Source organism: Mesoplodon mirus (genome assembly GCF_964341445.2).
Source record: "Mesoplodon mirus genome assembly, chromosome: 6".
Lineage (NCBI taxonomy): Eukaryota > Metazoa > Chordata > Mammalia > Artiodactyla > Ziphiidae > Mesoplodon > Mesoplodon mirus.
This window is the reverse complement of record NC_138982.1, coordinates 136671914-136811435: the sequence shown is the minus strand read 5'-3', so window position 1 is coordinate 136811435 and position 139522 is coordinate 136671914. Positions and strand designations below refer to the sequence as shown.

Sequence of the window (139522 nt, the reverse complement as noted above, 5' to 3'; positions counted from 1 at the left end):
TATTAAATGAAAAAAGTAAAAGGGAAAAAATAGTAAAATACACTCATTTATTAATAGATAACACATGTTCCTCACTCTGGGCGAGACCTGCAAGTGAGGAGAGGACTTCTAGGATTCCCCAAGAGATTCCTCTTTTCCTAGTCTATTTCTAAACCCCTGAATTTCCCAGTGGTAGTGTACTTTGACCATTATCTCTGGATTCCAACACCTAGGGCAACCATCTAGTTATGGATATCACGGTAACATGATGCTTTCCTTTGAGTACTATCAAACTATCACAGGAAGAGCTCTTCAGAGGAAAGGGTATGAGAGGCTGATCTGTCCTATCAACCAGCTTTGTTTGCCTGGGACACTTTATAAGCTCCTACAGGGAAATGGTCTTCGAGGATAAATAAATGAATGTATGCACAATTCTTTTGTAGTAGTATTTGCAACCTAAAATGGACCTGAACCCCCTATCTTGCATCTGAAGGGAAGTCCAGTGTGCTCACCAACATCTTGATAAATTCCCAGGGGTAACAGTCAGGCTATGGTTATGGTGGCCTCCAGTCCAAGGCAGAGTCTCATTCATCTAAGCTGGTCATGGTGGTCCCATCCCCCCATTAAAGTTGAATTCTGGAACTCAGGCACCAAAGATTAGTTCAGCGGTGGACCCATTAGACCCATTTTGCCGGGGGAGGGGGGGTGTCTCTGGGGAAATTCCTTTGCTCTTAGAGAAAAGCCACAGGAGGAAACGCCCTTCTGGTCCTCCGAATGCTGTTGTGCCTGGAGGTGAGACCTAGAACATGGCATCCATCTCACAGAAGGGCATAACCAAGAGAACCATGGGACATGGAGGTCTGACTTGCAGTTAGGTGAGCCAGTAAATAAGCCACTTGTCTAAGCCAGTCTGAGTTGGGCTTTCTGTTATTTACGGCCAACAGCATCCTGACAGGGCACTCTGCTTCCTATTCCTGTCCCCCCTGAAGTCTTGAAATCATCCATGTGTCACCATTGGTGGCTCTTCTTTTCCACTGACCCGTGCGGGGCAGGCACAGAACACACATCCCACATCTGCCACCCTGGACAAGTGTGCACCCAGGGGGTGAAGGTTTGGGTGTGCCCGGCCACCCAGGTTTATGCTGGGACCATCAGCAAAAAGCCTAAAAGAAAGTCATCCTTTTCCTAGGATGTCCTTCAGCTACACATGCCCCCACCTTCCCCCATGCTGTCCGGTCCCCACCCCTTGTCTATGCCTTGTGCATAGAGGTCACCTCTGGGGTAGGAGATACACAGGAGGGTGCCCTGGAGCTTCTAAGTTACTGGTAGCTTGGGTGGTAGCTACATGGATATTTGTTTGATTACTCATGAATCCAGACATAGATATTTTATGCTCTCTCATGTCTAAGATGCATCTCACAACAAAACAAATTCAAGAGGCAGCTGGGAGATGAGATGGGGAAGAAACAACCACAGCAGAGAACGGTTCAGAGCTGGGGGAGCCACACTCAGCGCCTCCCCCTCGGAAGGAAATCCAAAGCCCTCAACCTCAGGCCTCCTGTTGTCCATCCACCTGCCTTTCCAGGCCTTCAGCTTCCATTGCTGGAGTTTTTCCTGAAACTTCTCACTCACCATGGCCTTCAGCCTCCCCTGACTCCCCGCTGCCACAGCAGATCCCCGCCCAGAATGGGCCTGAGGGCTCTGGGCTCTCCGGACTACGGTTGGGGTGTCATTGCACCATTTGTGTTCCTCGTGCAGCCAGCCACGTCCATTTCCTGCAGCACAGGTGATGGGCTCTACTCCAGGGCTCCCTCCCAGCTGGGGACCAACCAGGGGGTCGGTAAGTTTGAGGACACCTCTGGGTTGCCCAGGAAACTGCACTCACAGGCAAGGCGAGTAGGCAGCCGCAGCTGAGGGAAGACGGAGGTAAGGGGTGAGGGCAGGGAAAGACCCAAGGCCAGTGGCTCTAGTGACTGCCTCTGACTCCCAGGACTTGCAACAGAGACAGAAAAATCGCTGATTCTGTGACTTTAATACCAAGTTCAGCTCTGTGGGTCTTTGGGTTCAATCCCAGTTCAGGCCAAGGCTTGGAGGCCCTTGGACTTTGTGAGGAATCAGGACCTAATGCAGGGCAAGTAGGGATTCGAGTCATGCATCCAGGGAAATATCGCCATGTGGGTGATACTGTGGCTGAGCAGGCAGGTGGCTGATGGCTTTGGGGTCACATCAACGAGCTCTGCCCATCATGGGCAGGGACCACGCCCTGCTGCAAGTCCCAGATGCTCTCCAACCCTCGGGGTGCCTTTTTATCTCAAATCATCATCTCAGCAATGGACTTTTGTAGCAGCATCCTGGGACACTCCAGGCTACCATTCAAGGCACCACTTTTCTTCCATCCAGGTACTTGGGGTGCTGACTAGGAATCAGCAGGTTGCTTGGTGAACATGGACCAGAGCACAGACAGGCATTTATCACGGGTCGTGAGGGGCATCTGATGACATGGCATTGGCTGCACCGCCCTGGGTGCCGAGATGCTTGCACCTTCCAATTCCTGACCACCTCTCTTTTTTCCCCTAGACTCCATGCTGGTCACAGTCTCTTTCTATGGCTGTTTTAAATATTACACAGTTTTCTCTTAAATTCTGAAGCCCCAAGGTTTACACAGGTCTCAAGAGGGAAGTGATCCTGTCCCCGTAGAGGACCTACAGACAGCCCCCTCATCTGTTACGTGGTGAGTTTACAATGTAGACCCCCAAGAGTGCATTGTCACCCCCAGCATCCAGGCTACCTATGGTAACCGCTTTACACAGACTTAAATAGTGAGTGCTTTCAGTGGGAAGGAATCAGACAAAGGAAGGATTGGCAGGACAGAGCAATGTATTGGATGTGACAGTCAAGGATTTGGGATTAACAGATACACACTACTGTATATAAAATAGATAAACAACAAAGACCTACTGTATAGCACAGGGAACTATATTTAGTATCTTGTAATAACTGATCATGGAAAAGAATATATATGTATGTATATATAACTGACTCACTTTGCTGCACACCTGAAACATTGTAAATCAATTATACTTCAATAAAAAAAATTTTTAAGTGATGGAGAATTTGAGTCCTTGTGATGGTTAATCTTATGTGTGGGTAGACTCGCCATGGGCTGCCCAGATTAAATGTTATTTCTGGGTGTGTCTGTGAGGGGCTTTCCAGATGCTTAGCATTTGAATTGGTGGACTCGTAATGAAAATGGCTCTCCCCAGTGTGGGCAGATGTCTCCCAATCCACAGAGGGCCTGAACAGAACAGAAGGTGGAGGAAGGAGGAATCATGCCTGGTTGCTTTAGCTGGAAATCTTGTGTGATTCCACTTATATGAGGTATCTAGAATAGTCAAATTCACAGAGACAGGAAGGACAATAGCGGTTATCAGGGGCTGGGGGAAGAGGGAGAGAGAGATTTATTGTTGAATGGTTACAGAGTTTACGTTGGGGATGAGGGAAAAGACTTAGGTGTAGACCATGGTGATGATTGTGCAAGCACTTACTGCCAGTGGACTGTATACTTACCCATGGTTAAAATGATAAATATTAGGTATAGGTGACTGCTGTTAAAAAAACACAGAAATTTATTTTCTCAAAATTCTGGAGCTAGAAATCCAAAATGAAGGTATTGGGAGAAAAAAGAAGGAAAGAAAAGTAGGTCAGATATTTTATTCTTTCTAAATGAAGTTTATACAATCTACTGTGATAAACCCAACATCTTAAATCCCATTGGAATAAGGTGGGGTATAAGTACATGCATATGTACTTCCCCTAAGATCTCTGATAGAGTAAGATGTACCGTTGCTCGTGGACAGGTGTGTGGTTGTAAGGACCGATGTGCTTCTTGTCCTACAAAGCTGACTCATTGGAGAACCTGGAGGAAACAGTTAGTTAAGACTGCCCGGGCCCATTCCATCATTCCTCAGGTCCCTTGGAAAACAGCTTGAGACAGGTATTAAAATATCTGGTCATCGTATTATTCTGATGACCGGAATGCCTAAGACTGGTGACTTCCAGATTTTAGTGTGATTCAAATCATCTTAGATTCTTATAAATGCATATCCCCAGAAATTCCAACTCAGTAAGTCTGGTTAAGCCCAGGAGTCAGAGTGTTTAGCATGTGTGTCCAGTAAGTCAGGCATATGTGGTCACTGGATCCAATTCAATAAGTCCTGTCTTAGGTACTCATTTTCTGATGGGAAGAAATTGTGCTTTGTCAAAAGCTGTTACTTCATTTTTTTCAAACTTGCATCACAACACAAGTTTCATCATCCTTAATGCTATGATCACCATAGTCCTGGAAATCTCATGGTGGCCCCAGTAACTCAATAGAGTGTTGTAGGAGGTTACCTTCACCAATCACTGATGCACCATAACCGGGGTCACCTCCCTTCTCACACTCAGGGTCATTTGAGTTCTGTTGCAGCTGCAACTGAGGTTTCTGGCCTAGGGCCATCAGAGGGTGACAAAACTCCTGAGCTTCCCCCATCAGGGGAACAGTCAAGTACACCTGCCCTCAGGTGTTGTGACCTATTACATGAGCTCCCAGTTGGTGCTGGTGGTTTGAATGTTCTGCTTCAGAATCCATTCTCTATGTCCTTGAACCTGCAGGTAGAGCACCGTGAATTCTTCCAATGTCTGGGTAGGGGTTGGTGTTCTTCAGCCCACAACTGCAGGCCTCTGGGAATTTCCAAGCTGTGTGTCTCTGAAAGAAGGCTGCCAGGCCCCATATTCCAGCAAGATCATACCACTCCCACCCACCAGCTCCTGGGGAAACTCAGAAACACAAAAAGACTTTGCATCAGTATTCCAACTGAAAGCCAGAGCAAATGTCACCAGGCCTCTCACCAAAACCCAAGGCCTCTGCCTGGCCCAGAGGGACGCTTCATTCCAAGCCCTGGCGCCTGTGACACTGCAAGCCCTCACATTCCATCCCTACTAAGTCAGCTTGCTAACCTGAAAGGCCCTGTGGTCACTTATCCTCTGAAGGTTTCTCATCCTCATGCTGTTGTCTTCCCTTCACTGACTTATCCTACTGTGTCTTCAGGGACCACAGCACTGTGTAAACATGCTCCCCTACACTGTCCTGCCTCTTCTTCACTGGGGTCATACCTGGGTTCAGACACCAGGGGAGGCCCTTACAACCTCTAAGCCTTGTATAGCTGTTCATCTTTCCAGGTCTCACCTGTGCAAGGGGTGTGAGTGTTCCCATCTCTTTCAGCATCCCCTTGCAGCTGTAGGAACCAGTCTAGTTATTTTAAGCAGAAATAGATTTAATATCAGATTTATGTGCTTACAAAACCTTCAGAAGGGCCGGAGAAGCAGGCGGCAGATGAGGCTCCTGGGAATGACTCAGAGAACTAACCCGCCAGGGGAGCTGCCTCTTCTACATCCAGCAGGAAGCTCCGGAATCAGGAGGCTGCACAGCCCGGGGACCTCTGCCTGCAGTGACAGAACACCTGAAGTGGTCCCTCCACACCTATTAGATCTGCACGGGCAAATAAAGAGATAAATAAATAGGTGCCCCCGACTGTGCCTCTCTGTGCATTTAATCCCATTCCAAATTCAACTCTCTCCTGGCTGCAGCTCATCTGCAGCTCCTGAATCATGTCTGGAGCCTTGTTTGCAAGGCAGGCTGGCAAATTCAGTTTTAGCCTCTCCAGCCTCCACAGAAAAGGAAAACCCAGTGGAAGCAGGTTGGAATAGATGAATGAGATCTATCCCAACAGCCACACCACCTCATAGAGGTGTTAGGAGGAATCTAGCCAGCACCTTCTGACATCCTCCTCATTTCATTCACTCATTCATTCATTCAGTAAGTACGTCAGTCAGTATTTATTGCCATTTATTGTACCAGGAGCTCAGTGATGAATGAGGCACAGTGCCAGCCCTCAAAAAGCTTACAGTCTATGCTCTGGACTGAACTGTGTCCCACCCCAAAATTCATATATTGAAGCCCTTACCCACAAGATAACTGCGTTTGAAGAAAGGTCTTTTTTTTTTTTTTTTTTTTTTTTTTTTGCGGTATGTGGGCCTCTCACTGTTGCGGCCCCTCCCATTGAGGAGCACAGGCTCCGGACGCGCAGGCTCAGCGGCCATGGCTCACCGGCCCAGCTGCTCCATGGCATGTGGGATCTTCCCGGACGGGGGCATGAACCCACGTCCCCTGCATCGGCAGGTGGACTCTCAACCACTGCGCCACCTGGGAAGACCTGAAGATAGGTTTTTTAGGAGATAAAGTAAAAGAAGGTCATAAGAGTAGAGTCCTAATCTTCTAGAGTCAGATAGGGTGACCCAGCCTTCTCTTTTTTCCCCAGGCTGAGGGGGATAACCATTCTGGTTATCAATGATGTATCAGGAAAGCTATATAACAGACTGCAGACAAGCAGACTTCCAACAGCTGGCCCTTTATTGGGGCAGAAACAGCCAAGCAGAGATCCCCCTTAACTAAAAGGAGCCCAAAGTCACAGACAGACCAAACCAAATGCATCTCTGGCACAAAGGGAAAGGATGTCGTCCCTGGCGTATTATTCTATAAAACAACTCAGGCAGGGTGTTGGGGTGACTGCCCCCCAAAAAAAGCATGTTGAAGTCCTAACTCTCAGCCCCTGTGAATGTGACCCTATTTGGAAACAGGGTCTTTGCAGATGTAATCAAGTTAATGTGAGGGAGTATTAGGGGCCCCTAATGCAATGACTGGTGTTTTCGTAGGAGAGGGAGATTTAGAGACAGAGACACACAGAAGAGAAGACCATGTAAAGATGGAGACGGGGGCTTCCCTGGTGGCGCAGTGGTTGAGAGTCCACCTGCTGATGCAGGGGACACAGGTTCGTGCCCCGGTCCGGGAGGATCCCACGTGCCACGGAGCAGCTGGGCCCCTGAGCCATGGCCACTGAGCCTGCACGTCCGGAGCCTGTGCTCCGCAATGGGAGAGGCCACAACAGTGAGAGGCCCGTGTACCGCAAAAAAAAAAAAAAAAAAAAAAAAAAAAGATGGAGAAGGAGATTGGAATGATGCAGCCACAAGCCAAGGAATGCCTGGAGTCACCAGAAGCTGGAAGAGGCCAGGAAGAATGTTCCCCTAGAACTTTCAGAAGGAGCATGGCCCTGCTGACACCTTGATTTCTGGCCTCCAGAACTGTGAGAAAGTACATCTGTGACTTTGTAAGCCTACCAGTGTGTGGTATCTTATTTCAGCAGCCCTCAGAAACTGATACACGGGATAATCTGGGAAAGAGCAACAGAGGCTGAAACACTGCCTGGAGTCCCTTCATCATAGGAAGTTTCCTCCGTTAAAGCCGAGCCGCCTAGAATGGGCCACCCATTCACCAGCTAAAATGTTTCACCAGGGGCTGCTGACTCTGCTGTCACCGCAGCCTGAAGCAAAGTCAGGGCGTGGCTAAGGCGCAGCCTCCCTGCTTCTTACCCCGCGGGTCTCTCCTGAACCTGGTAATTGGCGTCCCGCTGCACTTTCTCTCAGCCAGGAGCCCACCAAAGTCTCCATTCCTGCTCCCCTTTGAAAGTCAAAGGGAAACATCTCTTGGTACCCAGGAAGGAGTGCTAGAAGGCTGCCTATTTCCAGATGACATGAGAAGTCTCTCGGTATAACATACCCCCACGCGCCCCCAGGACTGCCTGGCGCAGAATAGGTGCTCACTAGAGACCCACTGAATGAAGAGTAGCCGTGCCTTTTGGCTGTGCCTTCTGCGTCCTGTGGGAATCAACATCAATAGGAACATATGGGCAGCATTACACGGCAGAGATGTTTTTAAGCAGACGGATTCCGCAGTGCCTTTGCAATCACTCTTATCTGTGCAGGAGCCTTCTGGGTTCTCCAGATCTGATCCTTCTGCCAGTGTCGGTCTGTTTGATGGAAAATGCTAGAGACCTGACCTCGTGGGCATCCCAGCCCTCCTTCTCCTTCTCCTGCTCTTTTGCCCTTCTCTCATTGCTTCTCTCTCTCAGCTTTTATAAAGGGATGTGGGCCCTTTCCCTGTGTTAGTGATAACAGCACGGAGTCTGACCAGTGCAAAGCCGTCATCCAAGTTTTTGAAAGTCTGTCTTCTAGCACTAGGTGGCAGTGTTTCCACGGCTTGCCGCCCCTCCCTTACCCTGCAACTTGCTTGCTAGGAGCGGCCCCCATAGACAGAGGAATATGTTCTCTCACTGTTTAAGGAGGGAGAAACCCCCTCACCCTTAGCTACTCTAAAACCGAATCACTCCTTTGACATATGTTCTCCAATATTATCCCAGAGAGGTACAATTTGCAACTTGTGTTCCGTCAAGTTTACTTGGCTCTCTTGCTTTCAGTCAGGTGTTTTGTGGCCATAGTATTAGGCATGTTTTTAATTAATATTTTTTCAGACGAGTTTTAGCTTTACAGAAGAGTTGAGCCGAAAGTATAGACAGTTCCCTTTTATCACTTTATCACCCCAACCCCTCCAACAGCACAGGTTCCCCTCTTGCTAACATCTTGTGCTGGTGAGGTACATTTGTTACTATTGATAAGTCACTATTGATGCATTATTATTCACTAAAGTTCATAATACTTTAATCATATGGCATGACGGTTCAGCACAAGAGTGGACAGGACTTGGTGATTGGTAGTCCGGAGTGGGGGACGGGTCAGGGTGTGTGTGTGTGTGTGTGTGTGTGTGCGTGTGTAAGGCAGAGGGAGCAGTCTGCGGGATTCCTGGTTTCTTCCCTGCTGACCGGGCAGACTGCAGGGTACAAATTAAAAGACAGCAGAGTAGGCTAAGCAGGTTCGTTGAGGAAGGTGAGGACTTCTATTTTCGCCTTTTGAATTTGAAGTGTTCTTTGGATACTAGCCTGTGTTCCTGACCCCAGTGATGAGCTGGGACGGTGAAGGCGGCAGAACTCAGTAAAGCCCAGTAAGCCCCATGGTCAAAAGTCACAATCCTGGGTCCAAGAGAGAGAGTCCGGGTGGAGGGAGCTGTCCTTGGTGAGTCTTGTCCATTTCTGTTTATTTGCCTTACTGGTTCAAGGCACTCACTGGGATGTGTGAAAAATATTAGGACTTCCGTTTTATTGGTTTCTATCAAGAAAGAAAGAGAGGAAGGAAGGAAGAAAAGAAGGAAGGAAGGAAGGAAAAAGGAAGGAAGAAAGAAAGGAAATTATGGTCTGTCGATCTGCTATGTGGGTTGACCCAGGTGCTCACTCTCACTGCAGGAGCCTGACTGGCAGGTGTCACGGGGGTGCACCAGGCACCCCGATGGGACATCTGGGACTCCAGATGGCATGGGTTGATGCCACTCCTCACACCTTCCTTGTTCCAGAATTTTGCTGTTATTGAAGATCCCAAATTCCCATTAGGAGAATTTGCAGACTATCTCATCTAGTTTTTAACTAAACAAATCCTCATGAAAATGGACAAAGATGCCCACTACACAATGGCATAAAGATATTTCTAAGGAAATAAGCAGAGGTGGACCAGAAGGGGGTGGGCTGGCACTTCTCCACTCCAGGTATGAGCAACCAGCAGCCGATTTAGGAAGTCTCAGCCTTGGCGGGAGTTTTAAATAAATAAATCAACAAACTTAACCTGCACCTTCAAGGTCAAGGCAACAACTAACAATGAGTGAGAAAGTAACCACTGTCAGGGACGTGTGCTAGGGAGAGGACATTTTGAAGACAGAAGTTTGGAAAGGTTTCTATCATTAAGTGATTTTATTGCCAACAAATGATGTGTGAATCCATAAAAGCTCTCATGGCTCACATTTTAAAACTTGGGAACACCATTTTCTAACCCATTAAAAAGCTTCCAAGGGATTCTCTGGGGTTTAAACCCCATTTGTGAAACATATAAAAACAAATAACTTCCAATTAATTTGCAGGAACCATGCTCTGACATCAAGGAGAATGGAAATGTACTAACTGCACCTCGACAATAGTAATAACTTATAATAAACCTTTGCATATTTGGCAGACAGGACTGAAAAATGAGTATTCTGATTTAATAAGCAGAGCACACAATACCCACTATGATTTTTCCAAAAGGGTGAAACAAGTTCAATCACGTCACTCTCACTAAGACATTGTTAAAAGTAATTGAGAGAAACAGAAGATTTTTGAGAAAACAGAATGTTTTTGATTGTTGATAAAGACCTCGCCTTCATTGATCTTCCAAGCTAGAGGAGATGAAGATAAAAACACAGTTGAGTGGGGAAATTGGGATTGACATATAAACACTACTATGTATAAAACAGATAACTAAAGAGAACCTGCTGTATAGCACAAGGAACTCTACATATTGCTCTGGTGTGACCTAAATGGAAAGGAAATCCAAAAAAAGAGGGGATATATGTATACACATGGCTGATTCACTTCACTGTACAGTAGAAGCTAGCACAACATTGTAAGACAACTATACCCCAATAAAAAAATTTTAAACTAAAAAAATTTTTAAACACACAATAAACATTTAAATTTGTGTTTATTTCTCTTTCCTTACACTTTTAAATTTTCTATTTCTGTGTATGTTTTATAATATGCATCACATGTATTCTGAATAGAGCTGGGGAGACGGATAACTCACAAATAAATGTTTTAATTGTATATAATATACACAGCTTACTACTGTGTTATTACATACATTATCTGCATGTATTTCTATATGCACATATGATGGATGAACACATATTCATATACCATATTAAATTCATATATATTAGACACTATTGATAATTATTTTGTAGTATGTGTTATATTATACATATATATAAATATTGTCTTTGTTTATACCTATTAATATATATGTATATATTATATTATAATTATATACATGCATTTACATATTGTAATTTACATATGTTACACTACATTTGTGTGTATATGTAATCCTACATTTTCCTAGTCCACTCACCATTCACTCTCCCGCATTCTTGGAGGACTTCTTCACATTTTCTTAAAACGCCTTAAACTCTCAATGCCCTGCCCCTCATCCTCACCCTCAGCTGACAGCATTGCTTTTCTATTTCACTGAGGAGATCGAAGCAGCCACAGGCCACTGTCACTATCCCCGCCTCGCTATCCCATCACCCAGCCACCAACACCTGTGCTGAACTTGCTACCTTCTTTCCATGACAGTGAATGGATGCCAGTCTTCTATCTGGGGCCCACCTCTCTACTCATGTACCAGGTGCCCTCCCCTCCTAACTGCAAAGAGATGGCTCCAAAATTTCCCCTACCCCACCCAGTCATCAGGCTTTCCCTCTCTACTGGGTCATCCTCATCAGCGTACAAACCTGGGGTTTCTTCTCCCGTCTGAAAACACCAAAAATAAAATAAAATAAAATAAACCTACAAAACTCTTCCCTTCCTCTCACTTCTCCCAGCTACTGTCCCATTTCTCTGTGCCCCTCTACAGCACAACTTCTTCAGTCACTTAAAGTCATCATCTCCAATTCTTCTTATCCCAGTGGCGCATTTACCTCCCACTATTTCTCCAAAATTTCTCTTGCCGAGGTCAGTAATGACTCCCAAACTGTGAAATCCAAAACTTACTTTCCAGGGGTCCTCAAAGCCAGCCTTTCAGCAGCATTGGACACAGAGGACCTTCCTCTCCTCCGTGAAGCCCTCTCTGGCTTGGATTCTAGGACACCCCACTTGCGAGTGGTTCCCAGCCTCTCTGACCCACCTGCCCAGGCACCTGGTGACTGAGCTTACACTCCTCACCTCACTCCAAGGGACTCCCTCTCGACAGCCTCATGCCTTTAAATCCCACCTAGAGCTGCATCCCCCAATGCGTGATCCCAGCCTTCTCCCCTGAACTCCAGATTCACTATCCAATGGCCTCCCTGACAACTCCCCTTTCAGGTCTAAGTGGTCTCTCAAGGCTAAGGTGCCCCTCTGTGAGCTCTTGATAAATGCTCTCTCCCCACGTGCCCCTCTCCAAGGTTAGAGGCAGCTTCTTCCTGACAGCTGCACAGATCACAAGCCTTGTAGTTAACCTTGACCCCCATCTTTCTCTTAGTGTGGCATATATAATAACGGTCCCCCCAGAAGATGCCCACATGCAAAAACCTGGAACCTGTGACTATGCTACCTTTCAGGCAACAGGACTTTGTTGATGTGATTAAGGTAAGAATCTGGAGAATTGGGAGAGGATCTAGACCATCCAGGTGGACACCACAGTGTAATCCCAAGGGTCCTTATAAGAGAGAGATGAAAGGGTCAAGGTCAGAGCAGGAGATGTGACGGTGGATTCAGAGGTTGGAGTGACACACAGGAGCACAGCTCTGCTGACCCATTTTAGATTTCTGACCTCCGGAACAATAAAATAATTTGGGGGTGTTGTTTTAACCACTAAATTTGTGGTGTTTTGTTGCAGCATCAATAGGAAAAGAATACACTAAAGAAATCCTGTTGGCTGACCTTCAAACTATAGAGAAACTCTTACCACTTTCTCACCCCTTCAGGTCTTCCATCCTGATCCGAATCCCCATCACTTCTCACCTGGATTATTGCAGTAGCCTCCTGACTGGTCCCCAGCTTCCACCCTTGTCCCCACGCAGAGCACTGGGCACATAGCTCCTGAGCAAGCCCTCCTGATAGGCATAAAAAGTCAGAGCATGTTAGTTGTTTTCTGTTCAAACCTTCCGTTGGCTCCCCGTCTCAATGGGGGTGAAAGCTAAAGTGTTCACTGCGCCCTACAAAGCCCTTTAAGATCAGATCCTACCACCTCTCTGACCTCAACATTACTCATGCCGTGATCACTCACCCCAGCCATGCTGGCCTTCAAAGGATCCCTTCAACAGGCTAAGCAGCTGCTGCCTCAGGGCCTTTGCACTTGCTCCTCTGCCTGGAATGCTCTTTCCTAGAAGTGGGCATGTTACCCTCTCCCTTCCTCAGGTCTTCCCTGGCTGACCTAGCTGACATCCCTCTCCCACCTCACACACAATTCTCAATCACTCTTCCCTGCTTTATTTTTTGGTCCTCAGTACTTATCAATGTACATCGACATGCCATATTTATTTATAACCAATAACTACACATTGTCTTTATTTATCTTCTTTATTGCCCCCCACCTGTCCACCCCCAGCAATCACCCAAGTACATTTCATGAGGGCAGGCGTTTCTGTCTGTTTTGTGTACCACCATATCCTTAGTATTCCAATGAGAAGAGGTGTCCCCAGAGTCAGAGCCAGGGTGGGTTTGGGCTTGACTGCGGCTGGCTTGGTGTTGTCACTTTAGCCCTGCTCCTGGTGAGTTCTCCATCACCAAGTCGCATTATGCAAAACACCAGGCATGGGTAGGTGTCACAGGCAAATAACATGCGGCTCCTACACTATAGGGTAAAATCAAAGAAGGAACCCATCGCAGTGGTTAAAACCATCCCTGAGGGAGGGCACTGGGAGAGGCACCAATGACATCCTACACTGACCCCTAAAAAGAATAATGATGACATCAGCTAGATCTCAGGACAGGCTCGCCCAGCACACACAGGTGGCTTCCAAGGACAGACTGTCAATAGACTGGGTGTGAAGTAGGACAAATCATTAATGTCACATCCATCTCACAGTCTAAAGAAGAACTCATAACAATCACAATAACTAACTGGTCCCTAGACCCAGCCCCTGCCCTGGTTTCATTCCCTAGAAGCTGGCCAGAGGGGAAGACCGATTTACCTGTTATTCCTATGTTAAAAGACTTTAACATAGAGGAGAAGAGGGTCCAAGTGGAAGACCACAAGTAGAATTCCAATCCTTCCATTCTGAGCCCCTCCTCTGTGCCAGGAAGCGTCTGGACAAGGTTTCTAACCCCGGCAACACTTCTGAAAGGAAGCTATATTTCCATCACCTATCTATACGAGAGCATTTGGAGACTCCGACAGGTCAAGTGTTCCCCTAGGCCACAGAGATAATAAATAAAGGACAGAACTGGAATTTAGACCAGATCTACCTGCTTCTGGAGCTATACAGGAGATTGTGCGATACTATTACAGGAGCCATCATTTTATGTCAAAACAAAGGGAGACATTTTGAACCATAAGCACTCACTGAAAATGCACCGGCTACGAACTTTCAGAAATGGACACCCATTTGCATATGCACCCATCCCCATCTCCAGTGGCCTCAAGATGCTCCAAATGACAGCCTGGCTTCTGGACAGCCATTGAGGTCTGGTTTCTAGGACCTTCCCAAGGCCTGGCTGCATTCCTGCCTTTGGCTACCATGAGATGCCCGGCATCTTTAATTTAAACCAGCTCCAGGGGTTTTGGTTACTTGCAACCAGAAGAATCCTAGCTCAAGTAAAAGCCACACAAGTGTCAGCAATTTTGAAAGAGAACTTAGAGTAACGTAAAAGTCAGTGAATTTTCTTTCTAAACTTGGAAAGGCAAAGTAACCAAATTCCAATATTTCCCCTCAAACCTAATTTATAATTCTGGCTTTCTGATTTAAAAAGCACCAGAAGACCATTAAAAATAGCAGGGATTTTTAGGGGATTGAGAGGTACAAACTCTTCTGTATAAAATAAACTACAAGGATATATTGTACAAACCAAGGTATATAACCAATAATTTAAAAAATTACAGGGATTTTTAAGAGGGGATTTTAAGAATGAACCTTGAGTAGGGAAAAACATTCCTTTCTCTAAAACAAATGAAAACAGCAACAACATAGGACATATTTTCATTTATTTGACAGGAGGTAATAAAATGGAAATTTTCAGTTGGGTTATTTAAAGGGTTTACTGGTTTGAGCAGTCTTTGGAAAAGTTTATTCTTTGTAAAAGCAAACACTCAAAGGCAGCTATTTGCCTTCTATCTTAAGTTTTTAAATGTCTATAATTTCCCGGAATGTGCAGAAATGCCTTTGGTTCATTTAATAAGCATTCAGCGGGTGCCTCCTGCACACAGCCCCCTTCTATTTCCAGAACAAAATAGGAAGAGATTGAAAGTGTCCTACAGCGAAACTTTCCCACCTGGCAAATGAATAGACTGGTTTATCTTTGCATAGGCATGTTTGCATAACTGGGCTGCGTTAGATGCAAGAGACAGGTGCTGAAGATGGAAATAACCAAATGTGGCTTTCTCAGCACCTCTTTGCCTTCTGCATTCTGTAATTGTGATGGCTAACACAAAGGAAGTGTGAGGGGAGGAACGTGGATGGGAGGTGATAGTAGGATACACTAATTGAAATGTGCATCCCTTCCCCCATTTCAAAAAAAAAAAAAGAATCCCTGAGAGCAGCTCTTTACCCACGTTGGGTTCCCTTCTTTTCTGGGTATCTAAAGATGTGGATCAAATCTGTTCCTTCAAGCCAATGAGGAGGAAAGGCTCGCTGGTTAGAGGCCAAAGCAGGAAACAAGGTCAAATCTTAGATTCCACTGCCACTGTTAGAAGAAGAGGGACAGCTAAGAATTCCCAAAGGATGCTTCAGGAATTTTGTATCAGTGTTATGGTGAAATAACTCTTAAAAGATTACCCTCTCAAGTTTAATTGATTTCATCCTTAAAAATGTCTGCACTTGGGAATTCCCTGGCGCACCAGTGGTTAAGACTCCGAGCTCCCATTGCAGGGGGCGCAGGTTTGATCCCTGGCTGGGCAACTAAGATCCCTGCACGCAAAGAGGTGTGGCCAGAAAGAAAAAAACTAAAAGAAAAAATAGAAATGTCTACACTCATACTTAAGTAGCATGTTTTGCTTCGTTTCTGCCTGTGCTGTTAACAGCTCATATGTTCTGTTTTTTCCTCCTTGGGAGAGACCACTGATTGTTAATGTTGTTAGAGTCAGTGGGTGAAGGCATAAGACACAGCGTCTGCTTTTCTTAAAGACAGAAGTTACTATAAAATTTTATTTTCTAGATGGAAAGGAGAATCTGACATTTTATTACTAAAGATGTCTTCTACGGTAGGGCAAGAACCTTGGGCACCCAGATGTGGAAGGCATGATGCTAATCCTATTTATTGAGAGTGTCATTGGAAAAATGTTGCCTGTCTTATCAGTAAACAAGGAATGTTGCAGCCATCAAGCCATCACATTACAGCCTCCCCAAAGGTGAGCCCTGAGGGAATGCATAATAGAAATAGGATGCCCACCATCAAGCCATCAGGCTGCAGCCACACCCAACAGTGCCCCCTGAGGAGACTCAGGATGAGAAAGCACAGTATACGGGCCCCAGATAGCTAAGGTGCATATCAAAGGAATGAATGTACTGAGCCCAGATTCTTGCATCTTCCCATATAGAGAAAAGTGATCAATTCTTTTTTATTTTTATTTTTTTTTTTTGCGGTATGCGGGCCTCTCACTGTTGTGGCCTCTCCCGTTGCAGAGCACAGCCTCTGGATGTGCAGGCTCAGCGGCCATGGCTCACGGGCCCAGCCGCTCCATGGCATGTGGCATTCTCCCGGACCGGGGCACGAACCCGCGCTCCCTGCATCAGCAGGCGGACTCTCAACTACTGCGCCAGCAGGGAAGCCCGTGATCAATTCTTTAACTTGACATGTCTGTTTTCTTGATTTAAGAGTAATCTTTTGATGTTCCAACTACCTGGTCTTTTTTGCAAAGACTCCTTTATGTCCTGGATCCTCCCTTACCTCTTTGGAACTGTCCCTCAGAGCAAATCCTTGGCTTAAGTCCTCAGTATGTCCACCGAATAACACACAATTCTCAACTTTTAGGTTGTGCATTCTTTTTTCAGTAGACAAGAGCTTCCATCATTTCACTCTGATATTTTGAGAGCTCTCTCTGTCTCAAACAGCTCACCCAGCACTGGCCCTGTGTGTGTAAGAGTGGGCTCTGCCTGGCTGGCTCTTCCTGGCATCATCACTTTGAACTGCCTACACCTCTTACTTTCTGCTCTCAGTCCCCTTACCTCTGCCCTTCCCCTTCTTTGTCTCTGCTTTATTTTCCCTCTCCTCCATTATTTTGCTTTGGTTCCTTCCCCTATTCTGTTTCCTATAGTCCCAAAGGGCAGAGGCAGTGCTGGGATGAGAGAAAGAAAGCTGGTGTCCTGCTTCGCCATTTGCTGTGTGTTTGCTTAGCGGGGAGGTCACTCCATTTCTTGGAGCCTCAGTTCTAAGACTCTGGAGTCATATTAACTGTTTGTGAGAACGAGGTGAGCTAGTTTAGGTGTACCCCCATTAACTATTTTAGAGCCACCCACATAAAATTGATGTTATTACTGCAGACATACAAACAACTACACAATATTACCCTCTTTACTTTGCTGCCTGCGGAGGGAGAGGAGAGATAGAAAAGTGGGATGCCTCCGAAGTCACTGAAGGAATGTATGAACATTTTGTGTCTTAGTGATGACTCACAGCATTCCAAAGTCAATTACAGGTAACTTTGTCTTCTTCATCACTTGCCTGAAGTGGAACTTGCTCTTTCGTCTCTCAGCTCAGTTTCTTTCCTTTGTACTTTTTGTCCACCAGGCCCAGTCCGCTTGTGTCAGTGGTCTAGGGAAAGCCGGGATTGAAAGAGCCTGCTGTCCTGAGGGTGATGACAACACAGACCAACCCGGCCATGGTGTGGCTGGGTGTTACTTTTCAAAAGTGGTGCCTCATCCCCTTTGTTAGCTTTTTCAGAATGTCTGGCTGAGCTTTCAGAGAGTTTTATATTCTGTGATGTCACCCCCTCTGCCACACTTCACCTAACTCCTGATGGCCTTTATTACATTCTCTTTTCCGTAAATACCAGCTTTATTGAGATACAGTTCACATACCATAAAATTCTGCCTTTAAAGTGCAATTCAGTGACGGGTAGTATATTCATGGAGTTGTACACACATCACCACAATCCAAGTTAAGGAATTTAGTGCTTTTCTAAGTATGGGAAGATGCAAGAGTCTGGGCTCACTGAAATCTTTCCTTTGACATGCACCTCATCCTATCTGGGGCCAGTATCCTCTGTTTTCACATCCTGAGTTTCCTCAGGACTCACCGTAGGGAGTGGCTGCAGTCTGATGGCTGTCAGATGGCAGGTATTCTTTCCTTGCTGAGTTTCCTCAGGGTTTACTGGCTCACGTTGGAGAGCTGCAAGCGTTGATGACTGTGCCATCCTTTGTTTACCGATATGTCAGGAAACATTCCATTTCTCATTCCCCCTTCTTTATTCCCCCAGTCCCTGGCAACCACTACCTACTTCCTGTCTCTATGAATTTGCCTACTCTGGACATTTCATATTCATGGAAACATACAATAGGTGGCCTTTTGTGACTGGCTTCTTTCACTTACCATCATTTTCAGTGTTCGTTCATGTTGTAGCATGTATCAGTACTTCATTCCTTTTTATGGTTGAATAATATTCCATTGTATGGATCTATATCTGGTTTACCCATTCATCAGTTGATGAACTTTTGGGTTATTTCTACTTTTTTGGCTACTGTGAATAATGGGGCTATGAACCTTCCTACATAGACTTTTTTTTTTTTTTTTTTTTTCTGGTACGCGGGCCTCTCACTGTTGTGGCCTCTCACGTTGTGGAGCACAGGCTCTGGACGCGCAGGCTCAGTGGCTATGGCTCACAGGCCTAGCCACTCCATGGCATGTGGGATCTCCCCGGACTGGGGCACGAACCCGTGTCCCCTGCATCGTCAGGCGGACTCTCAACCACTGCACCAACAGGGAAGCCCCTACATAGACTTCTGTGTGGACATATGCTTTCATTTCTCTTGGGTAGATACCCAGGAGAGGAATTGCTGGGTCATGCGACAACTCTCTATGTTTAACTTTCTGAGGAATGGCCAAACTGTTTTTCTGAAGTGGCTGCACAGTTTTACATTCTCACCAGCAATATGTGATGGTTCCAATTTCTCAAGATCCTTGTAGCACATTCTCTTTCATGAGTTATCTCTGCATGCATACCACTACTCGCCTTGGATTTAAACTCCTGAAGTGCATGAACTGCTCTGAGATTGTCAGAATAGCACACGGCAGGTTCTGAGTAAATCTCAGCTGTTAGTTGGGTAAACTTTTTATTATAATCACTACAGTTCCTAACTAGAGGCCTACTTTAGGAGAAAATACAGGTCTAATTTCACGTCTTCCAAAGACACCTACACATAAACAGTACTGCCGTTTATTGGGCCCTTACTGTATTCTTACCATATATGACCTAATTTTTCAGATGAGGAAACTGAGATTCAGCTTACTTGCCCAAGTAATTAACAGCAAAGCTGAAATTTAGACTCAGATTTTCACTGAACCACATTGCCCTTCACAGTGAAGGAATTCTATTTTGCAGGAAAGGTGGGAGGGGGAGAGGGAGAGAGAGAGACACTTATTTGAGGACCTCCGTTTTCTATCTATAAACTCCCCAAAGGAAAGGACCAAGGTTTTACTTCTTCCATTAGCTCGTATTGTACACCGTACATAGCAGTAACTCAAAAAAAGTATTTCTGATTATTTAAAATTTGAACAATGATATAATGACTAATAAGCTAAAATCTCAAAGTAAGGTATTGTCGCAGAGGGGTGGGATGAATTGGGAGATTGGGATTGACATATATACACTACTATATATAAAATAGATAACTAATGAGAACCTACTGTATAGCACAGGGAACTTTACTCAATACTCCGTAATGACCTACATGGGAAAAGAATCTAGAAAAGAGTGGATGTACGTATACATATAACTGATTCACTTTGCTGTACAGCAGAAACGAACACAACATTGTAAAGCAACTATACTCCAATAAAAATTAATTTTAAAAAATAAAAAAGTAAGCTATTGTTAACCACGGTCTCGTTCAATTCCCTATTGCGGCTATATCTGACAATATACGGTAAGAATCTAACCATTTGTCAAAGGCCATAGCCAGGACTATATCTCGTTTAAATCCCCCAGAGTTGGCCTATGTGCCTCAAAAACGTCACTCATGGGAACCACAGAAGCGCTGATTCTCCAGCTATTAACCCTGCGCCCAAGACACTGCCTGGCGCCTTCAGCTGGCATCGGATGTCAGAAAAGCGGAACTGGCTAAAGAGACCTTTGCCCCTAACCAACATGGCCGCTCTGAGGCTTCAGGCAGAGGGCGGCAGAATAAGGATCACGTGAGAAGAATCCCGCTCTTCTATTCGCTTTCTCTTCCGGACGGCGGGGGAAAATGACCCACGTGGGCCGGCCTTAAAGGGCCCACGTCTAAATCCGCCGGAGCTCCGCCCCCGTTGCCGGGCGGGCCGGACGCGGAGCGGAACGGCGGCGGGCGGGGCCGGCACTCCGAGGCCGCGTCTCCGGGAGCCGTGGTGACCGCAGCCCGCTGCGACGCAAGCCCGAGGAGGTTAACCGCCCAGTCGGCTGACGGGAGAGCGCGAGGATCCCGCGGGAGCCCGGCACAGCCGGTGGGGGCGCACGGCCGCGGGGATGGAGGACGGCTTGGCCGGTCCCCGGCTCGGGGCGGCGGCCGAGGCGCGAGCGCAGCCCGGGGTGACGCTGCGGCCCTTCGCGCCGTTCTCGGGGGCTGCCGAGGCAGACGAGGGCGGCGGCGACTGGAGCTTCATCGACTGCGAGATGGAGGAGGTGGACCTGCAGGACCTGCCCAGCGCCACCATCGCCTGCCACCTGGACCCGCGCGTGTTCGTGGACGGCCTGTGCCGGGTGAGGGCCGGGCGGGGCGGCCGTCGGGCGGAGGGCGGACACTTGTTGCCGGGAGGAGGCAGCGCTGAGGTCCGGCCGGCCCGGGGCAGCCTCTCCAGCCGGGCCGCCGGCGGGGCGGGAGGCCACCCCCGGGGACGCGGCGACGTCCCCGGCCGCCCTGCCGCGGTCCCCTCTGTCCCGGTTGGGGTGGGGGCGCGCTCCCCGAGGTCCCAGGTCCCGAGCACCTGCCGGGCCGCGCGCTGCGCGCCCAGGGGCTAGCCTTTCACCTGGGCTAGTAACCCCCTCCTAGCGACGCTCCTGTCCCCGGGTGTTAACTCGGGTGGGGAGGGGGGCGACGTAGTAGGAGACAGTCGGAGGATGAATTAGCTCCCAGAGCGGCCGGGGAGCTCGTATCGTCACCTTGGGGCTTGGACCGTGCCGGGCACTTACTCCTTTGAGGAGGGGGTCGCCTCATTCATGGGGAGGAGGAGACAGACGTTGAGCGGCGACGTGACCCACTGTTACAAACAGGACGGCGTCTCGCATTCTCAATCTGCACGCCTGGAAGGAAAGCCAATGTTTGGGTGAGGATCCGCGGTTGCTCATTATCCTGCGCTTGGCCAGTTTTGGTGGAATGGTGTTGGGGGGAAGGGGCCCATTTTCTAGGCCTTTAGGATATTTAGTCTGGAATCTTGCTCCCTGAAGGGGTGACAGGAGACACTCAGTACAGGGAGAGTTGGATTTTTTTTTTTTCCTCCACATCCCCAGGGTTTAGACACGTTGGAGGGTGAGGGGGCAGGTATGAGGAACCAAGGGTGATGGGGAGGAGGAATTTATTTGGAATCTGCAATTAGCGTGCAGAATAAAATTTGGACAACGTAGGCGTTGCAGAATAAAGCCTGTCTTTGAGAGAGATGCCCCATTAGGAGAGCAGCTGTCAAAGAAAGTGCTGCTTTCGGTGCTTGGGTCTGAGTCTGCATACTGTCAATGAACTGTAGTCAGGGCGGCTGCCAAGAGGAACACCACTGTGCAACAGAGAATGGTGTGCTTAAGACCCATTTACTTATAATGTATAGGCTCGTCTACTCTCAGGATTTACAGTGGCTGTGTGCTTAGACAAGGCTCCATGTGCGCTTTCTAAAGGAGCTGTTGGCACAAATACAGGGTCTCACTCATTTTACTTTCCAACCTTTTCTCTTCTTGAGGCTAAGTTCTAACAGCATATCAGGTCTCTTTCTTAAGGGTCCTAGGCTCTCATGCCAAAGGAACAAGATCAGATCATGTACGATGCTGCTTGTTTGCCTAGCAATTCATAGTTTTACGGTCTTCCCAGTGTTGGGGACCATCCTGAAATTGCTTTGTCTGAAATGTTGCCCGCTTTGGTAGCTCTTCATTTTAACAAATATGTGTGGAGATTCTGCCGTGAGCCGGGCACTGTGCTAGGCTCTGAGGGCACAGCAGTAAATAAAATAGCATTCCTGCTTTCAGGGCTGGCATTTTTGTTGGGGGAAACAGACAGTAAACAAATACATATCAAATTTGTCGAGAGGTGTTGGTGCTATAGGAAAAAGTTGGCCTTGGAAGATGGGGGGGAGGGGGGATTGCTGTTTTACATAAAATGATCAGGAACAGGCTTACAAGGTGCTGTTTTGAGCAGAGACAATGGGCTAGCATTCATTCATTCATTCACTCATTCATTTATTCTTTTGCTGTTTATCGAATGCTTACTATGTTCCAGGTACTGTTTTAGGCCCAGTGGATAGAGTGGTGAATACAGTGAGCTTCCTGCTTATGTACTAGCAGTTGAGGAAGAGATAGACAGTCAAAAAAAGTAAGTGAACAAGGTGATTTCAGACGGTGGTCAGTGCAATGCAGAACATACCCAGGATGATGTGATCGGGAGTGACCAAGGAGAGGAGAGAGACTGGGTAGTGCCTAACAGGGGCCCTATGATATCAGTCAGGGCCTAACAGGGACCCTATGGTAACCAAGAACTGGTTAATTGGGGCAGGACTGAGGGAGTCAGAGGGAGTGTTGGGAGGAAGTCGTATTGCTGGAACCCTAGGAGAGGAGCCTCTTGGCAGGAGCTACAGACGTGGAGGGATGGAATTGAGATGCTGAAGCCGCGAGTTGCAGGTAAGAAATACCCCAGCTTGCCCCAGCTTTCTGATCTCGTTGGCAGAGCCCAGCTGGCAGCCAGGAGGCCAGGGAGTCCAACCATTGCAATCCGTAGGTGGGTCAGCCTTCCAGGGCCCAGAGAAGGGTGGAGAGAGCAGAGAATGGCTCTGGGATCAGTGCAGGTAAAGAGGACGTGCGGAGAGGGTCAGCATGCGGCCGCTTTAGACTGAGTGGCCCCAGAGGCCACTCTGCACAGCTTGGACTTGGCTGGCAGGAAGAAGCTCCTCGTGTAGATTTTGTGTGACCGGCGTCCAGGCAGAGGGAATAGCGAATACAGAAGTTCCAGTGCAGGGGTGGAGTGTGTGCAGAGGGCCCAGTGAGGGCAGTGGTGGTGGCCGAGGTTGACGCAGCCGGGGGACGGTTCCACGGGAGCCTGGAGGCCCTGGGAGGGATTCGGATCCTGTTCTAATTGCAAAGCTAGGTGGAGAACGTCTTCTGGGGAAGGAGGTTGGGTGGGCAGGAGAGGAAGCAAAGAGGCCCCTTAGGAGGCTCTTGACTTTGGTTGTCAGGGGAGCTGTGAAGGTGTCTGGACTAGGGTGGAGATGTGGGAGACAGGGCCTGTCCTCTCCATTCGGGGGTCAGGAGCCTCAGAATGCGGGCAGGGGGAGCTCTGTGCCTTGGTTGCCCATCTGCAGGGTCCTGCAGAGGCTGTTGGTAAGCCTTGCAATAGAAAGATAAATTTCTCATTTAGCCAAAACCATTCCTCCAGGTGGGAAGATGTGGCTTCTGAGATTTCAGTCTGATGGCCTTATTATTTTGAAGGCCATTCTTATTAAAGGAGTGTCACCTTTGGGTGGTGTAATGAAAACATGATCCTACTTCAGGTCAGTGGTATCTGACCCTTGCGTCAGCGGACCACTGACCGCATTGCCAACAAAAGTCCCTGTGCTGGTTGTGTGGCCATATCCTCTCTTTAACCAGTCTGTGGGAGGGCCATCTGGGTGAGTGACGGTGTCTTAACCTGTTAGGGCTACTGTAACAAAGTGCCACAGATTGGGTGGCTTATAAACAATAGAAATTTCTTTCTCACAGTTCTGGTGGCCAGCATGGCTGGGTGAGGGCTGTCTTCTGGGTTGCAGACTTCTCGCTGTGTCCTCCCATGGTGGAAGGGATGAGAGGGCTCTGTGGGGTCTCTTTTATAAGTGCACTAATCCCATCATGAGGGCTTCATCCTCATGATCCCTAATCACCTCCCAACAGCTAATACCATCACCTTTGGGGGTGAGGACATCAATATATGAATTTGGGGGAAACACAAGCATCCAGATGGTGGCAGATGGTGTGAAGGAAAAAGGCTATGTCAGTGTTCTTTATGTGTGTTCATATCAATCTCTAACCTTAATTTTAAAGTAAAGAAAGAAATTGACCTGAACTGCCAATTCACTTGGGAATTTATATTGGAAGCCCGTTTTCTAACTATAACAGTTGGATTTGATATGTAAAATTTGTTTTTGTTAGCTGGATCATCAAATTATTATAAGTAATTTATAATTAATATGTTCATTAAATGTTTATCCCAAAAATAACTGAAACTGTATCGTCATTCATTTCAAGCAATATTATTAGAGTGATTCACACCATTACAAATGAATGAAAACTTTTATTAAAATAAGATTATGTTTTGTTGTACAGATATTTGCTTAGCATATTCCATTACTGTACTTTTTGTGAACCTTTTTTTCTTTTTACTGAGAAAGCAAAGCAGTGCTCTGAACCGGTAATTACATGTGCTTTGGATTGTTGGCAGTGGTTCGTTGGTTCCCTGGAATAAAGGTTCCTTCAGTTGTCACCAAGCTAACCAGAAATTTAGAGTTCTCAAATAATATTGTTAGTTTCCAGGCAGTAGATATAATTTCACAGAGTAATGGAAACGAATGCCATTTTTCTGTTGTCTGAGACATCAATGTATATATGATTGACAGCTCTGCCTGTGACTAGCTCTGCTAATGACTCACCTTTCTTAAAACAAATGTCCACATAAGATTTATGATACTGGCGTGACTTTCTTTTCAGAACATGAAATATTCTGATAAGGCATGAAAGGTGGTTGAGGGGTGTCCTTAAATTCTTTGTATCAGTGAAGACCCCTGAGAAACTCTCATGCCCAGGCCTCTGCAGACCAATTCCAGTCTCAGGGGCTGGGAACCACCTGGAAAGCTGCCCAAGGTGAGTCTGATTGGGAGCCAAGGTTGCAGACCATTGTCTAGCCAGAAGGGGTCTAGCCTGACCAGAGTCATTGTTGTATCATGAAAAGATGATTGAATAATTGATCATTGGTTCCGCTTTCAGCCAGATCTGTGCCTTGATTTCCTCTAGTCCAAAATGGGAGTCAGGCCTCTAGTCAGGAGCCTCCCTTCTCCTAAGCGCCGTTTGACCTTGTGGCTGGAAAGCGGAATGACTGGCCGCCAGCCTGAGAGCCCAGCCTTTGGGCCGGTGACACATGAGATAAGAACACCTACCTGAATGTGGGGTTGCCTCGGGGCTTTTGTACACATCCTCTTGTGCTGCTGCTTGCTCTCCACCAGACGTGAGATCCCGGACTCGTCCTCCCAAAGCTTGTATTTCCGTAGACAAGATATCACTCAGTAGTAATTTGATGATTGAAATGTTTGAAGCTCCAAGGTGGCACAGCTGAGATGCATAGTTTCCGCCTGTATGGTTGTATATGCTTGGCCGTGGATATGCTTGTTCCCATCACAGTGTGTTGTAAAATGTGACATTCCAGCAGGATAGTAACAGTTGGGGGTTCTATTACAGTGTAACATCCCCGCCTTCCTAGGCCATTTTCACTTTTCATCCTAGTGTCACAGGCATGTGGTTTCTGAGACGTAAATTAAGCATAAAATGTCCCCTGAAACCTCCTCAAGTGTGGAGAGATGTTAAACCCAATATGGTATGGTTGCATTTATTTGGGAAAGTTCAGAATGTTGTAAGTTTAAAAAAACAAAAACCTGCATATTATATATGTGCAAAGTTTACTTTAGAAGTTATCCACTATTTCCCTAATTTTAGAATTTCTGACTCTTAAATAAATCTACCTATCTATCTACATATGTATATATATTTTTTTAACGTCCATGAGGTTCTTTTGATCTCTCCTCTCCACTTCCCTCCCTAACAAGGGTTTGGTCCCCTTTTCAGCACCATCCATTGCTCAAAGCATTTCTTCTTCAGTAGCAATAGCTTTCGACGTTATTGCCAGCAACTCCCAAGACAATTACATAAGGGAGCCAAAAAAAGAAAAAGAAAAAAAACAGGCTCTGTGATAGAATAGCTAAAGCAGAGGCTGTTTGATTCCAGTGTTTATATTTCAGGCTCTATTCTTTCCTTTCTAAAAATGTCATCAGATGGCACAGTCTCCTCTTCTGCATACATGCCGCTGAGGGGCCTATTTACCCTGTTCTGTGAATGCATCACTCCTGTGACAGTGATGGCAGTTGTGCACACATCAGTGTGTGTGTTGGGGGCAGGGGCTCCTCCGTGTGCATTTTCTGCGCACAGTTGTTAGGACCCATTTCAAGGGCTGAGGGGGAGTGCCGGTCATTTGAAATACAATTCAGCTGTGACAGAATTTGTTCCTCTGTAAATATGAATCACTCTCCAAACATGGGGACGCTGACAGCTACTGAGACAGTAAGTGACTCTGCTCTGTTCTCTGAGCAGTGATGGGCTATACCATGGCCGTAGGAAGTAAAAATAGCTCTTCTACCCTTCTTGGGCAGAACAGAAACGTTTTCAAACTTGAACATCAGGAAAATATTAACGCCCTTAATTCAAACTTTGACGTGGAAGAAAGGGTTGGCTTCATGTTATGTAGATTTCAGTCACTGTAGAAATCCTTCATTTGATTCAGTTGGTGTAGAGTGTTTTTGTTTATATTTTTAACCTCTAAAGATTTCATTGGGTTTAATATGCTCACATTCCCCTTTGAAGTGTGTCCGTGCGGAGGCAGTGCAGCGTGATAGTTACGGGTATGAATCTGGAGCATACCTTTGCCACTAACACCAGTGTGACCCTGGGGAAGCTATTTACCCTACGGTGCCTTCACTTCCCTACCTGTAAAATGGAGGTGTCAGTAGTACTAACACCTTATGATGTACATAAAATGCTTGTCCCAGGGACTAGGACATAGTAAACACATAATGTAAGTTGTGTATTATCTACTGCTGCGTAACAAACTAACTCAAGACTTAGTAGTTCAAAACAATCAACATTTATTATCTCACAGTTTCTGTGGGCCAGGAATCCAGGGACGGCTTATCTTGGTGCCTCTGCCTCAAGATCTGCAATAAAGTACCAGCTGCGGTCTCATCTGATGGCTCAACTGAAGGAGCGTCTGCTCCTAGATTCACTCACGTGGTCTTTGGCAGGATTGCATTTCTGGTGGGTTGTTGGACTGAGAGCCCCAGTTCCTCAGTGGCTGTTGGCTAGAGGCCCCCCTCAATTCATAGCCACACAGACCTCTTTGTAAGGCAGCTTATAACCTGGCCACTGGCTTCCATCAGAGCAAGGGAGAAAGGGCATGCAAGATGGAATGCAGTTCACAGTCTTCTTGTGACCTAATAATCTCAGAGTGATATCCCACCACTTTTACTGGATTCTCTTCATTAGAAGTGAGTCAGTAAGTGCAGCTCCCACTCAGGGGGGTGGGGGGCTTATACCAGGGCGTGAGTCCTGGTAAGTGGAGATCGCTGAGCCCATCTTACAGGCTGCTGACCACCGACCGTTACTATTTATTAGTACATTTTCTTCCTTGTAAACTTTTTTGACTTCTTGGAGCAGTTAATGTTCAGAAATGTTTATGAAGGTATTTTCTCATCTGATTTTTTTAGCTCCAGCTCTATAAAGAATACAGTTTTAGACTTTACTACTTAACATAAAATACCTCACTGATAGGTTTATAGCTAGGTTCATAGCAAAAGCTGTCAGCCACTACACTTCTGAACCAAGAGTTCAGGAAACTAAAGCTTTTTTATGTTGAAGGTTCAGTACTTTTCCTTTCATTACTAATTTCAGCAGGTGCAATGTGAAGTTCCCACGTGTAATCATAATTAACACCATAGGAAGAGGTGTTTGAAGTTGGCCTGAATTCAGAATTAAAAGACAAAAATGTTATTTGATTCAGAAAGCTAATTTTGGATTTTTTCCATACGACATAACAATAGCTTGTTTTACTTTATTACCTTTATAATTTTTGTTAACTTTTCTGCTTTACTTTACAGATAATAAAGTAGTTTCTATTCATTAATGTGAAGTGCTTTATGTGTAATATTTATCATTTCATCTTTTTGTAAGAACTCTATGAAATAGGTACTGTTATTCCCATTCTGTGGACATGGAAACTGAGGCCAGAGGAGGCCAAGTAACCTGTCCCAGATCACATAGCCAGTAAGTGCTGGCCCTACGATTCAAACCTGGTTTTAGCCAACTACAAAACCTGTGCTGGAATCATCTTGTATGCAGTAATGCACATGAATTTTTCATATCTTTCACATCTTATTTAAACCCTAGGATATCTCTATGAAGAAAGTGCTTTTATCCCCAGGAAACTGAGGTTCATATGAGTTATAACTCTGTTATTCTCTAAGCCATTTATTTATATTTAACAGATCTATTTGAGTGCTTTTTGTACATCAGTGGCAGCCCTGATGATATTCTCTTATTCAAGCGGAAGGCAGTGCCTGGGTGCTGGAGTCAGGCAGACCCGGATTTGAATCCTAGCTCCATCACTTCACTCATTCATTCGTTCATTCAACAAGTATTTCTGAGGGCCTCCTGTGTTCTGAGCACTCTGCTGGTTGCAAGGCCAGCTGTGGGACCCCAGGTGAGTCAGTCAACCTCCCCAGGCTTGGTCTCCCCCATTGCAGAAGGAGGACAGTAACTCCTACCCCACAGTCACGGTGAGGTCAGTGTGAGGGGGCCGCAGCCCTTGGTGAATGACAGACACCGTCTCTCCCTTTGTGAGGCTCACAGGCCAGCAGAGAGGACACACTTTTTAAATTGTGTGTGTTATGTAAATATAACCAAAGAGCTTAACAGATCCATAACAAACCATGTGTCCTTGGGCAAGATATTCACCCAGACCTCAGCTGCTTCATCTGTGAAGTGACCGGGTTGAGCCCGGATCATCTCAGCGAGGTCACTTCCAGCTCTTCTCGCAGTGGAGCACTTGCTCCCCTACAGACCTTTCCCAGTAGGAATTGACTCAAGGAGAGAATCTTTCCTAGTGTGACTCTAGTTCTCTTCCATCCAGCTTCCCAGCCTCCTTCCTGCAGGGGAGGCAACCTCTGTCCATTCTAGGTTTTCAGCTGCGGCTCTTTAACAAAAAGATGGATCACAAGAGAAAAACAGAAGTCATTAATGCGTGCAGTACATGTCAGGTGGGAGAACGCTTATCATGATGAGGAGGCTTAGAACTTGGCTTATGTAGCCTCTTCAGCAAAGAATAAATTGATAGAGAAGTGGCAGGAGGGAGGAAAGCAGTTTCAGGCTTGCACATGGCAGCACACTGTGGGGAAGTAAATACGTGGGAGGAAACTGATGGGTGCCTTTGCAGATTCCTCTGTAAGAGTCTGGAGACATCTCCATTAAAAGGGGCATTTATATCCCACCTATAAGCGAAAAGAGGGACACGATAGAGCTTTCTTGCATATGTGCTTCATAATTGCATTCAGCTCCAAATACCTTTTATGTCAGGGAGGCATATTTGGGGGGTGACATTCTGGTTTCCTCCATCCCCACTCTCATGCCTTATCCTGCACTGGTCCGTGGGAGGCCTGTCTGCTGGTTTGTGGGAGAGAGGAGGTAAATTTCAGTCACTTAAACTTGTGTCTGCAATTGGTCTTGGAAATATCACCGATGGGAGAGGAACCTGTGTCAGAGACCATCTAACGGACGTCAGCGCGGATTCTGTCCAGTTGCCATCTGAGGGTTTGCCAAATATATGACCTCACAAAGCCAGAACAATTGAGTGAAACTTTTTTTTTTAAGTTTTTCCATTATTGGGAACTTTTCCCAATCACTGGACGGCTATTTCTTATTGATATGGTGACAGTATGTCCTAGTTTGTCCATCTGGTTCATGCCTGTTGTCCCGGGAAGGTTACTGGTAGTCCCCTCCTTCACTCTTAAGTTTGGGTCATCAGTTATATACGTAGTTAGTAATTAAACAATTCAGGGACTTCCCTGGTGGCGCAGTGGTTGAGAATCTGCCTGCTAATGCAGGGGACATGGGTTCGAGCCCTGGTCTGGGAGGATCCCACATGCCGCGGAGCAACTAGGCCCGTGAGCCATGACTACTGAGCCTGCGCGTCTGGAGCCTGTGCTCCGCAACAAGAGGCCGCGATAGTGAGAGGCCCGCACACCGCGATGAAGAGTGGCCCCCACTTGCCACAACTAGAGAAAGCCCTCACACAGAAACAAAGATGCAACACAGCAAAAATAAATAAATAAATAAATAAATTAAAAAAACTCCTACCCCCAACATCTTCTTTAAAAAAAAAAAGAATCCGCCTGCCAGTGCAGGGAACATGGGTTCGAGCCCTGGTAGGGGAAGATCTCCACATGCCGTGGGGCAACTAAGCTCATACACCACAACTACTGAGCCTGCGCTCTAGAGCCCGGGAGGCACAACTACTGAGCCCACGCGCCACAACTACCGAAGTCCGTGCGCCTAGAGCCCGTGCTCTGCAGCAAGAGAAGCCACCGCAATGAGAAGCCCGCACACCGCAACGAAGAGTAGCCGCCGCTCGCCACAACTAGAGAAAAGCCTGCGCGCAGCAACGAAGACCCAACACAGCCAAAAATTAATTAATAAACTTAAGAAAAACAATTCATGAGAAGCACCCTGTTTACTTAGCACATACTGTTTGCCAAATATCTTCTGTACATCATTTCATCTTTCTTACAGCCTTCTAAGATAAATACTGTATTTGCCCATTTTATAGATGTGGAAGGCTTCTGCTCCCTTTGCAAAACTCATCAGCACATAGAATCCCAGGGCAGCTGGGCGTCAGACTCTGGGCGCAGCTACAGAACCATTGGCAGAGAGGACCTCAGGCTCCAGCCTTCAACTTCTCCAAGGAGGAATCTCCGAGCAGTGGTCGCATTTCCTCCGGGGAGCTCACTGGATATTGGCAGAACTAGAATTTTCTCCCGGCCCGCTGGTTACCCTGCTCATCTAATTTCCGGTGAAATGATGTCCTCGCCTGCCACACCTCCCACCCCGTGCAAAGAATCCGGAGCACGAGGCAATGAGGAGGACAGCTAGAGCCCCGGCAGCCGAACCAGGCAGCACTGTCTCCCGTGCCACCGTTAGGGGGCTGCTGAAGAGCAGGGTACCTATGGTCCCTCCTGGTGGAAGGGCAGAGGAGGCTGTGCGACAGCTAGTCCGGGGCTGTTCAAACACCAGCGCCTGCCACCAGGGGGAGGTCACCTCACATAAGTTCTGCGATGGAGTCTGGTGGTTGCCTTCGACTTTATTTCAGGCACCAAAGACAGAGCGTGCGTTTTCGGAGGGAGAAGTCACCTCCTTGTGCTGCAGAGGAAGCTATTATAATGACAAGTGTGTAGCTGGAACTTTAAACTGGAGAGACACCCCCTCTCTTCCATTCTCCCAGCAGAAAGCCAAGGGAGGGGACTCTCCCTGCTGCTGGGCAATGGGACCCCCTTTGGTTAGAACAGGAAACAGGGACGCTGCGCTCGCCTCAAAGAGTGACCCTCTTTCTCTGTGCCTAGTGCACATTTGTGACATTCTCTGCCCCGTCCTCTGATTTTTTGTGACTTATTCGGACTGTGACTCAAATCATCAGCATAAAGAAATATTAAGAGGGAATTCCCTGGCAGGCCAGTGGTTAGGAGTCAGTGCTTCCACTGCCGGGGGGCCCGGGTTCAAACCCTGGTCAGGGAACTAAGATCCCACAAGCCAAGAGGTGTGGGAAAGAAAGAGAGAAAGGAAAAAAGAGAAAGAGAGAGGTCGCTCAGATGAAACAAAACAAACACCTCATTTCAGAGATAAGGGGAATTTTCTGAGCTGTCTTCAGCTCTTAGGTTGCTATGGAGATTACTCTTAAAAGGCAAAGCTGTGCTGGTACATAGGTTGTCAGCCCCGTGTGGTGGACCCCTGTCCTTGGATGAATTACCCACTGCCCAAGCCACGTCGTGACAGTATTCTTCTGGGCTGGAGTCAGGATTTGGGGGAATTCGGGTAGATCTCAGCTCTGCTCTCATAACCACTTCTGCACCTAAGCTGCAGGTCTTGGATGGTGATGGAGAACCCTCAGGTCTGGGTCAGCAGTCTATAAACTACTGAAAACAGACCACTCATCAGCAAAACTCACTGGGTTACAAACAGTTCATGAACTGGCCTGGAGACCCTTGCAAACGTTTGGCAACATCAGGGTTGGTTTGTATCTATATCTCTCTTTCCGGAACAGCCCAGCCCAAGATCTATCTTGCAAACTCAACCACCTGTTTGACCCTGACACAGCATTTCCAGCGTGGATTTCTTTTTTTTTTTTTTTTTTTTTTTTGCGGTACACGGGCCTCTCACTGTTGTGGCCTCTCCCATTGCGGAGCACAGGCTCTGGACGCGCAGGCTCAGCGGCCATGGCTCACGGGCCCAGCCGCTCCGCGGCATATGGGATCCTCCCAGACCGGGGCACGAATCCGTATCCCCTGCATTGGCAGGCGGATTCTCAACCACTGCGCCACCAGGGAAGCCCTGGATTTCATTTTTAAAATCAGTTCTGAATTTGTGTATTTTTTCAAAGTGATTCATAAATTTTCAGGGGGCACTTTGCCCCTAATGTGCTCTGTTATTCAGTTATCTTCTTGACATATATTTGGGAAATACCATTAATGGATCTTCAGATACTTTGTAACCTCCACGTTCAGAGTATTTCAGTTATTTACCACGTGTTCAGGATAATGACCTGGTCCTCAGCACCCTGAGCCTGCCTGAGACGGTGGCACAGGTGCGGTGGATGGGGATAGAGAGGTTGTATGCTGAGGGGGTGACTTATTTATTGGGAGGTAGTTGTGCAGAGGGCAGAATGGAGACTTGTGCTTCATTTCGTGGCCTGGAATGAAGCAGTAGCAGCTGGGCCATGGCTGAGATTCTCAGCACATTCTTTATCTTATATCATAAAACAAGGGCTGGGTGGTCCTTCACCTTACTAGGATGCCTGTGACCATTCAATACAGCAGGACAGTGTTTGTGATAGAAGCTGAAGGCAGGAGATGCCCTGAAATGATTTATTTAGTCTTTATCAAGGACTTCGTTTTAATGTCATTGACTATATGACTAGAGATTTTATATTGAGTAACCATTTAATTTTTGTTTGTTCATTTCCTTTTCATTTCCTTGCTTTCCCTCCTTTGTTTTCTCTGCACAGGGACTACATGGGCGAGATCACCTACCTGTAGGTTTTCTTCTTGCTTGCTACTTATCTTATTTTTATGGCTTAGCTGAGAGTGAAAATGTATAAGAGAATATGCACATATTACCTGTGAGTGCCCACCTTCTTTGCGGACAAATACCTACCTTTCTTTGGAGTTGTGCGTGTTAAAAAGGCAGTAAGATGCAGTAGTTAGGAGGGTGGACCCCTGAACCAAGTCAGTCTGAATTCAAATCCCAGCTCTGCCAACAACTAGCTGTGTGACCTTGGGCAAGTAACTTAACTTCTCTGTGTTTCAGTCTCTTTGTAAAATGGGGTAATAAAAGTACCTGCCTCATGGGGTTGTGAAGATGAAAAGAGAACATATAAATAAAGGGCTAAGGATAATAGCAGGCTTGTAGTAAGTGTTTTGTAACTGTTAACAATTTTATTTAAATGATTATTAAAATGCAAGGCCTACGGTATCTGTATTGCTTACTGCTATAATCCTGTGCCTAGAACAGTGCCTGCCACATAGTAGGCACTTAAATATTTGTGCAGCAGTGGATGTAAAACACTAACATAAAAATAAAAGTCTTGCTCTTTTAAGTTCATTCAATATTAAGCCTTATTTTCCCAGGAGTAGTTTTAGGCACTTCCAGAGTTGCATAAATTATCTCAGGCCAGAAGGCTCTGCAGCTTTAAAATCATGGCAGTGATTGTGTGTGTGTGTATGTGTGTGCACACACGTGTGTATGAAATTAACAGGCTGAGATGTTGCTGAACATTTAGAATGCATTTAGAGCTGTATTCTACCAGAAGACTAGCATGGCTTGTTATCACCTGTAATGCTTAGAAAATCATGTTTTAACATGAATGAGCGTTGCTACGAAGTTGAAAACAAATTAAAAACCTAAACCCTTCAAAAAATAAATCTGGGCTTCCCTGTGGCGCAGTGGTTAAGAACTGCCTGCCAATGCAGGGGACACGGGTTTGAGCCCTGGTCCAGGAAAATCCCACATGCCACGGAGCAACTAAGCCCGTGCGCCACAACTACTGAGCCCGCGAGCCACAACTACTTAGCCCATGTGCCTAGAGCCCGTGCTCCGCAACAAGAGAAGCCACCTCAGTGAGAAGCCCACGCGCTGCAACAAAGAGTAGCCCCCACTCGCCACAACTAGAGAAAGCCCGTGCGCAGCAACGAAGACCCAAAGCAGCCAAGAATAAATAAAATAAACAAATTAAAAAAAATAAAAATAAATCTCAATAAGATAATGGTTTTTACATGAAGTTTCTCTGAAGCATAAAATCATTGTTTATGGCAGTAAGAAATCCTAGGCTTCCCAAGCACAATTTAAAAAAAAAAATCTGTAATTGAGAAATAAATGTCATGTTTGCTGGTGAGGTTTTCCCCTCCCTGCCTCCGTATTCTCTCTCTCTCTTTGCTTTCCCTCTTTCCATTTTCTCTTAGAATGTTGTTCTTAGAATGGCTTTTAGGGAATACACAGATCTTTTCAGAAATTCATTGCCATCTGCTAAATCCCATCTACCAGCCAGCCTTTAGCACCCTTGATAGAGGGAGGCTGGTCATTCTTTGCCAAATCTCATCCTAAGAGGGCAAAATCAACCTGTGATCTTCTTACCTCTGAATGCTGCCCTGTTTTCCACTACGTTGTACCAGGAGAGGTGACCTTCCTGAATGAAATGCATGCTGTCTGCTTAGCACTCAGCGGCCTGCTGTGCTTTTAATTAAATGAACCAATCTTTAAAAACTCCAGTCTTATCCCCAAAGCAGCATGGCACTCACAGTCTGTCCCCAGGTCAGACATTCCAGATGGTTACATCATAGGGTGGCCCCAGTGGGGACTGAAGATTGGATCAAGGGGCTTTAGCATGGTGTGATCTGGGATCATAGTTCTTGGAGCCATTTCTCTGTGCTTTTGGTCCAGGATAACTCGGCCCTTATCCAGCCTTCTAGCCAGAGAGTACAGCCATGACATGCCGACTTGAGCAAGACGTTACCCACCATTGTATTACGTCTACACTGTGCTGGGCTAAGGGCATATTATGTCACTGGGGAAAACTTTCTGAAGATCACAACTCATAATGAGTATTATTTGCTGAGTACCAACTACAGGATATTACATTTGTCTAGATTGCTGTGTGCTTTGAAGAGTAATTCATTATAAAATTTATATTTGATTGTTAAAGTGTTAACTAAAAATTCCTCATCCTTTTCTCTCAACCTGTTTCTTAGAAATAACCTCTAAGTTTTATGTGTACTCTTTCATGCATATTCTATATATGCCATGTGTATATATTTATAAATATGATACTACATATACACTTTTGCTACTTGCCTTCTTAAAATACTGTGGACATCTTCCAACAGACTCAATGGAGTCTGTTCTTTTGATGACTGCCTGGCATTTCATTATAAGAATGTAACATAATTTTTTTTTTTTTTTTGTGGTACGCGGGCCTCTCACTGCTGTGGCCTCTCCCGTTGCGGAGCACAGGCTCCGGACGCGCAGGCTCAGTGGCCATGGCTCACGGGCCCAGCCGCTCCGCGGCATGTGGGATCTTCCCGGACCGGGGCAAGAACCCGTGTCCCCTGCATCGGCAGGCGGACTCTCAACCACTGCGCCACCAGGGAAGCCCAAGAATGTAACATAATTTAACCAGCAATTCCATCCTTATACACGCCTCCCCAGGTATCCACAGGGGACCAGTTCCATGACCTGTGGATACCAAAGTCTGCAGATGCTCAAGTCCCTTATAGTAAATGACATAATATTTGCATATAACCTATGCAATGTAAATGCTCTGTAAATAGCTGTAAATGCTTTGTAAACAGTTGCTGGAGAACAGCAAATTCAAGTTTTGCTTTTCAGAACTTTCTGGAATTTTTTTCTTCCAAATGTTTTTGATCCATTGTTAGTTGAATCTGCAGGTGTGGAACCCGAGGATCCAGAGGGCCCACTCTGCATATATCTTTGTTTACTTGTGTAAAAATGCTTGCAAGATACATTTCTAGAAGTGAAATATCTGAGTCAAGGGTATGGCTCTTTTGCATTTTGATAGATACTGTGAATTTGCTATCCTGAATGTTTATACCAATTTATATTACCACCTGCACTGCATGACAGCTCCTCTTTCCCCACATTCTTGCCAATACAGGGGGTTATAAATCATTTGGAATCATTGCCGCAATCTTTGATAAGTGAAAAATAGTATCTCTTTGTTTTAATTTGCTTAAGGTTGACCATCTTTTATTCATATTGGTCATCTGTTGCTGTTTTTGTTGTTTTCCTGTAAATTGATTGTTTATATCTCTTGCTATTTTTGTGGTAAGTTTTCATCTGTATTTGTGAATTTTTCAGAGTTTTGTTGTATATTAAGGAAATTGTTACTTAATCACATATATTACCAATGTTTCTCCCAGTTTGCCATTTGACTATGGTGTTTTTACCCCACAGACATTTTTGTCCTTTTTATTTGTAGTTCTGATGTAGAAATTTTGCCTTCCTGTGTTCTGGGCTCTTATACCTAGAGAGTCCTTTCCTGGGCCAAGATGTGTAGGCATATGTTTTCTTCTAGTACTTTTACATTTTTATTTGTGATGTTTGCCTTTAATTCCCTGGATATTTTGGTGTAAGGAGTAAATTCAGTTTCTGATTTGCTTTTTTGCATGTTACTTGCAGGTTCCAAATCCTGCAGATTTGACATACCACCTAAATGGTCAAGTGTTCTTGAATCAGGGCTCTTCTGTTCATCTTTTTGTCCATTTCTGAGCCAGTTTCATATTATTTACAATGGGGCTGATTCTACCCCATTCTCTCTTTCAGAATTTATTTTCCTGGCCCGTTTCCTTTCCTTATCTCCTTCACAAACTTTAAGAGTCATTCTGTTATTTCTAAGTATCCTCTACCCCCTACAAAGAAGGAAAACAAAATGCACCAACCAAACCTGTTGGTATTTTGAGTGAGATTGCTTCGGGTTTACAGTTACGTCAGGGGAATTGACATCTTTAAATATTATGTTCTTATAATGTTGTTCTACTTACTTAAGCCATCTTTTATGCCATCTGTACAGGTTTGACACTTTCCATGTACATATATATATATATTCTTCACATAGATCGCCTATATATTTTAGTTTGTTTTAGATATTTCAGTATAAATATTTTTATGTAAGCTTAAGAAATGTATTAAAATGTGAGCTCTCTTTTCCATTATACTTACTTTTACTTTCATATAAAGGAAATTGTTTCCTACATATTAACGTTGTAACCATCTGCCATACTAAAGCCTCTTACTGTTTTTAATAATGTTACAGTTCATTCTTCTGCATTTTGCAGGTATTAAATCATATCGTCTGCAAATAGTGATGATTTTGCCATCTTCTTTACAATACCTGTTTTATTCTCTAACCCACGTGGCACTTTGACAGTAGATCATAGCATTGGCATATGGCATCCTTGTCTTTTTTTAATTAGTTTCTGCTTTATAACAAAGTGAATCAGTCATACATATACATCTGTTCCCACATCCCTTCCCTCATGCATCTCCCTCCCTCCCACCCTCCCCATCCCACCCCTCCAGGCAGTCACAAAGCACCGAGCTGATCTCCCTGTGCTCTGCGGCTGCTTCCCACTAGCTATCTACCTTACGTTTGGTAGTGTATATATGTCCATGCCTCTCTTTCGCTTTGTCACAGCTTACCCTTCCCCCTCCCCATATCCTCAAGTCCATTCTCAAGTAGGTCTGTGTCTTTATTCCCGTTTTACCCCTAGGTTCTTCATGACATTTTTTTTAATTCCATATATATATGTTAGCATACGGTATTTGTCTTTCTCTTTCTGACTTACTTCACTCTGTATGACAGACTCTAGGTCTATCCACCTCATTACAAATAGAAACGAAACTGGGCATCCTTGTCTTATACCCAGCTTTTAAGGGAAATGTGCTAGTGTTCTACCGTTAACCTTAACCTTGGCGTGGCAGTGTGGCATTTTAACTCACCTTCCTTCTGTTATCTTTGACAAATACTTTCCCGTCCTAGACCTGGTTACACACAACAGACACATCAGCTCTCTCATTGCTTTTTTGTAGGCTCTTACCTAGCACTCAATCCTCCTTTTAAAGAAGTGACTTCAGCCTTTCAGTCAGAACCGTCATCTTCCAGTAATTCATCAAAATGACCAACACAAAGGGAAAGAGGAGAGGCACCTGCTTTAGGTTCTCTAGGCCTCCTAGAAAACATGGAGCTGTTCCTTTGGCCACATACATGCGAATCTACAAGAAAGGTGATATTGTAGACATCAAGGGAATGGGCACTGTTCAGAGTGGAATGCGCCCCCAGTGTTCCCATGGCAAGACTGGAAGAGTCTGCAGTGTGACCTGGCATTGTCGTAAACAAACAAGTTAAGGGCATGATCCTTGCCAAGACAATTAATGCCCACATTGAGCATATTAAGCACTCTAAGAGCCAAGATAGCTTCCTGAAACTCGGGAAGGAAAATGATCAGAAAAAGAAGGAAGCCAAAGAGAAAGGTACTTGGGTTCAACTGAAGCGCCAGCCTGTTCCATCCAGAGAAACATACTTCGTATAACAGAAACCAATGGAAAGGAGCCTGAGCTGCTGGAACTCATTCCCTGTGAATTCATGGCATGATAGGTGTAAAAAAAATAAAAGAGGGCTTCCCTGGTGGCGCAGTGGTTGAGAGTCCGCCTGCCGATGCAGGGGACGCGGGTTCGTGCCCCGGTCCGGGAAGATCCCACATGCTGCGGAGCGGCTGGGCCCGTGAGCCATGGCCACTGAGCCTGCGCGTCCGGAGCCTGTGCTCCGCAATGGGAGAGGCCACAATGGTGAGAGGCCCGCGTATCACAAAAAAAATAAAATAAAATAAATAAAAGACCTCTGGACTATAAAAAGACAAAGAAAAAGAGGTGACTTCATGAAAACAATTTTTTAATTGAAGTATAGTTGATGTACAATATTATACGTTTCAGGTGTACGACGTAGTGATTCACAATTTTTAAAGGTTATACTCCAGTTAGTTATTATAAAATATTGGCTGTATTCCCGTGTTGTACAATACATCCTTGTAGCTTATTTATTTTATGCATAATAGTTTGTACCTCTTAATCCCCTACATTTTCTTGCTCCTGTCCCTTTTCCCTCTCCCCGCTGGTAAGCATTAGTTTGTTCTCTATATCTGCGATGTTTCCTTTTAGTTATATTCACTCATTTGTTTTAGGTTCCACATATAAGTGATATCATACAGTGTTTCTCCGTCTGACTTATTTCACTTAGCATCATGCCCTCCAGGTCCATCCATGTTGTTGCAAATGGCAAAATTTCATTCTTTTTTATGGCTGAGTAGTATTCCATTGTGAAGCGGAATTTTAAATTTTATTTCATTTTAATTAATTTAAATCATGACCAGCTATTGAGCACTTAAAATGCGGCTAGTGCCACTGAGGAACTGAGTTTTTAATTTTGTGTAAGTTTAATTTAATTGAAATAGCCACATGTGGCTATTAGCTCCAGAATCAGGCAGCAGCAGTTCCTCAATCATATCAATAAAGGATAGGACGTGAGCATAGAAAGGACCTACACAGTGGCTGCTCACTGTGCCCAGAGAGGTTGAGATTGGCCCCAGATCACACAGCAAGCTCATGATTAGACTGAAGTAAGAAGCCAGGCTCCTCGTTCTTGTCTCGGGCTCTTCCCACGTTCCTTCTTTAAATGACAACCAAAGTCCAGGTGTGTACGGACCTATACACCTTCAGTAAACGTGTCTCACCCCACTGACTTCTCCACCGTGTCTGGGTTGACCCCTGGCTGGTTCAGATGTAGTTTTCAGCTGCATCTTCTCGCTCAGCAGGGCAAAGTCTCGCTCACGAGCAGGGCAGGTGCAGCGGGCCTGGGAGGCCAAGCCCCACGGCTGTTGGTCCAGGTTCTGCGTCTGACCTCTCTGCTGGTGGGATTAAAGCATCGTTAGGCACCGTATTCCAGCATCCTCAGCAATATTAGTTCTGTGCCCTTTCAGTTCAAATGTATTTTCTAGTCTTTTCCTTCAAAGATTGCAAGCATCCACGCTTCCAGCAAGACAGCGGGGTGTTGCATCTCGCCCCTGTGACTAATCTAAACCTTAAGAGAATTCATGTCCAGCGAGTTAGGGAGTCAGAGAGGAGGATAAGGAAAGGACAGCCTTTGAGAAGGCCCTCGGACGGGGGCCGCAGTGGAGAAGGAGGGCCTCTCAGTAACGAAGCACCCACGGCCTTGCTCTCGAGGCATCTAGAATCTTCCTGCCTCCGCCAGCCCTTTCTTTTCCTCGGGGGTCCCTGGTCAGTCGCTCAGGGTCACTGCTGGTGTCCTCCTTAGCTGTCCTTTCCAGCCACTAGTTGGCTGGAGGGGAAGCAGGAGTGACCCACCCTGGAAGGAACTCTTCACGTTTTCCGGCCAATAGGAAGACCCTACCTTCGTGTCTGAAGGTCACTGGTCAGCGCTTAGCAGTGAAGAGTGCTGGACCACCTGAGGTCCAGCCCAGCTCTGCTGCCCCTTCCACGTGGCTGGGCGACTCACCACCCACTCTGGGCCTCAGCTTGCCTGCCTGGAAGTTGGGGGGTCATAATCACGCCCCCGCCCCCGCCCAGGGCTCTGGTGAAGAGTACGTGAGTCCATAGGTGGAGAGTGCTCAGAGGGACCTGCTCGCCAGGACGCCCTACACAGAGGGTCATTCTTCTTCAGACGGGAGAGGTGATGGCTCTCCCCGGCCTGAGGGCAGGTGACCTCCAGGCTCGGTCTCCCCCTGCCCCTCCGTTGGAGCTCTCGATGCAGGCGGGTTTGGGGAGCCCTGCCTGGGTGTGTGCAAATGGCTATACCCATTGCCCCAGAGAGTCCCTTTTCCTGGCTGCATCACACGAATGTCCTGGCTCGGCAGAGTGGCAGCTGGTGTATCTGACAGCAGGGTCCCAGGCCCCTTGGGGCAGCTGGTCCAGCCCCAGTGACCCTGTTGGAGCTGTCGGGATGCTGGCTCGAGGCTCATCAGGTAGCATGTTGGTGTTGGCAGCCATGTCAGTGAAACGGCCAGCGAAGGCGCACGCATGTCTGAACCTGTTTGCCAGTGAAGAAGTCAGCTCCTCAGGTGGACAGGATCCGCCTCCCGGGAGCCTGATCACAGACCCCGTGTTTCTCTTTCTCAGCCCAGGCTTCCACGGTGGCTCCGATGACAGCACCCACCTGCAGAGCCTGGCCCCCGGATGCTGGAATTTGTGATGAATACGTGGGTTGTGTAATTTGCTAAAAGGTCAAACTCGGCTTGACCAGAACACAACATTTCTAGGATTCTATTCCTTCTTGCGGACGTTGCTGCATTTTCTTTTTTCATGGTCAGGGAAAAGTCTTGGAGAACTTTCTTTAAAACTGAGTAATTTTTCCTCCCTCTCTGATGATCCTCTTTCCCTGTCTCCCAGCACACCCAGAGAAGGGAAATGGCTATGGTGGCTTTCCCCACCATCTCCTCAGCACCTACTATGTGCTGGTCCCCGTGGCATGGGGCTCATGTGCATGAGTGAAGTAAACGCTTGTATGGTGTTTGTTCTGTTGTATGTGCTTAGGAACGTGGACGGATTCAATTCTCATGCGAACCCTGGGAGGGAGATGCTGCTATTGTCCCCATTTGATGGCTGGAGTAACTGAGGCAAAGGGACCTGCTCATTGTTGCACAGCTGAGTTGTGGCAGCAGGATTTGAACCCAGCCTGTCTTATCCCAGAGTCCGTGTTCTTAGCCACTAACCGCCGCCACCCCACTGCCTCTCCACTCTGGTCCCTCACTTTGTTTGAAGCCAGCATCCCTGGGAGGTGCACACGTGTTTCATGAAGATGTGGAGGCCTGGAGAGTTCGTGGCCTGTAGCCTGCCTGGGCTTCAGAAGCCACACCCGAGGCACTGATTCCAAACCCTGCTTTTCCCCAGGTGCCCGGCAGCCTATCCGGCATTACCGTCCCAGGCCCTGGACTTGGCCTCACCGCCTGCCCCTCCCATTGCCTGTCAAGTACAACCAACTGACTTCAGGGGGCTCCAGGCTCCCCTAAAGGGGGCACCTCTCTGCGCCTCCTCTATGGAACATTCTCGTATTCTTCTTTTTTCTGCTGTGTCTCTGCCTGCAAAATTGTTCTGCCTTCCCACATGCATGTTGACTGGTTCTGTTTCCTCTAGCTTATTTCCTCTGGACGGTTCACATCCTTTGCCTCTTCAGCTACTGGACTGTTTACTTTAGGCAGCTCCACTGTCCAGCTGAAGGGTCAGGACAGAAATTCCTCTGAGTTCATCAATCGATATATAACATCTTTGTCCCTTTTCTGTCCTGCGACGACTCTGAAAATAATCACCTGCCCCTAATGCTGAATAAGGGAATGAGAACGTAGACCTTGTTCATTGCCCAGCTCTCCATCCAGCCTCACAATAAAAACCAAGTGTAGGGGCTTCCCTGGTGGCTCAGTGGTTAAGAATCCGCCTGCCAGTGCAGGGGACATGGGTTTGAGCCCTGGTCCGGGAAGATCCCACATGCCATGGAGCAACTAAGCCCGTGCACCACAACTACTGAGCCTGCGCTCTAGAGCCCGCGAGCCACAACTACCGAGCCCACCTGCCACAACTACTGAAGCCCGCGCACCTAAAGCCCATGCTCTGCAACAAGAGAAGCCACTGCAATGGGAAGCCCACAAGGAAGAGTAGCCCCCGCTCGCTGCAACTAGAGAAAGCCCGCGTGCAGCAACAGAGACCCAATGCAGCCAAAAATAAAATAAATTAGTTAATTAATTAAAAATAAAATAAACCAAGTGTAAACTGGCAGGTTTTTTCCCTGCATATATTATAGATGCATATGTCTGTCCGGGGCAGTGGTCGCCCAGGGCACAAGCCAGTCCTCTGATGTGTACACCCATTCCTTGAGGGCGGGGCTGTGCCTAGTTCACCCTGCACCCCAACCTGGGGCCTGAAGTACAGGAAACTTCCACAAGTGTCTGTCAAAAGGAATGGCTGTGGGCAGCTCAGATGTATTCAGTGGGAAGACTCAGGAAAACAGGAGCTGGCCCAGAACTTCCCATGCCCACCGCAGTTTTCTTCTTAGTTTTCCAGACATTTCCCCATATGTGTATTTCCTGAACCTATTTCCTGTTCTGAAAACCATGCATACCTTTTCTCCATGTACCAGTTGGCTCCACAGCCAGAGGGCCCCTTAGCCCATCATAGAACTCACTGAGGCCCAGTTCCCCAATCTCTGAGAGGCTCTGCGTCCGTGACTATAAAACCCACACAGTTATTCCAATTCAGGCCGCCTCTCACTCCCCTCCCCTGCCTAAGAAAGAAACCGAGTGGGTTCATGCATGAGAATGCTTCATATTCTTAGTAAATCCAAGAGACGAGATAGCAGAAATACTAGCTAACTTAGCATTCCTTCGTAACTTCCCTAAAAGGAAGCTTGTGATTCGGGGTGGGGTGAACTTGTGACCTCAGCTCATGTCACCAGCCAAATCTAATTCATAACAGTTTAATTAATTTTGCAATGTGTGATGATACATCTGGGGATCGGCCCAACAAGGCTAAGCTTTGCATGTGGTAAAAACAGGCTGTGCCTTGTCCAACGGTGATAGGCACTCTGTAAGTTCCTGGTTGTTGGGTGGGAGGGCTAATTAGTATTATATCGAAACACATGAAATTGCCAAGATCTGAGTACTTTTGACTTACAGATATTGGCACTTCACTCTTATGCCTCCCTCTGTGATCAGGTTTCTCGTATAAGACCATCTCACGGTGAACTTCTCCACAACTAGAGCAAGATTGAGGTCATCCTATGAAGCCCGAGTCTGTATACAGTCAGGTTAAGTTTTACTGTAATCTAGGTGAGGGAAGATTTAGCTCATTTTGGGGAGAAGGCCAACCAACATGTGTTTGGGATCCTGTCCAGCGCTAGTGCGACCGGGCTCGTGGGCCCTCGGTGTATCGAAGGCCCCGTGACGGCTTAGAGCCCAGGGCCCGATCCTGTCTTCCTGCTCCCAGATGCGCTTAAAATGATCAGCAAGCACCGTGTCCCCTTCCCAGGTCCTCCTGCCTCTCCAAATTAAGTCAGGCCGTTGAGGTTCTCCTGTGATTGTAGTTTGACGTCTCCTATAAATCACTAAGTGAGTAGAAGTCATAGGAAAATCTGGTCAGGGACAAGACGGCCTGAGCCAAGCAATGTTTCTTCTTGGAATCAGAAATCACAAGGAACAGACGACTGGGTCCTGTTTGCTTTTGTAGGCCACACAAATCCACGTGGTCCTTGATACATGGTTGTGCTTCTTTAGGCTGTGGGTCCCAGTGTAGAGCAATGACAGGCCCCTCGATGGCCCCAGAAAGGTGGCTCGGATAGAAAAGGAGGTCTGGGGTTTGTTGGGTGTGTGTGGGAACAAACTGTCCCATTGAGTTGACTTGCCAACTAATCCTGGTGCTGGGAAAATGGGACTCCCCCTCTCCCACCCCCAACTTTAATTACCTGACGGATGTTGTATTCAGAGCAGCAGCCTAAATACTGATCCTTGGCTTTTATCAAATCTGTTTTTAGCCAGTCAGTCAGGGACAGTGCCAGCTGGGTGTGGCCATGTGCTTGGGTGCCGTCACCCTGAACTAATGAAGGCAGGGCTATTTGGGGAGTAGGCCCCAGCCCGGCAGGGGGCTCCTGGCTGTTCTTGACCCCCAAGTGCGCTGCGAGGCTGGGCGTTCCCCGCTTCCTCCCGCTCCAAGAAGACCTTCTCTCCAGAATGAAAGTTCAGATATTTGGGTGAATTGGGTTTGTTTTCTCAGGTTTTTTGGTTCCCCGTCATTTTTTTTCATCTATCTAGAAAGGAAGATTTGGTACAGAGGGTGGGCTCTGAAAGCCTAGCAGGGTGCAAGGGGGTGGGAGAGCACCACTTTTCACCACTTTTGATGGCGTTTTTTTCTTTTTCTTTTTTTTTCTTTTTTTTGCGGTACGCGGGCCTCTCACTGCTGTGGCCTCTCCCGTTGCGGAGCACAGGCTCCGGATGCGCAGGCTCAGCGGCCATGGCTCACGGGCCCAGCTGCTCCGTGGCATGTGGGATCTTCCCGGACCGGGGCACGAACCCGTGTCCCCTGCATCGGCAGGCAGACTCTCAACCACTGCACCACCAGGGAAGCCCTTGATGGCGTTTATGTAAGCAGCTGTGTTGTACTGGAGGTGGGGAGAGGGGATGGCTCGGGTTAGATGACGACTCTTCCGACCGCCTCCTGTAAGCTGATGGCCCTTCGGGTATTAGCCTGACAATCATAAGATCCAGCTTGTGGTGTTCGCGAACCTTTAGGTAGATCAATTAACCGAACTGGGATTCAGTGGCATTTAAATGACTTAAACTCTGTTTAGTCTCACAGTAGTTGTGTTTGAAGCTCAGCTTTAATTTCCATCGCTTTATTCATACCCTCCAGGGTCTCCCTCGTCCCCGGAGTCCAGCGGCGTCCCTGCAGGGGCCGGTCCCTCTCCACTGCCTCCATGTGTCCCCAGGCCTTTGTGCTTGCTCTTCCCTCCTCCTGGAGTAGTTTTCTTCCAGAAAGCCATAGCTGGCTTCCTCACCTCCTCTGGATCTTGGCTCAAATGTCACCATCTCAGGGAGCAGGTCCCTAGCCATCCTATTTCAACTGTACCCCCTTCCCCTGCACCTCCTGCCCCCCCGCTTTGTTTTCCCTTGTACCACTTCTCCCCACATGACATGCCCCTTGTCTTACTTATTTTTAATTTATTTTACGTATTTATTTTTGGCTGCGTTGGGTTTTTGTTGCTGTGTGTGGGCTTTTTCTCTAGTTGCAGCGAGCGGGGGCTACTCTTCGTTGCGCTGCGCAGGCTTCTCATTGCGGTGGCTTCTCTTGTTGCAGAGCACGGGCACTAGGCACACGGGCTTCAGTAGTTGCAGCACGCGGGCTCAGTAGTTGTGGCTCGCGGGCTCTAGAGCGCAGGCTCAGTAGTTGTGGCGCACGGGCTTATGCTTCGCGGCCTGTGGGATCTTCCTGGGATCTTCAGTTGCTGAGGTGGGGAGGTTCGTTAACCTGAAAAAATGTGTGTCAGGATAATGCGGAGAAAAGACTCACGTGAAGAATGCAATTTAGAAAGGGAATTCAGAACGTTTTTCCTTAGGTTTCCGTTCTCATCCCCTTTTAGGTCAGAGTCCTGAGGTTGATATCCTGTGAGGCGTGTTCATCAGACATTCATTTATTCATTCACTTGTTCGTCCAACCAATATTTACTGAACTCTTCTGGTAATGTCCTGAGACCCAGGGGAAAACCGAGCCATGTCTTTGCCATCGGGGAATGTACATTTTCATGGCAGAGACAGATAATTTTTTAAAATAGATTATGATTACTGCTACAAGTAAAGCAAATGTGGAGCTGTGAGAAACATAACAGGAGGGGTATCATGGGGGCCCAAAAGTTTCTCTGAGGAGGTCTGAGGGGTGCAAAGAGGCAGGTGAGGTCCAGGCAAGTGGATGGCTGGTGCGGAGGCCTCAGCAGAAAGAGTGCGGGACATTCACCCAAGAAGCCAGTGTGAGCAGGAGGTGGGGAACAAAGGGAGAATGGGTAAGTATTGAAAAGTGTTTGCTGGACTTCTGTATCAGTCAGCGTTCTCCAGCGAAGCAAAGCTCAGAGGAGAGATCTGTATCTACAGGCAGACCTCAGACACAGTGTGGGTCCCATTCCAGAGCCCGCTAGAAAGCAAATGATTGCAATAAAGCAAGTCACACGAATTGTTTGGTTTCCCAGAGCACATAAAAGTAATGTTCACGCTACACTGTAGTCCATTAAGTGTGCAATAGCATTGTGTCTAAAAAAACAACGTACATACCTTAATTTAAAAATATTTTATTGCTAAAAAATGCTAATCATCATCTGAGCCTTCAGTGAGTCATAGCTGTTACATCAAAGATCACCAATCACAGATACCGTAACAAATGTAATCATAATGAAAACGTTGCCACAAACCTTCGACTCGTGAAAAAACGCAGCATCTTTGAAGTGCAATAAAACGAGGTGTGCCTGTACCTGTGTGTATCTATGTGCCTATATACGTATAGAAGCGAATAATTTGCATATTTATAGATATCGGTATAGATAGCCTTACTCAGATGTCAGTTCCTCAGAGAGCTTCCTTGAATCTCTAGCTAAAGCACCGCGCTGTCCCCCTATCCCTTCCCATCTGTCCTCACAGTTGTCTTCAAACCACTATATAAAACTTTAAACCATTGCCCCTTCAGCTTGCGGAACTGGTATCCACTAAATGCATATCAAAGCATGACCCTCAGATAACAGATAATTCTTGTCTTTAATGTCACACATTTACATGAGGCTGGAGGGAGTAGTGCTTAGTGTGCATTTAATTTTTGTCATTTGCATTCAGGATGCTCTTATGAGTCCTCTGGTGAAAGTCAGACTTAGGAAACATAGAGGTTTCTTTTCAAAGAGCCTATCCCCAGGCAAGCAGTTACTTGCTTCTGCGGTGGTTTGAAGAAGTCTGGCCTGTGAGCACTTTTTAAAATTTGTAAGCACATGATCCAGAGTTAAAAACAACTTAGGATCTTCTCAGTATTTACCTCCTTTGGAGTGATGTCCTCTGCATCCTTTGTAATTTTCCCCCTGGCTGTCCCTAATTATGCCAGCTCACCTAGCAATTTGATGAAAATCTTAGTAGGTGTTAATATCCACAGGATTATATTTCGTAGGGGAATGTAATTTTCCACTGCAGTCAGCGATGAAAGAAGAGGAGGTTGGTGAAAGAAAACCTTTTTCAAGAAGGATGTATTTGAGGAGTTTTTCACAAGAACACACTATAGTTATGAAGTTTTATTTTTACAGAGTCCAATTTTTTTTTTCACCATGGTAATGTCTGTTTTCTTAGATTTGGTAGAAACACTAGGAAAGAGAAATACTTTTGATGTTGGAAGGCTTGTTTTTTCATCATTATTTTGCTGTGAGGTTGTCTGGTGCATTCATCATGAAGGAGAGAGACATTTTGGATATTTCGGGCTGAGTTTCTGATTTCCCTCGGGTTCTTAATGTCCTCTGAGGGCCGGGATGGGATATGAGTAGGGATTTCTTGAAATAGGTGTGACTTTTCTGCATCTAGAATTCAGGCAAAGGTGAAACTCAACAGATCGTTGCCTGATGGCGGGCAGCGGGCTGGGCATTCCAGAGGGCTCTTGTAAGCTGTCTCTGGCCAGCCCTGTCCTTGGGAATCCGTACAGGAGCCGGGGCCACTGTGCCCTTCAGCAGGAAGTTCAAAGAAATGTTGTTCTTAGGTAGCTGGGAATAAACCGGTAGCTCTTGGTTAGACTTCTTAATCTGTTTAACTTCGCATGCCTGTGCGTGCGTGTGTGTGTGTGTGTGTGTGTAGTTTGGTTTTTTTTTTCTTTTTCTTTTTTTTTTTTTTCAAGAAGATGTTGGGGGTAGGAGTTTATTAATTAATTTATTTATTTTTGCTGTGTTGGGTCTTCGTTTCTGTGCGAGGGCTTTCTCTAGTTGTGGCAAGCGGGGGCCACTCTTCATCGCGGTGCGCAGGCCTCTCACCATCGCACCCTCTCTTGTTGCGGAGCACAGGCTCCAGACGCACAGGCTCAGTAGTTGTGGCTCACGGGCCCAGTTGCTCCGCGACACGTGGGATCCTCCCAGACCAGGGCTCGAACCCGTGTCCCCTGCATTAGCAGGCAGATTCTCCACCACTGCGCCACCAGGGAAGCCCCATGTAGTTTGGTTTTTCAATGGTCAGCCTTCGGGTCTCTGCAGTGGCTGATCTGGTCACGGGATCTCTATAACGTGTGGTTAAGTTTATCAACCTACAGATATTCAAAACAACATAGAGGCTCTTGGTATTAATTTGCCAGGGCTGCCATATCCAAGTACCACAGACTGGGCAGCTTAAACAACATACATTTATTTTCTCACAGTTCTGGAGACTGTAAGTCCAAGATCAAGGTGTCGGCAGGTGTGGTTTCTCCTGAGGCTTTTCTCCTTGGCCTTGTAGACGGCTGCTTCTTGCTGTGCCTTTGCCCGGTGCATGTCTGTGTCCTAATTTCCTCTTCTTGTAGGGACACCAGTCAGATTGGATTAGGGCCCACCCCAAAGGCCTCATTTTACCGTAATCACCTCTATAAAGGCCCTATCTCCAAATAGGGTCATACTCTGAGGTACTGGGGGTTAGGGTTTCAACATCTGAATTTTGGGGGGTGCGTCACAATTCAGCCCATCACACTATTAGTATAATCTTAGCTCTCCCGCTGAAACAGAGTGTAGAATGGTGGTTATCAGGACTTGGGGAATGTGGGGGAAATGGGGAGATGTTGGTCAACATCTTATAAGTTGGTCTTATAACTTATGGCAGTACAAGATGTAGAAGTTCTGGGGACCTAGTGTACAGCACAGTGGCTGTAGTTGATACTCCTGTACTGTATACTTGAAAATGTGCTAAGAAAGTAGATCTCACCACGCACATGAAAAAAGGGGGTAACGATGTGAAGTGATGGATGTGATAATTAGCTTAATCATAGTAATCATTTCACACTGTATGTGTATATCAGTTCATCACGTTGTACACCTTAAATATATACAATGTTTATTGTCAATCAGACCTCAATAAAGCTGGAGAAAAAAAAGTATCCGCAGGAATTTATTAGCACTGTTATTCCTAAAACAAGCAGTAGGTGTTCTGTCTTTGACCCTCAGCTGCTTTCCCCACACCTCACATCCAGCCCAGGTGCAAGGTCTTTGGGTGTCTCATGAGAAGATGTTCTGAGTTCACCTGCTTTTCAACTCCACCTCCCTCTCCCCCATCTAAGCCAGCATCATGGATTGCCTGGATTATTGCAATGGCCTCCTAATCCTCGCGTCCACCCTTACCCCTGCTGGAACTCTGGCTCTCCACGTAGCAGCCAGTGGTGCTTTTAAAACAGAAATCAAATCCGGTCACGCTCTTGCTCAGAATTCTCCAGCTGCCTCCCAGCACATTTACTGCAAACCCCAGAATGCTTTCCTGGGCCTATAAAGTTGCCCATGAACTGGCCCCTGTCTGCCTCTCCTCCTGGTCTCTGCTTCGGTCATGCACCCACCACACTGGCGTGTTCTTTCTCCAACGCGTCAAGTGTGGTCCCTGCCCCAGAGGCCTGGAATGCTGGAATGTTCTTCCCAATCTGCACACATGGTATACTTCCTGTCTTCTAGGTCTCTGCCCAGGTGTAACCTCCTCCGAGATCTTCCTTGAGCCCCCGGGTGAACTAGCACACTGTCCCGCACCCCTCCCCTCCCGTCTGTCCTCACAGCTGTCTTCAGAGCCCTTGTGGCTCCCCGTCCCTCCACCGCCACATCTGGGTACATAATGGCGTATTTCCTGTCTGTGCTGGACTGTAAACCTCCCGGAGGCTTCCGTCCTGTTGACCCCTAGATCCCAGCACCCAGAACAGCACCTGCTCATGAATGGGTGGGAAATCACAACTGAAATTCTGGGGCTCACGGGAAACTTTGGTCAAAGGCCAAGAAGGCAGAGTGCCTTTGCCCGTGAGCAGACCACCCCTCTGGTCCAAAGTGATCACAGGGAGAAACCTTCCACCCAGACTCCACCGGGCCTGGGCTAATTCACTGAGAAATTACCTGCAAGAGTAATGACTCCTCTGGCTTGAAGGAGAGCAGGCCTGTTGGCATTTTGATAACAAATTCAGAGCTGGGAGGTCACAGACAGTCTGGTCCCTAATTCTGGGGCTCAGTGGAGAGGCACCTGCTTTGCAGGAATGAAGCAAGACACCCCCCGGGAGCCACCCAGAATGCACGCTCAGCTAGCATGCAGGCCACTTCCCCATCTTCCTAACTTTTTTTTTTTTTTTTTAATACCCTATTGGAACTGTCATGCAAGGTATCCTGATTGGGTTTAAATTTTTTAGGTCCTGTAAGCAATAGGGACTTTTCATTTTCAGTGAGTTTTGTCACAGATGATGGGATTGCCATCTGGGAATAACCGCTCTTTTCCTTTGGGGCTCTTGGCTTCCAAGATCAGAAATTAGCCAGTGGTGCCAGGAGAGCTGGGGGCTTGCAGGGGAGGGAATTTCCTGAATTTCCTCTTCCTCCTCCCTCTTCTTCCTCTTATTTTTCTTCTTCTGTTCAAGGGAACTTTTCATGTAAGAGGAAAGAGGAGGTATGAATAAGACTTTCTCAGATTGACAAGATCTTTTTTTTTTTTTTTTTTTTTTTTTTTTTTGCGGTACGTGGGCCTTTCACTGCTGTGGCCTCTCCCGTTGCGGAGCACAGGCTCCGGACGCACAGGCTCAGTGGCCATGGCTCACGGGCCCAGCCGCTCCGCGGCATGTGGGATCTTCCCAGACCAGGGCACGAACCCGTGTCCCCTGCATCGGCAGGCGGACTCTCAACCACTGCGCCACCAGGGAAGCCGCGATTCATTTTGTGAGTGTTGGAGGTGTTCACCTTTGTGCCGCTCTGCGTTTCCGAAGGCTTTACACTCTCCTTCCTGCTCTGCCCAGTTCCGAGGTGTCTGAGCAGAGGCGGGCAGGACCCTAGAAACAGCGTCTTGATTTGACTGGGATGTTAGAAACGGCATCTTTCAATTCTAAGGCACTCTGACAAAACGATGAGGGAGGTTCAAACACGTTGGTTACCTAAACTCTCCAGCCTGGATGCATGTCCGGTTGCTCTTTCCCACAGAGACAAAGCCAAATCTGGGGCGACTCTGGGCCCGGCTCTAGAAGGGCCTAGAACTCCAGAGGCGCTGCTCAGTGCGTTTGTTTTTTGTGGTTCTTCTTGTGCTTGTATAAAGGCCATATTTGGGGAGGGTGGGATGCATTGGGAGATTGGGATTGATATATATACACTGCTATGTATGAAATAGATAACTAATAAGGACCTACTGTATAGCACAGGGAACTCTCCTCAATACTCTGTGGTGACCTAAATGGGAAGGAAATCCAAACAAGAGGGGATTTATGTATACCTATGACTGATTCACTTTGCTGTACAGTAGAAACCAACACAACGTTGTAAAGCAACCCCAATAAAAATTTTAAAAAAGCATAAAATAAAATAATGAAGGCCATGTTTGAAGTCTGGGCCTAAAAGCCCGCTCTGTGCTCCTTACCTGTCCTGTTCCCAAGCATCCCCCGTGTCGCTGGCCTTTCTCTGCTTTGCCTTGACTTACAATGACCTTTTATACCCACGTGAATGAGACACAAGCAGAGTGGTGGGAAGCTCCCAGATCTCAGGCTTCAGACCCAAAGGGCCCGGGCTTGGGGTCCCTGCTCTGTGCAACATCAGTCAAGTCCTTTCATCTCTGTGGGGTTGGATTCCATCATCCATAGAGTCGGGCGAATACCGCACAGCTCTTAGGATCACGATGAGGCGCCCACCCACACCAGCGGCCTTGGAGAAGCTTCCAGAGCCCCGCCGGGCACTTGGGGGGTGAGGAGGGCAGGCGGCCACCCCACCCCCCCGCCCCGTCCCCTCCCCACCTCGGTTGTCCGGAGCCCATCCCCCTCCTGCTTTTGCAAGTGCCTCAAAGGACGTGCCTGGATGGTAGCCTGTCAAGTGAGCTGCAAAGATAGTTGAACACGAGCCCCGATCTGATTATTCTGCAGTCGTTCAACCCCAGGCGAGAATGGATTCATAGTTTCCACTGCTGCCTGCGCCAGCCGGTTTCCATATCAGCTGGAGCCTCAAGAAGAGGCAAAGGACACACTGTCATTCTTTCCGTCCCCGCTGACCCCGCTTGCTATCGGGGTGACTGCCAGCACGTTTGGCCAGAGGAAGGTGCAACTGCTGAGCGGGCCATGCAGACCGGCCTCCCTTTCCAGCACACTTGGGGAGAGATAAGCTGCCTCTCGTTGTTCTAAAGCTGGACTAGCCTTGCCTGGGAAAGCAAAACGAATCCTCCTTGGGAATTCTCGGTCGGGTTCTCTTATTTTGAGCTGTCGACGTAATCGCAGTGCAGACGCTTTGAGTCTGAAAGTAATGCAATATGACATTCTCCCCTGTGTTCCCTGGTGTTAGTTATGAAGGGTGAGATTGATAGCAAATTCCATATGGATTCTTCCCAAGAGCCCTGGGAGACAGATTGGAGGTTGTTATTTCTAGTTTACAGAGTAGGAAGGCAATTTAAAAAAGAAAGAAAGAAAGAAAGAAAAATTCTTCTGTTCGGGGACGTCACTGCAAACCAGTGGCCCAAGTGGAATCAGAGTTCACGGCCCTGGACCTGCCAACCCTGACCCTCCGTCCTCTGAGCTCAGGGACATGGGTTGCTGATTCTGTTTCAGTTTTAGAAAATTTATTCAAGGGAAATGAGACACGGGTCTATTTTAGGACCCCTGACTAATTTCGTTTTATTCTGTTTTCTGTAAAGCAAAGAGTTATTCATCAGCAAGCATAAGTGATGTCTGAGTGATGCAAGCACACTGTGTTAGGTTTGGGGTCACGGTTATTGGATTGGTCGTGAGCATTTATTAAATGCATGCATTGAATCATATGGTGTAAGAGCTGGGAGGAACTTAGTAATCATTTAACCCAGTGGCTCCCAAACTGGGCTGTTTATCAGAATCACCTAGAGAGCTTATCTAAAATACAGGTGCCCCAGGGTCAATGCAGGTGCCCCAGGGTCAGGCCCTGGGTCAGTGACCTGGCCTCTGTCTTTAGCATTGCATTTCTGACGAGCTCCCAAGTGGTTCCTAAATAGCCAGCCTAAAAGTCTCTAAAGGACCCACATTTGAGAATCACTAAATACAAATCTTGCTTCTTCTCATCTGCTTGTTTTTTTATTTGTTTGTATGCTTATTGTTTTTGTTGTTCTTGGGATGAGGAACCCAGGGCCCAGAGGCTCAGTGACCTTGCCTGGGGGTCACACGACTAGTCAAGTGTCAGAGTTGGGACTGGAAACCCAGTTCTGCTCTTCCCAGGGCATCAGTGTGAACGTAGCTCGACAGCGTGGCCAGCAGAGGCTGGTGGCCAAGACGCTGTCTGCACACCCGGTGACGTGTGTCCCAGGCTCCTGCAAACGTCGCTCTGGCCAGGATGGACCTCTCAGAGGACGTACTGAGTTCAGGAGATTCTACCCCGACGCTTTGGAAGCATTGCTTGTGGGACTGTCTAGAAAGCCTTCTCCGTCTCTGCGCAAGCCCATCTCCCCAGGGCACAGATTGGACCCACCAAGACCAGAGCAGGTGCCAGGTCTCGGCCCTGGAATAGAGCTGGTCTGTCCAATCTACCTTCTGCCCTGTGATAGCAACCTGCCTGGGAATCCTGCTGTTACACAACCGGCTCAGTTGTTGTAGACAATGAACTTCACTTGTCAGTGGCTTCAGTTATATGGCCCGTTTAATTTTATTAAAAACTTTTATTCTAATAAAGAAAAAAAACCCAAACCACTTTTCCCCCCAGTTTTATTGAGATATAATTGACATACAGCACTGTCTAAGTTTCAGGGGTACAGCATAATGATTTGACTTCGATACCTCATGAAATGATTACCACAGTAAGTTTAGTGACCATCATCTCACATAGATACAAAATCAAAGAAAAAAAATTGTTTTCCTTGTGATTAGAACTCCTAGGATTTACTCTCTTGATAACTTTCATAGATAACATATGGCAGTGTTAATTATGTTAATCATGTACATTACATCCCTAGTACTTGAAGTGGCCCATCTAAAAATGATTGTCCTGGGCTTCCCTGGTGGCGCAGTGGTTGAGAATCTGCCTGCCAATGCAGGGCACACGGGTTCAAGCCCTGGTCTGGGAAGATCCCACATGCCGCGGAGCAACTGGGCCCGTGAGCCACAACTACTGAGCCTGCGCATCTGGAGCCTGTGCTCCGCAACAAGAGAGGCCGTGACAGTGAGAGGCCTGTGCACTGCGATGAAGAGTGGCCCCCGCTTGCCACAACTAGAGAAAGCCCTCGCACAGAAACGAAGACCCAACACAGCCAAAAATAAATAAATAAATAAAAATTAAAAAAAAAAAAGATTGTCCAATAGGCTTCGGACGGGGCACTGGCTATCTAATTACTTATTTGGCTCAGTGGAGAGGTGATAAGAGTGTGTAGTTTGGTCTGTCTCAGATTTCCAGGGGGTCTGGCTAATTGCTACTCGGAGTAGGAGAACTACTAACCTATGATGTAATACATTTGTTAATTTCCTCCTGCAAGATAATCCTGATGTTTTTCTTCCATCCCTCCCCCTTCCTGGAGTTTCTCAATCTAATATTCTAACTTATTTCCAGATCAAATAGGTAGACATTTAACATATTGTACCCACCTTTGGTACTCATTTAACATGGATTCCAGTATGATGTCCTCATTGGCTTACCTAAATTATGCATATTGGTGTGTGTCGGGGGATCATGAGGTAAGTAATCAGAGATACAGGGGCAAGGGCAATGTAAAATCATCTATTTCCACTGCACACGTCTGTGTGTGTGTGTGTGTGTGTGTGTGTGTGTGTGGTGGCTCTATTTCTTTTTTCCCATTCAGATATAAACACAAACTTTTCTGTTCAGTTAAGAGCAAACATGTCAGTGTATGTTAATAACTAAAGATTCCAAGGTCTAGGAACCATGTGACCTGAATTCCATCCTTACCCATGGTGTGAACTTACTGCCGACTCTGAGCTAGCCTCTGCCCCTGCCTCTCTGGATCTTATATTCTCCATCCGCAGAATGAACAGCTGACTGAATAGCTGCTAAGTCTTCCTCCTACCCTAACATTTGAGAGTTGCATCTCTCTAATGATGCAAACAACCCTACCCAAAAGCCACACTTCTAACTCCCATTCAATTGTAAAAACATTGCCCATTCAAGTAATAAGAGTAGGAAATCAAAAGCAGAGAAATGTGTCTACAATTGTCTTTCAGAAATTGCAAATTCAAATGTCTACAGGTAACAGGCTTGCATAAAAATGGGTGAAGCCAACCTTGAGCACGTATTTTGGGAACCAAGGAGCACATGACCCGTCTACAGAGGGCAACTTGTCAGCTCCAGTCTACTGTCGCCATGCAGGAATGCAAGTCACCATATCATCAAGAGAAGGCAGACACCCAGCCTTTTCTGTTAGATTTCCTGATGGTTAAATCTCCACCACACGCGTCTTCCCCTTCTGCCTTTTTGAATCATCACCTCCATGTTGGTTTGTCCTCAGGACTCTAACCGTAGCTGCCTTGGCCTCCTCCTCCTGTTACCACTCCCGGTATTCTGCTGACTGACACATCCGGACCCCTCTGCAGGGCTGTGGACCCAGCTAGCCACCTTCCTAGGGGACCCTCCACTCGGACGCTGGCAGGCGTTTCAAGCCCTGTGTGCCGGAACCCTGGCCGTTGTCTTTACCCCTGAACTTGCCGTCCCTCTTTTGTTCCCTCCCATCCACTCAGTTGTTTGTGCCAGAAACAGGGAAAATGCAGCCACCTTCTCTCTCATCATTTAATCAGCCAAAAGTTTTGTAGATTTCACATCTGAATATGCTTTCCGTGTGTTTCCACTTTCCCATCCTCTCTGTAACTGCCTCAGTTCTCACAATACCTCTTGCCTTAGTTACTGCATCAGCCTCCTACCTCGCCCTCCTGTTCTGGTCCGGGGACCTCCAGTCCACCTCTAGCCTGCTCCTGACGGATCTTTCTAAGACCTATTCCGTCATCACTATGCTGCTTTTAACAACTCTCCCACACTTATCCCTCTGGTCTATAAGGTAACGTTCAAAATCCTTACTTTGTAAATACGGCCTTTTGTCTGCCCCGGCTCATGCCTCTGCCCTGTTCCTGCAGTTCCCGAACACATCTCATCAAGGCAGGGGTGCAGAACCACCAGGGGTCCCCAGAACACAGCGCGCTGTGTGATGGAAACTGAGGTTGACGCCACCTGGGATGCCTCACTCTCCTTCCGCATCGAGCAGACCCTTTCCAGTGCTCCTGATAGCCTTTAATTTAAAAAAAAGCAAACAAACAGACTTTCTGTTTTAGAACAGTTTTATGTTCACAGCAAAATTGAGTGGAAGGTAGAGGGGTTTCCCATGTACCCCATCTCCACACGTGCATAAGCTCCCCCATTATCAGCATCCCACACCAGAATGGTGCATTTCTTATACCCGATGAACCGACATTGACACATCATAATCACCCGGAGTCCACAGTTCACATTAGGGTTCACTCTTTTTTTAAAAAATTTTTATTTCATATTGGAGTATAGTTGATCTACAGTGCTGTGTTAGTTTCAGGTGTACGGCAAAGTGCTTCAGTTATCCATATATCTATTCCTTTTCAGATTCTATTTCCCATATAGGTTATTACAGAGTGTCAAGTAGGGTTCCCTGTTCTGTACAATAGGTCCTTGTTGATTATTTTATATGTAGTCGTGTGTGTATGTTAATCCCAGCCCCCTAATTTATCCCTCCCCCACACCTTTCCCCTTTGGGAACCATGAGTTTGTTTTCTAAGTCTTTGAGTCCATTTCTATTTTGTGAATAAGTTCATTTGAATCCTTTTTGTAGATTTCACATAAAAGAGATATCATGGGATATTTGTCTTTCTCTCTCTGACCTAAGGGTTCACTCTTGGTGTTGTACATCCTATAAGTTTGGACAAATGGGTGAGGACATGTATCCACCATGATAGTATCATACAAAGTAGTTTCACTGCCCTGAAAAACCTCTGTGCTCTGCCTGTTCCTCCCAAGTAGCCTTTCTCCTCCCAATTAACTTCTGATCTTCTCAAATGAAGGAACAAAGAAACTGTCTAGTATTGCCAGTGCCTAGCACAGTGGCTTGCCGTGTCCTATATTATTAACAAGTGTTTGGTGAATGAATGAATGAGTGAGCAGGTCATTTAAAAACCAAGTCATAGAATTGACCCAAAGGGGAAAGCATGATTCATTAAGCATCTCTGCGTCTTCTCCCACCTGCTCCCTCACGTGTATGATAAAATTCATCTGACTGCAGTAGATTTCCTGCCGAGCAGCAATTAGACCCACTGGAAATCTGCCCAGTTTAAACTTTAAAACATTCACACGCATTTACCAAAATGTGCAGATTTCTCCAGCGTGTGTGCATTATTCACAACCCGCTGTAATTCGTTTCTTTTCAAGACGATCCTTGCTGGCTGGTTTGGGATTTGTTTTTAATAAAATTCATCATTCTTCCTTAAAAAGGAAGCCTGAGTTTAAGAGCACACAGGACAATCAGGGAGTGATTTAAAGTAAAAAGGCTGAACCCCTAACAGCTGCCCACCCGCTGCTCGCTTGTTCTGAGTTGGATGGTGGCCCAGGGGCTCTTGTCTCCTTGTCACAGACTTGTCTGGAAGGCGGCCAGAGCCCTGCCCTTGGAGAGGCCGCAGTTCTCCTTGCTGGAACGAACAGGTCAGGGAGAGGGCTCGGCTGAGGCTGGGGGTGCAGGTGTGAGACTGTGGAGCTCGTGGACTTGGTCACTGTCCTGCTCTGACAATGACGGTGCAGAGCGATCCTGGGCTGGGCAACGGAAGGGGGAGGAACCTGGGGGCCACGTATATGGATAGAATCATGGAGTTTTGTCTTTGAGTGGTTCCCAGAGACCATCTACATCGCTGAGTTGTTGGATGCAAGTCAACATCTTCCTCAAGCTTCCCCACACGTTGTCTTTTGTTCTCCTCTAGTCGTCCCCGAGGGGATGCAGAATTTTGGAAACATCTGGAGGGCCCTGGTCCACTCACGCATGCACTCTCTCACTCACTCAGAGTAAGCGAGGTTTAACCATCCCAGACAGCGTGGTGGAGAGAACCCCAGCTCTGGTGCTATACAGGCCTGGTTGGGGCCTCCTCAAGTCCTTTGAGTTTGTTTCCTCATCAGTAAAATATACCTCAGAGCTGTCCCAGGGATTAATGAGCTGGTCTGTTTTTGTTTTTGTTAAAATTTATTTATTAATCTATTTAGTTTTGGCTGTGTTGGGTCTTCATTTCAGTGCGTGGGCTTCTCATTGCAGTGGCTTCTCTTGTTGCAGAGCACGGGCTCTAGGCGAGTGGGCTTCAGTAGCTGTGGCTTGCGGGCTCAGTAGTTGTGGCACGTGGGCTCAGCAGTTGTGGTGCACGGGCTCAGTTGCTCCATGGCATGTGGGATCTTCCCGGACCAGGGCTCGAACCCATGTCCCCTGCATTGGCAGGCAGATTCTTAACCACTGTGCCACCAGGGAAGCCCTGAGCTGGTGTGTTTGAGGGTCACAAAGTGGCTGCCATTTCATCTACTCTTCTGGGTTTCAGCTGGTGAATTTTTATGCATGTCCTTGCTTAGGAAGTCCTAACACTGCTCTTTCTATGTTAAATGCCTTTTAGAAAATACTTCTACTTTACATCTTCCTCTCTGTCACCTCCAGGCATAGAGTCTTCGGGCTCTAGGTGTGACCTTATTTAAGATGAACTCACCTTGAGAGCAAGACCATCTCGGCCACAATGTTTGGCAGACAAAAGAAGCTCCATGATCAGAGAGGAGGAGGGGAGGGAGGGGGAGGAGGGGAGGGAGGGAGAGGAGGGCAAAGGAGGGAAGAAGGGAAGTTTGTCACTAGCAAGTTGAGTGGGTGGTCCCAGGCAGGGACGAGGTGCAGAGCTCGTGTTTGCTTTCCTGTGGAGTGTTGCCATCCATGCTGAGGTGGGCCTAGGCCATTTGGAGCCACCCAGGCATGGTGGCAACGAGGGGCCAGGTACATGTTACAGAGAGTGGCTCACACTGACCACATCTCTGCAAAGCCCCACCACCGATTTTGGTAAAGAGTGATCCATGCTGCTGTTGGAAAACTCTTTTGATAGAAATTGGCCAGTTTTAGCAGATTCCCTCAAATTCTGGAATCACGAGTTTCCACCTTCCTTTTCCCATCATTTCTTCTCAATTCTCTCTGCCTGTCTATTTCCACCTTCTAGCAGTCATACTTTTACTTTTAGGTGGTTAACATTTGCCCGTGTTTTATTCATAACTGGATTCTAAAACCTGTACATCAGTAAGTAGGGTTTACGCTATTATAGCTATAAAACTATTCTTCAGTGCTGGGCCAAGCAGTTGGTTAGGGTTACATTTCCTTCGAAGCAGGTCCAGCTTCATGACCCAGAGGCACTTGAAGAGAATGTATTTAGTGTCAAAGGCAAATGCAAACTCCTTTTATACACTCAGAAAGCTGCCAATTTAAAATCATGCCATGCTATGCTTTCCTTCCTATTTGGACCTGACTTTCTTGAGAGACTTTTATTTTTCTTAGAGTTTCTGTTATGCTTGTTTGTTCGTTTTTAAGTGTCGCCGTGCTTTATCACAGTCTTGAGTTTGCAAGAGTCTTGCATTTACATCTGCACAATGACGACAGACATTCTGTTTTTCTCGTTTTGCCTTCTGGACTGACTCTTCTCAAGATCTGAGGTTTACCTGCCACCCCCGGGGAGTTTTCTTCACTCCTTCCATGCTTTCTCTTGTGTGGTTTATGCCTTCATTTTGCTGGACTTCAGTCACATTAACTTCTCCCCTTCCCTAAAGAGACAATAAAAAGTAAGTTGTCTGATATCTTGAAAATATCTTGAAATATGTGTATTTTTTTTAAACATTGCACCCGAGTGCTAGTTTCTCTGCGTGTAGAATTCTCTAGTGAACAGTGTTTTCTCCAGAACTTTTAGGGAACGTTCAGTGTCTCCTAGGGTCTAGTTTGGCTGATGTCACTCTGACTTGTACACCTTTGTAGGTCACTGCTTTCTTTTTTCTTTTCAAACATCTCTCTTCGTCTTTGATATGCTGAGATGCTCTACTCATGTTTCCGTGTGTAGGTCTTTGTTCGCGGTAGTCTTCATTTGGTGAGTTCTTTCCATCTGAAGACTCATCTCCTTGAGACCTGAGGAATTTTTTTTTTAAGCATTCCTCATCTCTTCCCCTTCATTTATTTCTCTTCTTTCTGGAATCCCAGGAAGTGAATGTTGGGTCTCCTAAATTGTTCATCTATATCTCATAATTTCTGTCTTTGTGTTTTGATGACACGGGTAATTCTGGCATTTTTCTACTAATTAGAGAAGCTTGTATATTGTATAATGTATATTGTAACAGCAACAACAAAAATTACAAGTAGGAGCAATTACAAGATGGATTCAGGCCTTGGGGGAGGCAGGAGGGAACAGAATTGAGGGAGCAAATGAAGGCTTTATCTTTGGGAAGGAGGAGGGATGCTTCTTATTGACAAGGTAGCCAAGGAGCCAAGTTAAGATACGGAATAATATTATAGTACAGAGGGGAGATGTTGACTCAAGTTTCGTGGCCTTGATAATCTTATAAAGTAGAAGTTGAGGTCATCTACTGAGACTGAAAACTGGAGGGTATGAAAAGGGATGAAACATCTGCTGAAGCAACAGATGGTGAATGGAAGTTTGACCCAGAAGCCCTGAAGACCCATCTGACATGCACAAGATGTATTTGTAGTGGGACCGGTTGGCCAGGTTTTGTAACGTCCAATATTTAGGGGCTGTGAGCAGGAGGGGGATTGAAATTTGGTGGCAAGCATGGTAACAGGACACAGATGAGAGGACTCAACCGAGGCAAAATATTTTCATCGGTGATTTTTTTTTTTTTTTGCGGTACACAGGCCTCTCACTGTTGTGGCCTCTCCCGTTGCGGAGCACAGGCTCCGGACGCGCAGGCTCAGCGGCCATGGCTCACGGGCCCAGCCGCTCCGCGGCATGTGGGATCTTCCCGGACCGGGGCACGAACCCGTGTCCCCTGCATCGGCAGGAGGACTCTCAACCACTGCGCCACCAGGGAAGCCCCATCGGTGATGTTAATATGAGAAATGAGCTCAATAATCTTGACTTTATCCAAGTCGGTGACTCAATGTTCTCTGTGTCCTTCCCCTCTCCCTTGATCAGCGTCACCATGCCAAAGGGTGTCCCAGGAAGAACTGAGACCAAGAGGAAGCTGGGAACTTTCGGTCCCCAAATTTGAGGGTCTCTGCTACAGTCTTTCCATTTACATCAAGTCCGTGTCCACACATTATCCTTCGATCACCATGATAAAACCAGTCATTTCTGCTCGCTCACAGAATTTCCAGCCTGGATGTAGGGGTGCAGTCCAGATAAGCCAAATTCACCCACTTTCATGGGCTTTAGGATGTTGAAGCTGTTTCGAGGTCCAGCGTGCTGTTGTTGTTAATCAAATAGCTTTTTTAAATGAACTCTTCCATGGAACCCAATCCATAGAGTGAGGGGCAGCTGCCCCCTTGTGGAGCAGGGGTCTTCCCTGCATCATCACCACAGACCCACAGGATTTCCCCTTACTTTATAATCGATGAAACTGAGCCCCAAAGAGGGCAGGAGAGGTCAGAACTGCACCCAGGCCCCCTGTGTTCTGTTCTCTTGTGCTGTCTCCCTGCCACCGAGAAGCAGCGGGTTCTGGACCCGAAAGATCTGTGGATAAATCCAGACCTTTGACATTCTAGCCTCGTCGGGATGAAAGGGGATATCTCAGGAGAGTTTTAATCCTAGGCTTTTTTACCTTAGCCTCTTATGAAATCTCTCGGTCATAGGGGAGTTAACTGCTCGTGTTCTGGTCCCACAGATGCGTATGTGCCCTTCAGATAAACTGCAAGTTCATTATGAAGATTTTCCAGCCTACTGTCCTTGGCGCTGCTGGGTACCATGTTTCCTTCATGATAAGTAGGGCTTTTCTTGCAATATGGTGATGGTTCTCTGCCTTTTCCTGGTCACCAATTATGTTAGTGATCATTAAATTAGGAATGGTCTTTGATAGGCATGCAAGTAAAAGCAGTTTGTTGTAATTTACCAAATTAAATAAAGTGTCTTAATAATTAATTGTAAAGTCATTTTAAAATTGTATCTGTATCCTCTGTATAGTTTTAATTTAAAATTAGTTGATTGGCATTATTAGGGAAATGTGATTTCATTAATTAAAACTGCATTTGTGTCTTGGCATAATACTTATTTTTAAGAGGTAGATGTTAGCTTAATTTTTAAGTGGCGATTTTTTTTTTCAGGAGAACTTTGTCAGAAAATCAAACTATGTTTTGGCATCTTTAAACATGTTCCAGTCATTTAGAAAGCAACTTCCCTCTGAGAACTCTTCAAAATCATGATTAGTTTTTGTGGGTCTTTCTTAAAGTTTGCAACATGCTTGAGTCTGTGATTGGGGAAAGGGTTTTTGAAAATATATACATTTTTATACAAAATCATGTAAATCTCTAAAAACGAGCATTTTCTTGTGCTGTACTGAAAGTAATTTGTAGGTCTTCTTTTCAAATTGTGTTTGGAGCAAGTTCACTACGTACCTGAGAAAATTAGATGGGGGTTATGATCACATGCTATTTTTGGCTTATAATCGTGTTACTAGGTTGACAATGTACTTCATGTACCAAAATTTGGGTTTCAAGTTTTCAAAAAACAATAAAAAAGAAAGAAAGAAAAGAAACCAGATCCGCCCTCATCAAAGGACAGAGATGTATCATTAGAAAGATGTGCTATAGATAATACAGAAGATGTGTTATAGATGATATAGGCAATATGGAACGTGACTTCCAAAAGACTTTTGAGCCATGAAGCACGAAGTTCTTGGACAACATGCTTTATATATTTCAGGGGTGGAGTGCTAATTCAAGACTCCAGCCAGGCTGCTCTATAGCCTAAACTCTTATTGTTACCAAGCCCAAGCTCGCTCTGCTCGACAGGCCGGTAAATCGGAGACGGAGGTGTTGAGGCAGGGAGTACGAGTGTATTTGGAAAGCCAGCCGGCAGACCGAGAAGATGGCAGACTAACGCCTCCTAAAAAACATCTTCTTGGGGTTTGGGTGCCAGTTTCTTTTATAGCACAGAGAGGGGGAGGAGATGAGGAAGTAAAGTAAAAAGGCCCTAAGATTTGTCAATGTCCCCTGGGGATGTGTTAATTTCTTCTTTCGTGCAGCCATCCACACGTGGACGGGGTCAGGATGTTTCCCTGAACAAAGGCACTTTGGTGTAACATTCAGGCAGAGGGGCAGGGTTCCCCGAGGCAGGCCATGGTGTATAGACAGTATCCTATTAGTGTACAGACAGTATCCCTGTAGTGAACAAAAGCAACAGGAAGCAAAGGTTAAAGTAAAAGAAACAGATCCAACATGGAGTCAGATGTGGCTCCTCCCTGTTACCTTCTTGCCTGAGAAGTTGTCATTTACATCCTGTTCCTGGGATCTTTTTCCATATTCACGAGGCCTCTTACACCACTGGTACTTAAATTAATGGACGTTAAATGCAGAAGCAAATCAGCTCATTTTCTGGGGAACTCTTTTTTTTTTTTTTTTTTGCGGTATGCGGGCCTCTCACTGTTGTGGCCTCTCCCGTTGTGGAGCACAGGCTCCGGATGCGCAGGCTCAGAGGCCATGGCTCACGCGGGCCCAGCCACTCCACGGCATGTGGGATCTTCCCGGACTGGGGCACGAACCCGTGTCCCCTGCATGGGCAGGCGGACTCTCAACCACTGTGCCACCAGGGAAGCCCTCTGGAGAACTCTTGAGACAAAAAAGTTTGCTCAATTTCCTTCCCTCCCTCCCCCACCTCTTTCTTTCCTCCTTTCTTCTTTTTTCCTTTCTTCTTTCCTCTTTCTTGTTTCTTTTTTTCCGTTATTATTCATTTACTTGATTTGTTCTTTTTTATTTTCTCCAGAGCATATTTTACCTATACCTTTTTTTTTTTTTTAACTCTTCAGTTTTAGAGAGGAAAAGGCCTTTTTCATTGTCTGGGATCTTCTAGATTGAGGGTTTTCTTTACAATCTCTACAGGCAGCATACTTACTGAAGACTCCGTTCATACGAGGGCCTGGGGTTCTCACGCGGGGCCTGGCGGCTGTAGTCACAGGCCCTCCCCTTCCCTGTCCCCTGTTCCTCAGCTTCGGTCTGTGGTTGCACAATGAAACAATGGGAACAATGGGAAACAATGGGAATGCCCCCCCCTTCCCCCTGCTGCCTCTGGCCTCCTCCAAGGCCTCTCCCCTCCCTGAGATAACTTGCCCTGAGCCCAGTGATCTTTGGCTCCAAAAAGGAATTAACTGATGAACTCAGACAAGGCCTTAACCTCTTTGAGATTGCTTCCTCTTCTGTAAATGGAAATAGCACATATCAAGATGAGAAATTTTGAAAGATAATATATATGAGCACCTATGCACAGTTGCTGGCACATAGGATGTGCTTAAATTGTTAGTTGCCTTCCCTTCCTTTTCTCTCCAGCTAACCCTCCACTTCCACTCCCTCACTTGTTCCATCCTAGAAGCTCTGCCTTGGGACATCACCCCCAGCCCAAGCAATGCCCAGAGGGCGCACACATCAGGAAGTGCTTCACTTCTCAGGGTGGAGGGAAGGAGAGGCATCTGCCTTCTGTCTGCAGCTCTGGAAGTTCTTTCCCACCAGATCATAGTCAGGTTGGGTTTCTAGTCTAAGATATGCTAACGTGCAAAGAATCACCACAAAATAAAGGTAGCATTCGTTTTTTAGTATTTGTATTAAATTATTTTAAAGTGACTGAAGGGAAATGGGCTCTTTTTTGAGTTTCAGTCTTTCAGGATTTATGGCAATTCCTATACAGCAATTCTCCCAACTTCAAAAAAGAAGTTATTTATTTGTTTATTTGGCTGCGCCGGGTCTTAGTTGCGGCATGCGGGATCTAGTTCCCCGACCAGGGATCGAACCCGGGCCCCCTGCATTGGGAGCACAGAGTTTTAACACTGGATCACCAGGGAAGTCCCCTCAAATAAGTTTTATTTCAAAAAATTCTCTTGTGAATCTGCCATTTGGGACTTGGAAGGCATTTTCCCATGTGCCCCTGGAAACGCAGGTCCAAACATGTCTATTCCGTGGGTTCCACCTCAGCAGTCCATGAGCACAGCAACTTAGAGAAGCAAAGCTCCCTTCTGCTTAGAGCCTCTCACCCTTAAGCAGTCAACATGGGATTCCTCCCATTGATGTAAGGAGACCCATCTAAGGAGCCCCATGTACTGTAGACGTCAAGGAACTAAGGTGGCACCAACACACCTTCGATCCCTGGCGTCGCTGCCATTCCCCACCAGCAAATGCACAGTTTAGACTCAGTTGCAACTTCACACCATTGTGAAGATGGAAAACAGAATTCTCAAAGTTAATCGAAAAGTTAAAACATACTCTACTCAAGGTCAAGCTCTTAACAGCCAATCTGATTATGTTAAAAAGGTCTTTCGATGGATTTGGTGAGGGAGGAATTGCATCAGATATAGAGTAGCTTTATTCGCCCTTTCTGCTGCCTAATGGGAGCACAGAAAAGTGTCTACCTTTCAAAACGGAATTCTGACTTTGGGGGTGGAGGGCGATGAGGCGTTAGCTAAGCGTCAGCAGCCAGCGGAAGTGCTGAAGTAGGAGTCAGCTTGCAGTGTGCATATCAAACTTCCGTTAATAGGACCATGGTGTGCTTTCAGTGCTGCAGCTCAGGTCCTGAGTGGAAGGCTCACGTCCCCGTGGACGCTGCTTTAAGTGCATTGCCACACAGATCTGTCAACACCTCCCCCGTTCTCAGGGCTAAGACACTTTTAGGCAATTATCCATCATGTGGAATTTGGTCCTGATCCTGAGAACCACCCAAATGCACAAGAGACATTGGACAGTATCTATTTCACCCTGATTATCTTCTGTCCACGAAGCAGACAGAACTCTGGAATATAAATGGCAAGAGAGAGACATGCCTCCTCCCCCCTTTTTCCTGTTATGTTACTATTTCATTACACCAGCAACAGCAAGAAGTAGGAAATTCCAATGAAGGCTGTACTTGCTAGAGATGTCTTTGTTGTAGGTTTAAACCTCACAAAGATTTCCCTAAACATTTTCCCTGTCAGTAACTGGGCTGAGGTTTTCGGTTTCAGAGTTGATTTGAGATTAGTCTGAATGGCTGGTTACCTTTATCTAACAGAGGGATACGCTTAGAGCTTGTGTTCTCAATCTTTTAAGTATTCAGGGTTTCCTTTCACTTGAAAGCGTTTGGTTTGTGGCTACACCGCCTCAAATTGTAGAAACACGCAGAATCGTAATGGGGTTTGGGGGCGGCGTGGGGTGGGAGGAAGGCAAAGCGATACCATCTATCAGATTTGTAGTTTAAAACCTTCAGGTCAAAGAACGCTGAAGTGAGGGTGATTGGAGTGATTCTGACCTCTCCTTGGCTCCCTCTCCAGTTGAGGATGAGGCTCACTGGCCCTGTGCATTCCCTCCGGGTTGGAGGCGCTCTGACCCCATCCTGCTCCACCCAGGAAGCAGTGATTGGTCCAGACCTGCGTGCGTGCGCTCATGCGCGTGCGCAACCAGGATGCGCACGTGTGCAGGTGTCCGTGTGTGCCTTGAGCACATGTGTGTGCACATTGGGAAGGGCGAAAGGAAAAGGATCAGGGAAGGAGAGGGAAGGAGAGGCAAGGAGAGTTTGGTTTCTTATAACCTAGAAGCTAGAGGACAAAGGAACTGTGTACTTTTGGGGGTGGGGTGGGGTGGGGAGGGAACCTGGCCGTGCTTGTCTTGTAATCAAGAGCTCAGTAGACCCTGACAATGGGCACCGGCCCAGGACCCAATGCTTCCCCACAGTAGCCCTCCTGTGTCCACACCCGCATGGCCCCAAGGAGACATGTCACTCAGACCCTGCACCCCTCCATTAACGCCACATTCAGGGTACAGGACCCTGCAGTTCCCTCCCCAAATGACCCAAATCCACTTCCAAGGTCTGTATGGACCTCTTCCCCAGATCTGAGTCCTCACCATCCCAACCACCATATAAATGGTGCAGCAGCCCAGATTTGGGAGCAGGGGCCAAGAGGCACTGCTAGCGGCCAATTGGAGCAAGCAGCCCTGTGTGGAGCGGGGACCAGCCTCTGAGAGCCCCCAGCTGTGCAGTGTGTTTCAATCAGCATTTCTCTAACTATCTGCGAGGATGACCTGCTTTGTTTCAATTTCCAGTCTCTTGCCAACTGATAAATACAATATAATAAAAATAAATTACTAGAAGAATGAAGTGCAACAGGAAGATATACAAAACACAAGCCTTAACGTTTTATTATTAGATGCAACAGACATGCAATTTTTCTGATAAACTGCTTTGAAAGTTTCTAAATACTCCCAGTTTCTGTTCTGACCTCACTGCAGACTGGCCGCTGTCCACAGACCACACTCGGGTGGCATTACCCTAAATGACAGTAGGGGTCAAAGCTTGGACTTCAAATTATAAATATGTGTATGTATCATTGCAAGGTTTTCATAAGCTTTCTAGGAAAAAGAAAATCAATGAATATCATATTCAATTTGCATTACTTTAAAATTTATGTTTAAATCTTTTCCAGTAAACAAACACACAGGTTACATAGTTGTGATCCTTAACTGGGTGTTTATTCTGCTTTTTTATTTTGAAGTATTTATTTATTTAATTATTTAGGCTGCACAGGGTCTTAGATGCAGCGTGCAGGACCTAGCTCCCTGACCAGGGATCGAACCTGGGCCCCCTGCACTGGGAGTTCGGAGTCTTAACCACTGGACCACCAGGGAGGTCCCTATTCTGCTTTTGTTCACTGGCCCTTTTCTCAGGTGTGCATCCCCGGCACCACTGCCTGGGTCCTAGCCCTCCTCACCTCCCGCCTGGTCACTGCTCCAACCGCCACACGGTTCTCCCCTCTCCCCTCTGTTCTGCGTTCAAGTCAAGCTCTACAAGGTGCCCAGAGCAGTCTTCCCAAGTCACAAACCCCATCTCGTTCCTTCCAGTGGGCTCCCATTCTCATAGTACAGTGCCTACAGCCTTCTAAGGTCTGATCTGGACCCTGCTTGCCTCTCTGACTTCATTTCTTATTTCCCACGCTACCATCCTTCCCACCACACCACGTGTGCTCAGCCACGCTGAGTTCCTTGTGGTCCTGGAAGGTCCCTGCCTTTTCACACTTCCCGGGCTGTGGCCCTAATAAACCAGCTCTCTGCACCCAGCGCTCAGTGAATGCTAGTGGTTAGCTCTTGCAGATAACAAGCTTTCCATTTTGCTGCATTTCCCCAGATATTTTTCTATCATAAACAGCACTGACTTAAACATCTTTAGATGATTTGTCTTTTTTTTGATATAGGAATTAATTCTCCCAAATGGAATCATAGAGTCCAAGATTATGGACCTTATAAACATGGTTGCATATTGCCGACTTGTTTTCCAGAAAGGCTGAGCCACTTTCCAGTGTCAACAGCAATAAATCATGAATTTCAACTCAGAAATATGGTGCCAATACTGGCTCCAAGATAAGTTGTACACTAGAGTGTACAGTGAGTTCTTAGGTTTGTAACAGCTAATGTCAAACGAATTGGCTTTCTGCTTTGGATGTTAGTTCTGCAAAGGCAAGGCCCTGTGTTCCAACATTCTTTTTCCCTGAAAACAGTGGACACCTAATCAATACATGATGGTGACGGTGGTGATGACCCCCAGCCTGACGCTGAGGTGAGTAGAAGTTAAGATAAAAGGTTTGTTGAAGGAAGATGTCCCTCCTGATGTGCCCAGCAAAGGTGGAGCTAAAGAGTAACAAGGATAGCCAGGCATGCTGGTGGCAGAAAGTTGACGTGGATGTGCCATCAACAGCATCTTTGATTATTTGGGGTAAGGATATCTAATTAACACGTGCTTGTTTTAATAGGACCAGCACTGTGAGCACTTCACACGTTTCCTGTTGAATCCCCTCGACAACTGTATGAGCTAATACCCGGGTGTTCTTATCCCTTTTTACGGATGAGAAACTAAAGTCCATAGAGATGAGATAACTTGCCCGACGTGGCGAGTACACAGTGCACAGAGTGAAGCTGGGGTTCAATCCTGGGCGGCCTGGAGCCCTGACACCACCCTGTGATAGCACCGTGCTGAACTTCTGCATTGGCCTCACTTATAGTTCTCTTTTTGCGGTGGTGGTTGGTATAGAAAAGTCGCAAGTTCAATACAAGTAACTTTTTTTCTGAGCCATTTGAAAGTAGTTGCCAAGCATGCCCACCACCCCTGAATACAGTAGCACAACCCCGAAAACAAGGACACGCTGCCGAGTAATCACAATACAACTACTGGGATCAGGACATAAGCACTGATACATTACGGCCGTGTAATCCTGAGACTTCGTTCAAAGTTCTCCATTTGTCCCAATGGCACCCTTTGGAGTAAAAGGATCCCTTTGAGGCTCATGAGTGGCGAGTGGCTGTCTGATCCCTTGAGTCTCCTTCCGTTTAGAACAGCTCCTCTGTCTTTCCTGAACTCTCAGGACCCGGACACTTTTGAAGGGTACCAGACCTGTCATTTCATAGAATGGCCATCAGTCTGGGTTTTGCGGATGTTCCCTCGTGATTAGATTCAGTTCTCGTATCTTTGAGGTTTTTTTTTTTTTTTTTTTTCTGTTTTTGTTTTTGTTTTTTTAAGTACAGTTCAGCAGTGTTAAGTATATTGACGTTGCTGTCCTAGACATTTCAGGTATAACAAGGCAGTGGGAGGATGCCAGCTCCCTGGCACCGCCTTCCCTCCCTCCTGTTCTCCCACTGGTGTAATCTCTCTGCCCTTTGTGGGGCCTCCCCAGGGCATTGCCACGTGCCTTTCTTCCTGTGCCGCCTGTGTGTCTGCCCCCCGCCACCCCCCCACCCCGAAACTACGCTTTCCTGGGAGTGCCTGGCATGTAGTAGGTATTCAACCAGTGATGACCAAATATTCAGAATATTCGGGGATCATTATGGAATATAGAGTAATTTGATTTTTCAGGAGCATGAGAATATGTTCCCAAACTGATCGCTGCAGATGAAATCGGGGCTCCAGGAAGTCTTTATTGATTTACAGCCAAAATGTGACCTTCGGAGATTACCCCTGAGGGAAATAGAATAAGATGATTATTTTATGTGCCCTCATAATGGAATTCACGGAGCGCTCGGTCGGATTTTCTTGAAGCTCTTGTTCTGCCTGACATCACAGGAACTATGAGGCCGATCTGGGAGTGGCCCGCTTTAGTTACTACAGCCACATTTAAGAGAACGTAATGGAGTGTAACACTACTGCACTGGCGTCACGCACGACGTGGAATTTTCTGGGTAGTTCCCTGAATTGGAAAAGATAGGATCTTGAGCCTTTGAAGGAGCCAAATCCCGAATCCTATGCGCCTGTGGAAAATTCGGTGGGCCAGGAGCCAGCCCAGGGTGCATCAGCTATTTGAACAGCAGGACCATTGTGGTGCCCTGACATGGGGCAATATTGACAGGACAGTTCTGAGTTAAAATTCAGGTTTGATTGCTGTTGACACCGTGTATGAATTCCATTTTGGCTTCTTTTCATAAACAGATGACTCAGGTAACTAACTTTTATGTAATCTAATCCAGAAAGAGGTAAACATTTTCCAGAGAGCTCGTTCTTGCTCTTTTGCTGTCAACTATTCAAACAAGCCAAGTAGAACTAAGAACAATATTTTTAAATCTTGGAGGAAAAGAAAACTATTCAAATGTATTTTTGTTTACATAGAGAGCATCAGAATGGTATTTAAAGTAAATAGGATATGCAGGCAGGTCACTATTTTCTTTTCCTTTTTTTTTTTTTAGTTTTTTATTCTGTTGTTGATTTTTTGGGGGCCAGGTGGCATGCGGGATCTTAGTTCCCCCACCAGGGATCGAACCCTCGCCCCCCCCGCAGTGGAAGCGCAGAGTCTTAACCACTGGACCACCAGGGCACTCCCTAGATCACTATTTTCAACATCAAAAATCGTCCAACCACGGCTTACAAATATACTTTGGGGAGTTTTTCTGTACTAAAAATAAAAGTTTTAAAGTAACCACTTAACAAAAAGTTTTTTGGTGCACAGGAAGTGGCGTAGATTGGGAACTTTTATCTTGTGTTTACACCGATCATGATTTCAGCACAGCATTAGTTTTGAAGTATTCTCAGAGAGTCTTTGCTGGTTATTACTCTTTTTTTGTTTCTTTATTTCGCCATTAATTCTTCATGTAGCTTCCCCCAGGCTCTCATTGTGCTCCTTAAACAGATGTATCATTCTCCTGATGTCTTTGTGAAATTATGTCAATGTTTACAATTTTTTACACTGTTTTTGTTGTCACTTCAACCAAATTTTCTCCTGGTACATTTCAAATTATCGTATTAAGTATTAAAATTATTAAAGAATTGCAAAATAGTTTCTATTATAAAACCCTATTTTCATTATTTAAAATTGTATAACAACCCTCCTTTTGGAAAGATATTTTCCAGTAAATGGCTGCCCCCCAAAAACCTACAACCTTGAGATGAATATCAATATGGACCTTCATTGTCTGCCGCTGTTCTTTTTCATCAGTTTTTATTCTTATGCTATTACCTGTCTCTTCTAAGTGTAAAAGATGGAAAAATAGTAAAGGAAGATCCTGCTTGTTAAGTTCTTACAGAAGTCTAGGTTGATATATGGAGCAATTCACAGAGGAGTTTTTAAAAGAAATTTAGTTGATTTACAGTACTGTGTAGTTTCCGGTATACAGCAAAGTGATTCATATATATATATGTGTGTGTGTATATATATATATATATATATATATATATACACACACACACATATATATATATACACACACATATACATATATATATATGTTCTTTTTTAGATTCTTCTTCGTTATAGGTTATTACAAGATACTGAGTATAGTTCCCTGTGCTATACAGTAGGTCCTTGTTGGTTATCTTTTTTTTTTTAATTTTTATTTTATACTGGAGTATAGTTGATTAACAATGTTGTGTTAGTTTCAGGTGTACAGCCAAGTGATTCAGTTATACATATACATGTATCCATTCTTTTTCAAATTCTTTTTCCATTTAGGTTATTACAGAGTATTGAGTAGGGTTCCCTGTGCTGTACAGTAGGTCCTTGTTGGTTATCTATTTTATATATAGTAGTGTGTATATTTTAATCACAGACTCCTAATTTATCCCTCCCTTCCCTTTCCCCTTTGGTAACCATAAGTTTGTTTTCTATGTCTGTGAGTCAATTTCTGTTTTGTAAATAAGTTCATTTGTATCATTTTTTAAGATTCCATGTATAAGTGATATCATATGATATTTGTCTTGTCTGACTTACCTCACTTAGTATGATAATCTCTAGGTCCATTTTTGTTGCTGCAAACGGCATTATTTCATTCTTTTTTATGGCCAAGTAATAATCCATTGTATATATGTACCACATCTTCTTTATTCATTCCTCTGTTGATGGATATTTAGGTTGTTTCCATATCCTGGCTATTGTAAATAGTGCTGCTATGAAGGTTGGGGTGCATTTATCTCTTCGAATTAGAGTTTTCTCCAGATATATGCCCAAGAGTGGGATCACTGGATCATATGGTAACACTATTTTTAGTTTTTTTAAGGAACCTCCATACTGTTCTCCATAGTGGCTGCACCAATTTACATTCCCACCAACAGTGTAAGAGGGTTCCTTTTTCTCCATACCCTTTCCAGCATTTATTATTTGTAGACTTTTTGATGATAGCCATTCTGACCAGTGCGAGGTTATACCTCATTGTAGTTTTGATTTGCATTTCTCCACAGAGGAGTTCTAAAACTAGGCTTCTCACAGAAACTTCCAGCCCCTTCTAGTGTGGGTGCTTCCTTCCTAGCCCCTTAATGGGTTGCTTGCATCTGTGCCAGCATGTGTCTTAGATCAGCCCACACCTTCAGACTAAAGCATGCTTGTCAGAGTCATAAATCACGCACCTCTGTTAATAGTTTAGGCAGATTTGGGGTTTGTGCTAGAGTGCTCAAGAATGCCTAGAACCTTACTTCTTGGATTAAAAGATAAATTGGGGGGAAAAATTTGTACTGGTCGGTTAACCCTATCTCAGTTCAGAGCCTAAGACGTGAATGAGCTCACAAATCAATGTTCCCTTTAAGTCATGTTTACTGACTCACCACAGAAATCTGAGGGCACGTGTGTATACCTCAACTATTCCTTTTTTGGTACTGTCTTAAGGATTTACAAGAAGGTGTATTTGGGTACAGCCATTCTGGGTAATAAACAGTCAGAGGGCATGAACATGCATGTAGATGTTGCCAGTAGGAGCTACATGACCTTGGGCAAGTGATCTGAGCTCACCGAGCCTCATTTCTGCAAAGGTAAGGATAAGAATGCCTTCCCTATATCCTCCAGAGAATTTCTGGAAACTCAAATGAGTTAGTACATGTGAAAAGACTTGTAAACTGCAAAGTGTAGGTTGAATATAACTTAAAAATATTATTATTCAGAGCCTGCATAATAAACTGGAAAATGGGAGGTACGTTCTCAGAAGATCATCAGTACCGTCTATGGGACCCGGTTCTGGATATTTTGACTGACTTAATCCGTGGAACAAGGGGATATTTGAGAGCACAGCATCTAAAGCATTATTAGGCTGATTAGACCATTGCCAGCAGGACGTTTGTTCACCTTACAAACAAGTTCTTTATCTTCTCCCTTGCCTATGAAAGTTATAGAAACACCTCCATAATAGGATTCTTTATGGAGCTTATTCACTTGAACTTGTCTGAACTCATCATTCACAAGCGTACCAGCCACTATCCAGAACAAACAGGGTTAGATAAGAGTTCTTACAGAAAGCATCCTGTGCTGTGAATCAAACACAGATTATATTAAACTTCCTGACACTACTTAATTTTTCAGGCAAGTTTTCTTTCTTTTTTCCCCCCTTATCCTGACCTTGTACGAATTTTCCAACGATTCCTGGAATAAGTAGGCTACATTTATCCATCTTTGCATTCTCACAATTTCCAGTGATTCTAATAGAAATTTCATGCCACTAGGATGACAGTTATTTTATGGTTTTAAAAAAAATTATTATGATTACTCAGAAGCCTATTTTTAGTATTCAGGTGAAATGGGTTTATAGTGCTCCATTAGCATAGATATTAATACATGAATGTTAATATCTCTGCCTTGCTTTCCCACAATTTGTTCCATTATATAAGCTGAATTATGTTATGGGTGATTATGATCTTTCCTGTCCCTGCTATCATCCTTTTGGAGCTCCTTTACCATTGATTTTGCAACAGATGAGAGAGATCCAGGGAGGTGAAATGTTCAGCCCAGCACAGCACAACTTGTTTTTGCCAAAGCTGGAGCTAAAGACCAAACCTGACTCCTGGACAGTGTCCTAAGATGCCATAGCTCCTTGGGAAACCAGCGTAAAACCTCTGCTCTTCAAAATCCTTAGATAGCCAGGTTTTCTGTAGAAAAGGGATATAATGTTCTGATCATTAGAAGTTTAATGTTTAACTATTTGGGGATCAGTGTCTAAAGTGGACAGTCCAACCCTGCCTTAATCTTAAATAGGGCTGAAAGGATTTTTCTTGAGAATTTCCTTTCTTGGTAATTCTTGATAATGCCTTTCCTAGATGATTCCAGCTCATCAATCAATCTGAGCCTCAGTCACCGTTCTGCTGTAAGTGGAGGTGGTGTGGTATATAAGGTAAAGAACAGGGCCTGAGCCTGAGGCCTGCTTTCTTACAGAAGGTCACTGGCCTTGCAAACCTTTTGATCTTTGTCTTTCTCAAGCGTGTTCCTTTGTTCGCCTGTCAGTGCAGGATGCCCGCGTTGGGTAGCATCTTCCCTGGAGTGGCCAAATGTCTTGTGAACTGTCAGCAGCATTAAGAGAATTAAGCTTTTTTCCATTAGTAGTTCATGGGACCACAGGCATCTCCTTGACGGCTTGATCTTGTCAACATAGTTGGCCACCAGGTATGATGGATCATTCTTCACCATTTTAAGAATTTGTGTTCGGCCGGGTACAGTTTCATTGTCACTTTGCTTCAGATTCTGATTCCAAGTCAAACATCCAAGAGAATTCGGCATGACGTGTAGCCTAATTCAGTTAGCCTAATTCGCAGACAGTTCCTTGTCTGTGAAAAAGCAATAGCGCCTCTCTCACAGAGAAGTTTGAGGAGGAAGAGAGAGAACAGATGCCGAGTACCCGCCCCCGAACCTGGTAGGTGCCAATTTGAGAGCTACTGCTTCCCCTCCTCTTCATCGTTACCACTGTTGGCTGCCAAGGCTATTAACATCATCTTCTCCTGTGAAAAATGGACACCACCTTTCTCATCTTCTAAGTGGGTTCAATGTGAAAGTTGTTGTAATGTTTCTTCTTTTAAAAAATTATCTGGAAATTAAAAAACCTGCCACCTGATATGTGCTAATATGCATCTTAATATGTCACTCAGTTCAGTGTCTTCCCCAGGCTTGGAACAAAGTAGATCATGATGGTTAACACCATGTGCTGGGCTTTCCAAGTGTTGGGTTGGGTTTTATTTCTGGCCCTCCTCTTGAGTCTTTCTCTAACTTCGGCGATCATGTGATCTGCATCAGTCTTTTCATAGATGAAATAGAAACAGACAATTGCTACCTCCACACCTCACTGGATTGTCGTGGGAGTTATGAGTTAGTGCCTCTGCAATGGGTGGCTGGAGTAAGCCATGCAGGTTTGAGGTGTCCCCGTGGCGTATCCGGTCGAGTGGACGTTACCCTTACCCATGGCTCCAGTGTGGTCCTCACAGCTTTAAAGTACCATAAAGCATCCAGTGTTTCATCAACCGTGTAGTTAGACCACCCTTCTCAGCATGGTCCTTAGAACTTAGTCATGTGACTGACCTGACCCAGGTCTGTTACACAGTAAGAAACAAAAACTTCGATACTACTGGGTCCTCATCTGAAAGGTGGACTGAGATGTTTCTTTGTAACTATTTTCCAGCATTTTGAAAATTGTTCTAAATACTTTCCCTGTTGCCTGTATGACAATACTTGCAAAAAAATAAGCCATGTCCAAGAGAGTTCTGTTGTATACTTTGTGTCAGAGCATGAAATTTTTCAGCAGAGACCTCGCTCTCTTGAAACATTGCTAAAACTTAAAAATTACGCACTTTCAGCTTTTGTGAGTTATACATTTTATTAGGAAAGCCATCTTATTCCACGTCTGTTTAACATTAGTGCAGGCAGTGATGACCTTATCTTAAATCCCCTCTCAATTCTTCACTACTTTTTAAAAATAACTTTACTTATGGAGGTTTTCAAACACGTACAAAAGTAGAGTGAATAGTCTAATGAAACCCATGGACTCAACTCATCACCCAGTTTCAGCATTGATCACCACATGGAATTTCCCCTTCCCATCCTCACACCATGGGGTAATTTTAACCATACGCCCCCAGACATCATATCATTTCAAAGGTATGCATCTCTAACAGATTAGGACTCTTTTCTTTAAAAAAAAAAAGAGATAGAAGTACTTTCTTAATATCAAATATCGATTCTGTGTTCCAATTTCCCAAATTGACTCATGAATCTATTTTTGTACTTAGCACGTTTGGATCAGAGTTCAAATAAGATGCACCGATTGCACTTGGTTGATATATCTCTTCTGTCTGTTAATATCTGGGTTCCCCATCCATAGTCATTTGTATTTGAAGACTGAGTCATTTATCTGGTAGAAAGTCCCTTTTTAGACATTTTCTGGCAATTGCACCCTGTTAGCACATTCCTTTATCCCTCTATTTATTGTAAACTCATAGGTCTGGGAAAGTGGTCAAATCAGTGTTTTGTTAGTTTTGTTTTTGTTTACGTGAGATGTCCTGTTACTGCTGTCCATTGAGAGGTGCATGATGTCTGGTTGTCTCCCCTTTTGTGTGTCAGATCAGTCCTTCTCTGAGTTGAACTGTGGTCAATCTAATCCAGCTTATAAAATTCCCCATCTGCTTTTCACCTGATGGTTTTAGTTGCCATTCTTGACCCTGGCCTCTGGAATCATCATTTCATTAAGGGTTTCAGCACCCAATGCATAACTCATTTTGAAAGATTTTCCAAAAATGTTCCTTAGTGGGTATTAGAAATGCTGAGTGATTCTGATAAAATAATGATTGCATGATTCAAAATGCTTTCACATTTTTATTATATTGAAACACATACTTTTCAGGATGTTAACTAGAAAAATAAAAATAATTCTAAGTCTCAAAGATAGAAGATGAGTATGAGAAATAATTAGTAAAGAGTTGGCTTGTTTACTCTTTCCCCAGAAACTCTGACTCAAGAGTTGAAATGTGCATTGCTTCTAAGGGATTCTGTTTTTTTAGAGAACAAAAGTAATTTTAAAGCATTTATCTTCCTTAAAACACGGGCACATCAAGGCAATTTGAAGTACTCCGTGTTAAAAGAATAAAAAATAAAATAAAGTACTCCATGCTCCTTTTGGTAATAATGTAAAAAAATTGGGGATCAAATAGTGAAATGTTCTCTTAAATAAAGCATGATGATGATCCCATCTTATAAAACAGAAGGGTCTGTATGGATTCTAATCCCTTTTGCATCCTCATCATACTTCTTCCTGACTTCAGACCCCTTTTTGGTCTGAAAATATTTTTGCTTTATAGCCTATTTGTTTCATTAAAAGTAGATCTGATCCTGAATTGAATTCAGTAATTTTGATCATGAGCCCAGTACTGTGTTATAGCCTCATCTACTGGAGTGTGTGATGTCCTTGTGAAACCCAGGAACATGGGTCCATCTGATGAATTTATGACAAAAGTTTATTTGGGACTTAGAGTTAAGATTTTAAAGTTGTACCTAGGTTTCTGGATTTTAGATATCATTCCACTTTTTATGTGGAATAACCTTCATCAGAATCATTTCAGGAAATGAGAAAAGTAGGATATGGTTATGAGTCAGCCTTGGAAAACTACAGCATGGAATGAATTAGTCAGAAGAAGGGTTTCAGTGGCCAACATGAGCTGTGCGCTATCAGGAAGTGGTGTGACTTTCCATGATTTTATGTACTGCAAATCATGTGGCATAATGCTCCAGACACCTGGAGTCTGTTTTTTTTTTCAGTCATAAGTTTTGAGATAAAATTGAAAAGTACCATGGAGTGAAAGCACAGCCCTTTCAGTACTTGTGCATCCCTGCTGTCAGCTCGAATGCATTTCCACTCCACTTCCACTCCATGGGGAACACGGACATTCACCCAAAAGCCCATTGAGGCTGCTAGGTCAAGTCGGAAAAGCAGCTGGTCTTGACAGAGGTGCTGCTGCAAAGGGGTGGCATCTGTCCTTTTGTTTCTAATACCTTTTTTCATACTCCTGGTGTTGCTGCTTATAAGGCAATGCCATTTACAGTCTGCAAGAGAGTTGCTTCTCCCTGTGTTATGCTGTGTTTTATTTTTATTATTATTATTATTATTTTTTGCGGTACACGGGCCTGTCACTGCTGTGGTCTCTCCCATTGCGGAGCACAGGCTCCAGACGCGCAGGCTCAGTGGCCATGGCTCACGGGCCCAGCCGCTCCACAGCATGCGGGATCTTCCCGGACTGGGGCACGAACCAGTGTCCCCTGCATGGCAGGCGGACTCTCAACCACCACGCCACCAGGGAAGTCCATGTGTTTTAGAAGGGTGCTCTGAGGTTGAGAAGGAGGCAGTGTGATCTGGCCTTCTATCATCCTGTTAAAGAGAAAAGAGAACCTTGGGGAAATGGAGTGGATTAAAAGTTTGGATCATATAAGTTTCATAAAGCTACATTGCTAGAGGAAAATGTTGAAAATATAATCAACCACTAAAACTAAACATAGAGGGAAATAAGTTTGTTGTTTTCTTGGCAATAGAAGTCAGTTAAAGATAATCAAGTCACCTCTTCCCTGTCTGTTAGGCTTGATTAGGTACACATAGCATTCACTAATTACAGCTTGGGAGATAGATGTATATAGAGATATATACATATAGATATAGAGAGAGATAGAGATATATGTATAGAAATATAGCATGTATATATATATTTTTTTCTTTTTTTGCGGTATGCGGACCTCTCACTGCTGTGGCCTCTCCCTTTGCGGAGCACAGGCTCCGGACGCACAGGCTCAGCAGCCATGGCTCACGGGCCCAGCCGCTCCGCGGCATGTGGGATCTTCCCGGACCAGGGCACGAACCCGCATCCCCTGCATCAGCAGGCGGACTCTCAACCACTGCGCCACCAGGGAAGCCCTAGCATGTATATTTTAACCCGCATATCTAATGGAACAATTCAATTAAGAATGAAGCCTGCATATGAATTCCCAACTTCCCATTGAACATCAGTGAAAGTCCAGTTGACTCTGATGCCCTTGGCAACCATCCCTCTGGAAGAATCCTGCCAACCAGGTTTGCCTTGTCTGCCACGTGTGGCCATCTGGCAAGGCGTAGAGAGTCATCCGTCCCCAGGTTAACCCAGGATGGTTTCATGTCCTTGTCACATGGTACCACGGAGCAATCAGATGGTAACAATGGGCATGTTCTTCCTCCCCTTCCAGCCTAGATCTCACCGTAGGCCACAGATGAATGCTGGTCTCCCCTGAAATTCACACGTTAAAACCCTAACCCCCAGTGTGATGATATTAGGAGGTGGGGCCTTTGGGAGGTGATTAGGTCAGACAGCAGAGCCCTCACGAATGGGATTAGTGCCCTTATAAAAGAGACCCCAGAGAGCTCCCTGCCCCTTCTGCCATGTGAAGACACCATGAGAAGTTAGCCCTCTATGAACCAAGAATTGGGCCCTCACCAGACATCAAACCTGCTGGCACCTTGATCTTGGACTTCCCAGCCCCCAGAACTAACAGAAATAAACATCTGTTGTTTATAAGCTGCCCAGTCTTAGTTTGTTTTAGCACCTGAACAGACTGATAGCATGTGTGGGCATCACCTGGGAATCGTGTGAAAATGCAGACTCTGCTTCAGTGGATCTCAGGTGGGGCCTGACATTCTGCGTTTCTCACAAGTTCACAGGTGAGGCCAGGACTACTGGCTCAGGGCCGCCCTGTGAGTATCTAGACCATCCAGGCCAGCACTGCATAAACAAACTATATCTGCAGAGTTAGCAAAAATCCCAACCCTAAAGGGTGTCACCACCTGATGCTAATACCTGCAGAGCTCTGTATGTCCACAACCTCGAGTCTCTTTACATGACATTCATACTTCTCCCCAGAAGGATTGGGAAACACCCCAGGGTGGAGGGACCCTCATAGGCACCTGGCAGGACTCCCCTGCTGGCCTCTTCACCTAACATCTCTTACTGTACTTCATGTTCTGAGCACATGCACAGTTGTCTGCCCCGGACTCTGCCTTGTAAAGATCTGATCATTCCTTCCTTTTCTCCACTGACTGGACTGTTTCTTAGTATGAAGAAAATTTCTAGAACTGTTGGTCATCTAAGTCTTCTCATGGGACCCACGAGCCCTACTCTTAATCTTCATTCTAAGATTTTTATCACCACCCACTTGTCCTCAGCCTCCAATGTGCTGGGCTCAGAAAGTTCACAGGGACAAGAAAGGATTTCAACTTCAGTGGCCAATGGGGAAATGCTAGAAGTTCTACCAGTGAAGATTTGAGAGGTTTAAGAATTCCATTCTTTCATTAAGGTTTAGGGTACAGGTGAGGGTATGAAAACGTGTTAGGGTTAGGGTACAGGTTAGGGTACAGGTTAATGTTAGTGTACGGGTTAGGATTAGGGTACGGGTTAGGGTAAGGTTTAGGTTTAAGTTTAGGGTTAGGGTCAGGGTTAGCGAACGGGTAAGGTTTAGGGTACAGGTGAGGGTACAAAAACGTGTTAGGATTAGGGTATGTGTTAGGGTATGGGTTAGTGTTAGTGTACGGGTTAGGATTAGGGTACGGGTTAGGGTAAGGGTTAGGGTACGGGTTAGGGTTAGGGTTAGCGAACGGGTAAGGTTTAGGGTACAGGTGAGGGTACAAAAAACGTGTTAGGGTTAGGTTATGTGTTAGGGTATGGGTTAATGTTAGTGTACGGGTTAAGATTAGGGTACGGGTTAGGGTAAGAGTTAGGGTTAGGGTTAGGGTTAGCAAACGGGTAAGGTTTAGGGTACAGGTGAGGGTATGAAAACGTGTTAGGGTTAATGAAAGAAAGAGGAAAGAATGGTCTTCAGGGAGGATCCCAGCCTAGGCACTTCCAGCAGTTGCTGTATTTCAGAACCACCCATTGTCAGGACGTGGGTTTTGGACTCGCTGAAAAATCATTAAGCCAAAGTGTCAGAGCTGCTTTCTACCACCTCCTTGTCCCTTGACTGCTCCGATGGAAATAGGTTAAATCTTTAATTGGTTATTTTATTTTATTACCATGGAATTTTCAAATAAACCAGCAAATCAACATCATTATTTTAAGATCCTAGGAAATATGATTCAGAGCTTGTCATTATTTTTTCCAAGGAAGAAACAGTTATAGATATTTTCTGCAAGGGTAAATTTCTGTGACTTTTCCAGTTAGAAGCCAGCCAGCAACCTTTCACACAGCCCGTTTGAAAAGAAACAGTGTTCAGAATGTAAGATGCACTCTTGGCATGCATGCATCCTCATGGATGGCTTCCTTGGTGTAATGGGTGCCTTTGAATGCCTTTCTGCTATTTTCCTTGGGTCTTTGTTTAGTTAAGAAAAAAAAAAAGCTCCATTCCAAATGATTGCCAAAAATGTGGCGTTTGCAAAAGCGAGTTTAATCATTGTCATCGAGTTGCCTGTCTTACTTTGTCAACATCAGAGAGTTCTGTGGTTTTGCATACATGAATGACTGACTTACAGCTTGGTACTGGAGGGTGGCAGGATGTGAATTCCATCAGATACGTGGCAAAGCTCTGTGCGCGCCACTAATTGCGTCTGGGGGTAGCTGGGCGTGCATTCCAGTGCTGACATCTCTGTCTAATCGTTTTCTTCCAGACACTTTTCCTTGAAAACATTCAGGCAAACCGTAGATAGGAATTCGTGCTTCTGCAGAGACCTTATACGAGGATTTTTAATAAGAGTGGTAGTTCAATATGGGCATCGTTTATATGGTTATATACTCTTAAGTTGGAGGTGGTATTAGTTTGCTAGGCTATAGCTGCTGTAACAAAATACCACAAACCGCATGGCTTGTCCAACAGAAATTCATTTTCTTACAGCTCTGGAGGCTGGAAGTCCAAGATCAAGGTGTCAGCAGGGTTGATTTCTTCCAAGACCTCTCTCCTTGGCTTACTGGTGGCTGCTTTCTCACTTTGTTCTCACATGGCCCTTCCTCTGTCTTGTGCACCCTGGTGTCCCGCTGTGTGTCCACATTTCCTCTTCTTATAAGGACACAGTCTTATAGGATGAGAGCCCACCTTAACAGCCTTATTTAACCTTCATCACCTCTTTGAAGGTCCCATCTCCAAATACAGTCACATTCTGAGGTTCTAGGGGGTTTAGGGCTTCAACATAGGAATTTGGGAAGGGACGCAGTTCAGCCTATAACTAAGGTCATAGAAAGCACTTTGAAATTGCAAAATTATTTCTTAGGCTTGGATTATTTTGCGGTCCTTCCATTTCTTTTCAAGAATGGTTCTGTCACCGTCTTAGCAGAGAGATGGCAGATCTGGAATTTTACTGTGGAAGTAAGAATCGCAACAGCAACATCATTCTCTAAGTGGTATTTCCGGCCACTGGAGAGGCTTTCACTGTGGGAGAAGATAGATTTGGGAAGACATCCAGGATACTCTAAAGGTAACAGCGTGGACCCCTGCCACTTGGGAGTCTTGGTTGTGCTTCTCCTGTTCTCACTTGCCGACCTCGCCACTCAGGGGCAGTCCTGTACCTGCAGGGCATCTGGGGGCAGGCCCTCAGAAATACACCTGGATTCTGTGTTCCGTAGCTCCTGGGGTCAGACTGGGTGGCCAGGTCTGCCCTGTGGGCCTCCCAGCTCCTCAAGGAACCACAGTAGAGTCATATCTGGGCCCCAGCACCTGGCCTAGGCCATGCCTGGCCTATGGTAGATATTCAACGAATGGATGAATTTCAGAAGCATGTCATCCATCAAAGCTACTGACTTCCCGTCCCCTGTCATTTTCTCCACCCTGTGCAGCCCCTTTAGGGGCTGCTGCTATAGATCTGCTCTAGTAGGGTTAACGCTCATCTTTTTGCTTTTAGGTATATTAGAAGCAAGGCGGTATTGTGCAGTGAGGGTTTAACCTGGACTGGAGGGGCGCCAACACCACCTTGGCCGGGAGAGAGTATTAATTTTCCAAGTTTACCTCCATAACTGGTCCTTTTGGGGTCTTAGGCGCCCACCACTAATACTGATTTCGAGCAACCGCAGCACATCACGTAGTAGCTGCATCTTCACACTCACCTAAACCACCAGGTGCAAAAATGACCACTGCTATGAAGAAATAAACATAATAAGTATACAGAGTTACAGGCTGTCCTAGAAAGTGCCTTCGGGCAGATTTCGCCTCTTTGAACGCAGGCTGCCGTAACCATGGCTGCTGGCCATCTGACTCTCGACTTTCCCCCGGTACCTTTGAGAGCCAACCACAGCCTGAGTCGGAAGACGCCAGGACCCAAACAGAGCAGGCATGGACACGGCGCCTTAGTCATTCACCAAAGACACACGGCTTCCTTTCATCATGTAGGAGGGAGACAGGAAAGAGCATGAGCAGCAGAAGGCAAATGAAGGCGAGCTTCAGACACGACTATTCGGTCATATCCCAGCATCCGGCAAACGAAATCTCACAGTCCCTCTCCTGGTTCTAGACCACAAGACAGTTTGTTGGCAGCGCAAGTCAGCAAAATCATGGAACCTACACAAAATAAGAAACAAGCATACAGAATAAGCACAGAGAGGAAAAGCATGCGTTTCTTTGTAATTACTTTGTACCGTGATAGTCTTTTGCTTGCATTTACAATATAAACTTGGAAGAAAGTTTTCTTTAGGGGGCACCAAAACAGAATTTAACATTCTTCTGCCAGCCCATTTTGCACTAGACATGAGTAGATTTACTGAGAGATGTAGACATTCATAATAGCCTTTTAAATGATCATGAATAACGTTTTTCAGTTAAAACATTATTTCTCATGATGTTAAGCAAAATATCAGTTTTATCACAATATAAAGACAAAGATAAAAAAAAATACCATCATGGTGGGCTTCCCTGGTGATGCAGTGGTTAAGAATCCGCCTGCCATGGGCTTCCCTGGTGGCGCGGTGGTTGAGAGTCCGCCTGCCGATGCAGGGGACGCGGGTTTGTGCCCCGGTCCGGGAGGATCCCGCATGCCGCGGAGCGGCTGGGCCCGCGGGCCATGGCCGCTGAGCCTGCGCGTCCGGAGCCTGTGCTCCGCAACGGGAGAGGCCACAACAGTGAGAGGCCCGCGTACTGCAAAAAAAAAGAATCCGCCTGCCAATGCAGGGGACATGGGTTCGATCTCTGGTCCGGGAAGATCCCACATGCCGCAGAGCAACTAAGCCCGTGCGCCACAACTACTGAGCCCGCGTGCCTGCCTAGAGCCCGTGCTCTGCAACAATAGAAGCTATGACGATGAGAAGCCTGTGCACCTCAATGAAGAGTAGCCCCCGCTTGCTGCAACTAGAGAAAGCCCATGCACAGCAACGAAGGCCCAACACAGCCAAAAATAAAATGAATAAATAATTAATTAATTTAAAAAATATACCGTAATGATATTTAAATTATATCTCCATAAAGCTATTTAAAAAGTACTATGCTCGGGCTTCCCTGGTGGCACAGTGGTTGAGAGTCCACTTGCTGATGCAGGGCACACGGGTTCGTGCCCGGTCCGGGAGGATCCCACATGCCGCGGAGCGGCTGTGCCCGTGATCCATGGCCGCTGAGCCTTTGCGTCCGGAGCCTGTGCTCCGCAACGGCAGAGGCCACAACAGTGAAAGGCCCGCGTACCGCAAAAAAAAAAAAAAAAAAGTACTATGCTCAACTCGCTGATATAGAGAACAAACGAGTGGTTACCAGTGGGGAGAGGGAATGGGGGAGGGGCAAGATAGGGGTAAGGGATTAAAAGGTACAAACTATTAGTATAAAATAAGCTCTAAGGATATATTGTAAAACACAGGGAATACAACCAATATTTTATAATAACTATAAATGGAGTATAACCTTTAAAATTGTGAATCACTGTATATACACCTGTAACTTATATAATATTGTATAGCAACTACACTTCAAATTTTTTTAAAAAGTTCTATGGTCATATTTCATACATTTCAATATTGCAGAGAATTTAAATCCTGACTTAAATTTTTTGATCACTTTTACCCTTTTGAAACCTGCACTTTCCCAAGTTTAAATTTGAAAACTCAGCTTTCCCAGTTTAAGAGGTCATTAAACAGCTTTTGCCGAAATCAGAGATGTCATTTTATTAAGAAAACTGATTCGACTGTTGTATGTTAGTTTCAGAAATCTGAATCATCCAGCACATATCTAACCCTGCAAAACAAATTTCATATATAGCTTTGAAAGCAAACAGCACCCTGTAATTAAAACACATTGAATGTGTTAATTCAGTGTTTCTCACAAAGTGATAAAGTGCAGTTCTTAAGAACATGAGCTTAGAATCCATAGACTTTGGTTCACAGTCCTGTTCCAAAGCTAAGTGATAGTGCGTCTTCTTAGTTCGGGCTGCCGTAACGAAATTCCATAGTCTGGGTGGCTTGAACAATAGACATGTATTTCTCACAGTTCTGGACTCTGGAAAGTCTGGGATCAGGTACACGCACAACATAGGTTCTGGTGAGAACTCTCTCCACCTTGCTGGTGAGGCTTGAAGATGGCTGTCTTCTTGCTGTGTCCTCATGTGACAAAGAGAGAGTGAACTCTGGTCTTTCTCCCTCTTCTTGTGAGGATCCTAGTCCCATCGTGGAGTCTCTACCCTCATGACCTCATCTAAAGCTAATCACCTCCTGAAGGCCCTACTTCCTAGTACCATCACATTGGGAGTTTGGGCTTCAACATATGAACTTGGGGGGACCCAATTCAATCCATAGCAGTGGGAGAGGTACCTAGTTTCTCTCATTCTCCTGGCCCCTTCATGACAGGTTTTTACTTTTTCTGCTGGGACCATTGTTTCCAAATTTTCTGTCTCCTAGAGGGTATTTGCCTCCATGGCAGGGAGCAGGTGAGGAGAGAACTGTGGAGATAATAGATCACCCATGAAAGCTCTTCTCTTGACTCCACTGGAAATATCCCGACCTCTCAGGTGTGCTGGGAGAGTCCCCATGCCTGGGCTCAGGTCCTGAGATGCCCGGGTGCTGGGGACACTAGTCCTTCCCTGACACCACTGTACCTTGGTTCTGGGGGTGGCATGGCTGCAGCCTGGTGGAAATCTTTCTGTGACCCTTTGGGTTCCAAACAAAACACCGCCACCAAAATCCACTGCCTTGCTCACTACGTAAACCTTTCCAAAGCAAGGATCCCAATATAGAGGTTGTGGGAAATGTTCATTCATGCACGTATGTCCCTGTTATCCAGAAAGTCATTTTTAACAAGTCATGCACTTATGACTAATCATTTCTCCACCTTTTAAATTTTCCAGATAGGCCATAGTAATGGGACAAGCTACTTATACCCTTCCTGTTTCCCCTTTTAGTGGGAAAAACACACTGTTTCCATATCTAAAATGGAATTGAACATTTCTTGTAAAATATACATCTCAGGGAAAAACCCATTGCTATTTTCAACATGCTTCCTCCTATTCTTCAGTTCCTGGTGCGGTGAATGTTGCTTATGCCCTCTGACTTCTACTTTCTGAGCTGGAGAGTTACAGTAACTTAGTATTTGAGAACACTGTGTTTATCTTCAAACTACAAAGACAGTTTTTTTTTTTTGTTTTTTTTTTTTTTTTGCTGTACGCGGGCCTCTCACTGCTGTGGCCTCTCCCGTTGCGGAGCACAGGCTCCGGACACACAGGCTCCGCGGCCATGGCTCGCGGGCCCAGCCGCTCCGCGGCACGTGGGATCCTCCGGGATCGGGGCACGAATCCGCGTCCCCCGCATCGGCAGGCGGACTCTCAACCACTGCGCCACCAGGGAAGCCCCAAAGACAGTTTTAAGCTACGGCGATTTTTCTTTCATGTTCATATGTGTAGCACCTTCTTTGTATCTGCTTCTAAAATAAATAGTGGTTACACACCTGTTGACAATATATAGCAGCATTATTGGGATTTTTCAAATAATTTAATGCTCAATTATCCCAGTAAATGATTTTAAGTTAAAGCCTGCTTAGTTTGAAACAAAGAAAATGTTTTTTACATTTAAAACAAAACAAAACCTAACAGAAAGGAAGAAACTGTGAACAAGTAATCGAGTCAGTATTTTTATACCATTTCCTCTTAGAGCCAAAATTTAGTTAGTTCTCAGCCTGCTGGCAAATGTTTGGAGCGGGAGGTTGTTATTAGGCAGAGTTTTGGGGTTGTTTTAATGGAAAAGTGAACTTTTGCCTGATGTGATTTCTAGACATTTTCTGAGTCACCAAAATGTTCGTTATCCATTTTATTTCTGTAAATCACTTTCTTTTACCATCCTTCTAATGATCACAGAGCATGTCATATCTCTGAGGGATTTCATCTTATTCAAGATGCACTGAAATCTCCCAACATTTTTTCATATGTTCAACTGAGCAGTTGAGACTCGGACAATATCTCCTTTGGACCCAGTTGAAATGACACGTTTCAAAGGAGCTCTATATTAAAAGAGGTCATTCCTTCCTGTTGAACAAGACATTAAGTGAATGTGTTTGGCTCACTGGGGCTGTTCTTAGGACGTTAGAACAAACCTGCTTGATTTTAGATCCCAGAGTGCTAAAATCCTCCTCCCAGGGACGTTTGCAGATCCGTGGGTGACGCTGGAGTTGCAGCAGCGACTGGGGGAGAGCTGCTGGCATCTGGGAGGGGGTCACTGAAACAGTCTAGAATGCAAAGGACAAGACCCCACAGGAAAATCTGTTTTGTCTAAAACGTTGTGAGTGTAAGCGTTGAGAAATGCTGAGACAAGCCATGGGCTCACAGACTCTTAGGACATAAAGGATCTTCCCATTCATTCATCTCGCCCGTTCTTCACAAGGACAGGCTGAGCAAACTCATCTCTTTTCTCAGTGTTCTTTCACCCGTGTCCCACATTGCAGCAGCTTTCCTCAGAAACCACAAGGGGCCCAGGATACACTTCCTCATTTCCAGAATGACCTTCTTAGTCATGGCTCAGATCAGTTTTCAGTGGGGATCCATCGTACGTCACTGGTACAAACTTTTGTTGGAAAATGTCAAGCCAGGGTTCAGATTGTCCTCCAGCCGGGTTTTGGAAGGGTGAGTGGCACGTGCTGCCCAGCCCACACTGCCCATTGTGTGACGCTGTAGTCTCCTGACCAGAGCAAGAAGCAAACTTGAAGTGACATGACATGGAAGCAAGGCCGGGGTACAGGGGGGCTGCTCTTGTGACTCTGCTTTGCTCTTGCCTCCCGGTTTAGCTCACATCCCACTGAGAAGTCGCCAGGGCCGCTGACCCAGATGGCCAGTAAGCCCACCCCCAACTTCAGGCACAGAGCACCGGAAAGGTGGTCCCAGTGGCTGTCACACGGCTGACAGGGCCGGAGAAGAAGCTTCGTCTACATGTCAAATGCCTCCATCTATCGAACTGCCCACTGGCCTTCAGGGATGGATCTTGGAGTTCGTGTAGCACAGCCTTACGAGGCTTTCCGACCTGCACCCAGTGGTACCCTGGGCTCCCTTTCTTCCACACGCATCACTCATACTGCTGTTTGCTAAGACTTAAAGGGTAGTTCCGAGTATCGGCCTTTTACTCTGACCTAAAGTGGGTGCTTCCCGAGAGCAAGGCTGTGTTCCTTCACCTGCTCTCTCTCGGAGACCAGCTTGGCTCCTTGGACAGGGAAGATGCTCAGAAAGATGCTTGTTGAATGACTAAGGAAAGGAATCCCCAAATCAGATTTTCCGTCACTCACTCATTTACAAGTCTTCAAAGCTACCAGGGCTTCCCTGGTGGCGCAGTGGTTGGGAGTCCGCCTGCCGGTGCAGGGGACACGGGTTCGAGCCCTGGTCCGGGAGGATCCCACGTGCCGCGAAGCAGTGGGGCCTGTGCGCCACAACTGCTGGGCCTGCGCTCCGGAGCCCGTGAGCCACAACTGCTGAGCCTGTGTGCCGCGGCCGCCGGGGCCCGCGCACCTGGAACCCATGCTCCGCCGCAAGAGGGGCCACCGTGGGGGGGAGGGGCCACCGTGGGGGGAGGGGCCACCGTGGGGGGAGGGGCCACCGTGGGGGAGGGGCCACCGTGGGGGGGAGGGGCCACCGCGGGAGGGAGGGGGCCCCCGCTCGCTGCGATTGGAGGGAGCCCGCGCACAGCCCGCGTGCAGTGGGAAGACCCAACGAGCCAAAAATAAATAAATTAACAAAAAAAAGTGCTACCAAATATGTTTTTTTCCCCTAAATTCCTCTTTTTAGATCAGTATTTTGGAGTTGACAGAGAGCATGGTCATTAATTCATTTGGTCACTCAGTCAACAGAGAGTCGCTGAGCCCAGACCCAGGCAAGATGTGGCAGTGTGGCTGGCAGCAGGAAGGTCATTTTCCAGCCCTAAACCCCAGACCAACTGCCGTTGTCATATGTTTCAGGAAGGAAAAGGAATACTTAATAGAGGACTTCCCCGTGTCTGGGGGGCCAGGGGCAGCTTCTCTGAGGAGTGATGTTTATATTGTTATTCAAGTAGGACTCAGCCCAGAGCAGATGCGGGAGATGCTCCAGGCAGACGGCAGCCCGGATAAAGGTTCTGAGACCTGAAGACCGGCCTGGACAGCATCGATGAACCAGGATAGTGGCCGGAGCTGGACTGTGTCGAGGGCGGGACCTGAACCAAGAGGCAACAAGATGCCGGGTTTTCTCCTGAAAGCAAATGGAGGCCATAGAAGGGCTGACGGAGAGGAGGACAGGCCATTTCTAACACCCAAGCTGGGAACGTCTCAGAGAAGAGGGCGTGGCAGTGCGTTTTCTGAGGCTCACTTTCCAGCATCCTTCCCAAGACGCGTCCTCCTCTCTGTGCTCCAGGTCCTGTCTGTGGACCATCCTGCAGAGAACTGGGCGGAGCTTCCAGCCATGTCTTCAGATAAACAGGCTGCCCTAAGCTCACGCAAAAGTGTCCTTGGCCATCCACACATGTTACCCTGCACCAGGACCCTCAGGAGAGCCCACTGTGAAGGAGTCCTCACACGAGTAGAGGGGGTGGGGGGAGGGGGGAGACTCAGGAACCAACCAGAGAGATGGAAAGAATGATGCAGGGTAAGAAACGGGCAAGGATTTTAAAAGGAGTGAGAAATCATCACAAATACCTCAGATACGAATCCAGCTAAATCGGTAAGCACTTTGAACGTCAATAGTCAAATACACCAATGAAAAGACAGAGATTGTGACAGTGGATCAAAAAACAAAGCCAACCATATATTGTCTATAAGAAACCCACTTTAACTATAAAGGTACATATAGATTAAAAATAAACGGGTGGAAAAAATAAACCATGCTAACACTAATCAAAAAAAGAGTCAAAAAAAAAAAAAGCTGGGAGAAGTGAGAAGGATGCAGAAAGATGAAATGGAGGAAGATGATAAAGGGGACAAAGGCAGGACCAGTTCCCCCATCCCTTTGCCAGGCCCTGTGCTGAGTCCCGGGCATGGCTTTACAGCCTCATAACCACCCAAAGAGGTAGGTCCTGCTTTTATAGTTTCAGAGACTCTGGTCAACCTGCCCCTCCTTGCAGCTTCTCAGAAGATGGGATGTGGTCCTGCCTTCCCTGGCCCACTTCCCTTCAAACTTCCCTTCTGCCACTGCTTTATGGCTATTAGCTCCAGCTGCCCTGGACTCTTAGGTTGAAGGGGAAAAGGGAAGTTTGCACGGACCCCTTGTCTGGTGTTTGCAGAATGTCCAGGGATCAGTCTGATCTTACACCTGAAAAGGGCACCTCTGGAAGATTTTGTGCGTTCGTGCTTTTTAAAACTTTTTCAGATGCAACAAAGGAGCGGAAAGATCCTTAGAATATATGACAGGACAACCGCAGCTGCTGCTCACGCCACCTAACGGCGCCAGGCTCAGCTGTGTGGGCCCTTTATGGACACCAGAGGTGCTCAAACTTGAGCGTGCCTCACAGTCACCTGGAGGGCTTGTTAAAACACAGAGCTTCTGATTCAGTAAATAAATTCTTAGCTGCATAATGAAATACCACAAATTGAGTGACTAACGCCACACCCGCTTATTAGCTATTAGCAGACAGGTCTGTAGTCGGGACTCAGGGTGTGGTGTGGTTGCCTTCTCTGCTCTGGGTCACACAAGGGTAGAATCGAGCCATAGGCTGGGCTGCCTTCCTTTCGGGAGGTCTGGGGAAGAATCTGCTTCTGGGAACAGATCCCTGTTTCCTTCTGGGACTACCCTCCCTCCGAGAGGCCACTCACATCCTTGCCACTTGGGCGCCTCCTCCTTCAAGCCAGTGACAAGGGATCTCTCCTCTCACACGTGAAATCTCTGCCTTCAGAAAGAGCCTGGTAGGCTTTAAGGGCTCAGCCTAGCTAATCTCCCTTTCACAAACTGTGCTGTGTGGGACTTCCCTGGCAGTCCAGTGGTTAAGACTCCTTGCTCCCAATGCAGGGGGCATGGGTTCGATATCTGGTCGGGGAATAAAGATCCCGCATGATGCAGCACCTCCCCCCGCCCCGCAAAAAAAAAGTTAAAAAACAAAACAAAACACTGTGCTGTGTAACATAACCTAATCATGGGTAAAATCCGTCATGGCCATGGTCCTGCCCGCCATGTGCCCCGGGGAAGGGGGGGAATGGGCCATTTTAGAATTCTACCAGCTACAGTAAGTGAGGCAAAATTTTGCACTTCTAACACATTCCCAGGTAATGAGATGCTGCTGCTTTGGAAATCACATTGTGAGAACTACTTACCTACGCTAATTCCACCACCTTTGACTTAGATTGTGCCTAATTTACAGAAGAAGAAACTCAGAGTTTTAAGCCTAGAGGTAATATTTGAAATTCATAGCAACTAGTAGTTTGTGGGCACCAACCAATCAGGAGGGATGTCAAACCAATCAGGCCAGATTCTGGCCATGTATAACCACTGTGGTCTTGCTGGCTGGCACCCATTGTTGGATGATCCCCAGCAAGCAAGGGCTGGAGTCGGTGCTCATACCAGAGCCGGGGCTTCGGCTACTCCACAAGCTAAGATTAAAGAGAAAATGTCCCACCAATGCTAAGTCAGGAGACGAGGAATAAAGAGATGTTTTATTGATTCCAAAACCCATCTTCTTTTCATTCTATCTGCTCCATGTGCTATAAAGCCACCTTCCTCAAGGTTAAAATCTGGATTAGTTTCCTATTGCTGCTGTAGCAAAGTACCACAGATTTAGTTCCTGAAACCACACAGGTTTATTATCTTACAGTGCTAGAGGTCAGAACTCCAAAATCAGTCTCAGTGGGCTAAAATCAAGAATTTGTTTCCTTGCCTTTTTCCAGGTTCTAGAGGCTACAGTGTTGGTTCACAGCCCCATATCACCATGATGTCTGCTTCCAACATCATGTCTGGGTCCAACCCTGATGACCCTCCTGCCTCCTTCTTATAAGGACCTGCCCCCAGACAATCCAGGATCATCTCCCATCTCAGGGTCCTTAAGGACCCTGTGCCTGCAAAGTCCCCTCTGCCATGTGAGGTCACATGTTCAAAGTTCCAGGGATTAGGACGTGGATGTCTGAGAGGCTGTTCTTCACCCCCACCTCACTATGTAAGGCTGTTCTTCAGCCCACATTTCTGTGGATCACAACGGCAGACACTTTCCTAGAACTTCTTCTGTGCCAAGCCCTTTTTAGACATTAGGTCATCAATGTCACAACCACCCTATGAGGTAGGTTCTGTTATTGTGATCCTCCTTTTACAGACAAAGAAACTGAAGCACGTGGGAGTTAAGAACCTTGCCCAAGGTCACACAGCTAAGAAAAGGCAATGCCAGGGCTCCAACCCAGACAGGCTAGCTCCAGAGTCTACACTCTTCCCCACGATGTTATGTACCTACCTCTCGTCGATGGACAGGTGAAAAGCAGGCCACTTTATATAAATGGCAAGAAGCCAAAGTCACCATCCCAGCCTCAACCCCTCTCCTACCCTTCCTCTAACTCCCACTCAGCCTGTTAAGGATCCTACTCTGGGTGGGAAAGTAGTCAATCACTTTGGTCTTTCCTTACTTGCTTTCCAAGTCTAATCAGTTACAAAGGCCTTGTCACTTCTGCCATCTCTGAAATGTTGTTCTAGTTACTATTTCTGGGAAACAAACCACCCAGAACTTAAAGGCTTAAAACAGCAACAATCCTTTATTTAGGTCATAAAACTGCAATTGGCGCGGAGATGGGTCTTCCCTCTTCCATGTGGCGTCTGCTGGGTTGGCTTAGCTGGGCGCCAGGGAACCCACTCTCAAGATGTCACACTCACATGGCTGGCAAGTCGGTTGGGAGCTCAGCCAGGGCTTTGGGCCAGGGGCCTCAGTTCCTCTCCACGTGGGCCCCTCCACGGGCTGCCTGGGCTTCCCACAAACATGGTGACCAGGTTCCAAGAGAACAAGGTGGAAGTGCATGGCTTTTTATGACCTAGCCTTGGAAGTCATATGGTGTCGTTTCCACCGTACAGTGTCTGTTGAGACACTCACAAATGCCCTCCCACATTCAAGGGTGAAGGATACACACCCCTCCTCTTGATGGGGGAATGGCAAGGTTCTACAATAGCATGTGGGATAGGAGGTTTGTGGCAGCTGTCTTCAGAAAATGCCATCTGCCAGAATTGCCTTTAGAGTAGCTCCGTGCGTCCTCCTCTGCCTGTACACTGATGGATACATTATTCCCCAAGCCCCAGTTTAGCTATGTGAACTAACAGAAGATTTTTGTCTAATACGTTCATTTATTTTGATATTTTTCCCAAAATATTAAAAATGTAGCCACATGTATTGCACAAATCCTTTGTATTTTAGGAATAAAGCAAAGTAGCAAAAGTAGGATTTCCCAAGAAATCCAGGACATGAGATTAACAAATACCAACCCTTAACCAGTGCCGCGCCAAAATGCAGGCACTCAAAGAAATTTGTTCAAAATGAACAAACTGTATATGTCTTTTAATAAAAGCAGCTGCTTATTTGATTCTGCACGGTAGTGGATGAAGAAAATGTTAACTTTCCTAATACCTTTTATTCAAGTAGTAATGAGAAAATACAGGGATATATCCTTTCCCCACCTATTTAAAATCTAACCCATTCTCAAGGCCTTAATCCACAGGACTTTCTGTAACTGGACTAATGGGATATGGAGATAGGATCATCACTGATCATCACCCTCCACCTCCAGTATCCTGAGCTCTTACTGCCTGCAACACAGATGGGGCTCATGCATGTTATCACCTTACTGGAGTGGCAGTCTTATCTCCCAAGCTTCAATCTTAAGCCCCTGTAAGGTCAGGCACTGTGGCTTAGGCTTTTGAACCCCCTCGTAGAGTACGGGACACCCGGTAATGGCTTAGTAAGAATTTCACGATTGATTTGACTGTGAGTTCTTGAAGGAAGAGTCATGCCCTACTCTTCTCTGTGTCTGCAGTGAAGAGTCAGGTACTTAGCTGCATGCTTTATTCAACAAATATTTATGGAGGGTCCTAAGTGTTCCAGGGTCCACAACTTGGTCTGTCCTTAGTTTAGTGGAGGAAACCAGTTAAAATATGATAAATATTAAGAACTAGAGGTCCCCAGTGTTATGAGAATATGTAATAGTTGTAATTTGACCCAGCGGTGGAGTTCGAGAAGGCACGGGGTAGATCCTTGTTAAATGGTGGTTGAAGAAACAAATGAGTGATTTTCTTTAGGCGTGGAAGTCTGTTCTTAACTCCAAACAGCCCAGATAAGAATCTGCTCAATGTAGATGCTCGAAAAATGTGTGTCTCATCTCCAGGTAGGCAACACCCGGCCCCAGAAGAGCCCACCTGTCCAAGGAATTCTTCCCTATCACTGACTTGCTGTGTGGAACTTTCTCCTTAGTGATGCCTTCCATTGGGGCTGAGACTTTGATCTCCAGAAGTTGCTGATTAAATACAAATTCTCTGGGAGGTCTTATACATTAAATAGCTGTCATCATTAACGCAGTCATGGTGAAAAGTTCATTAGGTATGCTCCAGTCTTGTTGGAAGGGAGATGCAGAGGGCAGGACTGTCCCAGGGAGAGGAAACAAAAAGACCTGGATGTGATTCTGGGGCAGAAGAACAGAGAAAAAAAAACACAGATGAGGAAGTAGTAGATGTGGTGACATGGCAGTGACAGGAAAGAACTTGATAGTTTTGCTCTGAGAAGGCGTCACCCTTGGGAACATTTGAAAGACCCAGATGGGAGGTTTTCCCCCCAAGATCAGATATTCTCTGATGAGCACACTCTGGAGCCTGCAGAATGAGCCGTGTGAGGTCTGCTCACACTAAGGCAGTGCTCAGCCTAGTGACCCACACTGTGGAGCCGGACGGAATCACAGGACCCTGTGCTGGCCAGTGCTTGACCTCGACTCCGTGGAGACTGCTTCAGCACATACAGCTGATGAGTTGGGCGTTTCACCAGATAAAGGTGGCTGGCAGGAGAGCTTATCAAAGAAAAGCAAAGTAAATATTTTCTGGTGAAATCCCTGTCTTTACAGGTATTTAAGTAAGACATGGGATTCTTCCAACAGTTGGTGCTCCAAAATATTAATGAGTTAAAAATACCAGGTTTGGGAATGGTGCATAACGAATTAAAATTCATGACACCAGACTGCTATGCAAAGAAAGGAGTAGATTTCCTCTCTGACTAACCTTCCACCTTACTTAGTGTATCTGTTAACCATGGTTTCCTTGACCATTGATATAGAACATAGAGGAGGGGGAGGGGAAAGAGAAAAGCCATTTGGTTATTGCAAAAGTAATAAATGTGCATTGTAGAAATTCTAGTAAGTCCAAAGAAGCGAAGAAGGAAAACACTGCAGTCTTCTTTAATACTAACATGCATGTTTTTTCTTTTCACCAAAATGGAGTCACAACAGCAAACACTGCTTTGAAACCTGCATTTTTTTTCTTAACAGCAAGTTGTGAACATCTTTTTATGTTGTTAAGTAGTTTTCACTTCCTTCCTGTGTGGTGTGAGTGGCTTTATAGTCTATTGATTCAGAATATTCATTAGCTGGTCACTGATAGGATGGTTAGCTTGTTCTACTGTGTTATTTGCATAAAGAATATGCAAATAACAGGGAGTGTATTTGCATCTAAATCTTTGCCCAGAGCCCTGAGGATTTCCTTAGAGTAAACTCCTAGGAGGGAAACGGTTGAGTCAATATTCAAGGTTTTAGTTGACCTGGTTTACACTGAAAGTTTAAACTATCAAGTGTACCACAGTTCACTACCATATTCCTTTAGAAGTTCCTTACCTGGGGAGATGAGCTAATGATTTGGAGTGGAATCAGTCGTATTTTCATGGTGTCCAGTTTAAAGTCTGTCGTATTTGTGAGAAATTTCAGATGATTAACTTAGGGTGCAGATCTTTGAATTTGGGTCTTGTTGGTTCGTTGACTTTGGGTCTGTTTCATTGGTTCATTGGTTGGTTGGTTGAGGGACACAGTGACACACCCAGGTCCCTTCAAGAATAATGGATTTGTCCCCCAGCTGCCCTGTCACTTGCCCCCTTTGGGGATGACTTCAGCTGAGAGCCACCCCCCTAAGTCCCCTCCTTCTCAAGGTACCGCCCCCATCCCAGAGCTGACCAGTGTGGGGTATCAAGGCCCAGCCCTTCTGCTCCAGTGAGGGTCATCCTGTCTTCAGAACACCCCACAGGACCAGCGAGGCTGCCAGTGGGACCTCATGGTAGCCCTACTCTCCCTCTGCCCAGCCTCTTTTTCTCCTCCCCACTCCCCTCTGCTTTCCTCTCCTTCCCTGGGGGTTGATCCCAGGAGAACCCCCTAATAAACCTCCTGCACAAGGAGCTCTCTCTCAGAGGATAACTGCTGTAGTTTTGGTTGGTTGCGGGGTTTATAAGAGCAGAAGTGGGGCTCAGCAGACCCTGGTAGTTGATCACTGTATGTGCCACGTAATTTCTCCTCCACAGGGCCAGTAGTGCCACCACGACCTCCCTGGGGATGGAAGTGCCAGGGCAGCTCAGACTCAAGGGTGAAGTCAGCCTCCGCCTTCCGACAGTTAGTTCAACATAAGAAGATTGATCAAACTGTATCCTAGAATCTTGCAAGAGCAGTTTAAAATGCTGTCTTCTCAAAATGATCTTTTGAAAAACTATCTTAAAAGCCACACCCTGAGAATACCTGGATCTCAGTCTACTTTTAGATCATCTTTCCAACCGTGTCACTGAATATTGGTCATAACAAAACCCTTCTGTCTTCATTCATCGTAAGCCAGTTCTATAGACATCCATAAGTTCTGATTCTCAGTCGTGCTGTGTGCCTCCCTGGTATGGCCCAATCATGTCTCCCTAACGATTGCTAAAGAAACCAACTGTGGTTTGTAAACGTTTGAGCGGAATCTAGGTCAGCCCTATAATAACGTCCTCACCATTCACTTGCATGAGAGTATAATTTCAGGAGTAGAGAGAACATCCTGCAAATGCCCAGGTAGTCACACGTAGAAATGTGTTGAGCCAGAAAAAAATAAAATAAAGAATTGCTGTGTAAGGAGCGAGGGACACACTCTCCCAATGTATTATTTGGAGTAGATTATTTGACACAGAACATTTTGAGCCACAGGGATATGGATGGGTAAGCTGCTTTGTGTGTATCCCTACCTCTCAGTATCTGGCTCAAAGCAGGTGACTAATCTATTTTTGATGACTTACTAAATTAAGCCAGAGGCCAAAAACTCAAATGCTTTTGGGGTCAGGAGCGACGGGGCCATTGGTATTCGAAAAGCAGGGGCTTAGCCAAGGGTTCAGCCGTTGCCGAGCAGACCTCTGGGCCCATTATTGCCACATCTTCCTTTTTTTTTTTTTTTAATCCCAAAGGAACCAGAAATTCTATTTCTATGTGAAACCTCCCGATTTTTACATATTGACAACTAATATTTTTATTTGGGGGGAGGGGGGCTGCCAGTTCACAACCAGTAAACTAACTTGGCCATTCTAGACTTGAGGGAAAGGAGGCAGCTCTCACTTCTCAGATGCTCTGGTGCAAAGATGGGTGTGCAAATTTTAAGTCACTTGCCATAAACACCCCAATTTTCCTAACGAACAAAGTTGGCATGATTGTTCTTGCTTTTCATGGTGAAAGCATGATATCCAAGTTGTGGTGGTGCCTTGTTTGTCCTGTATTTATAGTTTATTGTTTGTTAAGTATGTTTTGAATCACTTGATTCAAACATGAATTCTTGATTCAAACATGAAACTTGATTCAACATGAATCACAATCATGTTACCTGCATGGAGGTGACAGGAGATAGTTCCTCAGGCGACTTATCAGACTTTTTTTTTTTTCTTATTTTCTGCGGTACGCGGGCCTCTCACTGTTGTGGTGGCCTCTCCCATTGCGGAGCACAGGCTCCGGACACGCAGGCTCAGCGGCCATGGCGCATGGACCCAGCCGCTCCGTGGTACGTGGGATCTTCCTGGACCGGGGCACGAACCCGTGTCCCCTGCATCAGCAGGTGGACTCTCAACCACTGCGCCATCAGGGAAGCCCTAGACTTTTAAATAATCCTCAAAGAAGGCAATGTCAGTGTGAAAAGATCGGTAACTTCCCAACAACAGACACGGAAATGGGGCCTGGGGGTGGGAACACGTAATACTTTTCTCTTCTCCCAAACTTGGCAAAACAACGATTTCTGAGCTGAGATCCTGAGATTGAAAACTGGGTGTGGGTACAAACTCTTCGTAGCCAAGTTATTGAAAACTGGGTTTCATATCTGGTGCTAAAGATTTACAGAGTTCGGTTTGACCTCATTCTTTTCCCCTTCCTCTTTTTTGACCTTCGACTCTGGTTTGGCCAGTCACTCACCTGGTATTGAAGGGGTGTCTGCGTGCCCCCAGCGCTGTGCCAGGTTCCCTGCGAGAAACTACCAGAACCGGAACAGGATCCGGGCCTGCCTCAAGGCAGCACACGTGCCACCCAGGGTTTTAGTTGTGTCAGTTCTTCTGAGATGAGGATGGATCGTAGAATGAGAGGAACAGGGCTTTTCCGTCAGCGTTCACACAACAGTGTCGAACTCATCTTTTGAATGTAAAGGGATTTACTGGGTGGGAATGAATCAGTCTGGGGTTGTGAAAGCTGTTTGGAGCTGGAATGGAAGGTAACCGGGTCCTGGTGATTGATGAACACAAGAGCAGCCTGTCACCAGCCCACCCCTGCGCGAGTGTCCTTTTTTTTTATTTAAAGTTGAATTTTATTAGACCATAGTCTCCCCCAACATTCTGTTTCTTTAGCATTACTGTGTTCTTTTTCTTTTTTTAAATAAATTTATTTATTTTACTTATTTATTTTTGATTGTGTTGGGTCTTCGTTGCTGCATGCGGGCTTTCTCTAGTTGCGGCAAGCGGGGGCTACTCTTTGTTGCTGTGAGTGGGCCTCTCTTTGCAGGGGCTTCTCTTGTTGCGGAGCACAAGCTCTAGGCGCGTGGGCTTCAGCAGCTGTGGCATGCGGGCTTCAGTAGTTGTGGCTCGCGGGCTCTAGAGCGCAGGCTCAGTAGTTGTGGCACGCGGGCTCAGTTGCTCCATGGCATGTGGGATCTTCACGGATCAGGGCTCGAACCCATGTCCCCTGCATTGGCAGGAGGATTCTTAACCATTGCGCCAGCAGGGAAGCCAAGCCCCTGCACCAGTGTTCTTGTCCACGTTTTTGTCACTGCAGGATTGTGCCCTGGCTTCAGAAGAGCTTCAAAGCAGAAGTGAAAATCAATCATTAAAGCAAAGTGGGTCTAGAAAGGAATAAAGAGAACAATTGAGGAAGGATTATTAGGGGGGCTTTGGCCCCAACTGGCTTTAAATAAAAGTTACCTCCCTTAATCCGGGGCTGCTGGTCTTCAAGTCATTAAGTATAGTTTTGATTAGCCTGTGGCTATTTCTCCATCTTAAGCTTTGCAAATAGTGCGTTTCCAAGAAGTGACAGAGGTGGGGGATTAACCTTCATGTACCAGGGAAAGATTGAGGTAATAAAGAAAAAAGAGTTAATGGGATTTCAAGTGCACACGGAATTGAACAAACAAGATGAAATCTTGGATGAACTGTGACCTCTCTTTTAAGGTATCGATTTGAACATGTTTCCGCCTTACTTTTCCCCAATCAGTTGGTTGTTTTATTTTACTTTATGTCTTTTCTTTCTTTCTTTTTTTTTTTTTCTCTTTGAGGGTGATTGCATTTTTCCTTCAGTTCCACCATAAGCTTTAACAGAGCACGATGGCCATTCTGCTAAGACATGTGTGTAGCATTTTCACCACTGCTTCCATCATTTGTGGCACTGGTGTCAATAAGCCACTTTTTTAAAAAATTAAGTAATAGGAAGTTCCGCGTTATCTCAGAAATAGAAATTATTTGTATACTATCTTGTACTAATCTGTGTAAAGTATCAAATGATATTTCAGCCTTTTCCATTTTTTTCCGCAAAGTATCAAAAATGACCCAGGCTGAAGTTTAGTATTAATATCATTTCTTTTGTGTTATCCTACAGATTCAGAAGATTAATGGTTATTAAACATAAAGGTGATTTTCATTAAAGATGGTTTTCTCAGCTCAAGTTTAGAATTCATAGGCATCACCCTCTGTAGTGGGAGACAAGGGCACCCTCTTGTCTAAGGAGTTCTGGTTAGAACCTTCCAAGTCCCACAAAAAAAGGTTATCAGCTTTGTTTTACATTTTCTTTCATACAAGGCCCCTCCCTGTGGCCGAGCAGATCTTACCAGTAATAAAGCAATTCTATGAGCAGTAAATTCCTGAGCCCACATCTGGCTCTGCCCTGCTCTCCAGCCCATTCCCTGATTACCCTTCAGAGAGAACAAAAATGGAAACGCCTTTAGAAATCAGAAAGAAGAATATTTTCCTGTTCTCTTTCTTACATGTGATCGTCACAAACAAGCAGAAAATTGGGAATTTAATCACCCTACTGCTGAGACAATAGGCCTTCAAACATTTTTGATCATGAACCTCATGGATGAAAGATTTTGGGTACATCTGCCAATAAAAGCATTTTGTTTGTAACTTCTATACAGATTCTACTCCCTACCGTGAACCTTATAAAACACACCCTAAAAAATAGGCATTTAAAAGAGACAAGTGAACATATATTAAATTGAACATGTTCTGCCCAAAGGACAAAGGGCTGTCGAGACCCCAGCCGTAGACCCCTAAGGAGAGTCACAAGGCCTCTGGAAGTGTCCAGGGGGTGAGGCCTCAGAGTCTGGAGCTGGTGGTGCAGTCCCGTGCCTGGACGTCCTGCGAGCCACCATGCAACAAGGACAGAGGAAGTACACCCTGGAATGTGACCAGCACCCACTGAGCAAACTTGTACCTTTACCACGCCCTGCAACGAAAAGGAGGTCTTTGTTCAAACCAAAGGCACTAGAAACCCTCCAGTTAGGAACACAGATGGCCTTGGCCCTTTGACGGCTGGTGGATGCTGGCTCTTTGCCCGTCTCAGATGGACCCTCCCTGGTGTAGTCCCTGAACTTCACAAGCATTTATCTGCATCTCCAGGGAGTGGCAGGATGAGCAGTGGTGCCCTCAAGCAGCTCTCACTGTAGTAGGGAGATTGCCAGGTAAGAATATAACTAGGATGCCAGGCAGACTGCACTGAGAGCCGGAGGGATGGGGGGGTGGAGGAGGACACAGGGGTTAAAGGAGGGAGAGAACATAAAGTCCGGAGGGGTGCCTCCTGGAGAACGGATGTTTGGTGATGGGCTTTGAAGGATGAATAGAAGTTTGGCAGGCAGAGACGCGACTAGGGAGGATCTGGCTGACGGAACTGAGGAAAGCAGGCAGAGCTGAGGGCTGCCTAGAGGAGTCATGGGCTCCGTAGTCAGAGAAGGTCTCGTGCCTTAGGGGTGCCTTGCCCCCAGCCTGTGCCTTCCCTCTTTTCTGAACCCAGACACTGGAGTGGTTCTGTTGCATGGACATTAGTTCATGCCTCTCCTCTGCTCAAAACCCTCTGATATCAGCATGCAAGCCAGCGACCTTCCAATAGCTCAAGGTCTCACGTGGTCCTGCTCCCAACCACTTTCTCCACGTCCTTCCTCTACTGCCATCCTGAGCCTCCTGCTGGGCCTGGAACACGCCAGGGGCCTTTGTGCCTTCTGTTCCCTGGCCTGAAATGCTGTTCCGAGCATCTCCCAGTTCACTCCGCCACTTCCTTCAGGTCTTGATGTTCCCACCTGTCATCTTCTCAGGGACGCCTTCCTCCCTCCCTTCCTTCCTTCCTTTTTCTTTCTTTCCCTCTTTCTCCTTTTCCCAGCTTTTCCTATCCCTCATCTCTGCCTTATTCCCAGCACTTACCACTATCTAAACACACTATGTATTTTACCCATTTATCTCATTTCTTTTTCTTTCTTCCCATCTAGAATGTAAGCTCCATGAGGGCAGGGGGTTTTGTCTCTCTTCATCTCTGAACCCCCAACACCTGGAACTGTGCTTGGGTGAAAGAACAAATGGGTAGATAGATGCATGGATCGACAAATGGATGAATGCCAAGTGAAAATCTTCCCCTTTAACCTACAGAGCAATGGGAAGTCACTGAAATCTTTACAGTAGGAGATGAATGTGATCAAGCTCAGCTTTGGGAAGTTTTATGTTGTGGGAATTACACACTATTTTGGGGCAGTAAGAAATTGGCCACAGCGAGGCCACTTAGAAAGGTACTGTGGCTGCCTGAAATGGTGTGCAGGGGTGCCAGGGATGCTACAGAGAACCTAGAGACCCCTCCATTGACCAGTGGGGCACGTAGGAGAGGAAGCCATCCAGGATGCCAGAGGGACTGAGAGAATGGAGATGGGGAAGTACCAAAGGGCACTGCTGCGAGGCAAGCATAGTTCCATGGAATCCGCAATCAAAGGATCAGGGTGGGGCTTCCCTGGTGGCGCAGTGGTTGAGAGTCCGCCTGCCGATGCAGGGGACAGGGGTTCGTGCCCCGGTCCAGGAAGATCCCACATGCCGCGGAGCGCCTGGGGCCGTGAGCCATAGCCACTGAGCCTGGGCTTCCGGAGCCTGTGCTCCGCAACGGGAGAGGCCACAGCGGTGAGAGGCCCGTGGACCACAAAAAAAAAAAAAAAAAAAAAAAAAGGATCAGGGTGAGTCCTGACTCTCCTCAACACAGTGAGGCCCTGTGGACCTCGGTATTCTTATCGATGAAATGGGAACTAGAAACACACTAACATGCATCAACCACTGATTGTGTTTCAAGCACTATACTGGGCACTCTGCCTGTGTCAGATTGTTCAGTCTTCACTGCAACTGGGAAGTTGATATTAACCTGGTTTCCAAGTGAGGACAAGAAGTGTCCCCTCAGTTAATAACACCTTTTAGACTGGCAAGTGGTAAAGATGACTCAGAGGCCCCTGTGTACAGTAACTTAGGTTGGGGAACAATGCTCCACATTATACAGGGAAGGGTTACGAATATTAAATAACAGTAAAGCTATCCCATTATCTCAGAAGCGAAAAGCTCCATTAAAACACAAGTTTAATTGGCATTCAAGATAAACTCTCTGATACCTTTGATCTCAATCAGGTGTGCCATTTTCCCACCCAGGAGATCTGCAGATTTCTTCTTCGCTCAGCTTTGATTTGCACAGCAAAGTCAGAACTCGGTTTCTCTCTGTGGTCATTCTGTAGAAGGCTTCACTGGTGGCACATTCTTGGCGTAGTTGTAAACTCCTTGGGGTTTATAATGGGCATGCTGAGGTCATCCTCACTATGCTTTAAGGGTGCTGTAATGGGAATGATGGATTTCCACATACACCTCAATTGTTCCTCACTGAGAATGGAAACTTCTTAATGAAAATATGCTCTCACGGCTTGGAGCCAGAGGAAGCAAATGCAGGTTGAAGAGATTCATTTAAGATTTTTAATGGCACGAATGGAAGAAATGCAAAACATCTAAAGCTTTCAGTGGACTCAAGCATTTCATTTCTTCTCTAACTTCTGGCTTCTGTTTTACTTTTTTTTTTTTTTTTTTTGGCGGTACGCGGGCCTCTCACTGTTGTGACCTCTCCCATTGCGGAGCACAGGCTCCGGACGCGCAGGCTCAGCGGCCACGGCCCATGGGCCCAGCCACTCCGCGGCACGTGGGATCCTCCCAGACCGGGGCACGAACCCGCGTCCCCCGCATCAGCAGGCGGACTCCCAACCACCGCGCCACCAAGGAAGCCCCTGTTTTACTATTTTAAGTGCAATTTTTAGTATGCTTTTCAAGAGTTCTAATGAGACGTTGTTGTGGGCCCTGCTTTCTTCAAATCACTTACATCCAGCTTGCAAACAAGAATCAAAAAAGTACTTGCCTTTCAAACCACAAGGGATAGACAAATACCGTAGGACGTTTAGAAGTGCAAGTTCATGTCTAATAGACGTGCAGTCGAAGAGTGGACATTCCTAGCAAGAACTGTCAGGTGAGCCAATAAAAGGAAGGCCCTTTGGGTTCAGGGACAGGTGTCTGTCCCCTTGGCCAGCCGGGGCTTTGGAGCACCACGAAGTGTCCATGCTCCGTTCCTCTCACGCTGTGGGAAGCCTGTGTTATTGGACCCTAGGTGCCATCTCTCTCAGGTACACTTTGTGACCCAGTGGTTTTTGCCAGCCTCCCTACGGTCGGCCACAACGTTGAGCCCCTTTCTCTGATCTAGAAATGGAAGCACCCAAGTTCCCTAAATATGATTCAGATGGAGCTTACCATCAGCTCAAAGGCACGTACAGAACTGCATGTTTTGGGAGGCTTTCTGGACAGCCTAATGAAAGATCTATCATTTATCCTTTATTTCTAGGAGCAAAGACAGTTCAACCATCTTCAAATACCTCACTATTCCTTTTTAAAAATTTTTTTTATCCCATCTGTATTAATGAAACCACAATTGTAAATCTGGGTGAGTTCACTGCTGTTGTCCCAGATGGACAGAAATGTTCCAGATTTGCCCACACGACGTCCTGTCATGAGTTTTAATAGGAGGAGGAGGAGATGGTGAAATTAACCTCCTCTTCCTCCTCTGATCTCCTTTTAACCCTTATTCGCCAAGGTGGACTCCAGGAGAAAGAGAAAAGGAGGGACAGCCGCTCCGTAGGAGGGGAATGCACTTCTGTGCCTTCTACCTCCCGTGCCTTTCCCCTTGGCCTCCCATACCCCCACTGCCACCCCCAGGCCACCACCAAAGCCTGCATGGGTCTCCAGGGTACGCTGCAGGCTCTGCACCGAGATGCAGCCAATCCCAGGGCACAGTTCCCAGAATCAAGCACCACCCAATGGACCATTTCCTCTTGGCGTTTGATGCATGCCATACTATCTCACCGCGTTCGAAACTCTTCGAGAACATATGCACTTAGATCTCTTGGGTTGGCAATTACGGGTAATTTGGCAAAGCAAACACCATAACTGGTCTCTTGCATAACCCTACAGCTGGGAGCAGGGCACCATGCATGGAGATTAAGCAGCGCTCACTCATCCAAGAAGACTTCGCATTTCCTTTTATGGAGGGATAAAGGCGCTGGTTTGTTCTTTCCCATTGCATATGTTCTTTTTATTATTGGCCGACTTTAATGATTCTTTGAAGTTAATTTTTAAATGTGAATAGCAGGAGTCCACTTAACTTTTGGAAGCTTAAGAGGTGTCTGCCTCTAGACTAGAGAGTGTTTTTATAAATAATGAGACTGCATTTAGGTGATAATGAGTAGGAAGGACCTAGGACTCACACTGCCATAGGGACCTAAACTAGCAAAGTACTTGGAAGTTCAAAGACTTGCAGCTTTTTAATAAGATTAACAAATACATCCGACTATATATAAGAGAGATAACCAACAAGGACCTACAGTTTAGCACAGGGAGCTATACTCAATATCTTGTAATAACCAATAAGGGAAAAGAATCTGAAAAAGAATAGATATAGATATGTATAACTGAATCACTTTGCTGTATACCTGAAACTAACACAACATTGTAAATCAACTATACTTCAATTTAAAAAGTAATAAAGTAAAAAGTTGCAAAAAAGGAGTTGCAGCCTTTTCAAAGAACTGGCATGCTGACATCCAGTGTGCTTCTCCAAGACCAGACATCTTACCTGAAAAAAGGCCAACTGAACTAACTTTTCAATTGTAGTGTACATTCTTTCTATTTCTTCTTCCTTTCCTAATTAAAGCAAAAACAAAAACTTTCAGTCTATGAGTCTCTAAGCAGACAACCTCCGAATGTTTCTTTTCTCAGCTTCAGAGGCTAGATCCTCTAAAATATTTTTGTATCTTTTCCCGAATTTAGCAGCTGTTAGAAAATGATCAAAGTGCTGCATATTCTTGGTTCTCAAATTACAATAATAAAGTTTTCCAATGAATATCCTAGGATCTCTTCTCACATTCTCACTGTGAAATACAAGTGGGAATTAGGACATTCCTCCAATAAAGTTTAATCAGAAAAAAAAAGGCCATATTTCAAAACGAAGTCCACTTTTTCTTTAAAAGCAGAGTTCGTTGACCAAGACTGATTTCAAAATGTTTTCTCTAATACCCCAGCATATGAAACTTTGATTTAAGTGTTCAGGAAATTACAGGGATCAAACAACTTGCCAAGACTTCGGGTTCCAGGTTTCTCCAAGCCTTGAGAGTTCCCTGGAGGCTAATTACTGTTTACTGCTGTAGACCTTCCTCCTGTTCTTCTGTAACATTTTCCATCTTAAGAAGGGTCGTCCCATTCAGCCGAGGAGCCTGGTGACTGAGTGGCTGAATGGAATTACTACCAGTGGAAACTATGCTGCAAGAGGGGTAGATAAAGCAGCTGCAAAGCAAACCTCGGCAGTTTTTTCCATCCTCCCAAGCAAAGTTAATTAGCATAGGGAAAATGACTAAGGTGTTGACGTCACCTCTTTCCAGTAGAAACTTACACTCTGTCTCTGCCTGCCTGCGAGCAAGTAGGACTTGACTCAGGAATTTGGTGTCCAAACAGGATGCTCTGGAAGCGGTGCTTTTTTTTCCCGGTGGGGGCCGGACCTCGGTGCTTTATAAGTGAGGGCTCAAGAAAGAACCTACAGCCTCTGGTAAAGGAACCTTACTTGGGGCTTGACTGAGGGAATTGCTGTAGCTTTCACTGTAAGAAAGCAAGATGCACTTTAGAAATTTTAACTACAGTTTTAGCTCCCTGATTGCCTGTGTGGCAAACAGTGAGATCTTCAGCGAAAGTGAAACCAGGGTAAGGCTTCTGATATAATGTGATTTTTGAGAGTTTTCAAACTATTATGGTAATTGGGACAATGAGCTGAAATACTTAGTGGGGTATGTGGCTCTCTTGTGGGTTTGGGGGTTTTGAAATACATCCAGAATGCTTGGAGCCTTAAAAATCAAAAGGTGTTGCCTGAGGAATTAACTGTGAAGGAATTTTTAAAGCTCTCAATATTTAAAAACGTCTGTGTCCCTTGACCAGTTAGTAAGAGAGGGTTTGGCGTGGTGTTTTTTCATTCTGTGTGGGTTGTAACAATAAGTAAACTTTTGGAAGGAGGACTTTTCTGACAGTGAACAGAATGTTTCTCTTTGACATTTAGAGGTCAGGATACTTTGATTTGTATCTCAAGAAATCAATATTAGAAAGATATTTGAATGTTTGCAGTAATTACAAGGGCTTGTCTTCAAGTTTCCAGATTTCTCTAGCTGGAGAAAATGCAGCCATAGCAAATAAGTAATAAAACTGGATACATAACTTAAGTGTGGGATGAGTATACCTCCTGGGAAGCAGCTCTCATTGATGGCTATTAATATAATTAGTAATTTTAATTACTATGCTTTTCTTCTTCATTTGATTAAAATGTAAGATTTTCATCAGTAGCTACGAAGCTATCTAATTGATCTCTAACAATATTATATATGAATGAATTCTGTATGTTCTGTTTGGGGGGCGGTGATCATGTTATACCTTTATACCCAAAGCCCTACTGAGACATCGGAAGCTTTCTTTTTTTTTTTTAAATCAAATTTAACTCCATAACTGTGTACAATGCTTGCAAGCCGGGACTGTAGTTTTTGAACTAGATATTAGAGCATGTTCTACATGTAAAAGTACTACAAAGTCTACGTATTTAATGTTAGCTTTTATATGAGTAAAATCACTGATTTACTTAATTGAGTAGAGATGCCATCCAATAACTATAATCACTAGGTATTGGTTATTAGAACAAATAAGATTATTTTATAAGAGAATACTAATAGCATAATAGCAATATGAAATTAACAAGATAGTGTGGGTTCTCTTGGGTTCTGGTCCTAAGCCCTGACTTGTATTCTAAAAATATTCAGCAAAGTCATCTCTCTTAAATTATGAATGATAACTTTAAAACTAAGCAGTTGGTCACAGTGCCTACGGATGAGGTCGTGTGAAATTCCAGATCTGCGCAGACAACTTATGCCCCAGACTTGCCCGTGCTCGGGAGGGGTGGAGAAAAAGTCACGTGCAGCCAGATGAAATCGCAGCTTAAACATCTGCTGTGCATTCTTTCTCATTCTTTGCCTCTGCAACACCCCTCGTGGGAAAGTCACAGACATTTCCATCAACTAAAGCGAAGCCGGGGAATTCGAAGAGAGAACGGTTGTGAGCTGTTCCTACTCCCCCTGAGCCACCTGCCTGGTGGAGACACCCGCCAGCAGGGAATGCAGGACCTGCCCACAGCCCTGCCCTGTGGACCAGGCACTGACCGGACAGGAAGGGCCATCCCCTCCCCCGCTTTCTAGCCGTGAATATCCTCAAAGATGTTCTCCCTTCTTGTTGGGAATCCTCTCTCCCCTCTGCAGAAGCACCATGCTCTGCATAGGTCTCCAGGGTACTTTTGGGCTCCAGGGCCTCCCTTCTCACCAGTCACCTGGGTGGAGGGCACGCTGCCCCATCTGGGCTCTCACCATCTGCCATCCCACCCCCATCTGCCTCTCGCCATCCTCACAGTTAAGTCTGAAAAAAGATTCAGAAAGCGCGGTGACTAAAAGTCCCTGCATAATCTTCCTGGAAGTTTCAAGACTGTCCATCACCTCCCTCTCTGGTCAGAAAGGTTGCAGTGGCCTCCCAGTTCCCCCCAAGGGCACCCGCACTCAGGACCCGGCCCGGGGTTGCTCCCTAGAGCTTTTCCCAGGAGCTGATGAACGCTCTCCTGAATCTAGGCTTTTAGTCCTTGAACTTGGGCATTTCAATTCTAAGGGCTCATGCTGTTTCATAGTGTTCACTAGTTCTTTTAACACTAGAGCTAGATCTGTACATATATTAAAGCCAGCGTGCAGAAATGGGTTCATTGGCAGAATGTTAATTTTTGAAACCACTACTATTTTAGAGAGTTAAAAAGTAACAGATTGAATGGGAAAATAATAATGGGAATTTTTAAAAAACTGTTTCCTTTACATTAAGAAATGCAAGCCTTTTCATTAACTTCATTGGTTACCAATTCAATAATAATGTTTGGTTTTTTTTTTTTTTGAAATTAGTGCTTTTAAGTCCAAAAGCAATATCTGATGGACAAAGCAATGCCCTGAGCTGAGTGGTGGGATTGGAGCTCACTAGATTGGGGGAGGTCACAGGACAATAGGGTCTGGTAGGCCAGAAGGGTGACAAATGACCAAATGAAAATGTTCCTTCTACTTTAAAAAGAATGTTTCCGTGACTGTAAGAAGTGTTGAAGTATTGGTAATTGTTCAGCTGATTAAATGAATTTAGTAAATCGTACATTCTTACTTTTGTATAAATCACGTATATTAAATTAAAAGGGCAGAATCTCCCCAGAGGAGAAAGGTGGGTTCTCTGTCTTCTGTAAGAAAAAAGTTGGAAGTTCTTGACATGATTAATAATTTGGTTCCTCCATAAGAAACGTAATGAAGTCATCCAGTCAAAGGTCATATGCAGGTAAATTTCAACTCCTTTTATTTTTATTTTTCAGGCCAAATTTGAATCCCTCTTTAGGACATATGACAAAGATATCACCTTTCAGTATTTTAAGAGCTTCAAACGAGTCAGAATAAACTTCAGCAACCCATTATCTGCAGCGGATGCCAGACTCCAGCTACATAAGACGGAATTTCTTGGAAAGGAAATGAAATTATATTTTGCTCAGGTGAATCGAGTTCATTGATACCCATCCTCCTCCCTCCTCCCTCCTCCCTCCTCCCTCCTCCCTCCTCCCTCCCACCCTTAAAAGCTAACACATATATATGGAATTTAAGGAAAAAAATGTCATGAAGAACCTAGGGGTAAAACAGGAATAAAGATACAGACCTACTTGAGAATGGACTTGAGGATATGGGGAGGGGGAAGGGTAAGCTGTGACAAAGCGAGAGAGAGGCATGGACATATATACACTACCAAACGTAAGGTAGATAGCTAGTGGGAAGCAGCCGCAGAGCACAGGGAGATCAGCTCGGTGCTTTGTGACCACCTGGAGGGGTGGGATGGGGAGGGTGGGAGGGAGGGAGACGCAAGAGGGAAGAGATATGGGAACAGATGTATATGTATAACTGATTCACTTTGTTATAAAGCAGAAACTAATAAAAAAAAAGTAGCTTAGACATCCATTACGTTTAGGTTGATTTAAAACTCCAAGAAATCATCTTGAGAAGGGCAAAATTCATACTCGAAATTTTTCATGTCACCTATTTTAAGAAGACATCGGGGTGTATTTGAAAGTGCCCTCAGAGATGACCTTCTTGGGTTGAGTGATGAGGGGAGAAAGAGAGCCTTTCCTGACTCACAAAGGTGGAGGACCGCAGGGTCGTGGGCGTGGCTACCCTTGACCCCCCCCCCGGGCCAGAGCGGTTCGGCTCTGCGCTGGGTCCCCGCAGCCCGCTCACTCCTGGAGAGCTGGTATCTGCAAGCCGGTCCTGCACATCAGCACGGGGCTGCCAGACCCGGCCTGCAAGGAAAACAATGGGTTCACCAGGCAGGTAGCAAATGCTAAGAAATACTCCTGGTAAGCGGGGGTCCCGGCCCCAGGGCATTCCCGGGAGCTGTGCGGCGGGTTTGCTGTTTCTCCTGCATCACCCTTCCTGCCTCCCCCAGCAACTGCCTTCTCTAGGCAGCTCACAGAGTTCCATTTGATGATGTTACCGGAGTCTAACAGCTTGGCAGGGGGAGGGGCAGGGGCTCTTCGGATGCTGCTCCCTGTTGAAAGAGACCCGCATTGGGGCCCTGAGTTCCCCTTGCCAGTACGGGAGCAGATCCTGTAAAGGGGCTTCCTGACCTTGCGCGAAGGTGAACTTGCCCGTCCAGGGTAAATGAGAGCCGGGATGCCCTGCCCCCTGGTGGTGAGTGCGAGGCGCAGGCTTCAACCTTGGATCCTTAGAAGCAAATTCCCTTCTACGTTTGGTGGGGTTCCATATAAGTAATTACTCGGTCTCTCCACGACGTTTTCTGGTTTATTAAAGTAAAGGCAGGTTCATTGTGAATTTTTTTTGTTGTGGGGGGATACTAAAGAGCAAAGAAAATCCAAACTGGTAACATTTTGATGTAAGATGTCTCCAAACAGCCCTCTAATCACTGGTATAATTTTTAAGCCCAAACTAGGATCTTGGTCATTGTTCCTTATCATTATTGTTTTAAATATGTATCCTGGAAGGTAGATGTATTTTTCCTTCCTCACTTTTGGCGTCTGATTCAGAGCCCCAGAGGGAGGGAAGCCTGAGAGCGAGGTGGGCAGGAGTCCTGGGTCATCTTAGAGATGTCGCTTAGCCTTTGGAGCTTCTGTGATATGATGTGATGCCACCGTAATATGAGGAGCTGGAAGCAATTGATGCTGAGATCCCTCTTGACCTCAGGGATAGTGCTTTACTTCTCCCATGTTTACTAAAATGATCTCTGTATATTTTCTATCAGTCTAGTTCAAGCGTAATTACTTGCAGTCCCGGTGCCTGTGAGTCCCTGTCCTGCGAGGGGCCTCTAATCATGTTTGCACCATAATCCAAGTTCCCTTCCCCACCCTTAGAAAGTGTATTGCGATTCATCCTTGGGCTGCACCTGTTCAGCTGTCTGGACATGGGTTGTTCCTTCACACCTGTCTTCCGTAGGCTGCCATTAAGCGTTACTGCTGCTTCAATTCTTCCCCCGAGGAAAACCCACTGCATTTATCTCTCTCCTCAGACTTTACACATAGGAAGTTCACACCTGGCTCCACCAAACCCAGACAAGCAGTTTCTGATCTCTCCTCCTGCCTCGCCGCCCGTCGGTTGGAAACAAGTGGAAGATGCCACTCCCGTCATAAATTATGACCTTTTATATGCTATCTCCAAGCTGGGGCCAGGTAAGAAGTGCCCTTGGGTGGAGAGGGGGCAAGGAGACGTGGAGAGATTGTGGTCAAGGCACAGAGACACGCCTGCAGCAGTAGTGGCCACGACCCCATTGCTCTTCCCACTTCTCACGTGATCAGTGCCAGTGTGTGAATTGTCTCTATTTGCTTTCTTCTGAATTGAAGTAACCCATGCCCCGGGGTGGGAGCGTGCACGCCTGCCTCTGACTTCCTCCCTTAGGAAAGCGTGCAAGCTGGTCCAGGGGACCAAGTACCATGACCCCTCTGGGCCGCATCGCGTACATCCATCCCCTCACCCACGGAGCACAGCTGGTGTGAGGGACTCAAGACCCGGCCTCACGTCCTGTTGCTCCAAGTGGGGATGGGTGATTGGATTTTGGAAAAGGAAAACAGGCTTTCCCCACTTTTAGCCATTTCATTTTTAGTCAAGGTAATTTCATCTATTGATCTGCTTCTCCCCCGACCTTTTGAATGTGTGAGGGAACAGAGACCCATAGATCATAGTGGAGAAAGAGCCCCAGTCACAAAGCCCAATAGGGAGGGGTGCTCCCCTAGGGAGCTTGCCAGGGAAAGAAGAGGTTCCGGTCCTCAGAAGGGACAAAGGTGTGAGCATTTAGGAAGAAAGGTACTCTGGCCTCAGGCTCCTCATCCAGAAAATGGGTATTACCAGTGGAGTAGTCAACGGGATCATCGTGTGAAAAGCACTTCATATAGTGCCTAGCTTATCAGCAGTGCTCAAAACATGTTTTCTGGAAACAGTACAATGTTGGAGGTTCCTGTCCTGCCTACCTGGTAGGGTCTGGGTGAGCTGGCAGGTGCAAGCGGGGGTCTTGGGGTAAAGAGCTTTGAGCCCCCTTCTGCCCTATTCGTGGAGCAAATGCAATAAACGCTGAGGCCATCAGCTTTCTCCTTGACCAGCAATTTGATGTTCCTCTGAGGGGATGGTTTTATTTTCTTGGACCATCAGCAGTTTCACATGGAAAAGATGACATCTCCGTAAACATCGCTCTGACGGAAATTCCCCCTGTGGTAGAAAGCAAGAATCACATTACTTACTGCTCATGGTGGCATGAAGTCAAGACGGAAGTGGCCAGCGCTCCTCCTGGCAGCTCCAGGCCAACGTGTATTAGGTAGCAGAGGGCCGAAACCTCCCGGGATGCTAGAGAAGGGAGGAAGGGGACGTCCACCTGGGGAGAGACGTCAAACTGCGCCAGAGGCAGGAAGCGCTGCTAGTGAGCATGCTTCACACTCTAGAACCTACTGCTTCTTTCCAGACGGCTTGTTTGAGAAACCCTTCTGGAAAATAGCCATAAGAAGATCAATTTGCCCTTAGTTTACTTAGGGCTTATGACCTTGAATAGTCTTTCTTTCAACAGTTGAAAGATTGCAAAGATTTTGCAAATATGATCCTGTCCCCCATGCTTTCTGGATGGTGACTCCTCAGCAGGTAGATAGGGATTTGTAAAGGGGATCGTGACCAACATTTTGAGTGATCTCTCTGGCCCTCCACCTTAATTCCCCCCCTACCCCGAGAATGCTGAGGCTCTTTCCCCCTTTCAGCCACAGTTACAATAGCATTCCAGTCTCACGCGTGGGGTAGAGAAGAGGCAACACCTTTTTTATGAGTAAAAGTGTCTTGACTGAACCTGATAAAATTCAGGCTGACGTAGAACAGCAGGACACTCCTGGTTCAAGGGGTTGATAGTTGTGTGAAAAAGGATATGGTGTGGTCAAAAATGTTTTCAGAGCACCCGTTTCAGCCAGCACACCTGTGCAGGGCTGTGCAGGGCCTCCCCGTGCCTCCTGTCCCTCTCGTGGGCTCAAGAGGTCCTTTCCTAACGCCTTTATTCATGCACCGTCTTTTCCTGAACGGGTGCTCCTTGCACCACACTGGGGAAGTCCTCTGGGTAGCTTAGAGGGCCTGGTGAACATGCTAAGTGTAATTACAAAATACACTCCTCCATCCTTTCCATATGCCTGGACTCAGAGTGTTTGATGGAAAGCTGAGTCATTTACGGTGGTGAGATATAGACCGAGCCACCAAAGAAACACCAATCCAGAGTGTGGCTGCCTGCGGCCCTCCGTCCCCACTGGACGCCCACAGAAGCTTGGCCGAGCTGACCCCTCCATGTGCATCCGTTTGCTCTTGCTCTTCGACCCTCGGGTCCTTGCCTGAGTTACCCCGCAATTATTTTCTTTCCCTAGGGGAAAAGTATGAATTGCACGCAGCGACCGACACCACTCCCAGTGTGGTGGTCCACGTGTGTGAGAGCGATCAGGAGAACGAGGAAGAAGACGAGGTGGAGAGAATGAAGAGACCCAAACCCAAAATTATCCAGACCAGGCGGCCGGAGTACTCACCCGTCCACTTAAGCTGAACGGGCACCAGGACGAAGAAGTGTTCTGAATCATACTCACGAGAAGGAATCTTTTACTGTGGAAGTGGCCAGTCACAACTTTGGAGGTGGCAGCCTGTGATCGCTGTGGCAGAAATTCCATGTTGCTCAGAAGGGAATCGAGGCTTTGTCTTCTGGTTCTAACGCTGCACGTCAGTCAATGTTCATGGCTCCTGGGAATGTCCTGAGCCAATCACTGAGTTTGGGGTGATCGCACAAGGACTTCTGGGAACGTCTCAAGAAAACCAATAACGATAGTGTTTTGTACTTGTTCTTTTCTGGTAGGTTCTGTTTTGGCCAGGGGTAGATTGATCCGTGGGTCCAGGGAGAGCCTTCTGTTTCTAAGCAGCCTACAAGGTAGACTCTCTCTCCCAGTAGGAAAAGGCACCACGTGAAGCCATAAGGTTGTCTGGTGCAGAAAGGTTGTGAAGACAACAATGCAATGTGGAAATTGTAGTGTCTCATTTTTTCCCCCTCACGTTCTAATGTTTGTGCATGTGTATTACTGATTTTCAGAACTAACCTTTGGTCGTATATAGAGTTATGCCACTGTTGTTTTACATCTTTGGGGAAGATAGGGAAGCATTTGCAAAATCTGTCCCCTTTCCAGATTCAATGACTGTCTTTGCAACAGCACACACAGGGGGATTCTACCGGTAATACACCCACTCAGCATCCTATTTGATGCAACCTAGAACTTGTGCTTTTGCAAAAGAAGTTGATCTGAAATTCCTACGTAGCGTTTCGCTTATAAAACTCAGAAAAGAGCAGTTTCACTGCCAACTTTTAGTGGGTGAGAAATTTTAGTTTAGATGTTTTAGGTCAGACAATAAATGGGTTTCATTTATTTCTTTTACGTGGTGGTTTATATACATGAATCATAGCCAAAACCCTTTTTTGGGGGAACTGTCAGTTGAGATCATTGATTTTTTTTAACCCCTCTGAAACATCAAGATAAACTTGTAAATAAAGCTGATAGCATATATTCATACCTGTTGTGCCCTTGGGTGAGAAATACGGCCATGGAAGACTAGTGTAAGATGTATTAACCTCCCTGTGAATTGTATGTTATGGAAAACGCCTTTCAACTATTTGACAGGACCTGAATTCAAAGCATGTGAAGTGGACAGTAGACGTGTGGTGGTATGAGAAGGATGCAGTGCCTTTCCCCATTCATTCCTGACGGAATTGTCACACTAGGTTAAATGTTTGTAATTGTTTTCTAGTTGTCATGTGTGTGTCTGGTCCATAGGTATTCTATTTTGGCCTTACGATACCATAACAAGGTTTGTCCTTTTGAAATACCTAATGCCAAGTAACAATGCATGCTTTGGAAATGTGGAAGATGGTGTTCTTTAAGAAGCAAAGGTATGTGGCTGTTCATATCAAGACCTTGACTGAATGTTCTCAAAACCCTGTTTACAGTACTTGGTGGGGGTTCGGGGCAGATGAGGGAGAGACCATTGCATAGCTGTTCAAGTGTCCCTAGTTAAGTGCTTTTAAACTGGAGAGGCTAACCTCAAGATATTTTTTTTAACTGCATTCTATAATAAATCGACACAATATGCTCTTTACGGAAATGTTACCTGTTTGTCATTTTATTTCTAATTGTCAACCTGTGCACCCTTTGAATTTTGCAGTCTCAGAAGGTGTCATTTTATTTCTAATTGTCAACCTGTGCACCCTTTGAATTCTGCAGTCTCAGAAGGATGCATCCCTTCATCCGTTTGAGTTTGGAAACTCCCAGATCCTTGCTGTGATTCACAGAGGGTCAACCACACTAATGCTGCATCACCTAGGAAAGGGGAAAATGGAGAAAACTGAAATCAGAAGTCTGAGTATTTTCTTTTGTCCAGGGAGAGGATACTCTGATGAAAACCCTTTTCGTCAGCAGATCCGCTAAACGACAATCTTTCTGATTGTTAATTTAAGGAGTTTTCTTTCCTGTTAGAAAAGATGCCCATGGAAGATACTAAGTTACAAAAGGCCAGTTATGTTCAGAAAATCTGTCTGTAAGCCTCCTCTTTGAATCTCACCTGGAGCTCTTATTACAAATGGTGGCGAACTCCTGGCCAGCCCTCAAAGGCCTAAACAACCCCATGTTTATTTGCCGAACTAGAGCAAATGGTGTTAATCTTCATCGAGATGAGCCTCAGGCATTTTTCCATGAAAATTCACTTGCTCCTCTGGTTTCCTTGTACGAGCAGCCTCATTCTCTCATTCCCCAACAGCATTTGCATATTTTAAATTCATATACGTTTGAGGTTTAAACATGTTGGAAAATCCACATTTCCACCCAACTGGTTGAATCTGATTGTTGAGGAGATTCACGGATTAACCACGGGGGTGGGGGGAAGGGCTGTTATTTGTCATCATGTTGAATAACTAGGAGCCCCTGCAGAGCAGAACTGAATTGGGAAGTGTGCTGGTCCAGGATCCGGTTTCATAAATAACCTTGGAGGGAGTTCCCTGGCGGCCTAGTGGTTAGGATTCCGGGCTTTCACTGCCGGGGCCCAGGTTCAGTCCCTGGTGGGGGAACTGAGATCTCACAAGCCACGCGATGTGGCAAAACAAAACATAACATTAATAACCCTGGCATAAAGTCAAATTGTGTTGTCAGTTAATGCAGATTTCCAACAGTTCCCCTTACACAACTGGGGAAATACAGGTGGCTGGCCCCACTGCTCGGGAAGCCGTCAGACCCTAGAGTAGAAATCACAAGTCAACAAACAGCCTCACTCCTGATGGACGATGTCTGATGAGTGGTTCTGTGGCAGGTACAGCCTCACCTGAAATTCCAAAGCCAATAATGTTCACAGTCTGGTTACCTGGCAGATGATTATGAAGGGCCCTAAATCACACACGTGCCGAGGACTCAATCATCTCTCTAGCCCTGCTAGTGAGAGGGCTCAGTAAAATGCAAAACGACAGATACAAAACAGGCAGAATCACGCTGGACGCATCCTTTGCCATTGATTGGATGTGTTCCTTAAAGAGATTTTCATAGACTATATTTCTCATCTGATGATAAGTAGCTTGGAGCCATCCATCCAAGAAAAGAAAATCAGCCCCTCAATGTATGCTAAATCCAAGCAAAGGGAGGTAAATGATGAGAGAAGTATAACAGTTCGTGCGGCTATTAATACTCGGGCTATAAACATTGACTTGCAGTCAGCAAGCATTTAGGATTTTTCATGTCCAGAATCTTGTGAGAATTAGTGCCCGCAGGAGATTTGGGTTTTTGGAGAGCTTTAATTTTAGGTGAAATTGTACAGAACTCACTACCAACTAAATAGATTTTCTCAAATATTCATTGTAAAGGATTAAATATACTATACAGGCATGTTATGACCAAAAGTGAATCGGCAGTTGGGGTATGTCATATTTTACAGCATTTAAAGAATTCTGTGGAATATTTGCATTAAGTGCCTATCAAGTAAAGTTCATCTAAAGGTCAACAATTCAGATGGAAATTACATAAATAATTTACCTTAAAATTATCTGAGAAGAAGTTAGAATATAATAAGAAACACATTTTTTTCTTCTCCAATTCTCGTGTCTTCTGATTCTAAAGTAGGACATGTAGGGAATTTTTTTTCAAGTATGCCACCACGCTTGGCAATCTTTAATTCATGTCTGAAATTCTCACTCTCGTGACTCACCAAAAGTTACATGGCAATCAGGTAGATAGATTTTATTCTCACATACCTCACTTTCTTCAGCACTCCCTCCCGCTGTTCGTGAAAGGTCATTTTAATCATGACTACGTTTATGAAAGCCAGAGAAGATTATTTGGAAGTGACTGAGATGCGGGGCCTACATGCACCGTTTCTCCTTCTTTCAAGATTCTGATTAGGGATCCGGTGACCATTCTATCCAGCGGCTGACAGCCAAGCCGCTCACAGCTTGCTGTAGCCCCTGCTTACTGTTGTATCTTGCAAGGCTATTAAGAACGCCCCTGCTGGCTGACATTCATACTCTGGTCATGTGGAATTTGCAGCGTTTCTAACTCACTCTGTTCTGTCTTCCCTGTGCTCCACTGAGCATGTTCCCTAAGACATTATCCCACTGCCCCAGCCCCGCCTGGGCTAACTCCACAATGACGTGTATACCATGAGAAACGTCCCATGTCTGCCCTGCTCACCTCTGTCTGAATCACTAGCAACTACCACTGTGCCCAGCCTGCAGTGCTCAATAAATATTCCTGAAATAATTAGCCGACTCACTGATATTTGTCCTACGTCTCCACCATTAATGTCTCTTCCCCTGAGAATCCCTCCCGGCTACTCCTGCTGTGTCACCCATTGTGTCCCATACTTCCCTGTTGTAGTAGGTATTGCCTTTTTAGCATAATGGTTAAATTGTCTGTCTTCCTTGTTAGAACATAAATCAAGTGGAGATGGGATTCCCAGTGGCCTTTGGCTCAGAGCAGACAAAAGTTGGATGGATGGACAGGTAGGTGGGTGAACTGGTAGATGAATGGAATGGATGTATGGATGGATGGATGGAAGGATGGATGAGTAGGTGGGTGGTGAATGGATGGATGAATGGATGGATGGATGGATAGATGGATGGATGTGTGGGCAAATGGGTGGATGGATGGATGGATAGATGGATGGATGTGTGGGTAAATGGGTGGATGGATGGATAGATGGATGGATGGATGGATAGGTGGGGGGGATGGATGGATGCAGATTTCAGAGGATGAAGAGTGAAAAGGTCACTGAGAAAAAATAGAAAAATAATAAGGCATGTTTCTCTCTCCTTAGTTAGTAGAGCCAATAATCAGCTCAGTGCTTTAATTCAACAAAATGCCAAGCTGCTAGAGCAACAAGAATGAAAGAAGGGCTTCCCTGGTGGCGCAGTGGTTGAGTCCGCCTGCCCATGCAGGGGACACGGGTTCATACCCCGGTCCGGGAAGGTCCCACATGCCGCGGAGCGGCTGGGCCCGTGAACCACGGCCGCTGAGCCTGCGCGTCCGGAGCCTGTGCTCCGCAACGGGAGAGGTCACAACAGTGAGAGGCCCACATACCGCAAAAAAAAAAAAAAAAAAGAAAGAAAAAGAAAAAAAAAGAGAATGAAAGAAAAAGAAAAGGAGACATAACTGTGTTGGAGTAAAGCAACGGATGAGAAAAGAAAAAACTTTGCTTTTAAAATTTTCTTTTCAGAACAGATTGAGTGGCTAGAGGATGAGTGACTAAACAGGAGCATCATGGAATTTTTCAGGATGATGGGAATGTTCTATATCTTGATGGAGCAACGCAGTAATGACAGCAGTGACAACACAGTGGTAGCAAAACAAGTTTACACATTTGTCCAGAACTGATCAATCTGCGCACTTAAAACGTGCGCATTTTGTTGTAGGTAAAGTATGCCTCAGTAAAGTTGATTTATGTTTAAAATCAGGATAAAGGAAAACATTTAAATCTTAGACAATGGACAAAAGTTGGGGGAAGGTCTTACTTCTCACTCTGTCCTTGTAAAAACAGTTTTCAAGTGTATAATGCTTTCATAACATTCTTCGAACACAGTATTATACAGCAAGGCAAAGCAGCTTCCCAAATTAGAGTGTGAGTATTCTGATTAAGCGCTTCTAGAAGACCTGGATATGTCCATGCCAATCTGTTAACTTTAAAAAGTAACTTGGGTCATATTTCTTTCCCTAAAGTTTAATATATGACTAATGTTTCATATGTTCAGAACCAACCAATTACTACTTCAAGAATATATTCATCCATGGGACTTTGCTGGGGGGTGCAGTGGTTAAGAATCCGCCTGCCAATGCAGGGGGACACGGGTTCAATCCCTGGTCTGGGAAGATCCCACGTGCCGTGGAGCAACTAAGCCTGTGAGCCACAACTACTGAGCCTGTGCTCTAGAGCCTGCGAGCCACAACTACTGAGCCCATGTGCCACAACTACTGAAGCCCGTGTGCCTAGAGCCCGTGCTCCACAACAAGGGAAGCCACTGCAAAGAGAAGCCCACGCGCCACAATAAAAAGTAGCCCCCACTCGCCACATCTAGAGAAAGCCCGCGCGCAGCAATGAAGACCCAATGCAGCCAAAAATAAATAAATAAATAAATAAATAAATAAGAATATATACATCCACATGTAATCAGTGGTAAATGAAATTCATTTTATCACCTCTTTAATGTCAATCCACACTCTCATCAGACCTCGGGCAGCAGTGACATACTGTACCAGGAAAATACATCTGCAGTGATGCATTTGAAATTAATGAATTATTAGAAAAAGACAAAAAGAAACAAACAAAACTGCACTATGTTTCTGCAAGGTCAATTTTATTTCTGAAGCTTCTAAAACATTTTTCCTGCAAATTGTACAAAATGTGCATCATTCTTTTTCTTATAGAAATAAAAATTTAAGCACCATGAATACTGGGGAAATGCCTTATAAAAGCTATAGAAGATCCTCAACAACCATTATAAATGGTGGCTTATATCATATCTGCATGTTTACCCCTTCCAAATCTAATATTTGTATGTGGTTTTATTATAGGATAAGTTGCCAAATAACTTCTTTTAACTGAGTTAACTTGAATTCATGCTTTTTATAAGGTAAAATTAGTCCCAGCTTTAGTTTTTGGTATTTGTGGCAGATCTTTGGTGAGTAGAGGTACTAATAAGTAGGTATGTAGCAGATTACACACAGTCCTGCCAGATCCAGGAGACAGACAGACAAGAAAAAGGGGCTTAAAAACCACAACAAGATGGGACCTATTTTCATTTGGTATCTGGCTGCCAATCTACTGTTTCCCTAAACCTAACTGTGCAATGTTCAGCCCCCGAGCTGCTTCCACTTCAAATCAGTTACTTCAAGTTTTCTCTGCTGAATTTCATAAATGATTTGTCTTCCTGCTTTGTTGAGAGCTGCTCTGTTCCAGATTCTTGATGGATTTAACCCTCACAGTGCTTGTGGCTTCACCAAAACAGGTGTCACTCTTCTCGCTGAAGTTACTCCATATCTCTGACCGAGTCTACTGTCAGAACCTATTGAGAAGTTATCCTTTGCACCGATGTTTTTCTTTTCTTTTTTCCTCTTTCTACCCCTGGAGGCTCATCAGGAAAACAATGGGAAGAGTTTCCCCTTCCAAAGTGTTGAACCAGGACACTGTACTTCTAAGACTGGGCTTCATTAGCTTCCAGATGAGGTCAGCAAGATCTCCGTGGATCCTGGTGTCTGGGGCTCCCCTCTCTGAAAGATCAAGGTCTTCCTGGTGGGTAGTCAAGCTTCCAATGTCTAAGAAAAGAGATAGAGTGAAGAATCTGTGCTCAGAGCCGGGAGGTCCGGGCTGGGCTGCGAGAAACAGAAGGCGGGGCTATAAAAGGAGAGAGCTGACCTTGGAAGAGATTGACTCATCCTGGTGAAGGTTTCAGGACCAAGTGTGAAGCCAAACTTGGCATGGCTCGAGTCCCTGGCATCTCCCACTAAGGATCCTCTTCTTGGCCTGGGTCTTGCAGGCCTGAGCAAGGACCAGAGGCAGCCCCCATCAATCAAGGACCAGGCCCTCCATGGTGGTGGTGGGGGCGGTTCCGGAGTCAGGGCCCCAGGCTCCCTGTGTTCATAGAAAGAGCCTCCTACCTTGACCTCCACTGACCTGCCGGCCAATCTCAGGAGGCGAATTCCTGAGCAAATTTCATTTTATCCTGTGCTCGGGATGTTTGGTTTTCTGTTTGATTTTATTTTGCTTTTCATTTAGACAAAATGTGCCCAAGTCCAAATTTTCTTTTTTATCTTAATTTCCACACAGGATCCTTAGGCCTGTCCGTCCTCCCATGTTCCTTGTTCCCATCAGTGGCAACACCATGCACCCAGCTCAGCCAAGAAACCCTTTGTCTCACTCTCCTCTCCAACCCATTAGCAAATGTTCTCACCTCTGTCTTCAAAATACATCCAGAATCTCCCTCCTTCAGGTCACCTGGCCCTCCAAGGTCTCTGCCCTGGGGCGCTGCAGAGCTTCCTGTGTCACCAGCTCTGCACCCGCCTCTTCCAGTCACTTGTCCACAGAACCAGAGGGACCCTTGTGACAGTACATCAGATCCCGCCACACCCTTGCTCACTGCCCCCCACAACGGGCACCATGACTTTCTGTGTGATGGGCTGGATGGTGGACCCCAAAGATATCCAGGTTCGAATCCCTGGGACCTGTGGATGTGACCTTACAGGGCAACAGGAACTTTGCAGGTGTGATTAAGATAAAGATTTAGAGATGGGGAGATTATCCTGGTGGGCCCCACGTGTAATCACAAGAGTCCTGATAAGAGAGAAGCAGAGACAGATTTGATGACAGAAAAGAGATTGGAAGATGCTACACTGTTGGCTTTGAAGATGGAGGAAGAGACCATGAGCCAAGGGATGCAAGAAATACAGCTCTTGAAGCTGGAATAGGCAAGAGAAAGGATTCTCCCCCAGAGCCTCTGGTTGCACATGGCTCTGCCCACACCTTGACTTCAGCCCAGTGAAACTGATTTTTTTTGTTTGTTTATTTTTGTTTGTTTTAGATTTTTTCTTTTTTTTGGCGGTACGCGGGCCTCTCACTGTTGTGGCCTCTCCCGCTGCAGAGCACAGGCTCCGGACGCGCAGACTCAGAGGCCATGGCTCACGGGCCCAGCTGCTCCGTGGCATGTGGGATCTTCCCGGACCGGGGCACGAACCCGTGTCCCCTGCATCGGCAGGCAGACTGTCAACCACCGCGCCACCAGGGAAGCCCAGTGAAACTGATTTTTGATCTCAGCCCCCAGAACTTAAGGAGAGTAAATGCTATATTAAGCTACAGTGTGTGTGGTAATTGGTTATAGCAGGAGTAGGAAGCTAATACGTCCCCCCGCTCCCCGACTTAGAATTTAAAATCCTTACCGGGCTTTGAGGCCCTCTTCCTCCAGGCCTTTGTCCTTCTTCTCCGACCTCCCTGTCTGCACTCTCTCCCTGGCTCAGCGCTGGCTGGTTACACCGACATGCTACACACACTGCCCTGGATTCAAGTTTGCCAAAGATACTAATTACCATGAAGTTCCCAGGACAGGACTGAAAGGAGTGTGGATGGTGATTCTCAGGTCTTTGCCTTGGGCCCCAAATACCATCAACTACTGGATTTCCTACCCGGAAGAAAATTACACCCTAGACCAATGTTGCTGGACACCAGGGCAGGAGATGACCCATACTGCCCCCGCCTGGTTGTGCCACATGGGCTAGGCAGCAGGTGGGCCCCCAAGCCAGCGATGGAAATCACGAATTACCAAAAATTCAAAGTACTTTCTGGAAATGAAGTTTCCTCCCCAGGAAGCAAGGTGTTTGGACCTTGACTGGGATACACTATTGGCATGCTCCAAGGATGGTGGTCTCAGGAAGGTACTGACCGACAGATGTCCTTAAGGGCTCTGGCTTAAGGGGACATCAATGGGGTCATTCCCAGCCCTACTGCCCAGTCCTGGGTGATTGCAGCAAAGAGCTCAAGGCCTCCAAAGTAAGAGTTTGGGCGGCCAAGAACAGGAGCTGTACAAGGCCATATATGGTGATGGGCTGCCCCCCGATACCAAGGGTCCTAGACTCAGGCCACATGGCAAGGGAACTTGAGGGACGTGCTTTGTTCGCCCAAGTGAGTCTGAGCCGCACGCACAGCCTCTTCCAACTGCAGAAGCTGATGGAGACCTGGAGGAGGGAAAGGGAAAGGGAAGGTGGGGTCGAATACAGGATGGTCATAGCACCTGGTAAGGCCTGCATGCAGCGGTGCATTGCTGGCCCAGCGGGTCACAGCTCTTACTGCTGGCCCGCAGATCTCAGGGCTTTACCTGCAGGCCTGTGGAAGCTGGCGGCCAGGGCCCGGGGACCCTCTTCTACCACCAAAAAGACAAGCCGCTCGGCCTGTCGTGAAGGACCCAGAAAATGGTGACCTGGAGCTCACCCAGTGGAGCTGTGCTCAGGGGGAAGGGTCTAGAAAGAGTGCCTGAGAGGGCCCCAGTGAGAAGAACCTACCGCCGATGACGCGAACACTGCAGGGTGGCTGGGAGGGGGCCTCCAGACACAACAAAGGGACAGGAGAAGGAGGCAGCGCAGGCCCCTCTTCAATCAGGGACCACCCGCTTCGCTCTCCATTCTCGCCGCCACCGCCAGACCACGGGCAGAGGCGGAGGCGTGCTCATCCGCCAGCAGGGACCTGGCCATGGAAGCCCCCGCCCTTGCACTGCCACTCCCCTGCGGCAGGGCTAACTCCCCTGCAGAGACGCAGGCTGGGAGGGAGGAGACCTCAGGCATAGGCACGGCCCGCCTTCTCCTGGGAGAGAGCCAGGAATCCAGGAAGAGGCGCATGGACTTGGGATACGGCTGAGCTCCCGCCTTCTGGGACTGCCCGCCAGCCAAGGCCAGCAGCGCCCCCTCCTGCCCGTATTGAGCTGTACACACTCAGGGAGTCCGGAGGAGAGACATGCAGGCTGGGGAGCGGAAGCTCTGAGCTGGAGGCTGACGAGGAGGACGGGAGGTGAGGCAGAGAGGTGACCTGGGCAGGCAAGGGGGCTCAGCAGGAGGCCATCCCTGGTCTGATGAGACAGTTCCATTGTCCCCAGTCGTAAGAGAGTTCCCAGAGCTCAGCAGGAGTCCAGCTGAGGCCGTGCTCCCTGGGGTTAGAAAGGATGAGATTGGTGAGAATGCACTTGTGAACTGGGGTCGAGGGGCTGTGGTTGGTGGACTGGCGAGGTTGACCCCCAAGATTCCCACCGCTACCCCTGGGGAACAAGCCCCTCCCTTGAGTGTGGGCAGGCCCTGGGACTGTGATGGGCTATCACCCCCATGATGATATCACCTTATATGGGAAAAGGGATTTCGCAGTTAGAACGCAGTACCCGACTCAGTTGACTTTGAGTTAATCCAAAGGAAGATGCTCCCGGGTGGGCCTGACCTAATCAGGCGAGTCCTCAAAGGAGAGCTGAGCTGTAGCAGGGTTCTCCTGCCGGGCGGGAAGGGGCAAGCTGTGAGAGGAGGGCCGTGTGCCAGGCACCTGGGGGCAGCTTCTAGAAGCTGAGAGCAGTCCCCGGCCAACAGCCAGCTAGAAAAGGGGATGTCAGTTCTACAGCTGCAAGGAAATGACTTCTGCGAACAACTGCGTGAGTTTGGAAGAGGACTCTGAGCCTCAGGTGAGATCGCAGCCCTGGCTACAACACCTTGACTCTTAGGGGGTCTCACCTGGGGAGAGACCCTGAGCAGAGGATGCAGCCATCACGGACCTGGATCCTGACCCACCGAAGCTGTGAGATGATAAATGTGTTCTCTGAAACTTCCAAATTGGTGGTAATTCGTTGAGCAGTGATAGAAAACTAATACAGAGGTGTAAGGTGTAACCTCAGAAGGGAGGTGTGGCATCTTCATCGGGCCAGGCTCACAGTGCCGCATGGCCTGTCCAAGGCCAGCTCCTCTGGGGTAGCCTGTGTGGCCCTGTGAGCTGTCAGCCCCCAATGAGCCTGATCTCTCCTCAGGCCATCCCTTTACTGCACGCTGCAGGCCATGTGGACTCAAACACTGATCTCTCCTCTCCCCTTTAATGCGGCGTTTATAAATATATTTTAATAGTTACATTAAGCTCTTTCCTAAGCAATTTTGCAACAAAATACAGCTTTGAATTTGGGTGGGTTTTTTTTCAAAGATACACTACTCTTAGTACAAAGCATTGTTATAAAATGTGCAAAGTAAGATTACTATGATTTTAAAAATCAGGCTTCCCATGATTATCAGAACCAGTGGAAGAGGAGAAACCCAGATAGTGCCACACATAGGCCACTGCACTGTGGTCATATTTCACTCAAGGCTCACTCAGTAAGTATTTATTCAGCATCCAGATGTGCCAGGCACTGTTGGCAGAGCTGGAGATGAGGTGATGGAGATCAACACAGAGCCCACTCTCACAGCGCTTCGTAAGAGGAACTAGACAATAAACCTGCAAATAAATAAATTAAATAACTTCAGACAGTGAGAGATGCCATGAAGAAGATAAACAAGATGCGTTCATTTCCTATGGCTGCTGGTAGCAAATTACCACAAATGCAGGGCCTTGAAACCACCTACCTTTATTATCTCACAGTTCTAGAAATCAGATTTCTAAAATCAAGGTGTCCTCAGGACTGCATTCATTCCAGAGGCTCTAGGGGAGAATCCTCGCCTTTTTTAGCTTCCAGAAGCCACCTGTGTTCTTTGGCTCCTGACCCCTTCCTTGCACACCAAGCCTTTGCTTCTTTCATCTGTTTTAATCACCTCCCTTTCACCCTCTTCGTGAAGGAGGGATTCCTACCCCAGGGTTATGGGGATGGATGAACACACAACACCCAACACAGGACAGATGAGATAAAAAGCAGCTTATTAGTCACACACACTCACAGCCCGGGAGAGGGGGATACTGCATACCATGCAGGGGCACATGGGGGTTACACTCAGAACAGAGTGAACAAGCAGGGTGGTGGAAGGCAGGCTCTGTAGTAACAAGAGGGTGGGGTGGCCCCTGGTACCCACGGGAGGATGTGACCGGCTTGTCTGAGTAATTCTACCAGCCGGGAGGGAACGGAAACCCACTACTCAGGGGTAAGCAGGAACCGAGCCTGATCTGTTTGATAAGGGGTGGGGGGGGCTGGGTGTTTAGCTAGGGGACCTTATCCACAGGAACAGAGTGGGGAGGGAAACTTGCTGTTGGGCCATAAGAAGGCCTCCAATTTCACCAGATGTCAAGACCACATCATCTCGAGTCTCATTTTATGTCTTACACCACATGGTCACATCTATTGTCAGGAAGTTGTTGAGTCAAAATTTCAACCTGTGTTAGTCTGACGCCAGAGCTGTGGTTCTAACCACTTCACTGCTCATCCCTCTTGCACTGTGAACCGTGGCAGCCAGTGTGCAAAGATGGCCCCCAAGGAGCCACACCTGCCAGCATCAGTGCCCTGGTGACGTCTGCTCCCACACTGAGTCTGCATTGCCTCTAAGACTTGACTAAACCCATAGAACATGCTGAAGGTGACACTGTGCCTGTTCTGATCCTAAGAGGGCTTGGCAGCCTCTGCTTCTGCCCTCTTGGCAGCCAGCTGCTGTGTAAGAAGTCCAGCTACCTCTTGTGGAAAGAGGCCACACAGAGAGACCCTAGAGGGTAAGACCCCTGCGTGGAGACAAAGGTCACAGGGAGGAGCACCAAGATGGGAGAGAAGTCATCTTGGAATGTTCTAGCAAAATAGAGCCCTCGGAGACTGTACTGCTAGCCAACTTCATGGCACAGAAGAGCTGCCACCTCACACCAGCCCATCCACAGCCCAGTGTGAGAGAATACGATGGTGGTTGTTTTAAGTCACTACGTTTTGGGGTGATTTTTTACTTCTACATAATTAAAATTCCAGTTTATATCTTCTCTTAGCTAACTTTATATCAGTACCATTAGTGAAGCATAAATACTTCAGACCAGGGCTGTAGTAAGGAATACGACCTAATTCTCTCTGTGTGAGAAGAACACTTGGGTGAATATACACGTATATCAATAAAAAAAAGGGTGAAGAGGGCTTCCCTGGTGGCGCAGTGGTTGAGAGTCCGCCTGTCAATGCAGGGGACACGGGTTCGTGCCCCGGTCTGGGAGGATCCCACGTTCCGCGGAGCGGCTGGGCCCGTGAGCCATGGCCGCTGAGCCTGCACGTCCGGAGCCTGTGCTCCGCAACGGGAGAGGCCACAACAGTGAGAGGCCCACGTACCGCCAAAAATAAAAAGAAAAAAAAAAGGGTGAAGAAGGACCTCTAGCGGTATTGCATTTTTTATCACATATATTCACTTCCATGGATATTTTTATAAAGGTGTCCAGTGACTGCTTGCTCACTCTTTGCATATTTCCCATGTTTAAAAAAATACATTCTGTCCTAATGTTTGATTATTCTGAAGCCTTTCAAGAGGGAGTTACCTCATAGATGTCCTTCCAGAAAACACCAAATCGTGAGTTAAACCGATTAGCTAACCTAGACCTGAGGCGATGAGTTAGACTCTTTGTATGCCTCTGAAGAAAGATGGCCTGTGATTCTAGATGGTGCTGTCATTGTGCAGTCCCTGGTCTAAAAACATTCTAAAAGCCAGAGTAAGTGTCTCTACATTTTTTCAGATGCTAAAGCTGCTGGTCCTCAGTGGTCCTCTCACCTCTTACATGGTTTGCAATGCAGTGGACTTATAAAGCCAAGCATTGTATTAAACTGAATAGGACCTGCTCAGTTTCCTCTCATCACCGACTCAGGTCCTCTCATGGGTAAGGGAGAGCCTGGGATACGCTACCTCTGCCCCATCATTTAATCCCCCCAAGAAATATATTCAAGGCTGACCCGCTGATGTGTGTTTATGTCTCGCGCCATCAGAGATGTGCTTTCCTTGTTTCAGAAAGAAGTCTTGACATGCTTATGTGGATCAGGCCCTTGTTCCCTGTGCACTTTTCCACCCAGCCCTCTCTCAGGAACTCCAGAATTGCCTATCTGGCAGGGCTCATTGATTTCCCATCCGCATTTCCAGATCTCAGCCCTGTCCACCCAGTGACTCAAGCTAGGGCCATGGACGGCATCCTCTGTCTCCTTATCCCCAACTTCAGTCACTTTTGCAAGTCCCGGTCCCTCTCTGTTCTATCTTTAGGATGTGCCCCCTGTGTTCCCACCCCATCAGACCCTCACCCTTTCTCACTTTATTATAGGCAAAGCGTCGCCCATCCATTCTCCACACAACAAACAGCTCGAGTGAGCTTTCTAACACGTATGTCTGATCTTCATACCTCCTTCATCTTCATCCTAAAGTCCAAACTCAGTCTCCTAAGGTGCATCCATTTACACTGGGAATTCTTTCTCACCTCCCGCTGAGACAGCAAGCACAGTGGGCATCTGCGCTTCTCTGGACGTGCGTGCCATACTTCCACTTCTGTCTTCACCTGTGATGCCTTTCTCTGACTTTCCAGCTTCTAATTGTTCTCAGGGAACTTCTCAGACATCATGTCCTTTGAGATGACTTGCCTGCCGCTTGCCTGTCCCATCAAATGGAACTGTGTGTCCCTGGGACTTACCTGGGGGTCCAGTGGTTAAGACTCCGAGCTCCCACTGTAGGGGGCATGGGTTTGATCCCTGGTCGGGGAACTACATGTCCCTGCCCCAGCTCCTGCAAACCCATTGAGTTCCCAGCACAGCTGTCACCCCACTGATCTAGACCCCAGTGGTTGGCCTCCCTTCCAACCCCCAGCCAGTTCACCAGCTCTTTTGATTTATTTGTCTCTGGTTTCTCAGCACCTAGCAGAGGCTTGGAATAAAATCATCAGTCAATAGCTATTTGTTGAATGAATTGCTTACAACCCAGCTCGATCCCTTTTTCTTTAACTCTGTATGGATGTAGTTCCCTCAAGCACTATTGAGCGGGCCGTGTCTGTGTGGGAGGTTAGAACCTAAGGCAGGTGATGCACACGAATATTTCACCGGGGTGTTTTCTGGGTGCAGACTCTGTGTACCAACATGGAAACGCGGGTCTGGCTTTCCCCAGATGCATCCAAGAGAGGTTGGTTCTTATCTCCATGCCCCCAGCTGTGTTCACATTGTGATCTGCCCATCCAACCAGCGGAGTTAAGCTAAAGCAAGAAATCACTGAGTGATGAGAAAACATTTCAAAGATAAGATTAGTCGAGACACCTAGCAGTTTTCTGAAAAGTTGTCCCCTTGGGATCTGCAGGGCCCACCTTAAGGAGCTGGGACAGAAGAGACATTCCTGAGTTTTTGACCTGGACCTGCAATATGGAACCATGGCAGCCACAGAATTCTTTTTTTTAAAGAAGAAACTATTTATGTATTTATTTTAAATAGATAAGGATTTATTTGTTCACATATACGCAGAAGCCCAAAGATTGGCAGATCAGATCTGACACAGTGGCTCAAAAGTCAACAGGGGACCCAAACACATTCCCATATTTCTTGTTGCAAGGCAGTCTCTATTGTGTCTGCTCTTGTACTGTCTTCCACGTGAAAAGCATGAGTTTGGAGCCTTAGTTTGATTATGATGTTTATTTCAATTTTTAATACATTGAATATGTAGCATCACATATATGGAATTCAACTGATATGGCTATCTTTGTTTCTTATAAAGTAAGGCACAGTCCTTCGGTCCTAGATAAATAACATACTCTTAATATATTAAAACTCATGAGAAGTACGAACTTCTGCATCACCATTTGCTGGGTAGGAATAATAGTTGTAAAACTTGGTTGCTGAATTGAGGTGTTCTTTTGTAAGTGTCAAAATGGTAGCATAGGGAAAGAGTACAGGTTGGGGGCGGATATGCATTAAGAATCTTGTTATTGTTGCCATCTAAATAGAATGGAATAAACAGGTTATGAAGACTTGTATTTATGAAGATAAAAAACAATGCAGCCACATAATCCTGAATTCACAACAGTGATTCATTCCTGAGGAACTCCCTGTTGGGTCTGAAAACACAATAATCTCAGAATGTGAGGCTTTTAACATACAAATGCTATACAACTCTACTGACAAAGAGTATATGCTGAAATTACTTTTAAACAATGTTCCATTAAAAAAATACTGCCATTAAAAAGTTTTTGTTTTTGTTTTTGTTTTTTTTCCCAGAAACTTCTGTCTTGTCTCACTAAGCTCAACACACAGGAATTTTTACCAACTTCGAGGTGGAAGCTAGATGTCTTGGGGGCAGGAATGGCTAGGAGACACCCCAAGCCAAGGTGTTTTCAGGGATGTAGTCTGGCCTCTTTTGAGCTGGAGTAACCAGTGGAGTCTTTGCATGCACGTTATTTCACTTTTTCTCAGACAAGAGGGGAGAAGGAGAAATCTACAAGATTTCAGTGGTACTCAGGACACATTGACAAAGTGAGTACAGAGAAACCAGCACATTCCCAGCTCCTAGGGATTGCAGTGTGGATTAGAGGACATGTTTGCACCCTGGTGTTAGCTGGTCCTGCTCGTGTCTCTAAGACCTGGGTGAGTTCAAACCCCAACTCCATAGCTTAGGAAGCCCTGAGCCTTGTCTGGTGCCTGCTGCTCCCACCTCACTCCCTCCCCACCTGCCTCTGCCTCTATTGGGACCCACACCTCCCAGGTCACAAAGTGTGCCTCAGTCACCAGCTGCCACAAGAAATCAAAAGGACAGAAAGAAGGTCTTTGATTTTGTCTGTTTGTTTTAAACGTCTTTATTGAGATATAGTTCACAGACATACAAGTCACCCATTTAATGTGTACAATTCAATGGTTTTTGATACATTCATCACCACAGTCAATTTTAGAACATTTTCATCACCTCAGAAAGAAATCCCAAACCCTTTATTATCACCTCCCTTATCTCCTCGTCCTTCCCCTGCCCCCGCCCCCAGCCCAGCCCTAAGCAACCAGCAAACTACTTCCTGTTTCTATAGATTTCCCTATTCAGGAACTTCATACAGACAGAATCATATAATATGTGATCTTTTCTGACTGGCTTCTTTCACTTAGCATAGCATTTATTAGGTTCATCCACATTGTAACATGTATCAGTACTCCATTCCTTTTTATGGCTGAATAATGTTTCATTGTATAGATATACAGCATTCTGTGTATCCATTCAGCAGTTGATGGACATTTGGGCTGTTTCCATTTTTTGGCTTTTATGAATAATGCTGCTACAAACGTTTATGTGCAGTTTCTATGTGACCATTGAAGTTTTGTTTCCCTTGGGTAGATACCAAGAGTAGCATGGCTGGGTCATATGGTAACTCTATGTTTAAGCATTTGAGAAACTGCCTTTCTGTTTTCCAAAGCAGTTGAACCCTTTTATATACCCATCGGGAGTGTATGAAGGTTCTGATTTCTCCACATCTTTGCCAAAACTTATTGTTTATTGTTATCTGATTTTTTCATGCTGATCGTCCTAGTGGCAGAAGTGGCATCTCATCATGGTGTGTGTTTGCATTTCCCTGATGACTAGTGATGTTGAGCATCTTTTCCTGTACTTAATTGGCCATTCATTTTGATTTGAGAGAAGCGGGTCTCATCTTGCAGAACATTCTACCATCTCCCTCTCCCTCCCTCTCTTCCTCACCCTGTATCCTCCTGAATCCCACCCACCCACAAACGCTCACCTAGATCCAAACTACATAGAGTGGCTTCCTCTTCCTCTGAAGGCCCTGCGCCAGTCAACACAAGGTCCAGGGCTCAGGGTCTGCCACACGTGAGCTCACCTGATAAAGGCTGGACCTCTGACACCAGCTGCTTAGATGAAAATTTCTCTATCTTGTTGCATCTGTGTAACTGGAATATGGGAGGGGCTTACTAGGAAATAACTCTTGGTATTTACATGTGTTTGAATGTGTGCGTTTCCTGCTTTGGAGTGTTACAAATTCACAAGGTGAAGAGCTACTCCAAATTTTCAGAGTGAAGGAAAGAGTTTGGTGGCATATGTTGAAATTCTGGACCCCCAAAGAGCTCACTTTTTGTAAGGATGTACTTCCCTTAAAGTAAAGCAGGTGGTTTTCTAAAGGAGGAGACTTTGGAAGATGAGAACCTCACCCATGCCTGACAGTAGCCATGGTGAGATTGTATGGAAAACTCAGAAATTCTAGAGCCACCTTTCTTAAGGCAAACTGCCTGGCTTAATAAGGAGGATTGTGACCTCTGATCATGTGGTCATCTGACCAGCCTTGGCTGAGTTCCAGTCTCAGGCCAGTGCCCTTAACAACTATTTGCACTTCTCTTGTCTCGGTCGAGAATAATCGACAGTATGTCCTCAATGTACTCTTGTTGATTGATGGAAGGGCCAAGTCATCAGGTGGGGTCAGGTGAGTGAGTACAGGGGATGGGGTGGGGTGGGGCATGGGTTTTCCTCATTGTCGCACAATGTGAGCTCCACCCAGGTAGCCACTAGGGATTATTAGGAGTGACCAACAACAAAAACTCCATGGTAAGTCTACACCTGTATGAAGGACAGGACATGCCCTGAAATGAAAAAGCCAATCTGATTTTTGGTCTTTATTCCTGGTTGGTTCAAAGAGATGAGAAACTAACAAGCTGGGTGACTTTGTCAAATGGGCAAACCACCCTCAGACTAGTTTCTGCACCTGATTTCATTCATTCATTCATCTCTGAACATTTATTGAGTACCTGCTAGGTGCCTAATACAGGGCAAAATGATGGAGCTAGAGATGAGTCAAAATCCTTATAATCCAGACAGGATGAAACCAAGTGGGACCCTCCCAAGTACAAAAACCTTTCTGTGTACCCCATTTCTTGTATGGGGGAAAATGGTTTCAGCCTCTTGGACCTTCCCTGAGTTCCAAAGGGCAGATTCAAACAGTCACTAATTAGAGGAATGAGGCAATGCAGAAACAAAGGAAAGGCAGTCAAGAAACAATAGTGCAGGGATGGGGCAGGGTCCTGGTTCCTCCTGGGGGATATACATAGCAATATGCCTCTGAGTTCTTCTATTGGAACAAAGGCCCCCGCCCATGAGGACCCCAGACTGGTTGGAAACAGAAGGCTGAACACCAGCCTGTTACCTCACTACCAGCCAATCAGAGGAAGGTCACATACGCTGCAGCCCACCCCCAAATTTTGCCATTAAAAACTCTTCCCCCCAGATCGCTGGGGACTTTGGACTTTTTTAAAGATGAGCTGCCTGTTCTCCTTGCTTGGACTTCCAATAAACTTTTCTGTGCTCCAAACTCTGATGTTTTGGTTTGTTTGGCCTCACTGTGCATCAGACACACAAACTTGGGTTCATCAACAAGGACTGAATGCAAGAGGAAGGATTGGGCCATTTGACCTAAGGGGACCCAGGAAATGTTCCTTCAGCAACGTGATGCTAATGTTGACTCTTGGCAGACAGGAAGGACTCTGCCACATGGATCAATAAAGGAAAGGTGTTTTAGATGGTTGGCACAAAAGCAAACTCATAGAAATGGAGTGCTTATCTCGTCTGTCCCCAGTTCCCAGGGCATCAACATTCCCAGTCTTACTGAGGTATGGGACTTCCAGTTCCACACCAACTGGTTGGTGATAACACGAAGTTCAAAGCCCACCTTGGGATCTAGTGCTCCCCAAGGCTTACAGAGGTTCCAGATTATTATTGAGCTCACTTCTCCTGGAGTCCAGAGTGTAGCTGAGGTGTACCTTGACTGGAGAGTAACAGATGCTGCCATCATTAGCTTGCAGAAGTCATGGACACTCCGACTGCAGAGTGGGGGCCTGCAGGGATGAGGTCATAGTTCAGGGGTGGGTTCTCTGTCTGGGCTTGATCCTGGAGCACTAGCATGGAGCCCATGGACCTAGAGCTTTCTCCTGTGTACCCACCTGTAAGGTCCCAGGCTCTAATGGCTCTTTAAGACTCCCCTGTTCTCACCAACCACATCTCTTGGACCCAAAGACTGTAACCCTTCTCATCCACCTCCACCCGGCCCTCGGGGTCCTGAAACCTATTTTTCAGGCCCTGACACCTGCAAGGTCTCATGATCTCATCTTCTTTCTCAGAGAGTTAAGTATCAACCTCTAGGACAATAACAAGAGTGGAGTTCAGGAGATGGGCATTTCCTCCCAGACCAGTGGGTGCCTGTCCACACTTCCATGCTAAGAAACCCCTTTCCCATTCCCAGTAGAGCTGTGAGCAGCAATCCTCACGTTCTACCTGGGAAGGTGCTCTCATCGTCTCCTGGAGCAGACAACTTTTGTGTTTAAGAATGTGGGGGACCTTTTTCCATCACTTTTTCTTTGGGCAGTAACTTACTATAGCGGGTAACCCTGACTTGCCTGGTCCTACTCTCTGCTGTGATATGTATGTGAGTTCCTGATCCCCCTTCTGTGAGATTTGGGATGGCCTCCACTGGTCAGCTCATGTGTGCTTATTGGGCAATCCAACTTCCATGGCAGTGCAGCTCCTACCTGGCATTTACACATGCTTATCCCACTTCGCTAGAGCAGGGGACAGCAGTGGCAGACCAGAACCAGTCCTGTAGCTTTGGGTCGAGGGTGCCTGAGTCTGGAGTGATGCCCCCAAAGTCTCACCTCCCTCATCCACTCCCAAGCAGAATTTGGCAGGCACCACCTAATGTTAAGAAAAATTAAAATTCTCATGCCTTTGTCAAAGCAGGAAGTTACAACTTGGAGCCAGAGAGACAGGAAGTCAGGATACTATCCTCCTTGAGGTTCACTTTTCAGAGATGGCTCCAAGGCCCCCAAGACAGACATCTCTGGGGAGTCAAACTGGTAAAGGGTTATTAGGTTATTTTGAAAGGCTTACACACAGCTCAGAGAGACAGAGAAAGGATTGTAAAGGAAACACCCTAAGAAAGGAAGGGAGGGAGTTCTCTTTCCCTTCTGGCACCAGGGAAAATCTTTTCTTTCCATTTGTAGTTACCCTTACACGGCCTAGGGAAAAAGGAGCAGGTGAAGATCTGCTGAGGGGCCGAGCTGCCTGGGAGGAGGTTCCCCCAAGTGGAAGTGCCCCTGTAGTCCAGGAGGACTGTGCCTCCTTTTCCTGTTCGCTGGCTGCTTCACTTCTCGGGCCACTGGTCAGTCCTGGGGCTGCTGTCTATCGAGGTCTCACACGCACCCTCCCAGGTCCGGGTTCCCATATTTCCCTCCCTCATCCCCATCCCCATTTCTCTGTCTGAAACCTACCATATGCTGCATAGAGTGACCTTGGAAACACAACAATTTTTCTTCTTTTTGAGCCGCTGGAATCTGCAAATAGTTCAAGAAGGTGTCACCAGGTCTTGGGGAAGTGAACTAAAACTCTGGATACCTGGGACCCTCCCCAGACTGATTCAACCAGAACCACTGGGCAGACTTTGTTTTTGGTTTTTTAAAAATATTTATTTATTTGGCTGTTCCGGGTCTTAGTTGCAGGATGTGGGATCTAGTTCGTTGACCAGGTATCGAACCCAGGCCCCCTGCATTGGGAGTGCAGAGTCTTAACCACTGAACCAGGAGGGAAGTCCCGATTGGGCAGGTTTTCAAGCACCCAAATCTTTAAAGGATTCTAAAGTGTAGCCAAGGTTGAAAACTGCTGGCAGGGTCAGAGGTGGAGGGATCTTTTGTGTATTATTAGGGAGTCCAGACTGGAGCCTTTAGAGAAAGGGAAGACCTTTGAATTTTTGTAGGGAGAAGGATAGTACTGATAGATTGGAGATTTTGAAAGATGCTCTGGCAGCCGTGTGAAGGGTGCACAGGAGAGGAACAAGCCCAGGGAACCAGGTAGGAGACTGTTGGGTGATCCAGATGAGAGCCTGGGCTGGAGTGGAGGCAGCAAGACAAAGAAGAAGACCCTCAAGGTCGTCCTTTCCCTGCCTCTCTGCTCTTAGGTTTCCGCAGCCTCTAAGTCAGTTTCCAGAAGAACAGGAGTTAGCGTTCACATCTAGAAGTGAGGCAGATGTCCCCTCATGAAGGGGCAAAAACATCTGCTTATGTCATCCATCAAATTCAAGTGTAAGGTAATTCTAACAGAGCAATGATATGGGAGAGAGATTCTGGATAATTTTATCTGTTCTCAATTGTACGTGTTTTTGTAACATGGTTACATTACGTAGGTATAGGAAAACCAAGTCCATGATAGTGAAAAGCATCATTAAACAATTTCTTCTCGTGGTTAACATTCTTGTGGCCGATTTGAAGTTCCTGGGATGGAATGCTGGAGATTAAACCCGGGACTGCTGTCTTCAGTTTTCTTTGCCTTGTTTCTAACAGTCTGTGAAGGAGAATGACCAGTTTCCCAATCTACTTGGCAGTAGAATTCCCTAAAATGGAGTAATAGAGCCTTTAGTGTGGGGCTTAAGTCCTGGGAGCGAGCTGAGGTTCACGGAAATCTCAGGAGTGATCTAATCAGCCAGTATTTCTTCCCAGTAGGGGGCAGTGTTTGCTGCTCAGTCCTCCACAATGATGTAAGGTGCCACCTGCAGGGACTGACTGGTATCTTCTCTTCCTAATTCATCCTCTTTGTTCCTGTTTCCAGCCATTGCCACAGGAAAATGTTTCCCCTGTGTGAGAATTCAGCAAGAATGATGATTGCATCTCTTTTTCATCTGGAAAACCTCGATCTACTTTTGCATTTTCCTCTTATCAGACATTTCTGCGACCCTTGCCAGTTAACCACTCCCTCCTTCTGGAGACGCTTTATTTTCCCGACTCCCAGGATGGTGTTTTCTTGCTCTTCCTCCTACCTCGTGCTCTTCCCTCTTAGTCTCCTCTTCCGTTTTCCTCTCCGGAGAGACTGAATATACAAATGGACAATAGTCAGATCATATATAAAAAGAGAACTCTGACCCACAATCTGCAGCAACCTGTCCAGGAAACCAACCCCCTGGCTACAGTAACCAGCCCAGGAAGCCAGCCTGCTGTCAGTCCGACGTGTAGGCAGCTAGACTGCCATCTCCAGTAACAATACAGGAAGTTCATCAATAACTTCTGCAACAACTGACCCCAATGGCCAGGACTTAATAATGGACAGCTTTCCAATTTTTGTCCCCGCTTCCAACTTAAGGCCAACAGAGAAAGCCAAATATGCACCCTAAGCATTCACATAGGATGCCCCGCTCTAATTACCCCACCTCCAGCTTCCCCAGGCCCACAGCCTCGAATCAGGGACACTGAAGCCATCCCTTTCTTCCACTATGAGGTTTTCCCACTCTTCTGCCTGCCTTTG

At 46.2% G+C, this 139522-nt stretch overlaps 1 protein-coding gene and 1 pseudogene across 4 annotated transcripts; both read left to right on the top strand.

The window, feature by feature from the left end:
• The first annotated feature begins 20158 nt into the window (after positions 1-20158).
• Positions 20159-117425, top strand: RCAN1 (regulator of calcineurin 1). 3 transcript variants are annotated; one of them, XM_082625215.1, is made up of 4 exons: positions 20159-20583; positions 111092-111265; positions 113284-113443; positions 115655-117425. In XM_082625215.1, the coding sequence occupies exons 1-4, from the start codon at positions 20350-20352 to the stop codon at positions 115825-115827; spliced, it is 741 nt and encodes a 246-aa protein (XP_082481341.1). In that variant the 5' UTR covers positions 20159-20349; the 3' UTR covers positions 115828-117425. The 3 variants fall into 3 exon arrangements, with proteins under 3 accessions (XP_082481341.1, XP_082481342.1, XP_082481343.1); XM_082625216.1 differs by lacking the exon at positions 20159-20583 and adding an exon at positions 108105-108223; XM_082625217.1 differs by lacking the exon at positions 20159-20583 and adding an exon at positions 108148-108375.
• LOC309806817 (large ribosomal subunit protein eL21-like) lies at positions 38073-39150 on the top strand (annotated as a pseudogene). The gene has a single exon. The product of its transcript is annotated as a large ribosomal subunit protein eL21-like (transcript).
• Positions 117426-139522: the final 22097 nt, after the last annotated feature.

Bases quoted from the DNA above. Each gene is read 5' to 3' on its own strand.
- RCAN1 (XM_082625215.1), top strand. From the start codon at position 20,350: ATGGAGGACGGCTTGGCCGGTCCCCGGCTCGGGGCGGCGGCCGAGGCG. The intron at 111,266-113,283 runs GTGAATCGAGTT...CTCTCTCCTCAG, and splicing joins TGAAATTATATTTTGCTCAG to ACTTTACACATAGGAAGTTC. The intron at 113,444-115,654 runs GTAAGAAGTGCC...TTCTTTCCCTAG, and splicing joins TATCTCCAAGCTGGGGCCAG to GGGAAAAGTATGAATTGCAC.